The 143,492-nt window shown below is 44.0% G+C and overlaps 2 protein-coding genes and 1 long non-coding RNA gene across 3 annotated transcripts; all 3 read left to right on the top strand.

The window, feature by feature from the left end:
- Positions 1-5,573: 5,573 nt before the first annotated feature.
- LOC138421709 (uncharacterized) lies at positions 5,574-6,284 on the top strand. Its single transcript, XR_011249601.1, has 2 exons — positions 5,574-5,782; positions 5,985-6,284. It is a non-coding gene; the product is annotated as an uncharacterized lncRNA (long non-coding RNA).
- A 25,909-nt stretch (positions 6,285-32,193) lies between these two features.
- MARCHF6 (membrane associated ring-CH-type finger 6) lies at positions 32,194-107,097 on the top strand. The gene is made up of 26 exons (XM_069556098.1): positions 32,194-32,548; positions 54,175-54,271; positions 55,045-55,118; positions 56,903-57,046; positions 61,300-61,372; positions 65,279-65,447; positions 66,931-67,120; positions 68,595-68,656; positions 69,292-69,324; positions 73,335-73,386; positions 75,112-75,170; positions 76,406-76,486; positions 76,936-77,004; positions 77,089-77,163; positions 78,104-78,238; positions 80,048-80,167; positions 81,131-81,231; positions 83,755-83,892; positions 85,409-85,613; positions 87,484-87,553; positions 90,630-90,811; positions 92,538-92,672; positions 97,803-97,892; positions 99,728-99,860; positions 100,803-100,938; positions 103,572-107,097. Exons 1-26 carry the CDS (start codon positions 32,530-32,532, stop codon positions 103,660-103,662), a joined length of 2,733 nt encoding a protein of 910 aa, XP_069412199.1. The 5' UTR covers positions 32,194-32,529; the 3' UTR covers positions 103,663-107,097.
- A 4,663-nt stretch (positions 107,098-111,760) lies between these two features.
- ROPN1L (rhophilin associated tail protein 1 like) lies at positions 111,761-130,449 on the top strand. Its single transcript, XM_069556096.1, has 6 exons — positions 111,761-112,079; positions 112,385-112,539; positions 118,615-118,738; positions 119,879-120,040; positions 128,064-128,239; positions 130,269-130,449. Exons 2-6 carry the CDS (start codon positions 112,409-112,411, stop codon positions 130,330-130,332), a joined length of 657 nt encoding a protein of 218 aa, XP_069412197.1. The 5' UTR covers positions 111,761-112,079; positions 112,385-112,408; the 3' UTR covers positions 130,333-130,449.
- The last annotated feature ends 13,043 nt before the right edge of the window (positions 130,450-143,492 follow it).

Genomic DNA, 143,492 nt, shown 5'->3' with positions numbered 1-143,492 from the left:
GGAATCTTAGTTCTCTGATCAGGGGTTGAAGCCACGTCCCCTGCCTTGAAGTGTGGAATCTTAACCACAGAACTACCAGGGAAATCCCTGTTTATTGTTGTTTAAGTAGTTCAGGTGGGCTAATTAGTTACTCAGCAATAGTTAACCAAGCCAGTGTACATTTAACTACCCTCCCCTCTATTTCCTGTAAACTGTAGGGTAAGTTTAGAGGGTTGATGAGGTTCAGGTTGAACATTTTTGGCAAGAGTCTTCACAGGTTGTTTGAAGAATTTCATGTTTTAGGATAGCAGGGGGAACATAATGGTAGATGCCCCGCGGTGAGTAATTTTAAGTTTAATCACTTGTTTCCTTTACTAAATATCTTGTACCATGTGGTACAACTAAGAGTAAACCGGGTGGGCTATGGTCCATAGTGTCGCAAAGAGTTGGGCATGACTGAAGCAACTTAGCAGCAGCAGCATTATATAGACTTGGTCTTTACCTTGAGTTGTCATAATCTGTGGGGACATAGTAAGTCATAAAGATGTCGCTCAGTTCAATTCAGTTCAGTCGCTCAGTCGTCCGACTCTTTGCGACCCCATGAATTGCAGCACGCCAGGCCTCCCTGTCCATCACCAGCTCCCAGAGTTCACTCAGATTCACGTCCTTCGAGTCAGTGATTCCATCTAGCCATCTCGTCCTCTGTCATCCCCTTCTCCTCCTGCCCCCAATCCCTCCCAGCATCAAAGTCTATTCCAATGAGTCAACTCTTCGCTTGAGGTGGCCAAAGTACTGGAGCTTCAGCTTCAGCATCATTCCTTCTAAAGAAATCCCAGGGCTGATTTCCTTCAGAACGGACTGGTTGGATCTCCTTGCAGTCCAAGTGACCCTCAAGAGTCTTCTCCAACACCACAGTTCAAAAGCATCAATTCTTCGGCACTCAGCCTTCTTCACAGTCCAACTCCCACATCCATACATGACTACTGGAAAAACCATAGCCTTGACTAGACGGACCTTAGTCAGCAAAGTAATGTCTCTGCTTTTGAATATGTTATCTAGGTTGGTCATAACTTTTCTTCCAAGTAGTAAACGTCTTTTAATTTCATGGCTGCAGTCACCATCTGCAGTGATTTTGGAGCCCCCCAAAATAAAATCTGACACTGTTTCCACTGTTTCCCCATCTATTTCCCATGAAGTGATGGGAATGGGACCGGATGCCATGATCTTTGTTTTCTGAATGTTGAGCTTTAAGCCAACTTTTTCACTCTCCTCTTTCACTTTCATCAAGAGGCTTTTTAGTTCCTCTTCCCTTTCTGCCATAAGGGTGGTGTCATCTGCATATCTGAGGTTATTAATATTTCTCCCGGCAATCTTGATTCCACCTTGTATTTCTTCCAGTCCAGCATTTCTCGTGATGTACTCTACATATAAGTTAAATAAGCAGGGTGACAATATACAGCCTTGACATACTCCTTTTCCTATTTGGAACCAGTCTGTTGTTCCATGTCCAGTTCTAACTGTTGCTTCCTGACCTGCATACAGGTTTCTCAAAAGGCAGGTCAGGTGGTCTGGTATTCCCATCTATTTCAGAATTTTCCACAGTTTATTGTGATCCACATAGTCAAAGGCTTTGGCATAGTGAATAAAGCAGAAATAGATATTTTTCCGGAACTCTCTTGCTTTTTCCATGATCCAGCGGATGTTGGCAATTTGATCTCTGGTTCCTCTGCCTTTTCTAAAACCAGCTTGAACATCTGGAAGTTCATGGTTCATGTATTGCTGAAGCCTGGCTTGGAGAATTTTGAACATTACTTTACTAGCGAGTGAGAAGAGTGCAGTTGTGCGGTAGTTTGAGCATTCTTTGGCATTGGCTTTCTTTGGGATTGGAATGAAAACTGAGCTTTTCCAGTCCTGTGGCCACTGCTGAGTTTTCCAAACTTGCTGGCATATTGAGTGCAGCACTTTCACAGCATCATCTTTCAGGATTTGAAACAGCTCAACTGGAATTCCATCACCTCCACTAGCTTTGTTTGTAGTGATGCTTTCTAAGGCCCACTTGACTTCACATTCCAGGATGTCTGGCTCTAGGTGAATGATCACACCATCATGATTATCTGGGTCATGAAGATCTTTTTTGTACAGTTCTTCTGTGTATTCTTGCCACTTCTTAATATCTTCTGCTTCTGTTAGGTCCATACCATTTCTGTGCTTTATTGAGCCCATCTTTGCATGAAATGTTCCCTTGGTATCTCTAATTTTCTTGAAGAGATCTCTAGTCTTTCCCATTCTGTTGTTTTCCTCTATTTCTTTGCACTGATCGCTTGGGAAGGCTTTCTTGTCTCTCCTTGCTATTCTTTGGAACTCTGCATTCAGATGCTTATATCTTTTCTTTTCTCCTTTGTTTTTCCCTTCTCTTCTTTTCATAGCTATTTGTAAGGCCTCCTCAGATAGCCATTTTGCTTTTTTGCATTTCTTTTTCTTGGGGATGGTCTTGATCCCTGTCTCCTGTACAATGTCACGTACCTCCATCCATAGTTCATCAGGCACTCTGTCTATCAGATTTAGTCCCTTAAATCTATTTCTCACTTCCACTGTATAATCATAAGGGATTTGATTTAGGTCATACCTGAATGGTCTAGTGGTTTTCCCTACTTTCTTTAATTTAAGTCTAAATTTGGCAATAAGGAGTTCATGATCTGAGCCACAGTCGCTAATGGGTGCTTGAGTTCTTTTTCAGAAATTGGACAGCTTTCCAAACTTGAATCAGTTAAGACTGGTTGGGACCACTAACCCTCCAGTTGAGCCTTTGAGTCAAAAGCATGAATGTTTAAGGTCAGAGAGCCAAGAATTCCACCCTTTGATCAGGCTAACACTGACGTTTCCTGAACATGCATCCCATAAAGAAGTACGTAGTAACTCACACGTACATGTACAGTTACGCCTGCGTAGAAAGAACACCAATCACATCACCTTTTTCTTGCCTCCCATCATCACTCCCCACACCTCACGTCAGCCTCCTTCTTTTTCCCATAAAATCTCCAGCCCCGTGCCTTTGTGGGGAGCAGAGTCAAGACTTGTTTTCCCCTCTCCTCGCTTGACTGCCTCTTGAACAAACCCTGTCTCCGCTGCAAACCCCTGCATCTCAGCATTTGGCATGTTATGCATCCATCTGGCCAGTGAACCAGGTATTGGGAGATGCATTTTAATTTAAATTCCTGCAAGTGAGAAAAGTCAGTGTCAGGGTGAAGGTGCAGTATCTACCGCACGGTGTCAGTGTGCAAAGAGGGCAGAAAGGGACAGCCCAGTTCTGCTCATTCAAAGTCAGGTGCCAGGAGGGCAGGTTCCAGATCCTTCGAATTGGAAGCCAGCAAAGCACTGACCAGGCCATCATGGAACCCATTTACCAATTTCCTTTTCTTTCTCCCTGACTATTCCCTGGTGGCTCAGATGGTAAGAGACTTTATCTACAATGCAGAAGACCCAGATTTGATCCCTGGGTTGGGAAGAAACCCTGAAGAAGGAAACGGCAAACTACTCCAATAGTCTTGCCTGGGGAATCCCATGGACGGAGGGGCCTGGCTGGCTACAGCCTGTGGGATCTCAAAGAGTCGGACATGACTGAGCCACTAACACTTTCACTACAACCATAATAGCTCTTGGTCTGAATAATAAATCTTAATTTTTAAAAGTGGATAAATATTATATTTTGGCATTCAAACTGGAAGGCACAGACCTTCTTGAATAACTCTGCTTGCTAGCTTGCTTTCTTTCTTTCAAAGGTGAAAACACTACTTTACCTTACAGGAAAGCAGGGAAATGTTTTTAGGATTGAGATCTAGTTTTCTAGAAAAGGACTGCATTCTGACACCATTTAGGGACCTAGTTGTATTTGCTGTCTCTTGTGTGCAACAAACATCCCTAAAATTTAATGGCTTAAAGCAACAAGGTATTGTTTGTCAAGTTCCTGCCGGCCTCCCTGGGGTTAGACTGCTGGTGGAGATGCTGAGGCTGGAGTCAAAGGTGGCCTCAGATCCCAGGACCTTGTTTGGGCTGCGGGATGGGCTTCTCCCTCCTCATGGTCTCTGGCTGTACCACGGCATTGAACACGAAATTTACAATACCTCTGAGGGCCTAGCTCCGACATTGCACAAAGTCACTTCTGCTGTATTCTATCGGCCAGAGTAAACCAGGAGATCCGTCCAGAGTCAAAGGGGCGGAGAAAGAGGTCTCCTCTCTTGATGTAGGGAAGAGCAGCAACATCATACTGCAAAGGAGGGAGGCCTCAGGACCCCGTTTTTGGGCCCATGAGCATCACAGTGCACCACGCTGTTGGAAGTAACGTTTAAAGCTCATGTAAACATGAATTAAATTAGCTCTCAGCTCTGAAACTGTAACCTGGATGAAATCAGACTAAAGGTCTATTTTGGATCAGAAGCTTGCATTCAGTCCAGCTTTGATGCAGTTAATCCTTATTTAAAACTATCAGAAACCACTCATAGAAGAGCCAGAGAAATCTGACCCTGCAATTTTTATGGAGCGTTTAACCATCAACTGAGAGAAAAGTAATGCGAATCCATCAGCTATTTTTAAATGTACTATTATTATCTAATTGTATGTCAACTCCCTTAGGTTTCCTGATGTCTAAACATTTCACAATGTTGTAGAATAATGATGAGATCCCATTCCCAAGAGGATGTGAGCAAAGCTGAACATAAAAGTGAACTGGGACTGTGATGCTGGAAGGTCCCTGGAGCTGCAGGTACAGAGAAGTCTGGGATAATCTTTGTGCCCACTGCTCAGACTTGGCACTTCATCACTGGGGGCTGCCAAATCTTGTCACACGCTGGCACTAAGGAGGAACCCTTGGGTAAGGATCAGGGCCTTACCGACATCTGACCACCTCTACAGTCTGGGCTTCCCAGGTGGCGCTAGTGGTAAAGAATCTGCCGGCCAATGCAGGAGATGTAAGAAATGCAGGTTCGATCCCTGAGTCAGGAAGATCCCCAGGAGAAGGGAATGCCAACCCACTCCAGTATTCTTGCCTGGAGAATCCCATGGATAGAGGAGCCTGGCAGGCTACAGTCCATGGGGTTGCAAAGAATCGGACACGGCTGAAGCAATCTAGCACAAATTAGTCCTTTGGAATTGCTGCTGCCGCTGCTGCTAAGTCACTTCAGTCGTGTCCGACTCTGTGCGATCCCAGAGACGGCAGCCCACCAGGCTCCCCAGTCCCTAGGCTTTGGAATTAGTTTGGGCTAATTCCAAAAATTCCCTGGGAAGAAAGCACCATGCAAAAACATCGAAGTTGGGAACTGTCCCCACACCTGCCCCATTACTCACCCTCACCAAGTTCATCATGCTCCCCTCCTCCACTGCAAAGCCTTTGCACTAGCAGTCCTTTCTGACCTCAAAGTTGACCCGCAAGCATAGGTAATGAAGCATACCTCGAAACTTAGCAAGAGCTTCGGCATCCTGGGAAGTGCTTTGCTTTGCTCTTCTGTTGCCTCCAGCCCAGATTTTCTGCCTTCATCCATCCTTAGGAAATTTTTTTTTCTCTGTTCCCTCGAGTCAGGGGTCCTTTCTGCAGCCCCCAACCTGTGCCTGAACCTTAGTGCTGGAGAAGAAATGGCAACGCTCTGGGAACAGCTGCTGCAGAGATACTGGGCAGCTGGACTTCTGAGTGCTTGCAGACGAACAGGTGAGCAGAGAGGAGAGGCGCAGAAACAGATGAACGCGGAAAGAAGGAAGAAAAAGCAGCTTCTGGAGACACGCATTTTCTTTTCACATTTCTGCTGATCCAAAGGTGACCCTTAAATAGTTGTCCAGTAGGAGCCTGGAGGGGTTTTGCAAATGTGGGGCCAGGCGTGGGTTCGGGGTGTTTGTGCCACAGAAGGGGGTGCCCCATGTAATGGGCACTCCCACTCCCTTGACTCAGATGGATAGTGAAGACTTTGTCCCAAACCAGAAGAATCTGAGTTTCATCCGAAGCTATTTTCTTATTGTAGCTAAGTTGGAAGACACAAACATGTGCGCGTGCGCTCAGTCGTGTCTGACTCCATGCACCCCAAGGACTGTAGCCCACCAGGCTCCTTTGAAGTGGAATTTTCCAGGCAAGAATACTGGAGTGGGTTGCCATCTCCTCCTCCAGGGATCCTCCCAAACCAGGGATTGAACCCGCCTCTCTTGTGTCTCCTGCACCGGCAGGCAGGTTCTTTGCCACTAGCACCACCTGGCCTGTATGTGCCCTGGGCACTGCCAATGTTCAGCCGTTCTCTCTCCCTAGGAAATAAACGACTAACCCTTTATGGCTTCAGGTGTCTCTCAGCTGTGTTGGTCCCCATCTGCCTCCTCGTCCCTTTCCCCACCCTCCTTCTCAGGTCTTTGCCCCCGTGTTTTCCTGTCCTATCTCCTGATGGCAACCCCCCCCTGCTCTCTTCTCCTCCCAAGGCTGGGGTCCAGGTCATGTGCTGACCACCCTGTCCAGCTCCAAGTCCTGGGGTGGTTCCCAGGATTCAAGTTCAAACTCCCTAGTGTGGCATCCGAGTCAGGTCTCAGTTTGCCCTGCGGGACTGTCTCCCTGTCCCCACCCCCTGACCCATCTCCCCTACTCCGGTCCTCCTTTTCTCACAGCCAAGTGCATCAAGCACTCTCCCACGGCTGGGCTTTCACCCATGCTGAGCCCCGTCCTGCAGCAAAGTCTCCTGGAGGTGGAGGCAAATATTATTTCAGCTTTCAGCTTGCTTTCCCCATGCCCTCACCAGAACCCCCCTCTCCAACCAGCCACTGCTGAGCATTCCTGTGGATTTCTGCCCTCTGTGTGCAAAAGGGTGACAGCTGAAAGTTGGAGTGTCTGCCTCCCTCCCCAACACCAGGAGGAGGATGCCCACACTGGACAGGGTCATCCCTGACCTCGGTCTTATTCCTCTCAGTATAGTGAGCTATTCCTCTTGTAGGTCCCTGTAGAGTACGCTTTTTGTATAGGAGGCTCTCTGTCAACACCTGGGAGGTCATTTATTCTGTGCTGTTGCAGGTCTATCCATCCGCTTTTTGACCTTGCTCCACCTCCTTCTTCCCCAGATATCTAGAACTAGGTCTTTGTTGGTTACTTGAAATGTCAGAGTTACCATAGAGCCCAGCAGTTCCACTCCCGGGAATATAGCCAAGAGAACGGAAAACACATGTCCACACAAAAATGTATACATAAGTGTTTATAACAGCATCATTCACAATATCTGAAAAGTAGAAATTATCCAAATGTGTATCAACTAATGAATGGAGAAAAATTAAGGTTCTGTATCCATACAGTGGAATATTCTGTGTGTATTAGTCGTTCAGTCGTGTCTGACTCTTTGCAGCCCCATGGACTGTAGCTCACCAGGCTCCTCTGTCCATGGGATTCTCCAGGCAAGAAGACTGGAGTGGGTTGCCATTCCCTTCTCCAGGGGATCTTCCTGACCCAGGATCAAACGCTGATCTCCTGCATTGTAGGCACATTCTTTACCTTCTGAGTCACCAGGGAAGATTGCTGGGGTCCAGCCCCGGTGGATCCAGGGAATTCAAAGGGAGGATGGAGTCGGTATCTGAGGAATTATTTGCTTAATTAAAGATATGGAGGGAGATTAGAAAGAAATAGTGTAGTAGGAAAATTAGTGGAGGAAAGAGGCTGATATTCCTTGGTTTACACGGAAAGCTAATAAAGTCTCAAGACAAGAAATCTGCACCGTCTACGTTAGGTCACAGGCACCTGCTTGAATAGTGGAAGGTGCCCCGCCTTGGGCTCCCTCTCGCGTGGGTCTTAGAAGCCCAGGCAAATAAGTAGACATGGAGAGCCTCCACATTCCAAGGGATCAGCCTGAAAAGGAGAGGGAGAAAGAGAGAGAGAGACGACATGGGGGAGGCCAAGCTTGTACAAAAACCCAAATAACTTTATTTTTAAAAGGTGTTTATATACCCTAAGTTTTACATAATGGAAGATACAGAGTCCTGCAGGGGCAGCAGTCCTGACCCTTTCTGTATATCTTTTTGTATACAAAAGGTCTCAGGTGATTTACATTATCTTCTGGCCAAGACGCCTGTTAGCACTTTATGGCTCTCTTCCTTAATGAATGTTAATCTCATTTCCCCTGAAATGAGTGTTTTTAATCTGTATCACCCTCAAAGCACTAAAGTTACATCCCTATAGAACAAAGGTGCAGTGGGTTATAACAAAGAAGGTACTTAAAGATCTATGTTGCTACTTCTTTTTTTTTTCTATATACCAACTATATCAACAGATAAAAGATATGAAAATTTGACAGCAAGTGTTGGTTCAACAAATGAAACCCTTAATCAGTCCTATTCTGATGATTTTGACTCCTCGGAAGCCCCTACATTCCTAGGATGTTTTGAGCTTCCTGTGCCGCAAACAATCACATGCGCAGCTGTTAAGAGTCTTGTAGGCAGGCTAGAAAGCCATCAGAGGGGTTTTTGGATTGAAACACTCTTATTATGCCCAGGAGACTTATTATCTAAAAGCTCTAAATTAACTTTTTCCAGAAAAAGGCGGTGGGGGGACAGTTAATGTCAGAAAAGTAGGCGAAAAGCACAATGCAGTAAGGCAGGCAGACTCTAGTTTTGGGGCAGATGCACGAGCAGATTCAGTGAGGCTCCCTTAAGGCAGGACTCGCCTTTGTCTGTTGGACCCCTTAACCTCCTGACCTTTGCCACGGGCGGGACTCCTCGTACTGGCTCCCAGCAAAAGATTATTTGCTGATAGGAAGGAAGTGCTGTTCCACGCTACAGCCTCAGTGGACCTTGATAACATTGTGCTCAGGGACAGAAGGCAGCCACGAAATATCACGTGTTATATGATCTCCTTTAAGTAAAAGATCAGGAGGAGAAGAGGGCAACGGAGGGTGAGATAGTTGGATGGCATCACCGACTCAATGGACATGAGTTCAAGCAAACTCCGGGAGATGGTGAAGGACAGGGAAGCCTGGCGTGCAGCAGTCCATGGGGTTGCAGAGAGTCGGACACGACTGAGAGACTGAACAAGTCAAATCTGTAGACATAGAAAGTAGACTAGAGGTTGCCAGGGGCTAGGGGGGATGGAGGAATGGGAAGCCACTGCTAATGGGTATAGATTTCTTTTCATGGGAAGGAAAATCCTATAAAATTGATGGTGATGGTGAGGGCACAACTCTGTGAAGGTATAAACTACTGAAGCAGACACTTGGGTGGATGAATGGCATGGTTATGTGAGTTGTCTCAGGAAAGGGATTAAACATAATTGTCCTCTGAGCACTGAAGATGGGTATTCTGGTCCTTGGAGGGATGTGCATGGTCTAACAGTTCTAAGTGCAAGAAAATCCTCTTAGAAACAGCCTCCTGCTGTTGGTCACCTTTGCTGCAAGGCTCCCTTTTCCCTTTTCTCTCTTCCCCTACATGGGCTGGGGTAGGGTGGGGTTCGGGGCGGCAGAGGGTGGTTGAGGAGCTTCTAGCCCCGTTCCCTGGGGGGCAGGATGCCCGGTACAGGGGGGCCCTCCCCTCTGCCAAGCCCCAAGGGCTGCGGTCGGTGGCCAAGGGGGACAGAGACGCTAACGAAGGCGTTTGACCCCAGGCGCAATCCCAGCTGTCCCTGGAGACCCCTGGAACCAGCGGTAACCGGACGCCCATTCCAGAAAGGGCTTCTCGAGGGCGCAGGTGGCGGCGGCAACCCCTGGATCGGGTCCTTGCGGGGTGGGTGGCTGCCGATCTCCGGCTGCGGGAGGAGAAAGGAGACCCGCGGGCGCCTTGGGGCCGAGAGTGGTGGTGTCCTCGGGTGGGTGCGATGCCCCCAGGAAGGGGGAGGGCCGCAGGGAAAGGGTCGCAGAGTCAGCTGAACCCTCCCGACTCTCCCAGCCCGGCCGGCTCAAATCAAAGGGGCGGCCAAGGGGCGGGAGGTTCACCGAAAGACAATGTTTGTTTGAGGGAGAAAAGCAAACAGCAGCGTCCGGAGCACTACGGATTGGGGGTCGCGGAGAAAGAAAAAGCGAGGCTGACAGGAGCTAGAATTGAGGGGTTGCTGTGGGGGCCCCAGGATCACGTGGAACCCCAGCCGGGCTGGTGGGCCCAGGAGGGCCAATGGAGGGGTTGCATAGGGAGACAGCAGTGTGGACGACTGTAGACGCAGCGCACAGGCGCAGGTTAAACTCCACCACAGTGCGCCGGCAACCCCGCCACTCAGGTAGAACCCAGCCCCAGGCGCCCCACCGGGTCCTGAGTTTGCCTCTGAAATGCTGGCCAGCCATGAATCTGAGACAGGAGAAGAGGGAGCCACTGGTGGGCGGGAGGTTGAAAGGAGAGCCTCTCCAGGTCTGGGGTCATTCAGCCGGGCGATGACCCTGGGGCTTTGCCTCTGAGGCCAGCTTGGGCCCCCTTGTCACAAGTTGTCACAAGCTGCCATCTCTGCTGTCCTCCAAGTGGCTGGATGCTTCAGGAGCTGGTGGCAGATTCATCAAGACCTGAGGGAGGAGCAGGTGGGCGGCTGTCTCTTTGGTCTTTCTTTCTTATAACCTTTTTATCACCACAATAATTTGTGTTCATTATTTATTAATAACAATACATAAACTATACAGAATAGAACAATGAGCCTCCAAAGATACCCACCAACAACCTGTACATTTGCTAAAGGTCCTGCCAACCCTACCCCACCCCCAACCCCTCCGGCAAACCAAAAAACGAAGAGACTGCAGATGTGATTGAGTTAAGGATCTTGAGATGGGTGATTACCCTGGACTATCCAGGGGCAGACAGAGCAGCCGGTGTGGTGCTGAGCAGGGGGAGGCAGGAGAGTCAGAGTCAGAGGAAACAAGAGGACAGAGCAGAGGCCGGAGTGACGGAGTGATGCAGTTGCCAGCTCGGAGGACAGCGGACAGAGATGGCAGACGGAGCCTTTTGCAAATGGTTTCTGCTGCTGCTGCTGCTGCTAAGACGCTTCAATCATGTCTGACTGTGCGACCCCATAGATGGCAGCCCACCAGGCTCCTCTGTCCACAGGATTCTCTAGGCAAGAATACTGGAGTGGGTTGCCATTTCCTTCTCCAGCAAATGGCTTCTAGAAGGTGGAAAAGGCAAGGAAAGATTCTCCCCTAGAGCTTACAAAGAAAACCTAGGCCTGTAGAAATCCTTGACTGCAGGCCAGGAAACCCATTCATACTTCCGATCTCCATGACTGGAAGATCACAAATGTGTGTCATTTTAAGCCACTGAGTTTGTGGCAATTTGTTACAGCAGCAACGGGACATAAATACAGGAATGTTTTGTTTTGTTTCATCACTCACTAAGTTGTGTCTGACTCTTTGTGACTCCATGGACAGTTGGCTGACAGACTCCTCTGTCCATGGGATTTTCCAAGCAAGAGTACTGGAGTGGGTTGCCATGTCCTTCTCCAGGGGATCTTCCCAGCCCAGGAGTGGAACCCACATCTCCTGCATTGGCAAGTGGATTCTTTTCCACTGAGCCACCTGGGAGGCCTGAAAACACGAATACATATACCTTGAAAATGAAGAAAATCAGTGATCTCCCTGGCAGTCCAGTGGTTAAGACCTCACAAGTCCTGTGCAGGGGGCATGGGTTCAATCCAGGGAAATGAGATCCCACATGCCCTGTGGCCAAAGAAAAAAAGAAAATCAGTCACCGATAGTCCGCCTCCTAGAGCGAGTCATGATTTATAATATCTGCAGCTCAGCAGTCAACTGAGGACCAGAACTGTGAGAAGTCATCTGTAAAAGCTAAGTGTCATAGAGCTAATGCTGGTATCTCGCATTCTACCCACTAAGAGGGACTTGATGCTTACCTAGTGCCCAAATCTGGTGGTTCCGAATACTGTGCTCCATTAAAAAGAATCAGAACTCCATAGCAAAATGGCTGGTTTCAAGGTTCAGGCAGAAAAGATAGAAGACGTGCCCCCCAAGTATTGTTCCTCCAGACAGTGAGGAAGTACCAAAGAATCTGAGGAACATATTAGAAGGACAAAAGCTTGGACAGCTCCCATTGGAAAATCTGAGATAATGATATTATTAAATTATAACTATTCTTCCTTGATTCTATTATAAGCATAACCCAAAGTAAGAATCCATATGTCCATATGGATATAATTATGTAAATTAAAAAAATAAATACATAGGGAGAAGGGAAAGTGCTTCCTTATGGTAGAATGTTGACTAATGAAGGGATAATCGGATTAGACAATACTATTTGGAGCTACCATAGTAACAATCCTGTCAGGAAGAATCATTTAGGTATGTTACAGCGGGAGGTGAAAATTTAATGAGAAACAGGATTTGTAGATGGTCTCAAGTTCTTTCCCCAAAAGATACTACAAAAGGGAAAACTATAACTTCATGGTGGAGAAACCTGGCCACCATCTTAACCGAATGATCAAAGTTAATGTGACCAGTGATGAGACAGACTGACAACAGGCGGCTCTGATACGATTGCAACACAACGACGCAGCACGCCTGAAACACATAACCTGAGTTTCATTGTGAGGAAACACCAAACAACTCAAAGTGAGAGATGCTTTACAAAGCAACTGGCCTGTACCCTCCAAAAGTATCTAAAAGTATGGCAATTGTTCCTTATTCAAGGGGACTAAAGAGGCATGACAGCTGAATGCAAGATGAATTCTGGATTGAATCCTGGACCAAGAAAAAACATTTTTTCCTCCTTTCTTTATAAAGGACATTAGTCATGCCACAGCCTGGATGAACCTGGAGGACATTATGCTTAATGAAATAATCCAGCCAAAAAACGACAAATATTGTGCAATTCCACTTTTATGAAGTATTTGCTTAGAAGAGTCAGATTCATAGAGGCGGCATAGACAGTGGTTACCAGGGGTGGCGGGAGGGTGTGTGTGGCGGGGGGCAGGGATGGGGAGTCATGGTTCAGTCAGTACAGAGTTTCAGTTTAGGACGACGAGCAAGTACTAGAAATGGATTGGTGGTGTTCTTTCATGTCTGATTCTTTGCAACCCCATGGGCTGCAGCACGCCAGACCTCCCTGTCCATCACCGACTCCCAAAGTTTGCTCAGATTCACATCCATTGAGTCGGTGATGCCATCCAACCATCTCATCCTCTGTCATCCCCTTCTCCTCCTGCCTTCAATCTTTCCCAACATCAGAGTCTTTTCCAATGAGTCAGCTCTTCAGATCAGGTGGTCAAAGTATTGGACACCTGAAAAGTATCTAATATTACAGTGTCTCACTGTCGGGCACAGTGAGAAGATGGCAGTCTGTGAAACAGAGAGTAGGTTCACCAGCTCCTTGGTTAGCGACTTGCAGCTTCTAGATCTGTGAGAAGTAGATTTCTGTTTCTAGCCACCCAGCCGGCCTGTGGTATTTTTATTTTCATTGTAGCATTCCACATGGACTAAGACAGTGGTGATGGTTGCATAACATAAGAAATGTACTTAATGCCACAAATTGTACACTTAAAAATGGCTAAAATGGTAAAATGTAATGTATTTTACCATAATAAAAATAATTTTTTTAAATGGCAACTTAGTAAAAGGATATTCTGAATGGCAAAATGTGTATAAGGTCTGTAGGTTTTACAACAATGGTGTACCAATGTTAATTTTTTCTTTTTGATAAGTGTTCTACGGTTATATAGAAAGTGTCCTTTAAAAAAAAAAGGGAAACATATAGTGAAGTATTTAGGGGTAAAGAGGCAACATGTCTACAATCTACTTTCAAATGGTTTATATTATACATATTTAAAAAGTATACATTTAATACATACACTTATATACAAATTATCCATGTCTGGATAGAGAGACTGGCAAAGCCAGCATTAACATTTGGGGAACGTGGGTGTAATGTATATGAGAATTTGTACAATTACCCAGACTTTTCCGTAATGTCTAAAATTATTTCAAAATTAGCTGTTTTTTAAATTAGAAGAGGGACATAATCGGAAAGAAATGAAACACCGTCTGGGGGAAACACTTCTAATGTCTGTAGTCAAGATGCAGTGAGCTGTCTGGGCCCCCCTGGCCCTGAGATGCCCTAACTCTCAGGCTCAGAAGTGACTGGTGGGGAAAAAACAAGGCAGATGGAGAAAGACAAATACTCATATGTGGAATCTTAAAAACAAACAAACAAGCAAAATAAAAACCAGTTCACAGATTACAGAAATCAGATTAGCAGTAACCAGAGGGGAAGTGGGCTGGGAGTGAGCGAAACGGGTAAAATGGGGTCAACTGTACAGTGACTGATGGTAACTAGTATAATGGTGATCACCTTGTAGTGTATGGGGCTTCCCTTGCGGCTCAGCTGGTAAAGAATCTACCTGCAGTGCAGACCTGGGTTCCATCCCTGGGTTGGAAAGATCCCCTGGAGAAGGGAAAGGCAATCCACTCCAGCGTTCTGACCTGGAGAATTCCATGGACTGTATAGGGCATGGGGACGCAAAGAGTTGGAATCGACTGAGCGATTTTTACTTCACTGTAGAGTATAAAAATTATAGAACGTCGAATTGCAATGCTGTACACCTGAAATATATAGCAATAATAATAGGCAGAACAAATGGATGGTGATGGAAATCCCACCCATGTGGGGGGCAGTGGGCATTGACTGGGAAGGCAGGAGTGAATTCTGAGCGGTCCTGGAAATGTTCCGTGCCTTGATCTGGGTGCCCAAGTTACAAGTTTCCAAGACGCTGCACTTAAGCTCTGCTTACTTTTTACCCTGCTGCGTGTATGCTCCATTTGAATAGGTTTAGACCGCCCCCATCCCCACCTCGACCATGCGCGCTGAGATTGAGTCCACGTAAACAAGACTTTCGCTCAGACTCGATAGAGATTCGATTTACGTTGTTTGTTGTTTCGTTGCTAAGCAACACAGTCTAAACGGCCCAACCAAGCGACGCCTACCTTTGATAGCCAACCTAGGGGATGTTGCTAAGCCAAGGATCCTAGAGTGCTCCGCACGAACAATCCCCACCCCTAGCCCCTTTGTGCTCTGTGGTAGGGGGCGGGGAGGAGGTGAGGACCGGGTGGACCAGCTCGGTCGCCCCGGCGGAAGTGGGCTGGTTGGAGCTAGCCGCCATCCCGCCTGCCTGCTTCATCTATCGCTATGGCAACTGTTCGCTGGGTTCTGGGGCTAAAATGAGGCTCCGTGGGTGTCAGTCCGTGATTGGTGGTCTCACCTGCCTGCGGAATCGTGGGGCCTGAGGAGGGAATTGATGAGTCACTGCAGGAAAATTGATGAGACGCTTCTTAGACTGGGTCACTCGTGCAGAAACGGGACAGATTTGAGACTGGGGGGACCCAGGCCTCAGAGTGGAGAAGGTTATCTGAAGGGCAGGGGCAGTCAGGGCATCAACAGGAGGTGAGGGCCAGCTAAAATCAAAAAGAGGTGGACATAAGCAAAGATCACCCAAAGGAGAAAAACAAAGGCTGCTTATTCAGAGCTTGCTGATGGAGCAGTCAGCCACCCTCTAGTGTTTGGCAGAGGCTCAAAGACACGGGGAGGAGTGGCCAAGCGCTAAAAAAGAAAATGGGAAGCCTGCAGGTGCGCCCTGATCCGAGGCTGTTGTCATGGGGAAACTGGAGGCTGCCTAAGGGGGTGGGGGTGGGGGGTGTCATCCTGTATGATTGGCTAGGATTGCTTATTTGGCGTTCTCTGATTGGTCCTGCACTGGAAACAGGGCCAAAAATTAGGGATGCTGACCGTCTGGGTTGCTTGCTGCAGTGGTTGTGGTTTGGCTTCCCCCGGTTGTTTGCAGCAGGTTGTGGTCAGAGTTCTATTGTCATATACTGCCTGGCTTTTGTCAGTTTGTATATTCAGGGTCTCAATGAATACCTAGACGGGAGATAGTCAGGAGAGGAGTACTTGCGGTCCTGTTAAGGAGGGAGTGAGGTACTGTGCAGTGTAGGGGGGCACCTCTGAGGACCACCCCAGGAGAAGTGAGTCTGAAGCATCACAGGTTAAACACCCATCTGAACTCAGAGATGCAGGGTGTAGGGCACCTCTGATGGGGACTCACAGAGTCTCTTGTGAGTCGGGAAATCACAGCTTGTTACTGACACAGGTTCTAAACGCCGTGTGAGGCCACTTCACTGAGTAACTCATTGGACCTGAGTGTTCCCTTCAGACTGTGGAGAATTGAATGAGTTAATGTGGGTCAAGTTCACTGGACTGTGCCTGGCACTCGGCAAGTGATTGGTCAATGTTAAATTTTTTTAAATATTATTTTAGAGTTTCTGAATAATTGGTGAAAAAATGAAATTAAGTGTACCATTAAGATCCATGTCAGTAGAAGTGTCTGACATCTAGCCTCAGACTAGGGTGAAGAAGGGTGGTGATGAGTGGATTGAAGGGGTCAGCAATGGAAATACGTCATTCGTGGGCACGAGGAGGGTATATGTTTGGTTCAGCCTAGACTGCATGCCTTCCCCAGGGGCAGAGGAGAAAATGGGGCATAGGCCAGTGGGGAGCCTGGCAGGTCCCCTAAAACTCTGAGTTTAGAGTGAAGAAGGAGCCATTCTCTGAAAGAGAGGCAGATCTTGTTGCTAGGAGAAGGGGGGATGAAGAGCTTTACACACACAGATAACATGTCTGTGTGATCATATGCTTAAAGTCTGTGCAAAAAGAAGACTTCAACCTAAGAAATCCAGAAATTTAGAACCTAAGAAGTCTAGAAATTCTAGTTAGACCCCAGAGTTACATCTAAGCAGTCAGAATGTTAATCATGGCATGGGTTTCCAGAGTGAGGCTGTGAAAAGTTTTTTTCCTAGTAATGTGTGAGTGTGTTTGTGCACGCATGCTAAGTTGCTCAGTTGTGTCCTACTGTTTGCAGTCCCACAGACTGTAGCCCACCAGGCTTCTCTGTCCACGGAATTTTCCAGGCAAGAGTCCTGGAGTGGGTTGCCATTCCCTTCTCCAGGGCATCTTCCCGATTAAGGGATTGAACACTCCTCACCTGCTTTGTAGGCGGATTCTTTACTGTCTGAGCCACCAGGGATGCCCTTAAAACTAGATAGTCGTCCTGCTGCTGCTGCTAAGTCGCTTCAGTCGTGTCTGACTCTATGCGACCCCATAGATGGCAGCCCACCAGGCTCCCCCGTCCCTGAGATTCTCTAGGCAAGAATACTGGAGTGGGTTGCCATTTCCTTCTCCAATGCATGAAAGTGAAAAGTCAAAGTGAAGTCGCTCAGTTATGTCCGACTCTTAGCGACCCCATGGACTGCAGCCTACCAGGCTCCTCAGTCCATGGGATTTTCCAGGCAAGGGTACCGGACTGGGGTGCCATAGATAGTTGTCCTAATTCAGTGATAACCCTTGAGCACAGGAATCCGGTCTTAGACATACCAGACGGGCTTATCTTCTGGGTTTAAAAACATATTTCCCAAAATAAATGCTCAGTAAATGTTTAATGATAATGAAGGCATACAAGAAGACAACATAAGAAACTCAGCTTAAGAGCATAATGGTGTCCATAAATACAGGAGTGAGGGGTGCCAGGTAACCCCTGAAGTTTCCTTTGGGCTCCACACTACCTAAGATAAAAATTTCTGGGAAGAACTTCACTTTAGGGCAACTACACAATTTCAGATTAGAATCCAAAGTATCAGAGGAAAACGCATATTTCAGCAGACTCATCGGTTAAAGAGACCACCATCCCTTGGGGCCCCGGGAGCTGCCTCTGGAGGCTGCGCGTAACCACATGTGGCAGAGGGGTTGACCCTGGAGATTTGGTTGTAGCCCCTGGAGCCAGTAAGTCAACACTGAGGTTCAGATGGGTGGTGAGGCATGCATATTAGTTTCCTGTGGCCGCTGTAGCAAATTGCTGCAAACTGGGTGTCTTAAAACAATGAAAATTCATCTCTCACAGGTCTGGGGTTGAGAAGTCTGAGATTAAGGGCAACGTTTCTTACAGAGGCCCTGAGAAGCATTCATTCCCTGTTTCCTTCAACTTCTAGTGGTTGCTGGTGTTCCTCCACCTGTGGCCGCACCATGCCAATCTCTGCTTTCATCTTCACGTGGCTTTCTTCTTTGTGTGTCTCAGATCTCCCTCTGCCTCATTCTAATAAGGACACCTACCAGTGGATTCATGGTCCACCCGGATAATCTAGCTCAGATGGCAAAGAGTCTGCCTGTGTTATGCCCAAGTTGCGAAATCTCCCAATGACCACCAGGGAGCTGGTATCCGATGCAAAAGCAAGAGAGTTTTTACTACCAAGCTTGAGCTGGGGCTCCCACCGGCACCGACACAGCGGCTATAGGGAGGGAGCCCCGAGTTTTGGGCTACACTGCTTATATAGGGAATATCCAGGTAAAAGGGTAAAAAAAGGGGGTGTTCAGGCTGAAGGACAACTGATTGATTACCTTCTTCTATAGGGTTGTGTGTGGATTCCTGATTGGTTTTTACTTCCAAGGTAAATCACAAGTTCCTGAATGTAAAGTCAGGAGGTTTAACCTAAGGGCCCATTGGCTCCTGAGCAGTGGGGCAAGGTTAGGTAATATCCAAAGTCTAAGTCTGTTTGCCCAGAACCTTTACAAAATGGAGTTCTTTTACAAGATGGAGTAGCTTAGGCTCTTCACCTACAGTGCAGAGTTCAATCCCTGGGTTCAATCCCTGGGTTTGGAAGATCCTCTGGAGAAAGTAGTGGCTACCCACTCCAGTTTTCCCATGGACAGAAGAGCCTGGTGGTCTGTAGTCCATGAGGTTGCAAAGAGTTGGACATGACTGAGTGACTAACACTTTCACTAACACTTGGATAATCCAAGATGATCTCATCCCCAAATCCTTAATTACATCTGCAAAGACTTTTTCTAAATAAGGTGACACTTACAGGTTCCAAGGATGTGTTTTGGAGGGCCACCCTTTAGCCCATGACACTCATCTTCCCAAGGCGAGAACATTAAGACATTCAGAGTTCACCCCTGAAAATGCTTGTTGCGTGCTGTGGAGCTCCTGGAATGTTCTAGGGCTGAACCAATGAGCTCAAATGGAACAGCCCATCATCCATTCACCCTTGGAGATAGCATTCGTTGCCAGCCTGTGGTAATCTGACATAGCTGGAATATCCAACAGGGTTTCATGAAATTCCTGAGCTAAAGGATCCTCTGGATGTGGAAGTTTTCATGGCCAACATAGATGCTTTTCTACTATCAAAGATGGACTTCTTGGTCCATTTATCCTTGGGGTCTTTGGGACTTGTATGGTTCAGCATTTTGCAGAGTGCGTGCCAAGGCACTCCAGCTGTGTGAGATGGCCTCTGAGAAAAGAGTTCAGTGATCGAGGATGTGTGAACAACACTGGTGACCATATCCTCTCTCTGTGGATCCTCAACACATTTAAATAGATTAAAGGCACTCAGAAATCCTATGGTGGAGAAGCCCAGTATTTACCCCTCAGAAATCATACTTGGCTTTGGAAGGGAGACCTATTGAAGAGGAAATGTACCGGCAGGTGTTTGCACTGTATCTTCTGTGTTGGCAGAATGAGGGAATGTCAGATTCCATCTCCTTCCTGGCTTTATTTGCAATCTCAGAACTTGTGCCAACTGCTGACTGTAATGGACTCTGGTCTCTGTTAGCCACCAGCTCGCCTGCTGACACTTTGCTTTATCCCAGGGTTCAGCCGTGTTTGCCCAGGACTTACTGACTTGTTTGAAGTTACAGCAGAGAGTACAGAATCCTTTGTTGTGCGTGTCCTCTGTGGTCCTCCTCACATTCTGCTCTTTTACAATCATTGAGGGGCATGTGGGTGAGCTTTTGTGGCCAGGGTACCAAATAGAGCATCTCCTTTAGCTGCTTCATTGAGTAATAAGGTCAGATGTGGCAACTCAGTTTAAATTTGTGGGACTTACACTCAACTTCTCTTTTTCTACCATTGGTCTCTTCAGAAGGAACTTTCAAGGCCCAGTTACATCACATGGACAGTCAGAATGCTGTCCCTTGGGAAGACCTGTAGGAGTCAACAGTGATTATCCTTTCTTTTCTCTCTCTCCTGCCTTCCTTCCCCTTTCTTTCTTTCTCTCTCTTTTCCTTTCTTCATTCTTTCTTTGCAGGGATTAAGAGATTGACACAAACAGAACAAGATTGTCTTTCACTGGGAAAATTACAGGAGAAGTTTTTAATAAAGAGCTTAGGAGATTTTGTAAAAATACACTTGTCATTGTGAATATCAATAAGAATGTTTTCAATGATAGCATGCACTTTCAAATTAAAGAATAATTTAAAAATTTGATTGTCCTACTCGTGAAAAAGATATAAGTGAAGGACTACAGCTTTTGTGTTTTACTCCACAGATTTTGTTTTTACTTAAAAAATATGTTTTGGGGGCTTCCCTGGTGGATAAGTGGTAAAGAATTTGCCTGCAAAAATGCAGGAGACACAGGTTTGATCCCTGGTCCAGTAAGATCCCGCATGCTGCAGAGCAACTAAGCCCGTGTGCCCCAACTCTCGAGCCTGTGGTCTAGAGCCTCTGCTCTGCAGCAAAAGAAGCCACTGCAAAGAGAAACCCGTACATCAAGCTAAAGAGTATCCCTCAATAGCCGTAAGGAGAGACAAGCCTGCACAGCAAGGAAGACCCAGCACAGCCTAAATAATAATAATAAAAATAGGTTTTTGATTGTGCCACAGGCATGTGGGATCTTAGTTCCATGACTGGTGATCGAACCCAAGCCCCCTGAATTGGAAGCACAGAGTCCTAACCACTGGACCAGCAGGGAAGTCCCTACTCCACTGATTATTAATGAGTGGTGAGACTCAGTAACCATTACTTCAACCAACTGATCGACTCAGTAACAGTAATCATGGTCCAATCTGACATTCTGAATTCCTGATGTGCTACCATATGAAAAACACATCATCTTTGAAATATTCTTCTTGACAGTGAAAGTCGCTCAGTCGTGTCTGACTCTTTGCGACCCCATGGACAATACAGTCCCTGGAATTCTCCAGACCAGAATACTGGGGTGGGTAGCCTTTCCCTTCTCCAGGGGATCTTCCCAACCCAGGGATCGAACCCAAGTCTCCCACATTGCAAGCAGATTCTTTACGAGCTGAGCCATAAGGGAAACCCAAGAATACTGGAGTGGGTAGCCTATCCCTTCTCCAGCAGATCTTCCTGACCTAGGAATTGAACCAGGGTCTTGAGTTGCATCAAGCCTCTAGGCTAACTTCCAGTTTATAGGAAATACAGAGGCTAAAGGAACAGTTAAATGAAACCAGGACAAATCAATCAGACAAATCTAGAATGAAGAATATTGTATAAAACAACTGTCCTGCGATTTTCCAACAGGCATTGTCATCGGAAAACGAAAAGTACAAGGACCATTTTAGATTAAGGGAGACTATATAGGCTTAAACCAGCAGCAATGTATGAAGGTCAGTTGGATACTTGTTCGAAAAAATCATAACAAAACTATAAAAGACATTCTTGGGACAATTATAGAGACTTTAGTTTCTAGATATGATGGCTTTAAAGGACATTAACTGTAGGAGATACATGCTAAAGTGCTTAGGGAGAAAGTTGTTCACACACATTTTTTCAAATGACACAGAAAAACGCTATGATTAAAATACATGGCTTCAACTTCCCTGGTGGTCCAGGGGTTAAGAATCCACCTGCCAATGCAGGGGACATGGGTTCAACCCCTGGTCTGGGATGATTCCACGTGCTGTGGGGCGACTAAGCCCGTTAGCCACAAGCACTGAGCCTGTGTAACCTAGAGCCTGTGCTCTGCAAAAAGAGAAACCACCGCATAAGAAGCCCCGTGCTGCAACTAGAGAGCAGGCCTGGCTCTCCGTAGCGAGGGAAAGCCCACAGGCAGCCACGAAGGCCCAGTGCGGCAAAAACAGACAAGCAAACAAACAAGAAACTATTTTAAAAATCCTTATGACTAAATGTTAAAAATTGTTGAGTTTAGGCTGAGAGCATATAGGTGTTCATTGCACTATTCCTTCACGTTTTCTGTACGTTTGGTTGGTGGTTTAGTCACTAAGTCGTGTCTGACTCTTGCGACCCCATGGTCTGTAAGTGTAGCCTGCCAGGCTCCTCTGACCATGGGATTCCCCCAACAAGAATACTGGAGTGGGTTGCCATTTCCTTCTCCAAGGTCTGTACGTTTGAAATGTTCATAATAAAATGTGCAGGAAAAAAACTGGTCTTGAGGGCCTTCATCTCAGTAACACTTTGGCTTAAATTGCAAGTAATTTTTATGTGAATGTTGTATCTGAATGTGTTAGGAATAAGAAACACTTGGTACTTTGTTTTGATGATTTGATTTGATTCAGTGTACCTCCTTATTGAGACTGTCTGAAGCACTGAAATTGAATTCATTATTACTGAGAACAGATATGAAAGTACAGACACACGAATCTAATACATCATTGTTGCTCAGCTGATATTTCAGCTGCCATATAATTGAATCTCTTGCTAAGAAAGGCATTCATACACATGTTGCTATTTCAGCAACAAAAAGTACCTCCTGGAATATTATGCTTTGTTTATTCAACCAATATTTATTGAGTTACTGCTACATGTCCACACCTGTGTTGGCCTAAGGGAAACATCAATAAATGAAAGGTGAGTGGTTGAGGGTGGGGGTGGGTGGGTGAAGGCACTGCTGTTGAAGATCCAAGGCCACAGACTTCCAAATGCACAAGGGCAGATGTAGCCTCATTTATGCTAAGTTCAGAATTCTCTAAAGATTTTGCTTGTGCATACCTTAAAAAATTGTTAACTTCATTGCTTGATAAATAAACTTTCTCATTGTATGTTTAAATGGTAGCAACGATATAATTCTGGAGTAAAATTGCTATTTTTAAGTTGTTTCATCACTTTAAGAAAAGATCCAAGTAAGTATGATTTCTTTGTAATCTTTTAAAAATTATTAATTGGAAGATACTTACTTTACAGTATTGTACTGGTTTCTGCCACATATCAAGATGAACCAGCCATAGCTATACTTATGTCCCCTCCCACTTGAACCTCCCCCCACCCCCCAGGTTCTTTATAATATTTGTCTGGTAATCCCCATATCTGAAGTCCTTGTTGGATGGGTTCTGTTATCTGTTGTCAGTTCTTCTTCACACATATATTTGGTCATGTTTAATGTGCAGCTCAACTTCTTTGTGAGTCCATTTGTGAAAGTTCTTTGAAGGCTAGTCTTACGGACTGAGCTGGCTCCCTCAAATTAATTTGTTGAAGCCCTAGCCCTCAGTGTGATTGTCTTTGGAGATGGAGACTTTAAGGAGGTAATTCAGGTTAAAGGAGGTCGTAAGAGGAGGGCCCTCATCCAATAGAACTGGTGTCCTTACAGGAAGAGAGACACCAGACACGCGTGAGCACAGAGAAAAGGTCATGTGAAGACACACAGAGAAGGTCTCCATCTGCAAGTCCAGGAGCGAGGCCTCAGGAGAAGCTGACCTTTATGGCACCTTGGTCTTGGACTTCTAGCCTCCATAACTGTGGGAAATACATTTCTGTTGTTGAATCCCCCAGCGTGTAGTATTCTTTTAGGGCAGCCCTAGCAGACTAACGCAGTGAGAAATCAAGTGCTTTCCTCTGGAGAGAATTTGTGTTTGCTTCTGCCAGATCCTTAGGGGTCCCAGCAGTACAAGATCATTTTCAATGACGTTTACTGCTTGAGATTATTTGGTCACTGGGGTGTTATGAGTTTGAGATGCAGTCCATGCCAGGGCTGGTTCATGGGTACAATTTTCATAAGGCTCAGCAAAACCAACTTTTCCTAGAACTTTCAGAGAGGGGCTTGCCTTTTGGTTCACTAATACTCTTGAGATAGCAGCTCTGTGGGCCTTGGGGGAGGATCCCGGTAGAAGGCCTTTTAATAGTTGTTTCCCCTTGGGCAGGCTCTGGGCTTTGATGTTATTCTTGCTCCTGGAATCTGTCAATACACAAGTTCAAAGTTTGCCTGTATCAGCAGAGCAAAAGTCACGGCTGTGTTGCATTTACATCAGGTCCTTAGATTCTGGCCTGTTAGTTGTTTTACTATTTTTTGTCAATGCGTCAGTGGCTTTACAAATATATTTTTAATATTTTATCAAGTATTTTCAACTATTGGTCTAAATAAATATTCTTAGGAAGGGGAAATGAACATCATCATTTTTCTCAATACTTTAAATGAGAAGTGGTGTGTTTTTTTCCCCCTCCAAACATATTTATTTTTAATGGAAGGAAAATTGCTTCACAATACTGTGTGGTCCTCTGCCATACATCCACATGGGTCAGCCACAGGTATAGGTGTCTCCCCTCCCTCTTTAAAATCCCTCTCAGCTCCCACCCCTTCCCATCCCTCTAGGTTGTTACAGAGCCCCGATTTGAGTTCCGAATCACAGGGCTAATTTCTGTTGATTGTCTGTTTTACATATGGTGTATACGCTTCCATGTTACTCTCTCCATTTATCCCATCCTCTTCTTCCCTCCCCCGCGCATGCTCACAAGTCTGTTCTCTGTCTGAGTCTCCATTTTGCTTTGCAAATAGGTTTATCAGTACCATCTGTCTAGATTCCATATATATGCGTTAATACACATTGTTTTTCTCTTTGACTCACTTGACTCTGTGTAATAGGCTCTAGGCTCATCCACCTCATTAGAACTGACTCAAATGCATTCCTTTTACAGCTGAGTAATATTCCATTGTATATATGTACCGGTTTCTTTATCCATTCGTCTGATGACGGACGTCTAGGTTGCTTCCATGTCCCAGCTATTGTAAACAGTGCTGCTATGAACACTGGGGTACATGGGCCTTTTTCAATTTTGATTTCCTCAGGGTATATGCCAAGAAGTAGGACTGCTGGGTCATATGGTAGTTCTACTCCCAGTTTTTTGAGCAGTCTTCATACTGTCTTCCAGAGTGGCTGTATCAAATTATATTCCCACCAATAGTGCAAAAGTTTCCCCTTTTCTCCACAGCCTGTCTAGCGTTTATTGTCTATGAATTTTTTGATTAAGGCCATTCTGACCGGTGTAAGGTGGTATCTCGCTGTAGTTTTGATTTGCATTCCTCTCATAATGAGCGATGTTGAGCATCGTTGTGTTTATTAGCCATTTGTATGTCTTCTTTGGAGAATTGTCTCTTTAGGTCTTTTGCCCACTTTTGGATTGGGTTGTTTGCTTTTGTGATATTCAGTTCTAAGAGCTGCTTGTATAGTTCAGAAATTAATTCCTTTGTTAGTTGCTTCATTTGCTATTATTTTCTTCCATTCTGAAGATTGTCTTTTCACCTTGTTTATAGTTTCCTTTGCTATGTAGAAGTTTATAAGTTTAATTAGGCCCCCCTTGTTTATTTTTATTTCTGTTACTCTGACTGCTGGGTCATAGAAGATCTTTCTGTAATTTATGTCATAGTGTTCTGTCTATGTTTTCCTCTAAGAGTTTTGTAATTTCTGGCCTTATATTTAGGTCTTTAATTCATTTTGAGTTTATCTTTGTGTTTGGCATTAGGAAGTGTTTTAATTTCATTCTTTTGCATGTAATTGTCCAGTTTTCCCAGCACCACTTATTGAAGAAACTATCTTTGCCCCACTGTATATTCTTGCCTCCCTTGTCAAAGATAAGGTGCCCATAGGTGTGTGCGTTTACGAGAAACTCTTTTAACCTGAGGTTTTCGCATAGACTTGAAGGCATCCATGAACTCTCAGAAAACTTTATGCAACATTTTGAGTTTATGCAATTTTTCTGGGAAAAAAGCCTGCAGATTTTGTCAGATTGTCAGAGGTGCTTATGACTGAGATTCCCCAAATTTGAGAACCACTGCTTTACAGTTCTGTCAGAACTTGGCAACTTTCATTTAAAACATGATATCAGAATAATTTCAGACTCACAGAAGAGTTGCAAGTACAGTCCAAAAAAGCTCCCATATTCCTTCACCCAGATTCACCAGGTTTTAACATTTCTCTCTCTCTCTCACACTTGCACACACAAACACACATTTAGTCTTTTTCTGAACCATGTGACTACAAGCTTCAGACCTGATTCTACATCACCCCTAAATATCTTCATGTGTATTTCTCTAAACGAGGACCCCTCAAGAGGTCAAGAAATCAACACTGATATAACGCTATCATTCAAAGAACCTATTCAAATTTCAGTTTTGCTACTTGTCTTGAAAATGTCTTTTCCAGTCTTCAGGCCCAGGATTTTCACACATTGTGATTGGTTGCCATGTTTCTTCTGCCTCCTCCAGTCTGGAACTGCTCCTCAGTCATTCTGTCTACCATGTCCTTGAGAGTTTAAGAGAATACAGGCCTGCAGACTGGCACTCAACCCAATCCCACTGGATGTGTCTTTATTCCCAGACTCAGGCATGCATTGCTGATAAACTTTGGTTTTCTCAGCCTTTCCCATAGCTGATGACGGTAACCTTGATCATCTAGTTATGTCGGTATAGTCACTGTAAAGCTATTATTTTTCTTTTCAATGATGATTGGGAAACGTTGCAGTAATATGCTAAAATGCTCTTCCTCATTGAAACTTTACCTGTTCTTCACCTTTATCGACAACTCCAGTCTGAACCGCCGTCAGGTTGGTAAGTGGTTTTTCCGTTTGTATCATTCCTTTTTACACTTATTGGATGGCATTGTACTGCAGAGGAAGAAGTTTCTTCTCTCCCTGCTGGTTTATATCACAATGAGCTCATGGATTCTTGTTTTATTCGATAGGCTATAATCTGTTACTGTAGTATGTATTTTCATGTTCAAATTGTCCCCAGCATGGCAAGTGGGAGCCTCTTTGGGCCAGTTTCTATATCCTTTTAGCATAACCCTGTCAATTTTTGAGCATTTCCTTAGTTTCTTCACAATGTTCTAGGCTTATCTTTAGTTTTCCTGCTCTAGCCCTAAAATTTGACATTTCTTCAGCGTCTTGGTTCCTCTTTTTTCCCCATATAAATCTTTTTTTGGAAAATTTTGAACTTTATTTTTTTTAGAGCAGTTTAAGGACCCAGGATGCTCACGATGGTACCGACGGCTGAAACCTGCCTCTTTGTCTCTTTCAGGAAAGCGCGCAAGCATCTAAGAGTGACTTGTGTGGCTGACTTTGTCTACAGCAATTTATTCTCTGAGTAAAGCATTTCCAGTGGAGAAGGAAATGGCAACCCACTCCAGTCCTCTTGCCTGGAGGAATCCTGTGGACGGAGGAGCCTGGTGGGCTGCTGTCCATGGGGTCGCACAGAGTTGGACATGACTGAAGCAGCAGCAAGGTTCACAGAGAAAGTGAGAGGAAGGTACAAAGATTTCCACGTACCCATGCTTCTTGTTGTCATTCTGTCACTAAGTTATGTTAGACTCTTTGTGACCCCCTGAACTTTAGCACACCACGATTCCCTGTATAGTGCCCCCCGCCATCAACATTCTCCCATGGTATATTTGCTACATTTGCTAGAACTGACACATCATAATCACCTCAAGTCCATGACTTGCATTACACTTCACTCTATGGGTTTGAGCAAATGTATAATGACATACGTCTATCATTATGGTATTGTACAGTCTTGGTTCCTTTTAGTGGAGCATGGTATTAGAGACCAAAGTCTGTATTTTCAGTGTGCTCATAGCTACTGGGACATCACTGCATGGAAATCCTCTTGGGGACAGAACTAAGAAATATATATAACATATACATAACATTACATAATATATATTTACCAGTATATGTATTTAATATCTGATATGTATTACATGTGATGTTTGTAGACATACATATGCATTTGAGCTTTGAACAACATGGCTTTGAACTGCATGGGTTTACTTAGACTTTTTCAATAAATATGTACTATAGTATTATACGATCTGAGGTTGGTTGACTCCAAGGATGTGGGACCACAGATATGCGGGCTGACTATAAAGTTATAGTTAGCTTTTGGACTGAGTGGAGGGGGTGTGTCAGTGCCTCTAACCCCGTACATTGTTCAGAGGTCAACTGTATATATTTTTATATCTGTTTATATGTTTAAAAATGAGTTCCTAAGGAAATGGCAATCCACTCCAGCACTCCTGCCTGGAAAATCCCATGGACGGAGAAGCCTGATAGGCTACAGTCCATGGGGTCCCAAAGAGTCGGACGCAACTGAGTGACTTCACTTTCACTTTCACTGATATCTATAGTTCCAATCCAAGACTCAGGGTTCTTCCTAGCCTTCCCCTTTTCCACATTAGTATTTTCTCCAACAATGGAAAATCTGATCATCATCATTATTCAGTGTAATAAATTTCCAACCCCACCAGTCTTCCCCTCTGCCAGCTGCATGCCGCTCCCTTCAGCACCCATGATCTTGCCCACATTACTGTTGCGTCTCATCACAGGAAAGGAAGAGAAATGGAATAGAAAAATGGAAGGGAAGATGAAATAAGAGGAAAAAGAGAACAGGAAGGGAAGAAAGTTTAATGTTAAGATAATGCCTTCAATAATTTGTAGATGTTCATAATGTTAAGCTTATAGCAAGGCATTTTGCTTAATTACTGTATCAGCAGCAATTCTGTGCAACTGTTGCAAAGTCTTGGGTTCTCTATAAATACAGGCTCACAGTAAAAAGTTGAAGGTGTAATGGTAGTGTTAAGAGTATAGCTGTTAATGGGAAACAGGTGAGGTTTAAAAATCAGAGGTTTGGAGTCAGAGAGACCTGTGCTTTAATTTTGGTTCCTCTTCTGCTGCTGCTGCTAAGTCACTTCAGTTGTGTCCAACTCTGTGTCACCCCATAGACGGCAGCCCACCAGGCTCCTCTGTCCCTGGGATTCTCCAGGCAAGAACACTGGAGTGGGTTGCCATTTCCTTCTCCAAAGCATGAAAGTGAAAAGTGAAAGTGAAGTCGCTCAGTTGTGTCTGACTCCTAGCGACCCCATGGACTGCAGCCTACAAGGTTCCTCTGTCCATGGGATTTGCCAGGCAAGAGTACTGGAGTGGGTTGCCATTACCTTCTCCTGGTTCCTCTTCTACATATGGCCAAAAGCAAGTTACTTACCAACTGTGAGTCTCAGTTTACTCATCTATAAAATAGGTATATTTTCTTCACAAATTGCTACTAATGTTCATTCATAAGAGGGGTTAGGGTTAATTATTGTCATTGTTAGTGTGTTATAGTGCTCAAAAATTTTTAGTTGTCTTCCCATACAAGCTCTGTTGCTCATTTTATTGCTATATGAAAACCCAGAATTACTACAGTTTTCTCATGGCAGAGTAACACACACATACACACACACATTCAGGCTAGAACCACATATATGCTATACCTTTAAGTGTCTCTTTTGACTAAAATAACTCTTCTCAGGGTGAAATTCTATATGAATTCTAATTGGTTTCCTTGGATAAAAGTGTGGCAAATGAAAATATTTCTTTACAATCTTGGTGTACTTGTTTGAAAACAATGAGAATTCTAACGATAACGCCTATCTATAGTTTTGGGCTCCCTTTTCTCCTGGGAAATGCTTTTTCTGCACTTCAGTAACGGAGTTCAATGGCAGCGTACACATTCCTACAGACCCTTAACATTGGGTTCAGGGATGTGCACCTCGCTGGACCAATTAACTGTCCTTCCCTGAGAATTACTGGCTTGGGGCTAGAGAGCGTCACCCTCAGCCTGTCTGATGGAGAAGCTGAAGATATGACCTTGAGAGCTATCAGTCCCCAGCCATGTGGAGGAAGCTGACAGCAAGAAGCTGATGTACAGAACGAAGCAGAGCTGAGGGGTGCGGGCAGAGAGAGGACTCTAGTTCCAGCAGTTCCGGAGGCCCACTGGACCACTTCACTTGTCACAGTTTGTTCATGTCAACAGTACACTCCTCCCTTTTGTCTACAGGCTTAGTTGGGTTCCTGTCAACAGTTAACTGCATCTGATGTCTGAATGACTTTATTTCCAAGGCCCTGTTTTAAGGACTACTGCCTGACACATAGTAAGGACTCAGCAGATGTTGGTTGATTACTCTTATCTTTAAACTCCAAAGACTGAATGAAAAAACACTGGGGCACTGCTTGATTCTTGAAGTAACTTTCCTTAGAGCACCACAGAAAGACATAAAGACAAAGGCGAGGAGCCCTCCACGCACACCACATACATTCCAATTCTAACCCTGTTCTACTGCCTGGAGGTTCACATACCTGCTCTGACAGACCGCTAGCACGTCCCTCAGTAAATCTTTAAGTCTACCTATCAGAATCATCCCCTCTTTTGCTTTATGACCCCTGAGACTTGGTCTGAACTGGTGGCGGTGAGCTGCGCCCCTGGTCCGAGCTGAGTGAGACGTGCCCTGCCACAGGCCACAGAGGAGATGTGTCTGCTCCACATGTTGGGTGGGAGGGGTGGGGACTGAGGTATGAGCCTCCTTCAGATACAATTTCTTGGGAGACAATACAGTCCAAATAAATTTAAGGAAAAGTTTAAATACGTTCAACTCTCAAGGTCAGCCCTTGAAATTAGTGGGCCTCCATTATTGCATCAAGAATTTGAATTCTTTCCCACCTTGGGCAACAGGAGTGACTGGAAAAATCAATGGCATTGGTCTTCAAAGGCTTCTGTTTTTCTGGAAGGTCTCCATTATCTTTAATCTAAGTCTCCTGATTGATGAGGCTTGCAGGAAGCAGGGATCTTCCCAATTCCGTCTCTCTCACAGACAGAAAAAGTCTTGCTAGCATTCTTAATTTATCTTTGCAATTCATTTACATAGTCTTTAAAATATATTTTCTTGGGATTACCAATATCTCTAGTTCTACTCAGGCAATTCAAAGATGGTGACATAACTTGTATTTTCTAAATAGATTTTTTTTTCTTTTAAATTGGAGTATGGTTTATTTACAATGTTGTGTGACAGTTCTTCCTTTAGAGTAAAAAGCAGGAATTACAGTGAGGAAAGCTGTGTGCTGATCCAGGCAGGGCTGTATTTCATCAGGCAGAAGCAATTCACCTCTGGCCAGGTAAACATCCACAGCTCAATATATCAAGCCCTGTGCACAACTTGTCGACTAAAACGATGTAATCACAACCTTAAAATAGTTAGCTGGTGGGAATGCTTAGGACTCGGAGCCAGGGAGAAGGCATCTCAGTAGCTCTGAGAAAACTGCTCCAAGGAGGCAGGTGGGAAAGTCAGGCTATATACAAGTTTGCAACCAAGGGAGCAGCTGTCTGATCAAAGATTAGGTTATCAGGTTAAGGAATTTAGCATTCCAGGTATGGGAAGATGCAACCCTCTGGTCGCACTGAATTCATTCCTTTCACATGCACCTCAGCTATGGGGGGCGGGGTGTCAACTCTGTTTCCTTGTTCACCTTGCATTTCCCCCAGCTCCTGAGCAATCAAGGGCGGGGTTGGGGTAGCAACATCCAGTGGATTGCAGTTTGGGATTCATATTTAGAGGCCATAAATCGCTGACGGCTGTGACACTTAATAACAAAGTGAGTGAAGTCGCTCAGTCGTGTCCGACTCTTTGAGACCCCATAGACTGTAGCCCACCAGACTCCTCTGTCCATGTAATTTTCCAGGCAAGAGTATTGGAGTGGGTTGCCATTTCCTTCTGCTGGGGATATTCCCGACTCAGGGATCAAACCCATGTCTCCCGAATTGCAGGCAGACGCTTTACCATCTGACCCACCATGGAAGCCCCCTTAATAACAAATTCTCACTTCACAGTTTGAACCAATTTCCCTTAGAGGCGGATGTTACAGCCTCCAGCCTAAGTAGTTTATTGAAGCGGTCCTTTCAGTCAAATGAAGAAGTCTCCTGGGGGAGGGATCTCGCTAAAGTTAGGACTTGCCTTTCTCATACTAATGATTTTAGCACTTCTTCAAAACGTGCATCAGAACTGCCCACAGGTGCGGAACAAAAGTGCCTATTCCTGGACCGACTCCAGACACGCGACACCGGAGTCTCGGGCAGGAAGAGGGGAGTGGAGCCGGGCGCAGGACTAGTCTTTTCACAGGCGCCCAGGTAGCTCTTCAGCCCCGGGGCCCGCCTGTGTGGTGCACCGCGGTGCTGCGGCGGGTGCAGGGCTCGCTCCCGCTGCCCTCGTTCCTTGGCTCCGTGCTTTCTCTGTCGCCGCCCCCCCGTCCCCACCTCGGTGTCATTAGAGTTCAGCTCCTTCTAAGGTTTCAGCCTCTCCGACCGCGCAGCCGTCTGGACAAAGCCCAGGTGGCCCGCGGCCCACGACAGTGGCCACCCGGCGGCCTGTGGAGGGAGTTGGGGGCTGGGAAAGGAACGTCCCGCAACGCCCCCGCGGCAGCCGCCCACTGAGCATGCGCACAGCGGCGCTGCCGGAAGTGACAACACACGTCGCGGAGGCGCCCCGCCCCTTCCGCCCGCACGCCCCGCCCAGGCCTCGCCCCTCCGCTCTCCCCGCCCCTCCCCCTCCCCTCTCTCGCCCGCTTTCTGTCAGCCTCTCTCCCTCTCCCTCTCCCCCCTCTCTCTCTTCCTCTCTCGCACCTGAGCACACGCACCTGCCCGGGCCCGGCTCCGCTCCCTCCTCCTTCCTCCCCTTCCCTCCCCCTTCCCCGCCCCGGCCGGAAGGCTCCGGTCGCGGCCGCTGAAGCCTAGAGGCTGCGTCACCGCCGCCCCCCCAGACAAGATGGACACCGCGGAGGAAGGTAAGTCGGCGGCGCCCGCGCCCTGTGCTTGCGGCGCCCGCGTTCCGGTCGGGCCCGTGCCGGTTCCGTGCGGCGCTCGAGGAGGGCGGCGGGGCCCGGGCGGCGCGTGAGGTGGCGGAGTGGGCGGCGGGCGCCTCCGCTCGGGTCAGGGGCTCGCGGTGACAGCGTCGCGAGCGGGCGGGACCGTGGCGGGGCCGGCACCCGGGCCGTTTGCCCCGCGGAGCAGCGGGGCGCGAGGGGCGGCGGGGAGCCTGCGGGGGACCCGTCGCCGCCTCCAGCCGTTCCCCGCGCGCCCGCGCCGGTCGTGGGCCGGGGGCGTCGGGCTGCGGTGGCCGGCGTGGCTGCCCGACCGCCCCCACTCCGTCCCGCCAGCCCCGGGGGGCGACGGCGCCGTCGTCGCGGCTGGAAGTCTGAGGGGGCGTTTTCTACGTCCTTCTTCCCCCCACCCTGCCACACTCGGTTTTGTCTGTCTTTTAACGTTGCTTCGCCCGGCCGTTCCAGCGGCCCGACCCCTTCGCCATGAAACTTCTTTGTTGACTCTGAAACTTCGCGAAAAACACCTCGCCAGGTGACGGCCAAATGACCCCTATTTGAAGCCCTCGCCCTCTTGCTCCCGTGCCCCCCACCGGTAATTTGTTTACAGACGAGGAAGGAGCAGGCCTAGCGAGGTTATTCGAAGCAGGAAGGCTCTGAAGAGACTCCTTTTGTTTGGGTGCAGTTTATTTTGTGCTCAGCCCCTGACACCGATAAGCAGAGTTTGTGTGTGTGTGTGTGCGTGTGTGTGTGTGCGCGTGCCTGGTGGGTGCGTGTGCTTTGACACCAGCTGACTCGTAAGCAGAATACAGAGGTGAAGACACAACTGAACATCTGTGGCTATTGACATGCGTTTGCTTTATTCAGTGGAGGTAGTTAGGTTGTTTCTAAGCAATTTTATCTTCCTAGAGTCTATCGAATATTGAGTAAGTGTATAGATGAATTTACTAATTTGTTTCTTGTTTCGATTATCAGTGGAGATACGTTTATGCTTGAGGTCTTATGTGGGGATGTGATAAGCGTCTTTCAGCCTTTCAAATTGTGACTCTTGGTGATTTTAGATGAAGATCGTTGAGGACTGTTCTGGTATGCAATAATTAGTGGTAGAAAATATGATATTGTCCATATATTTAATGAGTGGAGGGGATCAGTGTATCATTTTTTTAAAGAAGTCTTTCCTTGGATAATAAAAGAACCTCAGCCGTAATGATATTTGCATGTTATACTTGACAGTTTACAAAGCATAGTTACATGCCTTCACATTTGATCTTACTAAGAGCCCTGTGGAGTAGGTAGGTATTATTATCTTTTATAGATGTGGAAGTTATTGGTAGTTATTTTAGTTAAAGTTTGTCCAGGTTTCACACCCGATTAAGAAAAATTTGGTATTCTAATTACAAATAATTTTCCTTTCATTGTGTTTTGGATGTTTCTATTATGTACTGTGACTGAAAGGTCATTGCCACAGGAGACTCCTTTGGAAACAGTCAAGTGAAACTGCTGAAATTAAGAATGACTTTTTTTGGACAGGTGGTCCTAGTGTGTAAATTTCGGTCTACATCCATACATCCTTTTGGGTTCAAATTTTAATGACTGAACCTAGTAATACATGTGTTTATTGATTTATCACTTGATATATACCGGCGTGTTTTATTAAGTTCTCATTCTTTGGGCTTATGCACTTAGTACCTGCATACACTTACCATATGATAGTGGTGATTCAGGAATTGCAGAATCTCAGTCTGTGTGGAATTGTGGAAGACATATTTTCAGTGTGCTTCTTAGTGCACTGTGTTTTTTTTTTTCTTTGTAAAATTATAATCAGGATGAGGTATAAATGATGTTTATGTACTAACTCGAACACTATTCTCTATTGAAATAACTAACATTTACTGAAGGGTTGATGTATGGCATGTCCTTCACTAAACATTTTACACACAACTCACATTTTACACACAAACACTTACCGGTAGGTAGCACTCTTTTCATAGATGAGGAGACTGAGGGTTAGTATGATTAAGTAACTTCGCCAGCGTCATAACAGGTGACCGATGTCAGAGGCAAGATTCAAACTCAGTCCTGTTGGACTTCGTGATTACGTTAGATATTTCAGACTTCATGTTTAAATTAGATATTTATAAGTGGCTACGCTGTGTCTTCCTGGTGGCTCAGGTGGTAAAAAATCTGCCTGCAGTGCAGGAGACCTGGGTGTGATCCCTGAGTGGGCAAGATCCCCTGGAGAAGGAAATTGCTAACCACTCCAGTATTCTTGCCTGGAGAATTCCATGGACAGAGGAGCCTGGCGGACTGTAGTCCATGGAGTCACAAAGAGTTGGACACAACTGAGCAACTTTCACTTCACCTTGTATCCAGTGTTGAGAAAACTGAATTTTTGTCACTCCGTTTATAAGATGAATTATTTACATGATTGGCAAAGTGTCACTTTGCATTTGTTTTATGACACTGTTAGTTATGAAAGTGACTTTTAATACTTCTCATGCCTAATTTTGCAAAATTCCAAATTAGAAGTCTTCTGAAATTTTCAAATTAATGTAAACTTAACTTGAAAAAAGGCTGGAAAGAGTGGGAGGATTACAGATTTCATGAAAAAATGATACAGTGATGATACCAAAAAGCTTGGAAGCAACTTCTGTTTGCTAAATGAGTTACTACAGGTTATTTCTTAAATTAAAAAAATGCAGTTGGATTTTTATCTGATTATAAAAGAAACTTTCTTTTTGTAGGAGACTTGGAAAATATGGCTAAACATAAAGAACATAAAAATTTTTTAAAATCTTTAAATTTTATCACTCATTGTTAATAACACCAAAGACATTGTTTATTCACCTGTTTTTTTTTATTATGTTAATATGAATAGATTGTTACTGAAATACCAACCAGCAAATAGTGTTAACTCTTCCATCTCTTTTAAAAATGCTTGTTGCTTTCCCCTAATGGTACCATATATGATGGTATATTCTCAGAGTGTTTCATATTTGTAGTAAAAACCTTGAATCATTACAAAATTGATTATTTGCCAGATTTTGACACTTCATATTTTTGTTTGTTCTGTATTAAAGTGTTCAGTATATTAAATCTTATTTTTGCAAAACCAACAGGTTTATCATCATTCTCATAATACAGGCATGCCTTGATTCTATTGTGTTTCACTTTATTGAGCTCTGTAGATAATGAATTTTTTTTTTAATTGAGGGTTTGTGGCAACCCTGCACCAAGTCTGTAGGTGCTGTTTTTCTAAAAACATTTGCTCACATGTATGTCTCTGTGTCACATCTTAGTAATTCTTTCCGTATTTCCTTTTTTTTTTCTTTCCATATTTCAAACTTTCTCATTATTACTGTATTTGTTACAGTGATATGTGATTTACTACTATTACAGTTGTTTTGGGACACCATGAACTGTGCCCACAAAGAGAGCAAACTTAACTGATCAATGTGTGTTTTCTGACTGCCCCACTCAACTGCTGTTGCCATTTCTTTTTTTTCTCCTCAGGGCCTCGCTATTCCCTAAGACACTTGAAATTAGGCCGTTTAATAACCCTGTAATGATCTCTTTTAAGTGTTCAAGTGAAAGAATAGTTGCCTGTCTCTCACTTTAAATCACAAGTTAGAAATGATTAAGCTCAGTGAGGAGAGTACGTTGAAATCCAGGATAGGCCGAAAACTAGGCCTCTTGCTCCAGCTAGCCAAGGTGTGAGGGCAAAGATAAAGTTGTTGAAGAAAAGAGTGCTGCTGCAGTGAACATACAGATGATAAGAAAGGGAAGCAGCTGTATTGCTAATAGAGTCTTAGTGGTCTGGAGAGATCAGACCAGGCCCACACTCCCTGAAGCCAAAGCCGACCCAGAGCAAGGCTCTCACTCTTCAGTTCTCTGAAGGCTGAGAGAATGGAGGAAGCTGCAGAGGAAATGTTTAAAGCTAGCAGAGCTTGGTTCATGAGTTTTAAGGAAAGCAGTTCTCTCTTTAACGGCAAAGTGCAAAGTGAAATAGCCAGATATCTAGAAGATCTAGCTGAGATAATTCTTAAAGGTAGGTCACACTGAAAAGCAGATTTTCAATATCCAGGAAACAGCCTTATATTGGCAGAAAATGCCAACTAGGATTTTAATAGCTGGAGAAGGGAAGTCAGTGCTTGACTTCAAAGCTTCTAAGGACAGGCTGACTTGTGTTAGGGGCTAATGTAGCTGGTCATTTTAAGTTGAAGCTGTTGCTCATTTACCATTCTGAAAATCCTAGGGCTCTTAAGAATCATGCTTGGGGCTGGTGCATGGGGATGACCCAGAGAGATGTTATGGGGAGGGAGGTGGGAGGGGGGTTCATGTTTGGGAACGCATGTAAGAATTAAAGATTTTAAAATAAAATAAAAAAAAAGAATTATGCTAATTCTACTCTGCCTGTGCTCTGTAAATGGAACAACAAGGCCTAGATGACAGCACAAATGGTTTACTGAATGTTTCAAACCCGCTGCTGAGACCTACTGCTCAGAAAAAAAAAAGATTCCTTTCAAAATATTACTGCTCATTGACGATGTACCTGATCACCGAAGAGTTCTGATGGAGATGTGCAGTGAGGTGAATGTTGTTTTCATACCTGCTGACAAACAAAATCCATTCTGTAGCCAGTGGATCAAAAAGTTCTAATAATTTTGACTTGGAAAGTCAAAGTCCTATTATTTAAGAAGAAATTTCTTAAGCCTATAGCTGCCATCTGTTGTTGTTGTTCAGTCGTAAAGGCATGTCTTACTCTTTGCAACTCCATGGACTGCAGCGTGCCAGACTCCCATGTCTTTCAGTGTCTCCTGGAGTTTGCCCTCATTCATGTCCATTGAGTTGGTGATGTTATCGAATCATCTCATCCTCTGTCGATTCAGCAAGCTGACGTGGAGATGATGATTCCTTTGATGGATCTGGACAAAGTAAATGGAAGACGTTATGGAAAGGGTTCACCATTGTAGATGCCATTAAGAACCTTTGTGATACTAGAACAACATTGTAAATCAACCATCATTCAATTAAAAAAATAAATAAAAATTTTAAAAGAGAACATTTATGATTCGCAGGAAGAGGTAAAAACATCAACGTCAACAGGAATTTAGAAGAGTTTGGTTCCAACCCATGTTGATTTTGAGGGGTTCAAGACATGTGGTGTAAATAGCAAAAAACCTAGATTTAGAAGTGGAGCCTGAAGATGAGACTGAATTTTGTAATTTCATGGTAAAATATTAACAAATGAGTTGCAAAGGGGTGAGCAAAGAAAGTAGTTTCTTGAGACAAAATATACTCGTAGTGAAGATGTTATGAAAGTTGTTGAAATGACAACATACATTTAGAATACTATGTAAACCTAGTTGGTAAAGCAGGGGCAGGGTTTAAGAGAATTGATTCCACTTTTGAAAGACGTTCTGTTAGGTAAATTGCTCTCTCATTAAATCTTTAAATGTCAGAGCTTGAGAAGACCTTGTATCTTTCTCATTTTGTCAGTCAGGAGTCTGATTCTGCAACGCACTGATGTTTTTCAGTTTCAAAGAAAAAATGCTGTCCTTTGCCAAAGGGTATGCACTTTTAAAAAGTAAAAGGACTGCAATATTGGAATTGATGTTGCAAGCAAGTATTGATGTATGAAACTCTCATTAAGATATTAAACATTTTGCTATAGAAGAGTGCTCTTATTTCAGCCCAGTGATACATAGAGGTGACGTTTTTCTTTTTCATTTTTCTAAATTACTGCTCAAACTAGCAAAACATAATATAAAATCTTAGCAGTTTTTTATGGGCTGCCAAAGCAATTCTTCTTAATGCTTTGTGAATTGCATTCATTGGGAAGGGATGAAGCTCAAGTGTATCATATTGATCATGTTATGTAGTATGGCAAAACCTTGAGATGACTTAGATTTGGAAGCAGTGAGTTCAAAGGATAGGAAGTTGTCAGAAGCAGACAGCTAGTTATTGTCTTTCTAGAACCACATGGTCTTTTATCTGCTTCCAGTAATGTCTACATTGTTTTTGCCACAAATCAGCTGTCACTGCTTTGGCATGCCTATGGCCAGGCATACATGCAGTTATTTGACGAGTGCTTACTGATCAGCTGTTATGAGCCAGGCACTATTTTATGCACCTGGGGTAGGCGGGTAGCAAAATAGACAAAATCCCTTTTTTCATAGAGCCTGCAATCTTGTCTTTGGCTTCGTAAAGGAGGAAGGGAGAACAGAAAATAAACATAATAAATTATATGGCAAGACAAGACAGTTATACGTGCTGTGGAGAACAGTCAGTTCAGAGGGAATGAGATGGGTGAGAGAAGGATAAGAGATGAAGGAGGATTACAAAGGGGCCTGAGTTAATTCTGGTAGTGATGGATCTGTCATTATCTCGAATGTGGTGACAGCTTTACCAGTGTCAAGCATGTCAAGTGGTATCCTCTTAAGTGCATCTGATTGTATGTCAGTTATCCCTCAGTAAAGCTGTCTTAAAAAATCCGTTGTCTTTTACTTACACATGGCTTTGTATCATCATGTAGTGGTCATTTGGTAGCTATTGGATCAAGTTATGCAAATCTTCCAAATGTTGACATGTTTTCCTGTATAATATAAAAGTCATGTTGATTAAGGACACCACTTATCTCAGAAGGGCTTTAGATATTTGGGAAACTGTATGCTTATTGTGGTGGAAACAGGTTTGCTAAAATCCTAATTTTTGCTTGAAAGTTGTGTCATTGGCAACAAATATTGTTAGTTGGTTTCTCTGGTTCTTAGACTCACTTCATTCTTTTGTGACAGTGCCTGCCACATACCTGCCTGAGTAACTGTTGTCTGTCAGGCATTTTTTTTCCTTCCATAGTAAAAATGGTGTTTCAGTGGGGTAAACGCAGTTCCAACTTGTCACACTAAAGAATAATCCAAGTGCTTTTTCTTGAGACAATCATTGCTGTTGAGCCTGAGCCCAAGAATGAGCCTAGACTCCCTGTATTTTTCAGTTCTTAAAATTTTCACTTGGTTCTTTAAATCCTCTTTTTTCTTTGTACTTTGGATCCAGTGAGGAGACTGAAAACACAGTAACTTAATTAGAGGAAGTTGAAAGAATTATTAAGCTGTGGTAAGAGAATAATTATAAAGATGCCAGGACTGCTGTAAAGGGTACGCTGGGCCTGAGGGAAAGTGCAGGTAGGAAGACTTGGGAGGGGTGGAACTCTTCCTCACAGCTGTGGTTCGGATTGCATTGGAGAAGGATGGAGTCCAGGCCAAAGCCAGCCCACAGGTTCTGGGTGAGCAGGAAACACCCCCTCTCCCTCCCCCTGCCCCAGGGCGCATGCAGGAAACCCAAGGTTGGTAGGTGGGTAGACATGCATGGAGAGTTAGGGTACCGCTGTGAATGCAGGGCCTGGAGTGTGTTGAGGTCTTATCAGTGGGGCTGTGAGAAGCTGGCAAACCCACTGAGAGTGCAGCAGGAACAGCTTGCTCCAGGCCTCTTGTGTTGTCCCTCCAGCACCCTCTACTGACAAATCCTTTTCTGAGAACTGTTTAAGAAAGTCAGTCTCTTATTACTGAAGGGTAAGTTTGGAGCTGAGAAGAATCAGACTGATACTCCGCACACTCCTACTGACACTTGGGAGTTACTGCCTCTGCTGCTGAACTTGAATTTGCCCACTGCTGGGCAAAGCCAGAAGTAGAAAACGACGGTGCCCCTTCCCTCCGTCTTCTGATCCCACAGAAGAGCATATCACTGACAGACGTAACTCAAGCCTAGTAATAGTTTTCAGGCTGGAAACTAGTTTTTGGGCTTCCAGGAGCAGTAGTGCAGGTGAATGTTAGTTTTGTAATGACCTGTAATCTGAAGGGATAAGAAATGACTAAGCTTTGGGATATATGGATTGGAATTTTAAATCCAATTTAAATTGGAATTTAAAATTTTCAAGGCCTAATTACCAAATCCACATTTAAAAAGTATGTGTGTGTGTGTGTGTGTATATACTTCCACAGTCAAAAAGGAAGTGTTTTCCACAAAATTTTAGTTCAATTTTTTTTTCTTATAGTTGTAAAAGTAGCAATGAATCAGTAGAAACTGGGGAAAGAGGAGAAGAAAATCACCCATATTCTCATCTAACCAATTACAGTGGCTCTCATTTTTTTTGTGTGTTCTCTTTTAGGCTGTTTTAGGTTTCTTACCTAGTTGGAAGAACAGTGTATATTCATTTTTTAAGCTTGTGCTTTGCTTATTTAACATTATACATTTTTTCTATATTGTTATATAGTTGTTAAATTTGCTGTTTTTAAGGGACTACAGACATTCCAAGTCGGACATGACTGAGTGACTGAACAGCAACAAATAGACATTCCAAGTACTGAATGTACCACAGTTTATGTAGCCACACTCTTGATCTTGGCTGTAATGTTTTGAGTATTGTGGCCCTGCCAAGAGACGTGGGATTTCCCCAACCAAGGATCGAACCCACACCCCCTGCATTGGAAGCACGGAATCTTAATCACTTGGCTTGCAGGGAAGTCTTGAGTAACACTTTTCAATAATTGTTTACTGTAATCATAGCTGCTAATTTTAAGATTTTTGTCGATAATCAGATATTGAAAATCCCTGTTACTGCAACCAAGTGAATCAGCGTCAACTTTAGCAGTCATACAAATCATGTTGATAATATGTACCCTCTGTATTATGTGATGAAATGGCACTCTGCCTGTGAGATTTTCCTTCCCAAAATACATAGCTCCACTCAAATCATGAGCAAAAACCATAAACAAATTCTGATAGAAGGGCATCTTGCAATACTCCTTGAAATGATAAAAGTTGTCAAAGACAAGCAAAGTCTGAGAAACTGCCAGAGCTAAGAGGAGCCTAAGAAGACCCGACAACTAAATGTAATGTGGATTCTGGAACAGAAAAATCCCTTTAGGTAAAGATCAAGGAAATCCGAATAGCCTGTTGACTTTAGTTGATGAGAGTGTGTCAGTATGGGTTCATTAAGTGTCATAAAAGGAACACCCTAATGTAATAGAAGTGTGACATCCTAATGTAGGATGTTAGTAATAGGGGTACTGGGTATGTGGAAACACTGCAGTGTCTTCCCACATTTTCTGTAAATGTAATCTGTTCTAAAAAATAAAGTATATTAAACCATTGTTTATTAAAATCATCACTTGTTTATCACCAGAAGGAAAGTGGAAACTTTTTGAAGTCTTAAAGAGCTGTCCGGGTAGACAGTGGTTTAAGAGTTAGGATGTACCCAAAGCTATGAGTTGGTCTGTATTTTTCCTTAGAGTAGATGCTTAGAATGTATGTGGTGAACTGGATTGTTGGCTAAAAAAACTAAAGGGATGGGCTAGCGCTAAATGGGTACTGACTTGGTAACCTCTCACACTATTGGGCTTTCCCTCTCTCTTTCCTCTCCTGGGCTGTCTCCTTGCTCAGTCACTCAGGATTTGAAGGTTTCATTCAAAGTACCTTAATTGAGCTAGGTACTGGGCTAGAAACTTTCGAAAGGTATGCTTTGTGAAGATACTTGTTGTTCAGTTGCTCAGTTGTGTCTGACCCTTTGCGACCTCATGGACTGTAGCACACCAGTCTTCCCTGTCCTTCACCGTCTCCCAGAGTTTGCTCAAACTCATGTCCATTGAGTTGATGATGCCATTCAACCATCTTGTCCTCTGTTGTCCCCTTCTCCTGCCCTCAATCTTTCCCAGCATCAGGGTCTTTTCCAATGAGTCTACTCTTTGCATCAGGTGGGCAAAGTATTGGAGCTTCAGCTTCAGCATCAGTCCTTCCAATGAGTATTCAGGGTTGATTTCCTTTTGTGAAGATACTAAGTATTCAAATAAGCAAACCAACTAAGCAACAAAAGTTGCTACAGGATTTAACAGAAGTTTGCCCTTGAAAACCACTAAGAGCTTTTTTTTTTCCCTAGGTGGGTTTGCAGAGCTTTGATTTCTAGGTAGGTATGTGTTCATAACCAGCAAAGTGCATTGATTTTACTTTGGCCTGAACAAGATGTGTAATTTGACTGCGTGTAAATTTGATGGAGCCTTACTCCACCACATTTCATTCTTAGGGAAGGGCCTCAGGCTGCCTCTTTTGTACACTTTGCTCTCCTTTTGTACCGTTGGCCTTGTTATTCTGTTGAAGTTTCAGGTGGTGGGATTGATACTACTAAACAAAATAGATTATTCTTTGACTCCCTCCCCGCCCCCCCCCCCTTTTCCCCTTTGAGGCGTTTTATTTGCATGTGTTAAACTCCTTTAGGAAAGAAATTCCAGGATTTCTCTCCTGTGTGTTTTTGTCTTGTTTCTTCATGGTCCTCATGCTACCTGAGGTGGTCAGGACAGTGAAACCAAGCTAACAGAATGGAAGTAGGTTATTTTGCCATTTTTCTAGGTTTTCAAGTTGCACTTCCAAATCTAGGGCTGGTCACTCCATGCTTGTTACCTTGCCTGTGAGATTCACTCTAGTTTTCCCAGATCATCAGTGATTGGAAATTCACCAATGTAAGCATGCTTCATCATCACAGTCAGAAACCAGATGATGACTTGGGAGCATAGCCTGATAAGGACCTAGTATTGGTCTTTCTTTTCAGCATTGTTAATACTCTTGAGAGCATGGAAAGATGGTGGAAAGAGTTTTCTTTAAATTTCTCTGTTGGTGGTAGTTATGCTTGTTTTAGTTTTGTGAATCTGCTAAGATCTTTTATAAAATAAGAAAGGTTAATTTGTGTCTTAGTCACAAACTACCCCCAAACCTTAGCAGCTTAAACCAGCAAAAGGTTGACGTTTCTCACTGACATCATATCTCGAAATAGTCCTAAGTTGGATCACTTGGAGATCTAGATGGGAGACGGTGTTTTTGATCCCACAGTCCTTGAGGCAGGAGCATGCAGTGTGATGGAGTGTGTTCATTGGTGCCCAAAGCCTTCTGTCCAGAAGTGATGCCCATCGCTAGACCTCATATTGCATTGCCCATAGCAGGTCACATGTCCACGTAGGATTTCAGAGGTGACAGGGAAGTGCAGTCACATTTGATGACCAGCACTGATGATTCCCACAGTCCCTTGCAACGTGGTTGGATGGAATAAATGTGCTCACTGCTATATGTTTCAGTCTACAACTTCATTAGACCACATTTTAGAGAGAGGACCAATTTTTTTCCATGTCATTACCTTTTCTCATTTCCTGTTTCTCGTTTCTCATTACCTGTTCTTGTCTCCTTCATCTGTTTAGTCACTACTATAGAAAATCTTTTGATCTTTTTTTCCTCCAAGTATAATTAAAGTAAAATTTACCTTATTTAATGTCTGAGTTTTTCACAAATGCATGCAGTCATGTAGTCACCACAGTCAAGAAGATATAGAATACTTCTTTCACTACTCATAATATCTCCATGCCTTTTTATGGTCAACTCTCCCTCCAGACCCTGGAACCACTCATCTGTTTCTGTCCATATATTCAGTTCAGTCGCTCAGTGGTGTCTGACTCTCTGCGACCTCATGAATCGCAGCATACCAGGCCTCCCTGTCCATCACCATCTCCCGGAGTTCACTCAAACTCACGTCCATCGGGTCGGTGATGCCATCCAGCCATCTCATCCTCTGTCGTCCCCTTCTCTTCCAGCACCCAGTCCCTCCCCGCGTCAGTCATTTCCAATGAGTCAACTCTTCACATGAGGTGGCCAGAGTACTGGAGTTTCCAGCTTTAGCATCATTCCTTCCAAAGAACACCCAGGGCTGATCTTTAGAATGGACTGGTTGGTTCTCCTTGCCTATATATTAGGTTGGTACAAATGTAATTGTGGTTTCAGACCTTGAATTTCAAATCATTATAATTAGGCTCAAATATATCTTTATTAATCAAAATAGGAACCATTATAATCAACATGTTTTTGGCAGTGGGAGGTGCTTGTTTATTCCTGCAGCATAAAAGTCCATGCTTCGTGATTCAACAAACTCTTGGAAAGCATTGTCTTTCTCCTGCTGGTTGTGGAAGCATTTTTCCTATGGAAAGTTGTTGAGGTGCTTGAAGAAGTGGTAGTCGGTTGGCCAGAGGTCAGGTAAACATGGTGGATGAGGCAAATTTTTACAGCTCAATTCCTTCAACTTTTGAAGCGTTGGTTGTGCAACATGCGGATGGGCGTTGCGTGGAAAATAATTGGGCCCTTTCTGTTGACTAATACTGGTTTCAGGCCTTGCAGTTTTTGGTGCTTCTCATTGCTTGGCTGAGCATATGTCTCAGATGTAAGGGTTATACTGAGATTCAGAAAGCTGTAGGGTATCATATGGGCAGCAGACCACCAAACAGTGACTATGACTCTTTTTTGGTGCAAGTTTGGCTTTGGGAAGTGCTTTGGAGCTTCTTGGACCAGCTGCTGAGCTGGTCATCGACAGTTGTCATATAAAATCCAGCTTGCGTCACACATCACAATCTGATCAAGAAATGATTCCTTGTTGTTGTGTAGGATAAGAGAAGATGCCTCTTCAAAATGATAATTATTTTTTGATTTTCGGTCAGCTCATGAGGCAGCCACGTTTTTCACCTTTCTAGTTTGCTTCAAACACCAAATGAATGTAGAATGTTGACGTTGAGTTCTTGGGCAACTTGTGTAGTTGTAAGAGGATCATAGTCAATGATGACTCTCGGTTGTTGTCACCCTCCGATGGCTGGCCGCTACACTCATCTTTAAGGCTCTCATCTCTTTTGCAAAACTTCTTGAACCACCACTGCACTTTACATTCGTTAGCAGTTCCTGAGCCAAACGCGTTGTTGATGTTGTGAGTTCTCTTGTCTGCCTTATAACCCATTTTGTACTCAAATAAGATAGCCCGAATTTGCTTTTTGTTTAATATCATCTCCGTAGTCTAAATATAAAATAAACAGCAAGTAATGTCATTAGCAGAAAAAACCCAAAAACCAAGAAATGTGCATTAAAATGATATATAATGTAACCACATTTAAGAATGTATTCCAGCATCAAACAGCAAATTTCAACAATGCAAAAACCGCAATTACTTGTGCACCACCCCAATAGTTTTGCCTTTTCCAGAATGTTATAAATGGAATTAAACGGTGTGTAGCTGTTTGAGTCTGATTTCTTTCAACTTAACATAATGCATTTGAGGTTTATTCACATTGTTGCATATATCAGTAGTCTTATCTTTTTTTGAAATTGCTGAGTGTTATTCTATTGTAAGAATGTGCCACAGTTTATCCATTCCCCAGTTGTGGAATTTTGGGGTTGCTTGTTTCAAGTTTGGCAGAATTACACATGAAATTTACATAGATTTCTGTGTGAAAGTAAGTTCTCACTTTACTAGGTCAAATACCTAGGAGTAGGATTCCTGAGTGTATGATAAGAGTATATATGTTTTTGTTTTTGTCATTTTAACAGGTATGTAGTGGTATCTTGTTGTTTAGTCACTTAGTCATGTCTGACTCTTTTGCAGTCCTATGGGCTATAGCCCCCGCCAGGCTTCTCTGTCCATGGGATTTCCTAAGCAAGAATACTGGAGTCGGTTGCCATTTCTTTCTCCAGGGGATCTTCCAGACAGGGATCAAACCTGTGTCTCCTGCATTGGCAGACAGGTTGTTTACTGCTGAACCACCAGGGAAGTCTGGTGGTACTTTACTGTGGTTTAAACATTTTTTAAATGTGGAAAAACATACATAACAAGAGTTACCATCCTAACCATTTTTAAGTGTGTAATTCAGTGGCATTAAATACAGGCACATTGTTGTGCAGTTACCAACAACTTACTGTGATTTTAATTTGCATTTCCTTAGTGATGTTTGCATTGCTTTCTTGATGCTAACTTCTCTAGGTTAGCATCAGGAAGCTTCTTTGGTGAAGTATCTGTTCAAATCTTTTGCTGAAACTTTTTGGATTATTTTCTATTGTTAAGACAGCAGTTAGTAAGCTGGACGAAGGACTTGAATAGTTCACAGAGAAAAAGAACATGGCAGAATGTGGAAATAATCTAGCTTCACTAGTAATAAAAGTACTTAATTTGCTATTATACAAGTTATTTTTGTCCTTCTATTCAGTAATGCAGTGTGTTTTTATTAGACGGAGCAAGCTACCATTCAAATGCAAGAAAATAATGTTGGAGGGGTAGATAGAGATATATAGGAATTGACATTAAATTATGAAAAAATAAAACATTCTGGAAAACTTGATCATATAACCAAGGTATGCATGATAAAGTTGAAAAGTTCTTTTTTGGAATTTGGGGCTCTGTTTTAATCCTCATTTCTTCATAAACTTGGTTGATAACATCGTTGGGTTAGTTTAGAACTGGAGTTAGCTGATCTCTGTCTGCTCCCCACTTGTCCTTGGTGTCAGAGGTAGTGGTAGGGTTGAAGTTTTTCTTGTACCGTTTGGCTGGATTACAGCAGCAGTTATTGTCTATAAAGTTTTCTGGCTTACTGAGTTGCCCCTTTTCTGGTCCTTTGGCTAGAGGGAGCAGGTTTTCGTGGGGACTTTTTTTGGTTTGCTCTCATTATTGTTTCTAGGTTGCCAGCTTCTCCCCATTAGTCTCTAGTTCAGGCTCAGTTCAGTTCAGTCACTCAGTCGTGTCTGACTCTTTGCGACCCCATGGACTGCAGGATGCCAGGCCTCCCTGTCCATCACCAACTCCCAGAACTTATTCAAGCTCATGTCCATCAAGTCGGTGATGCCATTCACCCATCTCATCCTCGGTGGTCCCCTTCTCTTCCCGCCCTCAATCTTTCTCAGCATCAGGGTCTTTTCTAATGAGATCCAACCAGTCCATCCTAAAGGAAATCAGTCCTGAATATTCATTGGAAGGACTGATGCTGAAGCTGAAACTCCAATACTTTGGCCACTTGATGTGAAAACTGACTAGTCCAGGCTACTTAAGGCAAAACGCAGAGAACTCACTACTCACTGCTGTGTGTGTAGTTCTTTGTGGCCCCAGCTCCTTTTGCTGGTCTGCCTTTCCTTCACTCTTTAGTCTTCTTATGTGTGTTTCGTGTATAATATCCTGTGTTTTTAGCTGTCCTTGGCAGGAGGAGTAGAGAGAATATTTTATCTTGATCTAGAACTTTTCATTCTTTTCTAGTCTTTACTGCTGTCTTTCTCCAGGAGGAAACTTTATCCTGATTTTCTAGTGATACGTGTTTTTCACATTTTTGTATTTTTTTACATTTGGAATTACAAAGAGTAAGTAACTTTTTGTGTCTGGGGTTCTTTATCACTCAACATCATTTTGTGTTGTTGCTGTTCATTTGCCAAGTTATGTCCAACTCTTTGCGACCCTATGGACTCCAGCACGCCAGGCTTCCCTGTCTTTCCGTGTCTTCTGGAGTTTGCCCGAATTCATGTCCATTATATATGGACACATACACAAATATATGCAGTTGATCCTGGAACAACACTGGTTTGAACTACTTGGGTCCACTTTTATGCAGATTTCTTCCAGTAATTATATGGTGTTGCCCGTCATCCCCATTCATGGGTTTCATGTCTGTAAGCTCAACCAACTGCAGATCAAAATTTTCACGTGCCTTTGCTTCAATCTGTGGATGCAGACAGAACCTGCAGATGTCAAGGGCAGACTTTGGGACTTGAGTGCCCTGGAGTTGTGTTGTACTTGGGGCCTCCTGGAAGCAATCTATCCAGGGATACTGAGGTACAGCTGTACTATAGGCAGCATACCCATGTAAATTAAGGAAAGAACTTTCCCCAGCTGTGATCCCTGCAAAGTAGCAACTGTTAATAGCTCTTACCCTACTCTTGCCTGGAAAATCCCGTGGACGGAGGAGCCTGGTGGGCTGAGGTCCATGGGTCGATGAGGGTCGGACACAACTGAGCAACTTCACTTTCACTTTTCACTTCCATGCATTGGGGAGGGCAATGGCAACCCACTCTAGTGTTTTTGCCTGGAGAATCCCAGGGACGAGGGAGCCTGGTGGGCTGCCGTCTGTGGGGTCGCACAGAGTTGGACACGACTGAAGTGACTTAGCTTATTCTTCCAGAATAAATGTTCAGCCATGACCTATGTTTTGTTTCAGGTTTTTCTGCTGAAATGTGGATTGGCAGGGAAGAAGCTTCCATGCCTTCTATTCCATGCGCACAGACTAGCGAAGGAAACTTAGTTGAGGATATAGACCAGGCGCAGCCTAGCTCTTACGCAGCTTTTCTTGGCCTCCAGTTCCTTGATAAAGGTGATGAGCCACACCTAATCAGGTGTGTGGCTCGGGGCCTACTAAACGGTCAGTGTTTGCCTTAAAGTGTTGTATAGCTGAGGCTTATCACCATTCTGGTTGATTTAGAGAAACAATCTTTGCCTTTCCATTTAGGGAAATATTCATACAGAAAGTACACTTGAACAAAACTCATGTAGTCACAACTTTATCATGTGGGAAAAGACAAAGAGTGAGTACTACAGAAGAGATGTGTGATATTGTTTCTTGGATCAAATTGTTTTTAGAGTCATTTAGATTAAATGGTTTTAAATTAGAATTGGATTGTTGGTTTCATAGAAATAGACCTTTAGAAATGTTGAGACAGATTACTTAGATCTTACTCTGCTTTCTTTCCCTGATGAGGATATAGACAGTGAAGTTTGAACACATTTGTTTTTTGGCCTTGATGTGTGGCATGTGAAATTCTAGTTTCCTGACCAGGGATTGAATCCATGTCTCATGTATTAGGAGCTCCAAATCATAACCACTGGACTACCAGGGAAATCCCTTAACACATTTTTTAAAACATGATCACTAAAATAGGAAAATTGCTAACAAAAGTTTTCACGTTTGTGTGTGTATTAAATAAACCACATGCTAAGTCCCCCTACTAAAGAACTTCGTGATAAAATTGGACTTGGTAGTGTTTAGTAAAATAAAAGTTAAGCTATGATATTTCCAAATTGCATGTTTAATCTTTGATTTATATAGTTTAAAGGTTTAATTATATAAATTTCAAACTGTCACAAGTAATCAATGTAGTAAGCCATCATATTGCCAGCATCTAGATTCAACAGATACAAGCAGGGCTGACAGTTCTTTTATCTCAACTCTTTCCCTCTTGCTTCCCCACACTCTACTGGATTGTTTTAAAGGAAATGCCAAATATGGTATCTTTTCATCAATAAATGCTTATGTATTCTTTTTTTTTTTAATGCTTATGTATTCTAAGAGATAATAACTTATTAAAAAAACTAACCATAATACCACTATCATACTGCTTACTGTCTTTATCCTCTCAAGTTTTAAAAGGCCTGTCAAGGGGCTTCCCTGGCAGCCCAGTGGTTAAGACTCCACACTTCCTCTGCAGGGGACACAGGTTCTATGCCTGGTTGGGGGAATAAGACCCCACATGCTGTTTGGTGCAGCCAAAAGAGTAAATAATTAAAAAAATAAAAATGCCTGTCAGTATTATTGCTATTAACATGATGATTACTGAATTCTCTTTAGGTTATCTCTATAGTCCCTTTTGTCTTTGGATATAGCCTACTAGGGATGTATGATCATGTTATGAAGTCTCTAAAATAATTATTTTCTGTGATTAAGCTTGGTATACACAGGTTCATTTGTTTTTGGCTTATTTTCTACTTTGACTGTTTGGTTCCCACTTTTATTATGTAAAAGAGTTCCATGATTCTAAAGATGATTTAGAAGCCTAAATGTTCCCTTCTCTTTCCTTTTATAAAATCAGTGGAGCTTGTGAAGTCCCTGATAAAATAATAATATTGTATATGTGTGTATTTTGAGAGAGTCATAGTTACTGTCAATTCTACTGTGGGGAAAAAAATTATATAGGGCAGTGGTACTCAAACTTTTTTGGTCTCAGGATCCCTGTAAACTCTTCTAAAAGACTCAGAAGAACTTTTTATTTACCGTATAAGAGAATAAAAACATTTAGAAATTTTTATTCACTTAACACACTTATTATGTGTTAATATACATTTTTCTTCATGAAAATACCCATATATTCTAAAGCCAGAACATTGGTGAGAAGAGTAGATTTGTTTTATATTTGCATGTCTTTTAAATGTTTGGTTTAGTGGGAAGCAGCTACATTCAAACAGTTGTGTTCTGTAGCCTCTGGAAACCGCCGTTGTACACTGGCAAGACAGTGAGAGGAGACTCCTAGTGTTAGAGTGGAGAGAGTTTGACCTTGCAGGGCCCCGGTGAGTCCCAGTTCTGTACTGTAGACTCTGTTGAGCAGAGCTCTGGGGCTTGATTTAGATTTGTTGTGTTTGCTTAGTTTTGTGTTCCTTGGTTTGTCCTTTAGAAGGATGGAATCTTCTGAAAATCTGTCTGGATCTAATGGAGATCTGGTCTTCGCAGTCACGCTCAACTCCAGCCCAGCCTGCCCCTTGAGGCTGTCCTGTGGAGTGTGGGGAACTGTGGTGCCCGGGTGGATGGGCGCACCCCGCAGTCACCGTGGTATTCCCGCCCGCAGCGCCCGCGAGCCCTAGGGGCCTCGGCGGCATGGGTATCTAGGAGGAGTCAGGCTGACTGTCAGCCATTTGCCCACTCCTTGGTGGTGTTCCGTGCATTACCTCCCTGTGTTCCGCTGGCCGAGTGTGCCAACAAAGGCTCTTCCTGGCCCAACCCCGGTCCCTCGCCGCACAACTGCTGGCTGCCAGTCACCATGTTTCTGCAGGGTGATGGGAGGCCAGCGGTGTTGCCACCGCTTCCCTCTGTCCTGTGTCCTGCCTGCCACGCTGTCTCTGCTGCCCCCTACTTCAGCCCCTGTGGCTGCTTGAGAGCTGGTGGAGGAGACAGGAAGAGGTGGAACCACTTGCACTGTGACTGCACCTGCCCGCCCACACTTAGACTCAAACTCCCCGTAAGTGGGGCATCTTGCATATGCCTGTCTCTAAAGTTAATCCACAGAGGTCTAGGCATTTCCGCTGGTACCCTGACATAGCGAATGACTTTGAGTGCAGGTTTGGGTGCTACCTGCAGAACCATGGTCATTCTAGAACTCATCCATGCCCCTGGGCATCTGCAGCTCAGCTCTGATGATTCTAGGTCACCAGGAGTGCATGTCCTGTGGCCCCGTTAAGTTGTTGTGCCGACCAGGGCAACTGGGAATTGGGTGATGGGGAACCCAGATTTGGTTCCGTAGAGGAAGCCTGGTAATGGACTACCCCAACCAAGGGGTAGCGGACTTGTTACTCTCAACCCAAGGGTGGGGAGGCAGTGATGAAAAACAGAACTGGTCTCTGGAGGTCTGGTGATTGGAATGAGTCCACTTAAAATTCTTTAAGGTGGATCCACTGCATGGCATATCTAGTACCTGCAGCTGAGGTGGTGGTGGTGTAGTTGCTAAGTTGTGTCCAACTCTTGTGACCCCATGGACTGTACCAGCCTCCTCTGTCTCTGGAATTCTCCAGGCAAGAATACTGGAGTGGATTGCCATTTCCTTCCCCTAGGGCATCTTCCTGACCCAGGGATTGACCCTGGGTCTTTTCCATTGCAGGCAGATTGTTTGCTGACTGAGCTATGAGGGACGCAGCGGAGGTAGTCTCCAGCTTCAATGGCAGGGTGTTGAGTTCGGTGCAGTTAAAATACCACGTGATCTGCTGCGCAGGTTTATGGATGGGGATCCTCCGCCCCTATCCCCACACCCTGCTTCTCCTCGTCCTCCTGGCTCCTAGCCTGGTTTCCCTGGGCTGAAGTGCGGGAGCTGCCTGCACACTGCCGCTGGAAATCATGGCATGGGACCGTGATTCTGTTTCGTGTTGGAACTTTGCGGAGGCCAATTACATGCGATGGCTGGGAAGTTCCCACTGCACCGCTAGAGCTCAAAGTCTTAGATTGATGCAAAACGGACCAGAGTGAAAGCTGTTGCCATGGATTTTTTTTATTAATTAAGGATGAAGGTGTAAAAGGGAAGTTCAAAGAGATTCTGATCCCATATTGTCTCTCCATAAACGATGTCGACTGCCAGCGTTATTTCCGGTAATGTGCGGGTAGCTTACCGGAAAGCAAAGTCCTTCCGATGATGGTAGCGGCAGTGTCTGGTTCTAGAACTGAAATTTAAAGGCACAGTGGTGCAATCTGTGCTTTATTTGATACAATTCAGATAATTCGACTCCATGGAAACCAGGATTGACACTTTTGATAGCTTTTTCCTGGGTGGTGGTGAGTTGCTTTTCTGTCTTGCTGGAGAGATTTGTCTGGTTTATAGATAACAGGGAGACTAGTGTGCTAACCATAGGTTACCCTGAGGGCTTGTTAGCCTTAACTTCGACAAATATTGTTTAGCCGCCCAAGATTGAGCAGTCACAAGTCTGTGATGCTCTCAAGTGGCCAGAACCGCACCACACTGCTCAGCATGTGTGCTTCCAGTCAGACGGGTGCTGGAGATTTCATTATTAAATCCGTTAGAGATAGGCTCTGGGTTGCAGTTGTTACTCATTAATGAGGAATTCCCTGTAAGAGAGTAGATCAGAAGTTTGCATCAAGTCCCTGCCCCTTGTTCACACTGCCCATTGCCCCTCAACATTCCCTCCTTGGGGTTGGTATTTGGCCTTGGTGGTTCGCTGAGAAGCCGTTCTAAATGAAAGTCACTACCAGGTTTTTGTAGGTGGCCCTGCGGAAGGACCACATTGGTGAACGAGAGCTTGATGGCACTCTTTCCGTCCTCTGCATGTCACCCACCACCCCAGGCCGACTGATGGCGGTGCAATCAGAACCACTTGGGGCAGGAGCATGAGGAGGAGCTGCTGCCCTCTGGCGGCAGACCCGTATCCCTGTGCTCCCGTAGTTTGTGCTTAAGGCGGCCTCTGGCTGTTCTCTCTGGCCTTCGTGGTCTTGGGATGCCCCCTCCACACCCTGATTGTGTGTGTGTCTGTTAAAGTGTCTCCCTCTAGTGGAAGGTTGTCCCCAGAGCCGCTCACTGCTGTTTCTATAAGTCCTGAGATAACGTTTTTGTGAAGTTTAAAGTTAGGACTGGACTTAGGACTTTAGAGATGTTATGGGGAGGGAGGTGGGAGGGAGGTTCATGTTTGGGAATGCATGTAAGAATTAAAGATTTTAAAATTTAAAAAAAAAAAAAAAAATGTTAGGAGAAGAATGGTGATTGATTTTTGCAGTTTCCCTGGTGGCTCAGACGGTAAAGTATTCGCCTGCAATGCAGGAGACCTGGGTTAGATCCTGGAGTCGGTAAGATCCCCTGGAGTCAGTAAGATCCCCTGGAGATGGGTGTGGCAACACACTCCAGTATTCTTGCTTGGAGAATTCCTTGGACAGAGGAGCCTGGATAGTTATAGTCTGTTGGGTCACAAAGAGGTGTCACGACTGAACGACTAAGCACCATGCAGTTTTAAAGAAAACCACTGTTTCTGTCATTTTCAATTTTTATTTATTTACAGAACTCTAATACAAAGAACAATTGACCTTTTTATATAATAGGGATTTTAAGTTTCAGGTGTATTTGATTATCATCTTGATCACCCTTTTCAGTTCTCCATAATGTTGATGATGTTTTATGTAGTGACAGAGTCTTACTTTGACAAATAAAAACTTTTTCAATATTTTAGTTTTTGGTGGTCTATTAATTTTTTATAAGTTACAACCAAAATAATTCAATTTTTCTTTTTTCATTAATAGACATATGTAGAGTGTGTCGGTCAGAAGGAACACCTGAGAAACCTCTTTATCATCCTTGTGTGTGTACTGGCAGTATTAAGTTTATCCATCAAGAATGGTGAGTCATCCTTTTGGAAAATTTTTGCCTGAGCTTCACTGTATAATAAAGGGAATTGTTTCGATGACTTTTTCTATAACTAGATATTTAAAAAAATTTTTTTACTGTGTTTGGAGATTATCCCTATTCCTTATTACCAAGCCATGTCATTTTGGTATATTGTCTTTTGCCCATTTGTTTGTTTTTACTGTGGGGAGCTTATATGTTCATGGGGAGTATTACGGTTTTCTGGTTTTGCTTAGGATGGTTATAGCTTACATTGAGGAAATGCTTTGTGTCAGGGAATACTCAGTACTTCTGTACATTTTAGCTCATTTAATCCTTACAGCAGAACTGTGAGGTGGCGTATTACTGTCATTCACATGAGGAAACTGAAGCATAGAAAGGTTAACTTCTCGGTGGCACAGCTAGCCAATTAGTGATAGGCCTGGCCACCAGGCAGCAGTGTGATTAAACCAGCGTTAGAACTGATGCTGATGCTTGGAGATTCTTTTTATATTCAGTTATCTTTGAGGAGATTACAGTTTCCAGTAATTAATAGTTCAGTGTAATCTCAATTGCTTTTTAGTAGTAGAAACGTGTTTTTTTATCTTTATTTGTTATAATTCTGTACTCATCTAGGGCATCAGTGATAAAGTTAAAGATACTCTGAATTCAAAATTGTAAAAGTTCTGTGATATGTAAAACTTTAGTACAGCAATATTAGTTTTCAGTAAAACCTCAAAATTTCCTTGTCATAAATACTATACTTATGAATATGTTTGCAATTTCAGCTTAGTTCAATGGCTGAAACACAGTCGAAAAGAATACTGTGAATTATGCAAGCACAGATTCGCTTTCACACCAAGTAAGTTCTTCAGAAGTTTACACTGCATTTCTAGATTATAACTGGCTACCTAAAGGTGTTTAAAGAGTTTTAAAGCAACTATTTTTGATTTAATTTGTTTTTGATAGTAATAGAAGGTATTGCTATAGCATTTTGGAAAGCATTTTTTAAAACTACATGTTAGCTTTTAACACACGCATGTGTGATTTAATTTGCAAGATATTTTTTTTCTTTCTTTTTTATATTTTAGATGAGTTCAAACATATACAAAGGTATAATGAACCTATGTGTATCCATCACTCAGTTGCATCCATTTTCAACCCATAGCCCTTACATGTAGTCCCCTGTGCTCTTTAACAGCAAGCATTTATTATCTCATAGATTCTGTGGGTCCAGAATCTGGATCGACCTTTGTTGGATGTCTCTGGCTCAGCATCTCTCATACGCTTGTAGTCAGTGTTGTCAGGTAGAGCCCCAGTGTCATTCGAAGGCTTGGCTGGGAAGCTGTGGGGTGAGGTCTTTCTCTGAGCTCGCTCAGGTGTGTGTGAGGGGTCAGGCCCCCGCAGGCCGTTGACTGGGGGCCTCTCTCAACTGCATGTGGGCTTCTCTGGTGGTTCTCTGTGCTCTTGTTCCCACATCTCCATCCTTATTACAGAAAATCCCATTTATGATTTCATCTGTACATATTTTAGCATGTACCTCCAAGACAAGGGTTCTTAAAAAAAAAAAAAAACAGCTCTAATACCATTATTTACGCAGAAAAGTGAGTAACTAATGATGCCTTAAATTTGTGAAATATCTCATCCCTATTAAAATTTGGGATAGCTTTTGAGTTAAAATTGTGTTGGTGGTAATAATAACACTAACAATGACAAATATTTAATTCACTTTTTAAAAACAAGACTTTTTAAGCTCAGTATTTTGTAAACCTATGGTAAATATTTTGCAGATCTTTAGAATTCCGATTATATTTTATAAGTCTTTTGCCTATTGATTTATATTAATATTATGCACCTTATAAATAAGTAGATGTTCATACTGGCAAGGTATCAAGAATTTGAAGCATATTTTCATTCTGGGATCCTAGTACATTGCTCTTCTTCCTCTTCTGCCCCCTCCCCCAAAGCTTTTTCTGCTTTGGTGTTTGTTTGTTTTAAGCATCTTGAAGTGCTGAGTATAAATTCTGTGAACTAGTGTTAATTTTACTTTGTTTTTATGCAATGAGTATATATGATTAAAATCGTAACAGTTTACTATTTGAATGTTGGCTGTGCTAGAATGGGAGCGGGGAGTGGCTAAGGACCCCAGTGGGCTGCTGCTCCTGTAGGAAGTGGCTCTGCTGCAGATTCTGCGCACTGTGAGCGCTGCTGCTGAGGCTAGTACTGGGGGAGGGTTCTTTCTTGAGGACCTCTGTCAGCTCCATCATTTGCACCTGTACGCTTTATGTGGTCTATGATAACTCTGGAAACTAGTTGGTTATATTGTTTGAATGCTGAAATGTGTGTGAGTTAGCCTTACATAAAGTTCCTGGCTCTTGAGTGAGGGGGTGTGTACATCTCTTGAATCTTTTTTCCTGCTCAGAGGCCTATTTTATTGGCTTTTATATTTATGTAATCTGCTCTCATAAATGACTTCTGGGTAAATGTGGTATTATGTTGTAACTATTTGAATTATTTTTCATATGGGACAAAATACTTAAGTGCAATGCAAAGGTCAAAAGTTAGGTAGTTCTGTATACCTACAAGTAACCTATTTTTGAATCTTCATGAAGTTGTGTGAACTTTTTCCTTTCCCCCCCCTTACAGTTTATTCCCCAGATATGCCTTCACGGCTTCCAATCCAGGACATATTTGCTGGACTGGTTACAAGTATTGGCACTGCAATACGATATTGGTTTCATTATACACTTGTGGCCTTTGCATGGTTGGGAGTTGTTCCTCTTACAGCATGTGAGTATTCATTTCCCTGTTGCTGGAGTTGTTTAAGTATTACACAACTGTTTAATATTATAAAGTATTTTTGTTCAGTGATGTTTATTAGATATTATAATGTTGTATATTAGGAAAGCCTCATTTAGAACATGTTATTTACCTGAATGAAAAACCATTTTTTAACAGGTGAGCTTCTTAAATGAATGTGGGAAAGAAACACAGCATATAGAGGCTAATAATGAAAGTTCATGAGAGAATTGAAAAATGAAAATCAAAGCATAATTGAAAGGAAATTGACTTTTACTCTTTGAAGTTTATTAGAGCTTTCAAAAATGGCAAAAGATGTATTTTTTTGTAATCCCTTTTAAAAAACACATCCTCAATGGTCCTGAAGAGTTGGGAAGTGTATTTTTCGAATATAGGAGTACTTCTGGGAAATTGGTATACTAACTCTTAGTTGATTCTCTCTAGGTTCTTTGTGTTCTTAAAGACATGGAGAGGAGTCAGTAGTATATGTGCCAGAGTATGTAGATAGCATTCTTTAGAGTTAAATGCAAACAAGATTTTTACATAAGTGTGATTAATATCCTCATGTCTTCTTAAAATAAATAAGCTTGATGAATTATGAAAATCTTATGAGAATAGCAGAATCGGTACTATTCACTTGAAGAATGAATTAGTGAGCTAGAAGATTGAGCAAAGAGTTCTCTAGGATATGACTCAGAGACAAGAAGTTGTAAGTATGAGGGAAAAAATTGAGAGATAGAGGCCACATCCTGTTGTTTCAGTATCTGACTAGTAACTAGTTCCAGAAGGTGAAAGAGAGAGAGCTGACTCTGATAAAGGAAAAAGACAAAGCTAGGCCCATTCTAAAGTTTTCCCGTGCTGAATAGGGTAGTGTATAGATACTATGCTTTCAGATTATCCTGCAAAGTAATGACAGTCAGGCTGGCTGAATGTTGGAAGACAGCTGAGGCTTCAAAATTTGACAAAACTTTTGAGCCTAGAATCTTCGAAAATTATTGTCAGATAGAAGGACAAATACAGATATTTCAATAGAGGCAAGGAGTTGGAAAGTTTACTACTTCAAATTATTTATGAAGTAGTGTTTGAAGACATATTTTACTAAGGAGAGCAAGGAATCAAAGAGAAAGGTATGATTTACAAAGAAAAGTACTTCTTATAGCTAAATTATAATTGTTATTAATCTACAATAATTGGAGTAGGAAATGGCTGCCCATTCCAGTATTCCTGCCTAGAAAATTCCATGGACAGAGGAGCCTGGTGGCTACAGTCCATGGGGTTGCCAAGAGTTGGAGATGACTGAGCATGCATGCGCTACAGTTTTTTCGGTGTCAGTCTGAAACTGAAATTCTAGGCGATCTTCACATGAAAGAATCTTGTGAGGGGAGGATAGAAACGAGAGCCTTTTAGATTGTATGTCTTACTTGCGGGGAAATTATAGATGCTTTAGACAAAACAAGAAAATATAGGCCTAGCCAAGTAAGAGTCCTGAACTAGCGAAAGTGATTAAGAGCAGAGGTACCACCACTGTTCAGGGGAGGAAAGATGGTCATTTCAATAAACGGTATAGCATCAACTAGTTGGGCATATGGAGAAAAACGAACCATACCATCATCTCCCACCTGACCCAGGTTAATTTTACATAGATCATAAGTCTGATTGTGAACATTAAAATTTTAAAAGTTTCTGAAAGATAATATACTAGAATAACCATAGAAGAAAACATTGAGAAATTTGACTTAATTAAAGTTAAGGTTTTTAATTCATGCTTAGACACCCTTAAGAGAGAAAGGCAAGCTACAGAGTGAGAGAAGGTATCTGCAGTTCACATATCTAACAAAGGACTTGTATTCAGGATATACACAAGGAGTATGTAATAAAATAACTATTAAATCTGAGAGAAAGGCAGACAAGCCAATTAAAACGTGGACAGCAGATGTGAACAGGTGTTTCTGGAAAGAAGATTAAATAGCCAGTAACCACAGGACAAGATGCTTAGTATCATTAGTCATCAGGAGAAGGTACAAGAAAGGTACTCTACCGAATCAGCAGAACGGCTGAAGTTAAGGAAAAAAAACAGTGCCAAATGCTTTTTATTAGGATGTGGATCATCTGAAACATGTATTCATCAGTAGTAATGAATATAAATATGGTATAACCACCTTGGAAAGCTGTTTGGCATTATCTGTCAGTGGTTAATATTTTAAATACATTATGACCCAGCAGTTCTATTTCTGGGAATATTGATTGCAGAAATATTCACAGGACACAACCTTGTGTCCACTGAAAGACTTGTATATAATAGTGTGATCACTGCAGCTCTGCAGATAGTAGTTTAAAACTGGAACCACACGAGTAACAGTAGAATGGATACTGTGCACTTATCCCTATAATGGAATTCTACATAGTGATGACAAAAGAGCTGGCTGTGGTGACATAGGATAACATGGATGAACTTCACTTCTTTGAGAAAAAGAAGCCAGGCACAAAGAGTATGAATTGTATGATGGCATTTATGTGACTTTTTAAAATAGGCCAAACTGATCTGCAGTGATAGAGATCAGAATAGTGGTTACCTTGTGCTGGAGATATTGACTGGGAAGTGGCTTGAAGGAGCCTTCTGGAGAGCTAGAAATGTGGAGAATCTTATCTGTGTGGCAGTTACTTGGATATATAGTGATGTAAAAATTCACGCAGATACACTTAAGATTTATGTGAATTTTACCTTTATAAAAAAGTAACAAAACTTAGAGGTAACTACTTGGAGAGTAGAAGTAAGATGGTGAGTTTTTATCCTATGGAGTAGGACTAGGAGACAGTGAATAAAATTTGAAGTCCACCAAAGGACAGGAAAGACAAGAAGAGAGGACAGAGAAAGGGGAGTAAAAGTGATCACAGTAGCTCTGATCACTGTGTACATGTGAAAGTGTTCCACTATGAGAAACAAGTACAAAACAGCCGGGGCTGATGTTAGAGAGATTTGTTAGCTAACAAAACACAGGAACAGTATTCACCAGCCAGGTCTTCTTCAAGATGAAACACTCTAAATGAGGAAAAGCATTTTATTTTATATTAATAAAAGAAAACGTAAGAATTTTTATGCATCAGCAAACAGGACTTAGAACGTAAAACATTCACAGCCATGGTGGAAAACTAACACACTTCTCTGAAATCAGCAGATCAAATAATAAAAAATTAAGTAAGGACTTTGAGGATTTAAGTAAGAGGTAACAAGCTTGATTTCTGTTCTGACTTGTTTGCACATACACTCATACACAATTAAAATCTGTCATACTTCTTTCTTTAAGTCAGCAGTGTGCCTGTGACTGTCTTCATGTAGGAAGGTGTTGAACTACCCTGTTTTTAAGCACACTAGTAAGGAAGCCTTTAATTTATGAATCTATTTTCTTATCTACAGACAATTGGCCTTCTGTCAGTTTTACTTTGCTATAAACATACTTGCTTTGAATATTTTATACACAGATATGAGCAATTTGCATTACAGAAAATCTGTTCCTATCTTTCTGTTTTGACTTGACATTTGAAAACAGCCATTGAAGTTACTGTAAATTTTTGGTACAAGGCTATAGAGGATACTTAAACTAACACACAAGTACTGGTTTGAAAGAAAACCTCAACTTTTGGGCCCCATTTCCAAATCTATTCCTGCCTGTTCTGGTAAGAGGATAGGGAATGGCTATATATTGACCCTTACTTCATATTTTCCCTTCATGGCCAGATTGAAGATTTTGTCCTTTTGAAGACTCTTGAATTTGTGTTTTTAAAAAATTGGTTGTTAGTTTGCTATTCATAGCATTGAAGCATGTACTCCACTGAAAAGTCCTTTTAATTTCAAAAAGCATGTACCCCCAAAACTTCATTTTCATGAACAGATTCAATGAATTTTGAAATTCTAGGTTAAAAAAAAATTCTCTGTATTATAATTTTGGAGATCTTTTCTGGATTCCTCCCCCCCTTTTTTTTCAAACATCTAAGCTCATTCAGTAAACACAAGTAAGTAAATCTAGAGAGAATCTAAACTTTAAACATTATTGTGTAACACTGACTCTTTACTGTCACTAGCTTTAATGCTTGATCTTTTTTTTTTAGTTTAGTATTTTGTGATTCAAACTTGCAAAGACCAAGTGTTTATTTCAGTGGCATTCACACTTTACCTCTGTTCAGCTGAATGGCTGTGTGAGTTGTGATGAGAGCTGTGACTGTGCTGTTGCGCCCTCCCTTGGCAGGCCGCATCTACAAGTGCTTGTTTACTGGCTCTGTGAGCTCCCTCCTGACGCTGCCGCTGGACATGCTGTCCACGTGAGTATTGACCCTCATAGCTGTGGAAGGCCGTGCGGTGGGAACGGTGCTCATCTGTTCTTCCACATGCTTGGATTTGTTGTGATTGGAAAAGTCCTTCTATTCCTCTTACCTATTCTAACAGCTTCAGGGAAAGCAACTGATGCATGTAAATGATGTTTTAAAACATACCATCTTAAAGGAGTGTTTGGTAATGGTCGGAAAGCTAGTTAAATAAGCTGTCACATAGTGCGAGAAAATGTGTTGTTCCACGTAGCTGCTGAGAGTTCCTTTAAACATGTTTTTAACAACACAGATGTTTGAAGCCAGATACCTTTTTAAATTTTTTTTTTTTTGATTGTTAGGTTATGGACTCTAAAAACTTGTTGACTGTAGCTTTATTCTATTTTAATTTGACATGAAGCATTATAATTGCGGTTTCTTGGGAAAGACATGTGACTTATATTTTTATTATTGATGTTAGAAATACTGTAAATGATTAACTGTATCAAGATCATTAGAATATTAAGCTTGCAAAAGATTGGACCTCTGTTTGCTAAATCTTCTTTTGTACCCAACTGACCTTAGGTTTCTGATCCCTATTCAGTAAAGGCAAAGGATAATATAGGACTGTTTTTTAGAATAGAGGCATTCAGCTTATATTATGAAAACAAGCCAAATGACAATAGAAGAGTGCAGGAGAGCATGTTTCATTTCTGATAAACAAGAAATCAAGTCTCTGCATCGTTATTTTGAATTATGGTTGAAAACATGTGGAAACATGAGATGTGTAAGCAACTTGGTTTTCCTACTGGTGGTTTTACCTGCTGGTTTTACCCTTTTGGATAAAATAGGCAAGCTATTTATTTCTGTGTCTTTGGCAGTATAGGAAGCAGAAAAAAGGTTTTGAATTTCATTCACATTAGAACAGCTTCTGAAGTAATGTTCATAAGTAGATAGGAATCTTGGAAATAGGGCACTAATGGCTGTGGTCATGATAACAAGGAGAAGCAATGATTTGACACACTTGACAATTTAGAAATAGTGTAATAATATTACCCTTTGTATGAAAATGCTAACCTGTGAAGTGATCCACTGGAAATAAATACGACAGCATTCCTATATCTGGACATCGGATTTTTATCTCAGCCATCCAGAACACAATTTTAGTATGGAGGCAAGGAAAATCAGTCTTAAATGGCTGAAGTGTCATTCATTATGTCTCTGTGTTTATGACATAACTCACCTCTGGCTTTCCTTTAGAAATTGTATACTAGAGAAAAGCTCATGTTAGAAGTATCAAGGGAGGTCAGAAACAAGTTAAAAGTGATGGAAGTTGCATTTTAACACTATGAAGTAATAAAATAACTGTTTCAAACAGGTTGGTCGTGTTCCATTTAGTTTGAGGCTGAGTTGTATTTATCATTGTAACTTTTGAGAGAACAGTGTAGCAGCCAGTCAGTATCCCAGTTGTTTAGAAAAGATGACTTGAGGTCCCATGTGTGCTGTTCAGTAAAGTGGGGTGTATTCCTTCTTTTATGGTTTCTGTTTTGAGTGGCAAAATATGTTAGTATTTGCCAAAGCTTAAATTGGGAGGCTTTGACTTTGTGAAAGCCAGGTGCTTATGGAAACCACCGTGCCAGAGAAGTTTCCGTGTTTTGGTCTCAGGGCAGTGTTCTACTTGCCTACCGCCTTTACTGCTTGTTGGTGGGACCGCTAAACATCTGATTGTTTGGCTGGTGTGATCATTTAGGTAGTGCATTGAGATGGTAACAGAAGGAACCCTGGCACTGGAATAAAGTTGCAACTTTTTGGTGACCTTGGGCAAATCATTGGACAGTTCGAAACCCTTGTCTACTCATCAGACAAAATTCACATTCAGTTTTTACGTGTATTGGTGAATTTAACCTTTGAACAGCCCACTCTTCAAAGTGGGCTGAACCCCCTCCCTGAGGCACATTCAGAGATTAAATTCACAAATATATGTGAAAACCATGTGTGAATTTTGAGCACTGTGTTACTTAGTAGCACAGTTACCACCAAAACACAGAGCTGCTGCTTGCCTTATGTTGGCAGGCTCCCCCTTTCACGCCAGCCTGATGGGTTAGGGCCACGCCTGAATTGCCTTCATGAGCTTCCTCAACTGATACTGGAAGAATGCTGGAGGCTCGGTGGGGATCGTCGAAAGAAATTGTAAGCATGGGTAGATTTTATAATCTCATGCTGCCTTTTAGAATGTGAAGAATTGAACCAGTTTTTCTGAAAGCACTTATAGTTAAATGACTTATTTTTTCTGAGTAATGTTTCATTGTCTCTATAGAATATATTTTTTGAAAGTTTGCTTAAAATTTCTTAGTACCTTAGCAGATGCTACGTATTCCATAGCCCAGGTCTTCAACATCTCAAGGCACAGTCTGTCAGTTAACTATTACTACAAAACATGCTGTCTCCAAAACTTAGTAACTTAATGAGCGTTTTAATTCACTCGTAATTCCAGGGGTTAACAGTTTGGATTGGGCTCAGCGGGTAGGTTTACCTGTTGGACTTGCCTCAGTTATGCCTGCGTGTCATTGGGGTGGGATGGTCTAAGATGAGGTACTTTGGTTCTTCCATACGACCTCTCTTCCAGAAGGCTAGTGGGGCTTCTTTACATGATGGTCTCAGGGCAGCCTTCTAAAAGGGTGAGGATGGAAGCTTGAAAGCTCTCTTCTAGGCTTTGAAACTCAGGAATTCTCACTTATGGTGCAGATGGTTCCCAAACCAGCCCAGAGTTAAGGTGTGAGGGGAAAGCAGAGGATTCTACCAGGAGTCTGTCACTGTTTAAAGTCTGCGGTGACTGGTTGCTGTTCTTACTAGTGGTGACAAGGCAGGAGGCAAGAGGGGTTCCCACCTATCAAAATTTTAATGTTCTGGAGGGTTCCTTAGCAAGGGGTTGATTATCATTCCTCTTTCTACTAAGATATATTCCAGATAGTATCTGAGGACCACATTATTTCAGTTTGGAGCTTAAAGGCTGAGGTCTCCCAAATTGACCCTTCCTTAAGTCTCCATGAAGGGAAAAATGTCATTTTATTATGATAGTGAATTTTCCAAAGGCTCCACAAATTCTTGAGTTAGCTTTGAATTATTTTAAAATCAGACATAGACCAGGGAAGGATATGCTCCTTCAGAGAGGAAAAGAACAAAGAAGTGTTCAGTAGAGTAATACTCTGTGTATTGACATGTGGATTGTACATGATCTGTTAGAATTTGTTGAGGAGCTAATATACTTTTAGTGTATTTGCTGTTAGCATTGAAATTCAGTCTGCCTTCTGAATGAGGCCTTGGTAGCGCTTCCCACAGGCGTCTTGCCTTGCACGTTGTGAGCTGTGTGTCTGTCAGCCTTCCTGTAGTGTCTTTGGACCTTACTAGAGGCTCTTCTTTTCGATTTGCTGATTCTGTTCATTTTCATAGGTTTAAGTATGAGCCAACCAAGTTGGTTAAACTTGTGTGTAAAATAAGGATAAGGAAATTCTTAGTAAGTGTTGGGCAGAGGATTTATCTTTAGTAAATTCATGCATTTAATACCTGACCTTTGTCAAGTATTTTGGCTACTCTTATTTTTTGCTTGCTGCCTTCCTTTTTCTCAGTCATCCTCAAAGAGAGGCTGGATAGCTGGTTTATGTAGTTCTGATGTTATTCCTTACCTTCTATAATATAAACACATACAATACAAATACATAAATACATACATTTGACCCTCTTACAGGTAAAGTGCCACCATCCTCAAATAACTTTTTGAGAGACTGACTTTTACCAAGAAGTTACCACTTTTCTGGCTGTTCTTTCTAGATTTTTGTATAAATGTTTTTGAATGTTACCTTTGGTTTCTTAACTTGAAGTGTTCTTTGGAGTAGTTCTGTATACCTCTTTCTATTTTTTAAACAGGGACAACTTGTTGGCGGATTGTTTGCAGGGTTGTTTTGTGGTGACGTGCACACTGTGCGCGTTCATCAGCCTGGTGTGGCTACGAGAGCAGATTGTCCACGGGGGAGCCCCGATATGGCTGGAGCACGCCGCTCCGCCCTTCAATGCTGCTGGGCATCACCAAAATGAGGTAAACCCCTCTGTCCCCAAATTCATTTGATCTGGGTGGGACATGAGAATTATTGTCCCCCTCCAGGATCTAAACCCTTGACTCCTGTGTCCCTCATTGCGAAGCAGGACAATGACAAGGTTTGGGAGAAGTTTAAGGGAGAGGTGAAAAATCAGAACCACGTGGCTGTAACTTTGCCTGTTAGTTTCCTAGTGAGACTGGGGGCAGTATTAGGTTGTGTACTGAGTGCGCCTTCATTCCCTTCGCCTGGGCTAACAGCTGCCTGGAACTTAATATCCAAATCTCCTTCATGTCCTTTTGATGTGTTCCTTAACATTAAGGAGGCCCCTTGCCCTCTTTGTTCATTAGTTTCTTCATGTGTAGAACAACTCACCTTTGTCTTAAACATTACCAAAAGTAGAAAAAAAGGAATATTGTTGATAACAGCCTTGTACAGTTTTACTTTCTCTTAATGAGAGATGGCATGCAAGATGAAGAGCGTTTGCTTGAGGCATTAAGAAGAGGACGGTATGATAAATGATTTTTAGTATCTTGTTTACTGAGAAACTACAGGGCTAAAGATGTCAAAGAAAAAAAACTGACAAAAACAGTTGACACCTTGTAAAATTTTTATTATGAAAAAATTGACTATAAAATTAACTCTGTAAATAGTTAACAACAGTTTTTCATTTAAGTACCTTCGCTTTTTCTAGTGTTAGGATTGATTTCATCAAATTCCTCCATACCCTTTTCTCTACAGATTTAAGGGTACAGCTTCTTTGAAAACTACGCATATGAGAAAATGGGACTATAAAGCAAGCATGCTTTTCTTAACCTAGTGTTAATACTTCATCATTGTATCTCATATTTGAAGCATGTGACCACAGTTCTCTTAAGAGTCTTTGTTACCTTTAGAGGAGTTCAGTGTTTTAATTAACTGCAACTGGGTCTTTGCATTTGGTGGGTTGCAGAATTCAGGAAGAGGTGGAGAAATGAGTGTGTGGGAACTGATGACGTTCCTGTGGACAGGCTTAACCTGCAGTGCAGACTTCTGAGAAATCTTTCCTCAGGTGCTAAACTGATGACTGAGAATAAAGTTATATATCAGTATGTGTGTAAACAAGCAAGTAGAGAGCATAAATACATTTTCATCCCTGAAGTGATCAGTAAAAACAAGAGATTGCCTTATAAAGAAGGATTCTGAAATGATGTATTCAAAATAGCCAGATTTGTTCATGTATTTTCTGTAATGCTTCGTGAAATGTTAATCTCTAAATTACACTGAATGAACGTGTATACTGTTAAGTGAGTTTGTGTTCTATTACCAAGTTGGTCCAAATTCAGGTACATTTAGAAGAGATGCCTTTGAGAGCTGATTTTTTGGGATTTTAGTAGAGTGTTTGTCTGTTTGCTAGTTTTGTTTTTTAGAAAGGAAGGTACAATTTGGAAATACTGCAAAACGGAAACAAGTTAGCCAAGTTTCTGGTCTCTTCTGTCACTTTAGGCTCCAGCTGGAGGAAATGGTGCTGAAAATGTTGCCCCCGAGCAGCCTGCTAACCCCCCAGCGGAGAATGCGGTGGTGGGGGAAAACCCTGATGCCCAGGACGAGCAGGCGGAGGAGGAGGAGGAGGAGAACGAGGAGGAAGACGATGCAGGAGGGGAGGATGCAGCCGACGCCAACAACGGGGCGCAGGGTAATGGCTGCGGCCTGTCCCCACCCTTTCTCCGTTCCCAGCTCCCCGGGGGAGGGCCGCAGTCTTCAAAACTTCATGGGTTTGAAGTTCTGTTTGTAACCTGATTTTACTTTATTTTAGCAGACTTGAATTTATGGGCGCTCATAAGCATGACATTCTTTTTAGCTATGAAGCAGGGCATGTTTTGTGTTTTAAAATTCTTCACACAGGACTTTTTAAAGGATGGATAGGAAGAAGTTATTTGTAAGTTGGAGTAGATACTGTATTTTTTAAAAAGGGATTTACTACAATTTTATCTGATCGCTTTGCCATCTTTACTGAGTCAGTGCAACTTCTCTTGTTAAAGAAGAATTTTGAAGTGTTTTCTGCAGACCAGACATCACCCAGAGAAACTCATTTCTCATTTTCTGGCAGTATGTAAAAACTCTAGAATGTAAAAGAATGTCTGAGACCAGCCCACCAGTCAGCTGCCAGCAGTTCACCGTGTTCTTTTCTCTCTCCGGCCCCAGAGGTTTCCTGTCAAGTGCTGCACTGTCTCTGGGTCCACTTATCACTGCTGAGTGTTCCCTCTGCCCCAGGCATGCAGACACCAGGTCCTGGCCTTCCTGGAATTTCTGGTCTAGTGATGAAGTAGAAATATCCAAGTGAGCGAGTCTGTTATTACTATCCAAGTGAGCGAGTCTGTTATTACACAGTGTGATAAGATTGCAGCTTGCTCTGAGGGTGCTCCTGAGAAGAGACCTGTTTGAAATAATTCGCTGGGTAGCTAAGAGTAAGTGATCCCTGAGCTGTGGCTTGAAGGATGAGAGGAAGCCAGTTGTATAGAGGGAGCAGGGGCCTTTGAAGGGAGAGGGGGGTGTGTGTTCCGAGGCTCTGAGAGTGCAGCCGCAGTGCCCCAGTGACACCTGGTTTCCGTCTGTTGTCTCATGCAGTGGGTCCTGCCTGGACCCTCCTCCCTTCCTGTTCCACACAGTGTTTATACTGATCTCTTGCCCTTAAAATCTGTCAGTGATTTCCCCATTACACTAAAGAACAAAATAAAATCCAGGCTTCACTTTCCTTTTGTATCAGTATGATCCGATCCCCGTCTGTCTTTTGTAAACATCCTCTACCACCCTCTTCCTCACCCAGAGAGTTCCAGTTGCCTGGGTTCTTCACTTTTCTCAAATCCACCAGGTTCATTCTTGATTCAGAGCTGTTGAGTTCCTCTATTTCACATAATCTTATTTATGTCCTTTCTAGCACTTATGTCACAGTCTGGAATCATCTAATTTATTTTGTATGTTGTGTTTGTTTGTTTTTTAAAAATTGCCTAACTAGCAAATATTCAGTGTGGAAAAATTTTAATTTTAGTTTAGCCTATTTTAACTGTTGTGTTTAACAACAGTTATAAAACACTGTTAAACACAACTTAAAATGTCTTATTATTTATTAAACTCACATTCCAGAAGTAATGTTTAAATTATATTTCCAGATGACATGAACTGGAATGCTTTAGAATGGGACCGAGCTGCAGAAGAGCTTACGTGGGAACGAGTAAGACTTCTATCTATTAAGTGTCCTGGTGTTTTAATTCTAATGTATGTCTTAAAGTTGGCCGTATTTAGATGGGTCACTGATTTTGCAGTTATATTTGATGAAAATAATTACCAGAACTTCAGTTTCTAGAGGAAATTAAGTGATACATTGTTTGTGTTGAAAATATTACAAATACTATGATAAAGATCCATTAATTCCTTTTCTATCTTTTGATACAAACCTTGTTTCACTTATGAAATTTGTAACTTGAAATTGTGCACTTTTGAAACTGAAGTAACAATTTAAATATAAGTATTAACTCTGATATATCAGTTAACAAAACAGTACAGTGTATCATGAAATCTTGACTGGCACCATATCTAATGTAAGAATAAAAATCCAAGATGGAGTTTTTTTAACTTTATATAATTTGGATTAAAAGGATATCCAAAATATAAAACTCCTACGATAAGTTTTTCAGTCTCTGAGAATGATAGGCTGTTTTGGAAAGTAGTGGGTAAATATTATGTTTAAAGATATTGAAAGGATAATAAGCTTTTTTCATAAATAAAATTTATTTTTAATAAAATTTATTTTCATAAATAGATAAAAATCCTGTTGAATCTTGATTTAATGCTTATTATTTATTTTAGATGCTAGGACTTGATGGATCACTAGTTTTTCTAGTAAGTAAAGCTAATCTTCTTTAATAATAGAATTGTAACTTTGTCTTAGTGATTCAGTGATCTCAAATTTACAATATATGGTTGCTTTTTATGCTAAGGTCAAAATGCCCTTTGATTTTTGATTACTTGGTGTATTGAAGAAAGTCTTTTTTGTGTATTGAAAATATTGGCAAAGCATAAACATAATGCTATCTAAAAATGAAATTATTAAAAATATTTGAATTTTAGAAAAGAAAATGAAATACGAAGTTGATGGTAATTCAGAAAACTTGGTGTTCTTTTAAAGTCCCAGCTTGCTGTGTTTTAATGCCTGAACTGGTGAAAACAGCAGCTTTGAGATGTTCACAGAGAGAGCCCTGTTTGCTGAGCCTAACCTATGTTTACCGTAACAATAAAGAGTACCACTGTAATGTAAAGAGCAGTTCTTCGAAGAACTTGTTCTTTAAGGTGAAATGATGCTTTTTCCAGGTTCTGTGATATAAAGTCACAGAACTTGCCCTTTGGGATTTTTAAATAGCTTTGGTCATCAAGATGATTTTGGCTGCAGGTAGCCAAACTCCAGCTGACTAAAACTGCTAACATAAGAGGAAGTCTAGAGGAAGGATGGGCTTCAGGTGTGCTTGATCCAGGGGCCCAGCGATGTCACGGACCCACATAATTTCCCTCTGCTGTTCACAGAGGCCCTCCTAAAACGGCCTCTGGATGGAGCTAGAATAGGAATTGAGGCTCATAGCTTGAGGATTTGAGGAATATATCTGATGATAATTCTCAGATTAGTAAAAAGTGATATTAGTGAGCTCCTATTCAGGGTTAGATCTGGAGAAGGCAATGGCACCCCACTCCAGTACTCTCGCCTGGAAAATCCCATGGACGGAGGAGCCTGGTAGGCTGCAGTCCATGGGGTCTCGAAATGACTGAGCGAATTCACTTTCACTTTTCACTTTCGTGCATTGGAGAAGGAAATGGCAGCCCACTCCAGTGTTCTTGCCTGGAGAATCCCAGGGACGGCGGAGCCTGGTGGGTTGCTGTCTGCGGGGTTGCACAGAGTAGGACATGACTGAAGTGACTTAGCAGCTTAGATTCAAGGTTAGATCACAGTCGGGTTCAGTTCAGTTCAGTTGCTCAGTCGTGTCAGACTCTTTGCGACCCTATGAACTGCAGCACACCAGGACTCCCTGTCCATCACCAACTCCCGGAGCCTACCCAAACTAATGTCCATTGAGTCGGTGGTGCCATCCAACCATCTCATCCTCTGTCATCCCCTTCTCCTCCTGCCCTCAATCTTTCCCAGCATCAGAGTCTTTTCAAATGAGTCAGCTCTTTGCATCAGGTGGCCAAAGTATTGGAGTTTCAGCTTCCACATCAGTCCTTCCAATGAACACCCAGGACTGATCTCCTTTAGGATGGACTAGTTGGATCTCCTTGCAGTCCAGGGGACTCTCAAGAGTCTTCTCCAACACCGCAATTCAAAAGCATCAATTCTTCGCCGTTCAGCTTTCTTTATAGTCCAACTCTCACGTCCATACGTGACTACTGGAAAAACCATAGCCTTGACTAGACAGGCCTTTGTTGGCAAAGTAATGTCTCTGCTTTTGAGTATGCTGTCTAGGTTGATCATAACTTTCCTTCCAAGGAGTAAGCGTCCTTTAGTTTCATGGCTGCAATCACCATCTGTAGTGATTTTGGAGCCCCCCCAAAATAAAGTCAGCCACTTTCCACTGTTTCCCCATCTATTTGCCATGAAGTGATGGGACTGGATGCCATGATCTTAGTTTTCTGAATGTTGAGTTTTAAACCAACTTTTTCACTCTCCTCCTTTACTTTCATCAAGAGGCTCTTCACTTTCTTCCATAAGGTTGGTGTCATCTGCATATATGAAGTTATTGATATTTCTCGCAGCAATCTTGATTCCAGCTTACGCTTCATCCATCCCAGCGTTTCTCATGACATATTCTGCATATAAGTTAAATAAGTAGGGTGACAATACACAGCCTTGACATACTCCTTTTCCTTTTTGGAACCAGTCTGTTCCATGTCCAGTTCTAACTGTTGCTTCCTGACCTGTATATAGGTTTCTCAAGAGGTAGGTCAGGTGGTCTGGTATTCCCATCACTTTCAGAGTTTTCCACAGTTTATTGTGATCCACACAATCAAAGGCTTTGGCATAGTCAATATTGCAGAAATAGATGTTTTTTCTGGAACTCTCTTGCTTTTTCGATGATCCAGCGGATATTGGCAATTTGATCTCTGGTTCCTCTGCCTTTTCTAAAACCAGCTTGAACATCTGGAAGTTCACGGTTCATGTATTGCTGAAGCCTGGCTTGGAGAATTTTGAGCATTTTATTAGTGTGTGAGATGAGTGCAATTGTGCAGTAGTTTGTGCATTCTTTGGCATTGCCTTTCTTTGGGATTGGAATGAAAACTGACCTTTTCCAGTCCTGTGGCCACTGCTGAGTTTTCCAAATTTGCTGGCATATTGAGTGCAACACTTCCACAGTGTCATCTTTTAGGATTTGAAATAGCTCAACTAGGATTCCATCACCTCCACTAGCTTTGTTTGTAGTGATGCTTCCTAAAGCCCACTTGACTTCACATTCCAGGATGTCTGGCTCTAGGTGAGTGATCACACCATTGTGATTATCTTGGTTGTGAAGATCTTTTTTGTACAGTTCTTCTGTGTATTCTTGCCACCTCTTCTTAATATCTTCTGCTTCTGTCAGATCTGTACCACTTGTGTCCTTTATTGAGCCCATCTTTGCATGAAATGTTCCCTTAGTATCTCTGATTTTCTTGAAGAGATCTCTAGTCTTTCCCATTCTGTTGTTTTCCTCTGTTTCTTTGCATTGATCACTGAGGAAGGCTTTCTTATCTCTCCTTGCTATTCTTTGGAAATCTGCATTCAGATGGGTATATCTTTGCTTTTCTCCTTTGCTTTTCGCTTCTCTTCTTTTCACAGCCATTTTGCTTTTTTGCATTTCTTTTCCATGGGGATGGTCTTGATCCCTGTCTCCTGTACAATGTCATGAACATCTGTCCATAGTTCACCAGGCACTCTATCAGATCTAGTTCCTTAAATCTATTTTTCACTTCCACAGTATAATCATAAGGGATTATGATTCTATACAGTCAATATAGAAGGTTGCTATTGTTTAGTCGCTCAGTCGTGTTTGACTCTTTTGTGACCCCACGTGCTGTAGCCCGCCAGGCTCCTCTGTCCGTGCGATTTTCCAGGCAAGAATACTAGAGTGGGTTGCCTTTTCCTTTTCCAGGGAATCTTCCAGACCCAGAAATCAAACCCATGTCTCCTGCATTGGCAGGTGGATTCTTTTTCACTGAGCCACCTTTTGTCCTTTTATCACTTTCAGTTTCTCACAGATGAGAGACCTTAAAGAGAGACACTGGGCACTGAAAGAAGTGCTGTGCAGTTTACATTAATATGTTGTTCAGAAATAATGTGGTTTTCAAATTTTTCTTTATTTGGATATCTTAGTGTGATACAAGTGAAATCTGGTATTTATGAGAATCTATACAGTTCATGGTATATTATTAATTTCTGAAGAGGAACTATTTTTGGATTAATTTGATTTTTTTAATATGTGACATTAAGAACTTCAAGTTCTTTAGGTTTCGTTTTAGGAGCTATCTGGGGATTTCCAGGTGGTACGGGTAAAGAACCCACCTGATAATGCATGATACGTAAGAGTTGCATGTTCGAACCCCAGGTCAGGAAGATCCCCTGGAGGAGGGCATGGCCAGCCACTCCAGTTTTCTTGCCTGGAAAATCCATGGACAGAGGAGCCTGGCAGGCTACAGTCCATAGGGTCGCAAAGAGTTGGACAGAACTGAGCAACTTAGCACACACACATGAGCTGTCTAATGAAAAGTGAAAAGTTACATATAATTTCTGAATGAAATCTCAAGATTGTAGTAAAAATATCAATCTTCCTAAGTGAATTAAATGTAAATCCAATAGGAGATTAATATGTTTTATTAATCCTTGTTTTCTTTAGGAACATGTCTTTTGGGTGGTGTCTTTAAACACACTGTTCATTCTTGTTTTTGGTAAGTGGTGTTTTGCTTTTATTTATGATATTATGATAGGAGTTTAGTTTTTTCAGACATTGCTACAGGTTTTGTTTGGTTTTAACCTGATATGAAATATAAGAATGGAATATATGAATGGAACTTATATGGAATATATGAAAGGAGTTTTAGACAGTCATCTGGCATAGGAAGGCCCTAGGTATACAGATATTTTCTTTCCTAAGCAGCACTGACTGCTGTTACTGCCAGCTCTACTGTTGGGCATTTCTGTCTCTTTTTGTAGCAGCTGGTTTTAGACTGACTTGAGAATATACAGTGTCCCACTTTTGAAATTAATTTTGTGCTGATTATTTCTGTGTTCTTTCCTGTGGCAGAAGGTCTTGTTTTTAATCTGTTAAAGTCCTGACCAAGACCTTTCCAGAGACCTTGGCTTGGAAGCTGTCGGAGAGAGAGATACGGGTTTGAGGAAAGACAGTGAACTTAGCCCGAGTGTCACTCCCCTCAGAACCAGATTCCAGTAATGCCGTGACTTCCAAACACTTCACAGCTGTACCTGTGAGGTTTCTGTGACAGCACTGAGAGTCCCTCCAGTTGGGGGTCATGAGAGAAAGGAAGGCAGAATTGAGATGCAGCTCACAAGTTTTTCTGCTTTGGGGGAAGATAGGGAAACTGAGTCAAGTAACTAAGGTTCCTCCAGCAGTTCTTCAAGGTGGAGTCTGATAGACTTGGGTCATTGGTTAGACCATGTTTCGGGTGTCCTGGAGAGACTGCAGGTTGCAGACTGACCTTAGAGTCCTCTTAGTGCCTCACTGTCTGCCCCTTTCTAATTACTTCTTGATGCCATCTTCTACCTTGCTCCTTTGACTCTGTATTTCCTCTAAACTGAAAGTTAGATCTAAGACCTGATTTGATTCAGGGTCAATACTTGCAGGACAAAACCTTCACTGGTCATGCATTGCCCGATAATACGACATATCAGGAGGTACCCGATGTCCGGTTCTCCACCTTTGTCTTTGGTTCAGGTCATGGTATCTTGAAGCCATTATCGTTAGGTTTCATGTTTCCCTTTAACCACCAGAAAGTAATCTGTGGGAGGTGGTATTTTATTATCATGCAAATATCTAGTGTTCCATCAACTTTTTACCTAATAATTTTGTTAGCCATTGATATTTGCCTGGATTAATTTATGTTTATTAGGCATTGCAAAATGGTAATTTTCAAATTCCGTCATTTTAAAACATTCATTGGCTGGTTTTCCTATAAAGAAAAGCTCGTTCTTATCAGTTGGAACCGTTTCGTTAATCTGAAGCAGCAGGTCAGATGTGCAGTTCTTTTCCTTTAATTATTGGCACAGACTGCTTTCCTTGCTGATAAAAGTGTTTTGTGTTATGTTGCTTTTTTTCCTCTTGTGGTTTTTGGCATTCCCTTTTTTGAAGATTATGAACTCATGGGTTTGTATATATTCAGTGTTTTCTTTAGTTTTGGGGTTCTTTTTGACACAGCTTCTTCTCTTTGGCCTGTGAGACCCTTTTCACAATGGTTCTTGTGTCCTTTCATTGTGAGCTTATTAGAGCTTGATAACTTTTTTGTTTTCTGGTTCTAGAGAATACCACAGGCAATACATTTTTGGTTCTGGGGTCTTTCATTTCTCTAAGAAGCCTTTGTTCCTTTTAGTGGGGTTGGTACTAGGAGTGTTCATTCTTTTGATTTTGAAGTTTTCATTGAGTTTTTCCCCCCTTTTAGCATTTTGCCCTTACCACATCGGTCACTTTTCTCTTGTTGGTTTGGGATTTGAAGAACACGTGAGTATGATACTTTCACAAACTTAATTTCAGTAATTAAACCCTAAATTTGATGTATGTTGAGTAAGTAATAATATTGTAAAGAGTTATTTCATTTCTCTGTCTGCCTTACATGAAGGAGTAGTTTATCTGACACCACCTTGTTCATGTCTTAAGCGAAAAGCGGCTCAAGACATAGAAATGTTGGGAGGTGTGGAAGGTGTTCTCTGAACCTCGTGAGGCACAGTCTTCCTCCCTATGGGGCAGGCGGGAGACATGCTGTGGGGAAGCTTTCTTACAGACTGACCTTTTCACCTGACCACTGGCTTGCGAGCTCCATTCTCTCCCTTTTCCCTAGTTGCCCCATAGTGAATTTAGAAAGGTAACGAGATGTTAATCAGTTTTTTTAAATGTTGATCTGTGTCAGAATGATGAGCTGTGGTATCTTCTAAATAGTTTGCTCTAATTTTGACATTTATGGTTATTTTCCAGAGATAGATAAATATTGGGATGGACAACTACTATTTTCAGCGGGGGCGGGGGTGGGGCAGAGTTAGTCCTTTGAGGACAGCTAGCATAGTTGGAACATTCTGGTCCATTTGTGTGTGTGAATCCTGAGAAATCACATTCTGAAGTTTCCGAAATGGCAAAGAGACATGTTCTGGTATTTAATGCACCTCTCCAGATTCTCACTCGATGAATGTGAGAACTTGAAAAGTCAGATAAATGCTTTGATACATTTTAATAGCACTTGCTGTGTGATATTCAGGAACCAAAAGGTGAGCAGTGTTTGTCACAATCCAAGCTCTTGCTCTTTGTAAGTTGAGAATGAAACAGATTTACAGAGCAAAGAAAACTGGAACCGTGGCGGTAGGAGAGAAGGTGGCTTGGTTGCACGTGGCCGGTGAATAGCCCAGGCCGTGTGCTGCTCCTTTAGCACTCAGCCTTTAGCGGGTCCACTTCAGCGTGGACTAGAGTGCAGACTGTTACAGCTTCTTTCTTATTTTTGTAAAATTTAATTCACTGTACTCTGATTTTGTCTGCTTGAGCAAAGTGTTAGTCTTTAATTTTTCCTCATCTTTTTGTAGTAAATTTCAGTCATTGGGAGAATCCGGTTTGCAGAATTGTCATCCAGAGGGGATTTTATGGACGGTTATAGAGAGTTATATAGTCAACTTGGATTGTTTAATAAACATTGTTTAATGGGTATAGGCCATGTAGTAAAATTAATATTTAATTTATTTTCTTTTGTCTAGGTCCAAGCATCTCATTTTGAAGGCCTAATCACAACCATAGTTGGGTACATACTTTTAGCAATAACATTGATAATTTGTCATGTATCCTTTAATGAACCAGGTTGGGGTTCAGTAATGTTACTATTATTAACCCAAGAGTTATTCTTATTGATGAAAACTATTTTTCTCCACTAGTCCTTCTTAGTTGAAGTTGTGGGTATTTGTAGTGAGGATGAGAGCAGAAAAAATTGAGATAAATTAATTCTGTCTGTCAGATAGTACTGAGTGTTGCCTAGTTACCTGTTTCATTGTATCTGTACTATTTTGAAATAAACAAGTTTTTTGTTGTTGTTGGAGTATAGTTGATTTACATGTGTTATACAGCAAAGTGATTCAGTTATACATATATATGCATTATTTTTAAAAATAATTCTTTTCCATTATGGTTTGTCATAGGATATTAAATGTTTCTCTGTGCTATACAGTAGGACCTTGCTGTTTATCTGTATCTTTTCTTAAATGTTCAGTTTTTCCTTGACGACACACTGTAGGGATTGGCAACCCTTGTTAAATTTCATAGGTCTCGTCGCTTGCTAGGAGTCTGCTATATTGTTGTTAAGGTAATTAATTCCTTTTAATAAATTAAGACTGGAAATACTTTCTCCCCATTTAGGTGATATTGATGACCTTTATTTTTACTTAAGGTCTCTTTGTTAGTGGTGGTAGAAATTGGAGTTTTCCCTCTCATTTGTGGCTGGTGGCTGGATATCTGTTCCTTGGTGAGTTTATTTTTCATTATCTAATACAATCTAATAATTTAAAAGCTTTTTAAAAAGTCTTTAGAATGGGTTCCTTTTACTGGAAAGCCAATATTTGATGATAATTTATTTTTTTTTGAGAATGTATCATCATAGATTCTCAATGTCGTTAATTTTTCCTGAGTACCTGATTTTTGTGAGGTTTGTACACATATTTGATGTTAGACTGTTTTGACTGGAACCTTTCTACTAATTAGTGAAGAACTTTCTTACTTAACTCTTCTCACTTTCATAAAGATGCCAAGATGTTATAAACGTAAAAAGAGTAAATCAAAGGAGTTCCCTGGTGGTCTGCTGGTTAGGACTCAGCACTTTTACTGCTGTGGCCCAGGTTCAGTCCCTGGTTGGGAAACTCCTCAAAGAAAGAAAAAAGGAAAAAAAAAAAAGAAAGAAATCTTATAAGAAGACTACCTTTATGGTAATAAATTCAACCCTAACCATTTGTTTTAACTAAGATGCTCAGTCTTCATTAAAATCTTTAATGGCTGTCAGTGATAATCAGTTTCTTCTCAAAAAATAATTAAATATAGAAAAGCTGCCTTTTCTGAGGTAACATTTTCTCTCATAGTATTAAAACCCACCATTAATTTAGATCTGTAACCAAGAGAAGAAGGTATTATGGTAACATAAATGTTTCTTTCACAATAGCAACATTGGTAAAGTTCTTATTCACAAATAGATCCATCAATATTGCCTCTTTTAAATTTTTCAAAATGTCATGTATGTCTTTGAAATAGCATTCAACCTTATTTCTACTATGAAATGCCTTTAAGGGAACTGTAATCCTAGAAACATCAGAACTTTCATGTATGGTGATTGATTCCCTTCCTAGAATGTGAAGATGTTAATTCAGCAGAGGTGAGTGGTACAGATCTCTCTCACCTATTCTGTCTTGATTTAGGAAATGTTTGATGCTACTCTGAAAGATCGGGAGCTGAGCTTTCAGTCGGCCCCAGGCACTACCATGTTTCTGCACTGGCTGGTGGGAATGGTGTATGTGTTCTACTTTGCCTCCTTCATTCTGTTACTGAGAGAGGTAAGCTCCACGGGAAGTGCCAACATTGCGCCTTCATGGAAAGGACTTCTGCTTTAACGACGTGGCATGCCTTAAAGGCTATGATGATTTCCTAGCTCAGTCTTTTTCTCTTTATTGTAAGAGGGAATAGCTGTAGACTAGTTTGGCTCAATTGCTTTAAATCATGTTTAAGTTATTGGTCTCAAAAACTGGCAGGTTTTATTATTTCTGTCAGTTTGAAATATGAGTAGAGTGAGGGGAAAATTTAAATAAAAGCACTTGTTTTACTTGGTATGTATTTTAACCATCCTCAAATACGTGTTCTTGGACTTCTTTATGTGATGTGAGCCTATTTTGGACTTCATTCAAGGACATGCTAGAAATTCCCAAAGGGTATGGTTTCACAGGATCAGATGTGTAAAATGGTCTTGAAGCCGTTTATACTCCTTAAGTATAGTATGATAGTGGGGCTTCTTTATGATTCTGGTTCAGTTGCCAGGTGGGAGCTTTTACCAATCCTGGTTTCAGAATACGGTCCTTACTGATATGAAGACAGTAAAACAGTGTGAGTGTTTGACTAGGATGCATCTCATGCTTAGTCACCTGGTGCAAAAGGAAGTGTGAGACTTGAGTAATTGTAATAAATGTACTTTCTGCTCTGAATTCTTTCCCCAAACAGTACTGTACACTGACTCTGTGCCAGCCTCTGTGCTGTATGCTGGGGTAATCGGGAGAAACAAGGACAGAGTGCCTACTCAGTGTTACATTCTGGAAAGGAATACAGCCAGGGAGCAAGTCCACTTACTCCACGAGAGCAGTGCTGGAGAAGCAGGGCTGAAGGAGCAGGCTGGCAACTAGTACAGTGTGAATGGAACACTGACGCACAAAGGCATAAAGCTATTCATGGTTACTCCGCTCTTTTGAGAGATTTGAGGAGCTAGGGATGAGGTGGGGTCCAAAATATTCTCCTGAAACATAAGAGTATAAGTTCAGTAATTCTGTTTGCAAATAAAGCCTTTATTCTTGTTTTGAAACTAGTGATTAAAACTAAGTATATTTTTCAAATTGTAATTTTATGTGACCTCTAAATTACATTCTTCATTGATAAAATATTTTATACTGAATTTTTTCATTTTATCAATGTGGTAGTTTTTTGTTGATACAGAATCATAGTATTTTGGAGTTAGATGGAAACTTAAAGGTTTCCATCTAACTGTAATAATTGCTTTGTTTGAAAAATGGAAAAACAGAATTTGGGCAGATGAGAGACTTTACACAGGGTAGCTCAATGAGTTTGGGCCACCCAAAACTAACCCTCAGGCTCATCCATTGTCCCATCACCCACAACCTCTAGAGTTGATGCTTTCTCCTGAGCCAGGGAAAATGATGTAATAGGTAGTCACTTGAAGATACTGAGAAGCTGAAGGGTTTCTTAATTAAGGTAAGTCGTCTTGAAAAGTGTAAGACTGAAATCACATCTTTTGTTAAGGATAATTATAAATTATAACCCAATTCTTCCCAGATTATACAATATAGTTATAATTTTTATAAAAATACTTACTGTTCATCTTGGAAGTCTAGATTTCTTGACAGATTGTACTTAGTAAAATTTTTCCATTGAATGATTAAAAGCATCAGAGAACATCAGGCACAGGATAGTTTTAATTCTGATATAGGAACTTCTTTTCCAAGTAGAGTTACATGAATTTTCTAGGGCCAATTTCTTAAGATGCCAAAATAATTTAAAAAGCTTCTCTGTTAATGTTTTAGCTCATATACAGAGACAGAAGACATTGATGGATATTTATAGCATTTGAAATAAATTTTCAGGTACTTCGGCCTGGTGTTTTATGGTTTCTAAGGAATTTGAATGATCCAGATTTTAATCCAGTACAAGAAATGATTCATTTGCCTATTTATAGGCATCTTCGAAGATTTATTTTGTCAGTGGTAAGTGTAATTTTTTTTAATGATTTTGAAGTAAAATGGGTTACCCTTGAGTTTTTTTGTTTTTTTGGTCAGAAGGACTGGTAGAGTGGATTGAATAATTTAGGTTTATCTACACCTGTGGAAGTTGGTTATCAAATAGTTATTTTGTTGGTTTCTTTGATAAAATGTTAATAAACGAAAATGCCTTTTGGTTCTTTAGAAGTATAATTAATTGCCTAATTATGGGTTTCAGAATTATGTTTAATTTGCATTTAAGCAGTAGAGACTTGTTAATAGCTTCTAAATTAAACTCTTGGGATTTCCCAAGTGGGGCTGTGGCAAAGTATCCACCTGCCGATGCAGGAGATGCAAGAAATGTGGGTTCAATCCCTGGGTCAGGAAGATCCCCTGGAGGAGGGCATGACAATTCACTCCAGTATTCTTGACTGGAAAATTCCATAGGCAGAGGAGCCTGGCTGGCTGTGTAGTCCATGGGGTTGCAGGGAGTCGGACACAGCTAAGTGACTGAGCACAGCACATTAAACTCTTAATAGAACCATCTCAAAATTTCTTCCCTGGGTGGAAAAAGAAATTGCCCAGTTAAATCTTAAGTTTTTCCAAGATAAAATTCTAAAAGCAATATTGTGAGCCCTTTGGAAACTTTTGTGTCATTAGTATGGGTTCTCTCCTACTGTCACCGGTGGTTTATTATGCGGCAGACAGTTCTGATCCTTCATTGCGAGCTTCTAGCTCTCTTTTCGTATACCGTGCCGTGGTTATCCTTTGTGGCTCCTGTCTGAGCCCTTGTGTCCTAGAGAGAGAGGAGCAGCTGTCCTAGGAACTCGTCTTCACACAGAGTGACCCAGGTGTAGTGTGTTGAGTGAGAACACTCAGTGCCCTGGGCATACGTCGACCTGAACTGGACTCTGCCGTCTCTCACGAATGGTGACAGTGGTGCCCGGCCTGCCCTTTCTCTTGCTGCAGATTGTCTTCGGCTCCATCGTCCTCCTGATGCTGTGGCTGCCTATACGGATAATCAAGAGTCTGCTGCCTCATTTTCTCCCATACAATGTCATGCTCTATAGGTAAGTTTTTGATATTTGGAAGCTTTACAATTAAAAGTCTGTTAGAGACTTGATACTCAGAGTACATACATTTAATAAAACATTTCATTTCTCACAGATATTAGCAGTCATCTGATAACTAAAATTTTCCATATGAACATTAGCAGTTATATTTTCCAAAGAAAGACTTTCGTTTTTCTGCATATGCAGTGTTCCTTTGTTTAGCATTGAAATGTTAGCATTCCTAATGAGAGGTACCTAGTAGTGTCATCTTTATATGAAAAGCATTACATCGTAGGTAAGGTAGCCATAGTTAAACATGTAATTACAGATGAAGATAGGCTTATAAATGGAAAAATATTATTTTGATTTAAAGACTAAAGTAACCTGGAAACCTAGTCTCCTACATTCCCTTCTTCAGTGATTTGTATCTTCTCTTCAGTCATCTAAATATGCCAGGCAAATTGAATTTCTTCCTCAGATTTACTTGTAATTGTCTCTCAATCTTGTCAGTTCTAATTCTTTATGATCTCTTATAAAAATCAATGATATACCACTTAATATTTTAGGCCTTTTTCTTTTTCTCCGTTTATAATCCATCTGTAACAAATCTCCCTCTTCCTCTATGATATGCATAGTAATATATGGGTAGTGTAGAATGACATACAAGGCTTGGCATAATCTCACACTGCCCTTTTTTTTTTTTTTTTCCCTCACACTGCCTTTTGAGCCTCTTGTCCAGCATCGTCTGACTGGAATTCTACTCCACAGCCCCACGCAGCCTCCATTGAGTCTCCCCATAAAGGCCTAGCTGTTCCTGGTCTTTCCCTCTCTGTTTGTAGTGACCTTCTGCAAGCTTTTGCTGTCTCTCCTCAGAATCCAAACTGAGGTTTTATTCTCTTGAGTTTTTTGCTATCTAGAGTAAGTCACCTCCCCGTCCTTGTGTGTTCAGTTGTAGCGAGGACCAGAAAGCATAGTTGGTCCTATGCATTGTTGGAATAGTCCCATCTTGGCAGTCGGTTACACCTAGAAGTTCAGTGGAGCTGTTGTAACAGTGTGTAGTGCATTCTTCCATTCAGCAAGATTGAGGGCCCATCATATACTAGGTGCTTCTCTGTGTGCAAGGGATGGAACAGTGAACAAATCAGAATCAGGAACAATTTGTGTCCTTCTGGACTTGTCTTTCAGTGGGGGAGATAGCCAATAAAATAGGTAAAATATGTAATATGCCAGAGAGTCATAAGTGCTGTGGGAAAAAATGAACAAAGAAGTGACTAGTGAGGCCCTGAAGTGACAGTTGAGGAGGCCCTGAGGAGGTGATGAGGGAGTGAGCCGCGTGCATCTCTGAAGGCGAAGGGCCCTTTGCAGCTGGGCAGGCATGTGCAGCGGCATTGAGTTTGGGTTGAGGAGCAGCTGGAGGCCAGTTTGGCGGCACTGAAAGAAGGAGAAAAGTAGTTGGCTGGGAGTCGGAGAGGTCGTGGGAAGCTGGGTCTTCCAGAGCCTTGTAAGCCATGGTAAGCACTTTGGCTTTGAGTGGTTTGAGGGGTGGGGGTTTTGGGGAGGTTGAGCAGAGAGAGCAGTGATCTGACGTAGGTTTCCCAGGGTTCAGTCTGGGTACTGTGACTAGACGAGCCAGGTTTGGGATGGCCAGGGCAGAAGCAGGAAGCCAGCCAGGAGGGTAGTGCCACATCCTGGTGAGAGGCGAGGGTAGCTGAGATGGAGGAAGTGGCCGTGGCGTCAGGAGAGGTGGTTTGATTTAGGGTGCGATTAGGGTACAGTCCATAGGATTCTCTGTATGTTTGAATGAAGGGTGAAGAAAGGCAGCGAAGGATCTAAGTTTCTGTCCTGAGCACCTGAAGGATGGAGTTGGCATTTACTAAGAAGAGGGAGATTGTGGAAGAGCAGGGTTTAAGGAGGAGTGGGAATTTGATACTGAGCACGATCAATTTAAGATGTCTTGGGTGTTCTGTGAAACGTTGGGTTGGCTCTTTGGGTATGTAAATTAAGGATTAGGGCAGATGTCTGATAGTACATAGAAGTTTACAGAAGGTTGCTGTCTTAAGCCACAGGAGGTTGCGTGCATCCAGAGAGCACATGCAGATGAGAATAGAGAGAGCAAGGGCCTTTCATTGTGTCCAAGTCAGGGAGATGAGGAGGAACCAAAACGCCTTGGCGAGGTGTCCATGGAGAAAACGTTCTGAGGAGCGCAGAGTGGCTGGTGGTGTACTACACTACTAATATAGCCAGTGAGTTGCAGACCAGGACCTGCCCGTCACTCTAACAACACGACAGTCATGTTAGATGACTAACCCTAACCCTAACCCTAACCCTGACAGTCATCAGGAACGGTTTTGGTGATGTTTGAGGGAGATGCCTTGTTGTCTTCAACTGAGAGTGGATGTGAGGTGATAAAGGCAGTAAGTTCATGCGACTCTTCAAGGAGTTTTACCATCATTCCATTAAATGTTTAATATGGTACAGGGTGGGGGTGACAATGGAAATTGAATCTACATTGTGAGTTTTGGCTTTTTGTAATTATCTTAGTGATGCTCCAGTGAGTGAACTGTCCCTTGAGCTGCTTCTGCTTCAGGTTGTCTTACCAGCGTTACTCGAACAGGGACACACGCGGCAGTGGCTGAAGGGACTGGTGCGAGCCTGGACTGTCACTGCTGGATACTTGCTGTAAGTACGGCAGGTGCCACATAGGCGTGTCATTTGTGATCGTTTAGTAACCTTTCTGAAAAAGCATGCCCCACTCAGGAAGAGTTAGTTTTAATAAGAGACATTTTGATGATATCTGCAAGTGTATATAATACTTATGAAAGCTTTTCTAATTATTGCTATACTTTTATGGAGAATGTATACATGTGTTGGGAGGCTTCCCAGGTGGGTCAGTGTTAAAAATCACATGCCAGTGCCAGAGACACGGGTTCGATCCCTGGATCAGGAAGATCCTTTGGAGAAGGAGATGGCAACCTACTGCTATATTCCTACCTGGAGAATCCCAGGGACAGAGGAGCCTGGCGGGCTACAGTCCATGGGGTCGCAAAGAATCTGACAGGACTTAGCACGCATACATGCATGTTTTTACCCTCTTATAGAGGGGTTGCGGCCCAAGTTCTTTCATTAAACTGGGTAAAAGTAAAATGCTTTATAGTGCATTAAAAACAAACCAAGTTACCATTTTTTAGGAAGTCCTAACCTGATAAATTAGGATTGGAAAGGGTCAGTTTTTATTCCAATCCCAAAGAAAGGCAGTGCCAAAGAATGTTCAAACTACTGCACAATTGCACTCATCTCACACGCTAGCAAAGTAATGTTAAAAATTCTCCAAGCGAGGCTTCAACAGTATATGAACTGAGATACCTTAATGTGAAATATGGGCATAATTTGTTTTTTTGTGCTTCACACTTACAGTATTTTTTTTTATAAATTGAAGGTTTGTCAGATGATGGTTAACATTCTTTAGCAGTAAAGTATTTTTAAATTAAGGCAGGTACCTTGTTTTTTAAAGACAGTGCTACTGCACCCTTACTGGATTATAGTCAAGAGTAAGCATAGGTTTTATATACACTCAGAAACCACAAGTCTTGACCCCTTTACTGCAATGTTGGCTTTCTTGTGGTGTCCGGGCTAGACCCACAGTGCCTCCAGGGGATGCCCGTGTGCACTGGGTTCTGCTTGAACATGTATCCTCCTCTAACGGCTCAGTGGCTTGCCATGCCTCCTCCCTCCCCGTCTCATTTGTGCTGTAACTCATTTGTGGCTTGGAGGTTTTAGTTGAGCTGCATATCATAGCAGACACGGTAGTCATCTGTAGTGAAAGGAGAAATTGATACTTTTTTCCCTAAAATTCTTCACATAGAGTATCTTGTATGTTGTACACTTTTTTTTCCCCCAGTTACTGATTTTTCTCAGATGTTGGCTGAAGAAAACATAAAATAGATCAAATTTATGGGGTATTCTGTATGTTAATTAACTTTACATTTGGAAGGGTTTCATTTAAAGCAGGCAGCAACATTTAGAGCAGATTAAGGTAATGGTAGTGCTCTGCATAGGTTCTACTTATACCTTTTCTTCCCTAAGTAATAATTATTAAGGATCACCAGTAATTATAATCATAGTTGTTATTACAGACAGTGTCATGTCTGCTGTTTTATTCTGAGTGAGAATTTTTACTGATGCAATTTTTACACAGGGATCTTCATTCCTACTTGTTGGGAGACCAGGAAGAAAATGAGAACAGTGCAAACCAACAGGTTAACAATAACCAGCATGCCCGAAATAACAACGCTATTCCCGTGGTGGGGGAAGGCCTGCACGCAGCCCACCAAGCCATACTCCAGCAGGGCGGGCCTGTCGGCTTTCAGCCTTACCGCCGGCCTTTAAATTTTCCACTCAGGGTAGGTACTGTACAGACTTAACAGAAGATTTTTCAGGTTTCTGTTGAGAACTTTTGCTGCTGTTATTGGTACTGTTAGTATAGAGTCCTTGGTATAAACACATCTTACAGTCATCTGAGGAGAACCTATCTTTCACTCCTCTCATTCTACAATACGTTATGTATGTAAATGTCAGGTAAGTTTATCAAATTTTAGACATGAGCCATGGAGTTGGGCGTCCATGTGCCATTGGCCCCTGCCATTTGTAAGGAACAAGAAGACTCTAGATCAAATAAGAAATCAACATTCTTGATTCATTTCCTGTGTCAGGAACTGGAATCCGCATTTTAGAGTTTTTCTCTCTTTAATCCTTGAAGTATTAATCCCAGTGCTCCAAGGAATGAGTAGTAATCTTTTGTTTATATCTGATAAAACTGAAGACCAGATTGGTTAAGGAAGTGCCTGCCAAGGTCACCAAGACCTTCCTCCAGATGCTACCGAAACTGATCCTTCAGGGGTCTCCAGGGACCTTCAGGGTGTTAGATTCCATGGTCCGGTCTTGGTCCTCACCTCACTTGCTGTATTAGTAGCACGTTACATGATTGCCCACTTCTTGTTCCACAAAACACTTTTTTGGAAGTTGTTCAAGAAGCTTCATGGAGGAGTTGATACTTTTAAATCTTTAAAATTAGATCAAGCAGATTAAAAAAAGCAGGTGTGAAAAGGCATTCCAGGCCTATTGTCAGGACAAGAGGCACATTGAGATGTATGGACCTGCAGGGAAGCGAATGGATGGAGTTGAGGCAGGAGGTGTAGGTGAACTGCCAGAGATGGAGGAACTGTGAGAGACGAGGCTCTTCAGTTGACAAAAGATCCTTTCCTAACCAGAAGGTACTGTGTGGTCCAGATTAGAGAGAGGACCACCACAGGGTCTGTCAGGCAGGCAGTGGAAGCTGACCGAGTCTCCATGCCCGGTCGTGCGGTGTTCCCGCTGGTGCTTGCCGTCTCCCTGCCGGAGCCCTGCCCTCAGGGCCTGGTTGGGTCCAGGTAGGCAGCACTCTTTATATCTCTCTGTCCAGGATGGCCACTTCCTTCTTGTCTCAGGGTGTTTCCTTTCTATCTACACTTTTCCATATAGGAGCCATCAGCTATAGCTATGATGATTGTTTACTTTTAAACTTAATTAAAAATAAATACTACTTGTAGACATGTGGTAAATTATCTTGAATGGTGGATATTCCTTCGCAGCATATATGTATATCAGACCACACTGAACACTTTATTATTAATATAGTTTAATTTGTCATTTATATCAATTAAGCTAAAAAAAATAACAATTCTTGTAGACATACTTTAAGTACCTAGAATTTTAAATTCCAGCATTCATTCACACTGACCCCCTGTAAAGTGTTTGGTGGCCTCATGTACCCATAGCTCCCGTGTTCAGCAGTGCAGGTGTAGACATCTCCATCATCAGAGTGTTCTGATTGGATGGCACTGTTATAGAGTAAGCTTTCTTTTCATGAAAAGTTGTTTTTGAGAATTTGATAAAAATAAGTGGCTATTTTTAGTTTTAATGAACAGTGAGTGAGGGAAAATGTAAGTTGATCGTGTTTTATCTTTGTGCTCTCTGATTTAAAATATATTTGCTTGTTATTTGCTGATGTATCTGATTATATTAAAGTGGAAGCAGTTTCCTTTTAGCCAGAGTTATAGTTAATATTATCTAAAATGAAAGTTTCCTTTTTATGTAAAATGGAACGAGTCTTGGAAATGCCAGTATAGACAGTTTGTTTTTTACTGAGAGAATTGTGTTGATTCTTTGAGTGGTGTCCTAAAATACATTGAGCACGTGACTACTGTTTATGCACTGCTGTGTTTTGCCTTGCAGATATTTTTGTTGATTGTCTTCATGTGTATAACCTTACTGATTGCCAGCCTCATCTGCCTTACTCTACCAGGTATGAGCTTGTCCTAGCTCTCTGCTAATGACATCATGAAAAGATGCTACATTTTAACAGGGTATATTTTGCTGAGATGTGATCTTTTCATCAAAGATAAACTTGAAGCAGTTTTCCCTTCATTTTTATTGAATGTAGGGTACATGGGAACAGAGTTCAAAGCCAGTCACAAAGTATCAAAAGCAGCTCACTTCCCCCCAGCCTCCTTGTTAGTGCTTCATAGCAGCAAGAAAACCGGAATCATACTGATGTGTTAGCCACTTAAATCATAACCAAGTGGAAGATACTTTCCAGGTTTTATCAAGCATACAAATGTATAGTGAGCTAGTGTCTTGATTATAGCACTCAATATAACTTTATAAATCAGATTTACCTTAAATACTTGAATTTTCTCCCATGTGGGCTAAGGCTGAGAAGGAGCAACTAATTAATTTCAAGTGAAGTTTCTTAAAAAAATTATTTTCTGATTTGTGTAAGAGTTGTGATTTAACTTAAACTGGTAAAAATAAAGTTTTTTTTTAAATTTTGTTTTAACTGTTTCTTCACTGATTTTTGACTGCTCCTGAGTTCACTACTCAGATCTCAACTGTTAAAATGACAAAGCCTGGTTAACCATTGCTAAGTCACTTGAGTTGTGCCTGATTCTTTGCAACCCTATGAACTGTAGCCTGCCAGGCTCCCCTGTCCATGGGAATTTTCCAGGCAAGAATACTGGAGTGGGTTGCCATGCCCTCCTCCAGGGGGATCTTCCTGACCCAGGGATCAAACCCACGTCTGTTATGTCTTCTAGGTTTGCAGGTGGGTTCTTTACCACTAGTGCCACCTGGGGAGGTGCAGTGAAATAAACATATTTTTGAGAAAACTTAAATTTTTGAACTTTGGACAGCTTTGTGGTTTTTAAGTTCCGTTTTCATTTTTATCAGAAATATTAAAAAGTTAACAGAGGAAAGAAATCCAGTTTTATTACTTGAATTTGGCAATACAAGTACTTTAATCTCATTAAAGATTGTTAAGTAAATACTTCCCTGTTAATCCACTCCCAGCATCTGGGGAAAGGAATGCAGCTATGTTTAATTACAGAAATACTTGTCATAGTACACATTTAAGGTGGTGAGGATGCTGTTTTCCCACAGGTTACTTTCCTATAGCTACATTTTAACTAACGTTAAGTTACTACAAACTAGAAACGAATCTAACCTCTCAAAAACACTTTAGAAGTATGTGAAGTACAGAATTAAAAGAAAGCTTTAAATTTTTTAAAACCAGCCAACCAAAACAACAAAAACTTTGGAATAAAAATCAGTTCAGTTCAGTCAGTCAGTCATGTCCAACTCTTTGCAACCCCATCAACTGCAGCACACCAGGCTTCTCGTCCATCACCAACTCCCAGAACTTGCTCAAACTCATGTCCACTGAGTCGGTGATGCCATCCAACCATCTTATCCTCTGTCTTCCCCTGCTCCTGCCTTCAATCTTTCCCAGCATCAGTGTCTTTTCCAGTGAGTCAGTTTTTCACAAGTGAAAGTGAAAGTGAAGTCGCTCAGTCGTGTCCGACTCTTTGCGACTCGTGGACTGTAGCCCACCAAGCTCCTTCTCCGTCCATGGGATTCTCCAGGCGAGAATACTGGAGTGGGTTGCCATTTCCTTCTCCAGGGGATCTTCCCGACCCAGGGATCGAACCCAGGTCTCTCACATTGCAGGCAGACGCTTTAACCTCTGTACCACCAGGGAAGCCCCAGGTAGTCAAAGTATTGGCGCTTCAGCATCAGTCCTTCCAGTGAATATTCAGGACTGATTTCCTATAGGATTGGCTGGTTTAATCTCCTTGCTGGAGTAGAAATACATATATACATAGAATGCTTGACATTTTTACAGAATTATCAGTGATACTTTTAAATCTTTAACAAGCATATGTGTTTATTTCATGTGACATTTGCATGTGTTTGTCTTTAAAAATTACTTATCTTTATACCCAAGCTGTTTTGTGATACTGCAAAGAAGTCTGTAATATTATTAGCATTATGGCCTATAAACTTGACTGTTGAGGTGGTTTGATTGGGATTGGAGACAGTGTGGGTCAGTGATCCAGAGCATGATCTTGGTCATGTAAACGTGAGTTCCCCTTCAGCCGCCACCCTCGTGTGCCCTCGGTAGGGGCCTTGGTTTCTCAGTCTTCAGAATGGAGGGTCGTTACTGCTTGCAGAGTTGTTGGCAAGATTAATGAGAAAATGTACGGAAAATGTTTAACCCAGCCACTTGTTCCTTTTAGACATTCAAAAATAACAGATAAGTTTAAAACAAAATAAAACGGATAACTACTGTGTCAAGGAGAAAGAGACACTGGAAAGGGGGTCTTGATCTTCTTTCCAGCTTTATTAGGGAGTAACCATGTGAAGAAATTATATAAATGATCTTGCCTGATAGATTTTTGTGGGTACATTGTGGAATTTATTTGTAATAACTCTTTGAGGCCATCCCTTAGACAACTTTCACATATTTCCTAAGTTTCATTTTATTTTTTTCCTGAGAAAATTAGTGTGAGATTCTTTTTTTGTTGTGCCCACTTATTAAAATAAGCTTAGTTTTCTATCTTAATGAATGAGCTAAATGAAAGAAAGTTACTCTAAATTCCTTATAATGTTGCTAAATATTAAAAATATTGACAACACAAATAATAGAAAGTATATTCTCCATTTGTGTCCTGTTACATGCACAATCATTTCATTTGATGATCCAGACAGCAAGAACACCCCGCTCCTCAAGTCATTTCGGTCCCCAGAGAATAAGCAGTTGGCCTCGCAGGTGGCCATCCAGGTCACAGGGGAGCTTGTACCCAGTGACTTGCTGTGGTTTGGTTGTATCTTAAGTTATGACTTTATCTTTAGAGTTTGGGGGGTTTTGTTTTTATTTTGTTTGCTCTTAATGAAGACACTGATACATCAAAACGTGCTGTCTTTTTAATAATCACTTACAATGATTGAAAGAATTGAAAATACTGGTAGTACAACATTGACATCAAGATTAGAGTTGTTTTTGCACGATCGCATGTCTCATTGATCAGCCTTTGTATTTTCAGTATTTGCTGGCCGTTGGTTAATGTCATTTTGGACCGGGACTGCCAAAATCCATGAGCTCTACACAGCTGCCTGTGGTCTCTATGTTTGCTGGCTCACTATCCGGGCAGTGACGGTACTCGTGGCGTGGATGCCACAGGGACGCAGAGTGATCTTCCAGAAGGTCAAGGAGTGGTCCCTCATGGTAGGCCTTTCTAGTCAAGACTGGTCCTGTCTGACAGCAGTGGTGAATGTTTTTCCAGTGGTTTCTTTAAATCTTTTCACTTTGTTTCTTCACTGTGTTGATTGTGTCAAGAAAGTTGATTTTTTGAATTAAAAGGAGTATTCCTTTAAGGCAGTAGTTTTCTGGTTTTACTTTGAAAAATACAGTCCAGATATATCTGAGGGTTAAAAGAAAGTCATGCTATTAAATGATCCAGTAATGCCCTTGAGACATAAGATAGTCTGTAGAATTTAAAATCAGTTTGTTTAAGTAGAAATTTCCTTGAAAGTCATTTTTTCTAAAATTTGATTAAGTTCTTTTAATATATAAAAACTTGACTTCAGGTTTCAGTCAGTGTTATCTATATAAATGAGATTCTTTTAATTATAGTCTGTTGTTATTCAAGACTGTCCTGGCTAGTGTGAAAGTATAGTAGGTAATGGGAATTATTACTCTCAGTAAAGAACTTAGTTGTCACAGGAGTGGGGGAAAATGTCATTATAAGATGATTGTCTAAGGGTGGCAACTTATTGATTGATCATAATGTTGATTATGACTGATAAATATGTTTAGGTCACTGCTTTATGCTTTTTCATTTGTATAATCAACTCTACTTTTGTATCTGAATTTTTATTTTGATTTTACTAGGAGTTTAATAGCTATTTAATATTCATGTTTAAAGAAAACCACAAGAGATTCATTGTATATTAAGAATAGAGGGATTTGATTGCTGTGTCATCTGTAGATAATGAGATACTTAACTATATTTAAATAGAGAAACTAGCCAGTACCAGTTTTCATTTGATATTCCTCCACACCATATTGCTATGTAAAGAAATGACTACTGTGTCTTAATGCACACCGTCTTAGTCTCTTGATGTTGAAACAACTGTCCTTACTGAGACTCCCTTAAGAAAAAGGGACATCAAGGCCACTTTAAAACTAATTTCTTTGTCAGGATTTCATACGGGCTCTTACATGTTACCTCTTCCTTCTTTTTGTGCCAATTTCTATTTTGCCACTTTGTCCAAATTCTATAGCTGTGCTAATAGAATAACCATGTGGCTGGTGGCTACCATCTTGCACAACACAGATACAGGTCGTTTCTGTCATCTCAGTAAGTTCTGTGGGAACTGAACTTCCCACAGAAGTAAGGACTTCCCACAGTCCTCAGTTCCCTAAGAACGTACTGTTCTAATTTGATCAGCTTGGTTAATTACCTTAACAAGGGTTATGCAGAATGCGTCAACTATATCAGTCCATCTCAGAGGTCACAGGTCAGCCTGTGAGTGGGCCACCATTGGCTCAGGGGCGTGGAACAACCAGGGAGATGATAAACACTGGCAGTAACTCTCTAAGACGGAGGGTTGGAGACTTGGTCAGCTTCTTGGACAAACAGAAGCCTATTCCTGAGACTTAGATTGAGAAAAGTAGCACAGCCACTTGGTTAATATATGTAATAAGATAACTTTGTAGCAACATAGTAATATGTTTAGTAGTAATTTCATGCTTTTGTTAAGTAGCTTGAGTTTTTGTAGTTATACATTCAGATCTCATTTAAACATGTAACATAAAAAGTGAGTTGTTTAAGGTATGTATTTGTTCTATTAGGTGTCAGGTCAAAGAAGAATAAACTTCACGTGAGATAAAGTGTTTGGCTAGAAGTCAGGGAGACTGTCTAACTCAGTGGCCTTTCGCCTCCCACTAGATAATGAAGACTGCGGCTGTGGCAGTGCTGCTGGCTGGGGCGGTCCCACTTCTTCTGGGGCTTCTGTTTGAGCTGGTTGTTGTTGCTCCCCTGAGGGTTCCTTTGGATCAGACTCCTCTTTTTTACCCGTGGCAGGTAAGTGCATGTCTTTTGCTCATATTTCCTTTTGTATTTGGAATCAGAAAAATTCTCAGGTGTTTAAAGTGATTTTAAGCAGCTTGTTTAGAAAGACTCCTTAATTTTTTCTATTGTAGGAGCTCTTGTAAAATTGATCAGATAATGCATTTTACCTTTTGAAATATGCAGGTCATGTATAAAGTAAGTAAGTAAAGTAAGTAATACCTTACTTTATCAGTTAAAATGTTAAAATAGTTAAATCAGTTAAAATAGTTAAATAGTTAAAATCAGTTAAAATAGGCTTCACTAATGTTTAAAAATGCAAGCTAATGTGTTGGTCTTTTCACTTTTAGTTAGGTTGATGCCTTGCTCCATTTAGTTTTGAGCCTTGAAGCTATAACCTACATTTTTGAATAATTACACATTTTCCCCCACAAGAGTCACAGGCTTATTAAAAACAACATTCTGAGGTTAACTGCAGGTCATAGCAAAGGCCTTAAAATACACGTGGAAAAAGAGATTTAATTTTTCTGTCATACTTAGAGCCTGAAGTTAACATCACAGACCTCAAATTTTTGAGAGATTAGGGAAAGAGTGGATATTGACTTCAGTCATTCAAAGCCTTTTCAGCTTTGTTTTAAAAATAAACTTTTCAGAGATGAAAATTTTGTCTGCTTTCCTGATGAAGAACTTCTGTAAACTTCATTTAGCAGCAGATACATTCGAGTGCTTTAATGTGTGCCCAGCCCCTGTGCAGTGTAACTCAGATGGGAGCGAGGCTAATGCAAGGACTTGCAGGGACCTTGTAGGCTGGTGGGAAAGACCGGTAGACAGTGCTGTGGTGGGGCATGCGTGAGGAGCACAGCATTAGGGGGCGAGGTACTCACCCATCTGGGGGGGCGGTTCACGTACGGTTTTCTGTAGAGACGATGTCCAGGACAACATAGTAGAGTGCAGAGGAGTGGGCGAGAAAAGAAGTGTATTCCAGAAAGGAACGAGTGGGCAGGCCCTGAAGTGAGACAGCACACACAGGGGACACTGCTCATAGGTTAGAACCTGAGTGAAAGTGAGCAAAAAAGGGAAATTGTTAGGTGTATGTGATGCCTTCCTGTAGGAGCTGAATTGCAGTGTAGTGTAATAGCATCAGGGACTGAAGGAAAGCTGTTTTTTCACAGAATAATAGCATCTATGAAAAATAGAGGAATTAAGGGAATTAATTAGGAAAATCATTATTTTGCAATAATTAAAATAATTGATTCCTGGGATTGTCAGTGAATACTGAACCCATCAGGTGAAAGTTGATGGGTTGCTCTTTGGTTACTGTGCTGCAGTAACAAGTTACCTGACAGCCCTGGCTTACTGGCTCAAAACAATCATTTATTCTGTCCATAGAGTCTGTGGGTCAGAAGTTAAGCCAGGGCGTAATCTGTTCATATCTGATTCATGTTCTCTGGGGTCTCATGTAGGAGACTCAGTGGCTGAGTGTGATTTGACAGCTTTAGCTGACATCATTTGGAGATGTCATCACTCATGAGAGGGCTGGCACTGGTCATTGCCCCTCATTTGGGCTCTTGGCTGAAGCCCCTGGACCTATTTGAGCTTTTTTATAGCTTGGAGGCTCAAGATACTTGGGCTTCTTCCAGTGCACTTCAGGGAAATGAGTGTCCCAACCAACAAGGCAGAGGTTACATCAGCTTTCATGGCCTCCTCTCACAAGTCCTGCACATTGCTTTTCACTGCCTCCTACTGGGTACGAGCAGGTCGCAAGTTGGCTCAGATCTATGGGAAGTGGCCATAGCCCCCTACCACTCCATGGGAGAAGAATTTGTGGTCATGTTTTAAGGCCACTACAGTGCAGAAGTGTTGGTTTGCATGGTGACAAAGTGTCACTTTTCAGATTACTTGATACCCGAAAGGGAAACAGCTTCATAGAGGAGGGGTCAGCAGACACTGCCTTGACCCGCGTGATCATTGCAGATGTGGCCAGCAGATGCTCTGTGCCTCCTGAGGTCGTGTGGCACGTTGCAGTAAGAACATCAGAACAGCCCGAGTCCAGGAGCTGTGCCTCCTGTTGGATATGAACATTTGGCGGAACATCAGCATTATATTGCCACTCTGACCGTGAGGGATCACAACAAAATTAAGGCCCCCCATAATCATGTCTGAATGCAGGCAAAGCATGAGCGTTGTCCAGACCACACAAATGACTAAACGTGCCCATGCCTGGCTGCTCCTTCGTTTCCAGCTGCAGTTTTATTAGCCTCAGTCTGTCCTGTCTTCTGGATAAGATTGATTAAAATATCAAATTATGGATTACCAGGACTTTTCTAATGGGCTTCCCTGGTGGCTCAGACAGTAAATCATCTGTCTGCAATGCAGGAGATCTGGGGTTGATCCCTGGGTTGGGAAGATCCTCTGGAGGAGGGCACAGCAACCCACTCCAGTATTCTCGCTTGTAGAACCCCATGGACAGAGGAGCCTGGCGGGCTACTTTTCTAAATAGCATCTGGAATAGAGCAAAGCCCTGCTCCCTTAAATTCTCCTCAGAGCACTTCACACAGGCCAGAGAACTAGAATTAAGCCTTTGCTAACACTCGTACTCAGGGCTCTGAGTCCTCCCCACTGTCTGTTCTGCCTCACCGCGTTGAGTAGTGATGCAGCTTGTTCACCTGTATATGTGTTCTTGGTGGTCTTGACGGTGTCTGACATCCTGACTTTGGCGGAGTAGTTGAAATTACTGTTTCAACAATGCTTATATGTTGTGACCCATCAGTTTCACTTTTCAGAAACCCTGCAAAGAAATATTTACACGTGTGCAGGAGACATGAACAAGGTTGTTCTTCTATCCTGTGGTTTTATGATGTCAGAAAACTTAGAAGCAAGCCAGATGTCCATCAGTAGAAAATGACTAAATAAAATCTGATATATATTTCCTTTTGAATTCAGTGCAGCAGTTAAAAAGAAGTCAAGCTGTGTGTTTCATTTTTTGCTTTTGTTTTGCTGTATGTTTTAATACAGCTTGCTCTCAGATACATTTTTGAGTCTAGGATAGATGAAAGTTGCCAACAGCATGATATCCTTAATATGCTGGATAAAATCCAAAGTTTGAAGGAACAACTTGGTTTTGTTCATCCTTGACTCTAAGCTGTTCTGTGGGAGGTTGGGCTCTTCTGGAATTCTAGCAGAGGAGCTAGTGTGGTGTGCTTTGTTTTGTGGGAAAGAACTGCAAAGCAGAGGATTTGAAAGAGCTAGAACCTCAGTGTTCTGTGTTCCTGCCCAGGTGAACATTAACTTCACTTGGGTGCCTTCTAGACTCCCGAAGGCCACAAGAGAGCTGAGCTGGTGGGTTGAAGCTTCTCTGCCTGGAGCCTGGAAGGATAGAGAAAAAGCAGAGAGGCTTTCTCCATGTTCTCATTGGCAGGCTGTTGGCTTGCTACCCTAGAGCTCTAATGAGCTAAAAGATCCTTTTGCAGCCCTGTAGGCTATTCTCAGTCTGAGCCTCTGAGCCTGCAGAGAAAAGTAACAACTGTTGTATGTAAGGAGGGGCCCAGCAGCCACAGAAAGAAAAGGCCCCGTGTCGGGGAACTGCTTGCAGAGCTGTGAGCATCCAAATAGAAGATAAAAACAGGCTATTAGGATATGTGTGAATGCACACACAGCAGCACCCATAAAACACAGAGAAATTGTCGTGGTGTTTTATAGCGTGGATTTCAAACAAATTCAGTAAATGAATTAAAAATGTGACCAGTCACCATTAAGGCTCAGGCTGGAGATCTGGAAGACCAATGCCTAGTGCACAACTGAAGAGCAGGCGATTGAGGGGAGAAGAGGTGGAGGATACAGCCAGGAGACTTAATAACACTCAGAAAACAGGTTCTACAGTGCGAAAATACGAGGCCACATTGACACAGAAATAGACATTCTTAAATGAATTGAGGAAAAGAACTACTCTGTAGGTTGAAGGAGCTTATCAGGTTTGGTGAAATGGAAATTGATGAGGAAAACACATATTTGGGTACATCTTGGTAAAATTTCTAAATTAAATCACAAGCTCCAAAAAGAACCGTACTGGCAATGCACTTTGTAGCACTGAAACCGTAGAAGGTAGAAAGGTGTTTAGAGACCACTAAGATCAAAGGGACAAAAACCACTTCCATACCCAGACAAAATGTCATTCAGTCATTCATCTGTCAGGATAGAGTGGTGTTCAGTGCATGCCTCAGCCTCCCACCCCATTTTGAAGATGTTTTGGAAAACCAGCCAACCAAACTGGAAAATCAGAACAGAACAGTATGAGCAAAATCCATGTAAAACAGGTACTGCGTATTTCCTGTGGGACATAACATGTATAGAAATTGGTTGGTGCCTAGGGAAACCAATGTAGAAGATACTTAGCAGATGTTAGCTGTGGTTACTGCTGCCGGGTGGTCACAGAGGACTCCAGCCATCCCTGGAAAGGTTTCAGTTTTATGTAAGAATAGATTTAAATGTTATGTGATACTGAAATACACAGATATTTTAAGATAAACAGAGAACAGATTATGAAGGGACTGTGTGTGCTATGTTTAGGGTTGTAAGCAGGGAAGGCTCTTCAGATGATCTGATTTGCACTTTTAAGAGATTCCTTGGGTGGTGGGAGTGGCAGTCGCTTTGGCTGCCTGGTGAGTGGGGGTGGGCAGGAGGCCCCCCGTGAGGAGCTCCGTGTGGCAGTGAGGGTCCTAGTAACAGTTCAGCAGAAGTGCCAGTGCACCAGCTCAAAATGCTCTGAGCCCTCGGGATGGCTTCTTTAGGTCAGACAGGGCTTCCCTGTCCAAACCAATAGAATAGCCTAAGAATGGTGTGATGAAATAAAAGCAGGGCACTGGTTTATTTATTTGCTTATTGAGATCTCCACTAAAGTAAAGACTTTTCTTAGTTCTCTTGGGAAAATAATGCAGATTTTTTTGTTGTTGTTGGCTGGGGGAGATAATAAGAATGAGTTTTGGTAGAAGCACTGAACTTTACTGAATTTTCTTCCAGTGTACTTATTACTCTTATATAAAATTGTTACTGATCCAACAGAACTTGTGTTTTGTAAGAAAATTGTATAGCCTCTGTGTTGGGTTTACTGCTAAAAACAAAACCTGTTAACTGATTTTTATTCCCTAGGACTGGGCACTTGGAGTCCTGCATGCCAAAATCATTGCAGCTATAACACTGATGGGTCCTCAGTGGTGGCTGAAAACTGTAATTGAGCAGGTAAGCAAGTTTGACTCATGGGCCCTTTATTTTCCATGTTCCCACTTCTCTTCAGGTTTTCTACGTTTCCCTTAATGAGAATATTAATTTTTTTTTTTTTTTTTAGGAGAAAGGCACTTTTTACTCTTATCATCAACTACTCTTAAAACTTCCCTTTCCTGAAGTTAACTGGTAGCTTAAAGTACCTAGATGCCTGAGCAAAAGTAAAGGCAGAATTTAGCACGTGTGCTTTTCTTTGTTTTTTAGAGCAGGGATTCAGGTTTGTAAACCTGTAGTAGAGAAAAGAGGTCATTGTGTAAGGCAATAAAGAAAAAGGCAGGAAAAGAATAGATTTAAAAAATAGAGCTATTCTAGCTATGTAGCACCTATGATAGTTTTGTATTATGGAACTGTCAGATAATTTGGTCATTGTGGTGATAACCTTGAAAGAGATAGGTTGTGCTTCTGTACTTTGATAATAAGGCTGGGAGGTAGGATAATTCATTTTAGGAAGATTTCTTCCAAAATAACCAATGTAGTAAATTCTGGTACTTATTTAAGTTTGGTTTCCTAGAGGATGGACTTAGAAACAACCTACTTGTCCTTAGGGCAGCACCAAATTAAGAAGGTGTTACAGTTTCGTAGCCCTAAAGGTACACCTCCTTTTGATGTATAGGAAATAGTTCTCAGTCCAGTATGCACAAAAAAATAGTCCAAAAATCCCTGTACCTGGAGATTTGTGGGACCAGGAAGAGCCATTGTATGTGTTTGCATATCTCTCTCAAGAGAGGGCTGATTCTGAAGTGAGATGGATTGTGGGGTACATGGCAGCATATCCATTCACTGTAGGGGTACAGACCAGTTCACTTTCAGAGGTTCTAGGTGAGGACCTGACCCTCTTGGAGAATAAACATTGTTGATCTTTATGACATTTTTCTCTCTGATGCATTCTTTCTCATACATGTGTCTAATGGTTGAGAAACAGTGAGCTGCTTTGCTGCATTAATTTAAATGCATTTGGGTTAAAAGGACTTTGAAGGGGTCAGAGGAGCCTGTGTGTCATTCACATTCTGATGCTCTGGCCCGTGTCTGAGGGACCCAGGGCCTGGAGTGAGCCGCATCACACTGTGTGGTCGAGGGCCAGGAGAGGCTGGAGCGTTGGGGAAACAGTGCTCTTCAGTTTTGATCCCTTCTGCACACCATGTTTATGTTCCATTATTCCCAGGATCTCCCCACTGCCATCCATTCTTTCCTCTGCAGTACTATTCAGTAGAACTTTCTAGATAAAATGATGGAAATAGTTTAGAAATTCTTGAATTAAAAAAAAACTTCACTGTAGCATTCTTTCATACTGAATTGTTACATAAAATAGCTTTTGATTTGTTCAAATTTGATTTATAACTAGATCTTTAGAAACATGCTTCCTACTTGTAATGTTTTCTTGTATTCAGATAACATGAATGTAATTTTGAGTAATAACACAGCTTACTCTCACACAATTTATATATAAAGTTATTTCAAGTTATGTGGTCTTCAGCTAATGTTACGGATGCCACCTGGTGTTGTATAGCACAGAGCTAGTATAGCTGTTATTCTTGATTAGATCTTACTACTGCATCTCTTAGCAGAGTTAACTGCAAAGTGTTAGGAAGTAAATGCATGTCTTTTAAAAATTTTTGGACACCACACCTATGTTGTGTTCCAGAATTTGCCTTGACTTCTGAAAAAAAACAGCCACCTTGAATCCGTTTGGGCTGGTAGGTCCTGCCCCGTGGCTTGGCTGCAGTAGAGATCGCCCTTTAGCCTGGAGGAATTTTGTCTCCTGTAGTGGCTCTCACCCATCCCCTGTGTTTCAGGTTTACGCAAATGGCATCCGGAACATTGACCTTCAGTACATCGTTCGGAAACTCGCAGCGCCAGTGATCTCTGTGCTCTTGCTTTCCCTGTGTGTACCTTACGTCATCGCGTCCGGCATCGTTCCTTTACTCGGTGGGTTTATCCACATCAGTACATTCTTGTCCCTTCCAATATGAGGTTACCTGGCTCCAAACGCTTTATTGTAAATATAAATCCAGCTAAAACAATGATTCTCACAGACTATTTTTTTTAGATTTCACCAGTCAGGGCAAGATAAGGATAATAAAACTCTGTCACAGTTTTTTTCTCTAGGCAGGTAAGAAAGTATTGAAACGTAAAAAAATCTTTAGCATAAAAGAAAAACCAAAGAGGAGATGCTCATTTGTGACACTTTAACATGTAGATAGCACCTTAGTAGTTACATGCTGAACAAGCCTCACACGACCTTACAGCACATGTTCAATAATATAGACAGTTTTCCCCTCCAGGTATTTTTCTTCTATTGAGTTCCCTCTCTCAGTTACCCCCGTTATCATTCCAACAAGTAGCATGAATCAGAGACCTTGAAGGTCTTACATGTCACCTGAGGGTCTCTGCTCTTCTGACTCAGCTGGCTTCTGAGTGCTGCTGATCTGACCCCGGGAACCCGTTCTCTCATCTGTGCCCTTTCCTGCCTCCTGTTGAGACAGAGATCAGCTCTCACTGCAACCTCAGCCATCTCCTTTTTGGGTTTCCCTGCTCAGAACCCTCTACCACTAACTCATTCTCCACACTGCAGCCACGATGACTTTTCAGAAGACCAAGTCTTACTGTTCAAGACTTTTCTGGTGAACGTGCTTTCTTTGGTTGCTCTGTGGCATTCAGAGCACAGTCTAGCTCCGGGGGTAGTTCACAGGGCTCCTTCTCTGGCTAGGACTGGCCCCAGGCACTCCTGGCCTCACTCTGGGTCGTACAGGATGAGTTTCAGTTAAGCTCCCCTTGCCTCTTCTTAGGGAAAGGATGTATTTTCATTTCACTGTCTTTCTGTATACACTGTATATATACTTAAGAGTTCTCCTTTGTTTGGTTTTACAGGTGTTACTGCGGAAATGCAAAATTTGGTCCATCGGCGGATTTATCCATTTTTGCTGATGGTTGTGGTGTTGATGGGAATTTTGTCCTTCCAGGTCCGCCAGTTTAAGCGCCTTTATGAACATATTAAAAATGACAAGTAAGTCCAGACTATTGGTTTATCTGCCCTTGTTAAAATGTCACGTATCTTAACTATTGTGTCTGATGTGATAAATCACAGGAGGGAAAAGTGCTCAGATTCTGGATGTATTTTGAGGTAGAATGAATAGGATTTGCTAACAGGTTGGGTGTAGAAAGGAAAAAAGAGATTTATTAAGTACTTGGCTTGGATCAAGTGACTAAAAATACGGAACTATTGCCGGAGATGAAAAAGACTGAAACTCGTTTTGGGGGGTAGATTTTTTTAATGTCCATTTGAAATACTTTTCAGTCTGTTTTCTGATGTCTTGGTCTGGCAGTATATTAAGTAGTTTCAGATAAAAAATAAGAAACCTAAAGGGAGAAAAAAAGAAACCTACTCTAGGAGCTCACAGTTGCGCCCAAGCCCCTCCTGTAGCCACGGGCCGGTGGGTTTCTCTGCCTGTGGCTGAGAGAAGAGGTCAAGGTTGCTTTAAAGTGTGCTGCACTCTGTTTTGAGGAGACGCTGCCACCTGCCCTCCGTGAAACTGAGGACAGTTGATGAAAACCCCTTCTGGGGTAACAGCCCTTTGACCCTCCGTGTCCTGCTGGAAGGCGGAATCCTCTTCTGCTTTAACGGCGTCTCACAGGAAGTGCGTCTGTCATTCTCCGTCCTCCCAGTTTGCACGTGCGCCTTCAAGTCTTTGTTAGCAGCCGCCGCCTCCCCCCCCCCAACCGGCCCCTGTTTAGTCGTGAGAGCCAGCTTTGGACAACAGATTATTTGGTCACCTTGCTACTCTGAGGACTCTTACTTAAGAGTAACTTTTTAAAGAGTGAAATCTAGAGTGTTCAGGGCTTCTCCAAATCATTTACTGGTGATGATAAACACTAGACCTCTTAGGGAGTCAGAGTCTAAGTTCTGAGAATGGGGAGGGCGATTTCAGTGCTGAAAGTTTTTCTCACCTCCCCTGTCTTGGCAGTGCAGTAACACTGCAGTAACACACAGGAGACACACTCTCAGGAGCTGCCCGCAGCCCAGCGCCCTCTGTTGTCTTTCCCCTCTATCTCTCCATGCAGGAAACCATTGAACTGCAGGCTCCACGGAGCCCACGTTCTGTTCACAGTGTACATTCACAGTGAATGTGTCAGGGCTTGGTCCCTGGGAGGCGCTGAGTGTGCCTGTGGGGAGGGCAGTACCAAGACTGCCTGTGGGCTTAGAGTCGTCTTTTTCTGCCCCTACTTTTTGGGTCCTGGGCAAGTTTACTTTGCTTTTCTCTCTGTGCTTGATATCTTGATATGGTTTGAACTTCAGGTGTGTGTCCGGTAGTGCCCTGTGGATTATGTCAGATATTACTAGGTTGGCATTGTCTAAAACATTTACAAAATCCTCACAGTTTGAAAAAACACTGTTTGGTTGGGGGACAGTGGGATAAGGAATGGTTACCTTCAGAAAGAATATCAGGAGGACAAAAAGAAAAGGGATTAAACAGTGAGCTCGTGACAAAGAAGCTGTAGGATTAGTGGAATGTTTTTAATAAGCTCCTTGGCATAAACTGCCAGAGTACCTTGTGCAGCATATGTGTTGGCAGAAGAGTGATAGATGGAAGTCAGGGTAGAGAAGATCATGGTGAAAAAGAAAAGCTGCTGAGTCCTGAGTCCTCAGCACGTGCCAGGCCTCCGTTCCCTGGGCTTTTGCGTGCTTGCTGTTGGCTGCAGCAGTGCCCAGCGCCCTGTCATGGGCTGGCTTCCCTCTCCCACATTCACACACCGTTGTGTCAAGTCCTGCTGGGCACTTCTGGATCTCTGTTGCTGACTCCAAGCGGGTGCACTTGTTCTCGACCCCTGGCCCAGCTTGTTACCATCAGCTTTGCACCCACTCGTCTCCTGGGGTCAGCCTCCAGGAGAGGCATGTTCCTGCCCCTCCTCCCCAGCCCCTGCGATTGTTACGGGGACGCCATCCTGATGGGGACTCCAGCCTCATCACTCCAGCCGCAGGAACTTCCGCCTCCGTCTCTGCAGCCCTGCTTCATCTGTTGTCACCTCCCTGCCGCCACATCGCACAGGTTACGGACAGTTAGTCTTCTTTCTTGAACCATAAGCTCCTACCTTCTGTCAGTCCCCTGCACACACACTTCTCCGTTGGACCTCCTTGAAAACTTTGCCTTTTGATTTCTCCTTTTCTTTAGAGCTGGAGCTTTTCAGAGTTTGACTCTCCTCCCTACCCAGCTTCCTGGTGATATTTGCAGTCCATTTCTTCAGATCTATCCACTTACCTGTTATGTAAAATATGATCTGTAAGACATAAATCCCCTGAGAAAGTTTACTTGACCTTACCTACCTCTGGCCTCCAGGGCTCAGTTTCTGAGGGCCCCTGGTCTGTGGACCAGAGTGTATTCTCCATCGCACAGCATCCGAGGCCACTGACCTGTGCGTCTCTGTCTCCTGTAAGCCCCATGGCTTGCTATGAAATGCCTGCTTTTGTGCTTGTGGTCATTCTAGACCTCCCATTCTACCTCCCTAAGTGTTGAAGGGTTCTAAGAGGGAGTGAAGTAATCTGATTTACATTTTTTAAAATGTATCACTGGCTACCCCGAGGAAGGATGTTTAGTAAGGAAGATGACAGAAGAGAGTAACCACCCTGTTTTTACAACTCAGGTACCTTGTGGGCCAGCGCCTCGTGAACTATGAACGGAAATCCGGCAAACAAGGCACGTCACCACCACCTCCACAGTCGTCCCAGGAATAAAGTGGTTTTCTCCACTACCTTGGCCTTCCCCTTGCCTTCACGTGTCCTTTTTTGTGGACTTCTTTCTCTGGAGATTTCCCCAGTGATCTCTCAGCATTGTTTTTAAGTTAGGAGTCTTTGACTTGTGTGCTCAGCACTCAGCGAGCAGCAGCGAGACCCTGCCGCCCTTGCATCTTCTGACATCACTGCTGTCCGAGGTCTGTACATGTGTAAATAGAAGTTCCTGGATACCCTAGAGTCCTGGATTAAACAGAATGTGCATTGTACATCTTTAAACAAAATGTATATTAATTTATTAAATCTAGTTGTCACTTTATTTTGGACCTGCTGTGATCTTGACAGGAAATGTGCCACAGAGCTGTAGTGCAGAGGCAGACTTTTTAATGACGTCGTTTGGAGCACGATGTCCTGGTGTTCCTAGCAGTTCTTTTTAAGTGAACTGTGCGTTCTGTGTGTCTTGGCTGTTCAGACCTTACCAAGAACATAAAAGGAAACAAGTAGAAATCAACAGTGGAGTGTCTGTGCTAAGAAAACATGAACTTGTGCTTCACTGTCAATCGTTTTTGGAAGTTATTTTGTATAACACCAAAGCTGTTGTACATTTTCTACTGCCTGATTTTTTTTTTCATATGTCTGTGTTTGTAATATTGTATAGTATCTTGTGCTAGGTGAGGAAATTATTTTTAATTTTGATAATTTAATATTCCTAGTGATCAGCATCGGGAGTAGGGGTTTTGTGCTTGTTAGGGGCATGTCTATACTTAAGAGGAAAAATAAAAGTCCAAAAGTTTTTTCCTTGGGTCCCCCAATTCCCCTTTCCCACACACAGCTGTCCTTTTGGCAGCAGTGGCCAGGAGTCACTCAAGATCATAAATCTTAAAGAAAATAACATCACCAGTGACCCTACATCTTCCTGGAATAAGGACATACTGAATGTCTGTCCAGTGTAACTGGGTTTTGTGGTCTTAGGTTGACAGCATTAGATTGTGGGCTTAGATTAGAGGAGACTGGCTGGAGCCCCAGGTCCCACTGGCGAGCACGTCCCTGGGTGAGGATTAGGGCCAGTGCTTTTCTCCAAAGTTTCTGAAGCTTTTTGTTTACAGAATAAAACTTATCAGTGAAATCAGCTTGGTTTTATTTGACCAGGAGGAAGCTGGCCACGCTGGCCTTTTAACATAGGAGTGCAGAGTATTTCATTGGAAGCATGCTGTAAAATCTCAGAAGGCAGAGCACTTAGAGACTTGGTTTTCCTGTATAACCAAAGCTTCAAGTGAGAGATGGAGAGAGAGAATGGTCGGGCCTGTGATCCCAGTGTTTGACGGTGATGGTATATTGTAAGGGGAGTGTTTGTTTTATGAATGATAACTTAGAAGTTCTCAGAGAAAATGGTCAGCAAAGGTCTTAAAAAACCATAAAAGAGTTTCCATATAGTATTAAAACCCATAGGCTTAAATCCAAGGATTTTTAAAGTATGAGAGTCAGCCAAACATAAGCTACCAAAATCAAAAGCACCAGGTTCTGATTGTTTCATATTTCAGCAATTTTTCCTGAAGTGGTAAGTGAGAACTTTAAAACATCAGTATCAAAAAAGAAAAAGCTTGACACAGGACTCAGTGTTACAGTTTCCACACCTGGTGGTGACCCTTTCTCATGTTTGAAATAAGGTCTTTGCTAGCCCTACCTTCACTTCGAAATCTAGTCCTACTGTAAAAATTAGCATTTTTAAAACATAATGCTACTTGTTATGGTGTATGTCTATATAAATTGTTCTCTTTGGGGGAAAAATATGATCAAATTGGGCATATAACTTTAATTATGTTAATTTTGTTTCTTTTTAAATTTTTCAGAGAATTTGTAGATCTTGATACAAAGTTATTGGAACACGTTTATCTGTCTTGCCAGAAAGAAATCTAGACAGATACCGCAATAGATAAAAATTGTTACTCTACAAAATTTTAAATGAATCTTATCAGATATTTTGTTAAAAAAAAAAAAAAGAAAAAAAGAATGGCCAAAAAGTTGCCCTCCATCTCACTGGCAGATCCCTTTGTCTTCTCTTACTTAAGGGTCTCCCCTGGGTTTCATCTGTGCTTTGTCCTTTTGTTTTCAGTGAGGTGAATACTTTCATGAGGAAAGCATTTGCTGGCATACTATTTACTTGGGTAGCATCAAGATTTTATTATTAACTAATAGTATTATAAATGTTTAAACTTCTAGTTCAGAAAGTGCTAGTATTGCTACCCTTCTTCATGTAGAATGTAAAAAAAAATAGTCTAGTTCTGCATCATCTTACATTGGGCTAAAACTGTCTTCAAGGAAGTTCATTAGGAAAGATCTTTTTGCTTTACTTTCCCTGTTTATAAATTAAAGACAAATCAACATTTTGGGGTTAGTTTTACATGACCAGTTATCAAATGGTCACAGTATGAAGTATGCAGTTGTTCATTATTAGCAAATTATGTTTGATTTTTAAACTACTATTAAGTACTAATAGTTGAGATGAAAGCTGAAGAAAAAAATGCCAATGTGAAGTTTGTGTATACCTAGCCTTAAAAAAGCTCCATGTTTTTAGGTAATTTTTTTTTTCCTGTTAGTTCTCTGGAAAAACAATGGAGATTGGACATCTCAATTCCAGATGTAAATGAAAAGTAATTTTTATTTCAACATTTAATATAACTGTTATTACTGTGGATTCTTGTCTTGTGTTTTTTCTTTCCTTTATTCAAGCAATAGAGAATAACTTTTTCTCAGATGATTTGATCCTAGATGGTATGTCCTTTCTGTATTGGCAAAATGCTACTATTAAAGTGTAATTCTTGAATTTAGGTTGAATTAATGACTTTTTAAAACACACACACCCTTACTCACTCATTTACTTACTTTGAAGAATGTTGCACCAGCGTAAGAACATTGGCATTTTTAAAATGTTCATGTAAGCTACTTATTCTCGTTTTCAGGACTGAACATTTTAAGCTCTCTTACTGTGATAAATTTTTTATATTGTAAAATTAAATGATTATGTTTAAAATACTCCTTAAGAATGTTACCTGTTCAGTCGCCTTCAAGAAGAAAACAAATGTCTTAGCACAGAGGTACTAGGAGAAGTCTGACCTGTGAAGATTCTCTAACTTCCTTGTGTCTTCTTCATTAACGTGCCCTGCAGTCAGGTGTTTTTCCTTTCAGTCCGTTACCGCCCTCTGTCATTTTTAAAAAACAGCCATCATGAGTAAATAAGGGCTTCTTTCAGATGATCCCCAACAATATCTTGGGCATTTAATGCAACATGGAGATAGGATACATCTGTTTTCATTCCCATCTGTTTTGTATGAGTGCCTCATTTTGTAGTCATGAAATTAGTACCTTAGATGAAAATGTAATGACCATAGGGCCTAGAAATGACTGTTGTAGAAGCTCAATAAATAGAACATTTACGTAGTTGGGGTGTCAGTTTTCTACTAAACACAGATACACAGACCAACTTTATGTGTACATAAAGTGCTCCCTTTTTTATGTGGTCCTTTGTTGCCTTCTGAGTTGAGAGAACAAAATTGAATAAAACTGTTAGTTGTAGCCTAGCTTTTTGGTTCGTTTATTTTTGCTTTGTGGCATGGTTGCTTCAGAATTACAGAAATGTGCACTATTAGTTGGCAGAGGCAGATAGTCCAGACCGTTAAAAATATAATAATTATGGAAGACAAAACTCAAATTACATATGATTAGAGCCCCTCCATTCTGTTCTAAGGGTGAATTTAAAAGTGTAGTTGCAGAAGGTACATCCTCCCTCCCTCCTTGCCTCTCCCTCCACTGTGATTACAGACCATCCTCACCAGGAATAGTGAGGCCCAGCTCCGCGCCTTCATTGCAGGGTCCCAGCATGAAGCTTCCCCAGGTGGGCTCTTAGTGGAGATCTGGATGGAATGAAGCCAGTCAAGTCTACCTCACATATTGATCATGTGTATCGGAGAAAAAGGACTGCAGTGAGGGTTACTAAAGTGCCCTTTGTGACAAGATTCCTTTTTTCCTAGGTTCAGTTTTGTTTTGTTTTGTTTTTTATGATTTTTTTAAAAAAATCAAGTGTATCTGTATTTTATATGCAGTAGTGGTAGGTGAAATGCTATTTGACCCACAGGGTATGTATAAGCTGTGAAGTTGAGATTTCACAGCAGAGGATATTGTGCGCTGAGTCTCAGTAAGCGGTCATCAGTGCCCTCCCCCGACTGTGCAACTTGCAGCCACTCTTGTTGAAACGGAACCCACATCACAAGTGCCATAAGGGTCTGAGGAGGTAACACTCACCCCACCCGACCCTCCTTTACTGTGGTGTATGTTTTGTTTCCAGCACTGTACTTAGTACCATAGCGGAATGAAGTATGGGATCTACCTTCAAGGAGCCCAGTTAGAATGGAAAAGAACAGGAAAAAATGAGCAAAAGTTTCTGTTACAGGTATGAGTGAAACGCCGGGAGGAACACAGAGCAAGGATGCACCTGGGGAAGTCTGTGACGAGTTGATTGCATCCTTCATTACTGTCGCGGGTACATAGCACCCCTGCTCCCACACACCCACAGCTCCTCCACACCCTCGTGCAGTCAACTTCCGCTCAGACCCATGTGACACCACAACTGTCCGTATGTCAACACCTAGTAACCCACTGTACATTAAGCATCATCTTTTTGAAATTTCTTCCTTTACATACATATGTAACAGTGCCCCAGCCTTTCTGCTCCTCCATGTTTGTTCTGTAACTTTGGGACAAGATACTTCATACCTGGGAGCCCCATTCATTCACTCATTAGTTCTTTGCTTAAACTGATCAGTCCCTTCTGCTAGCTGCACAAATCCAATGTGTGATGGAACATAACAGAGTCCAGAAATAGACCTACACACATGGTCTGCTAGTTTTTGACAAAGGTGCAAAAGTGAGCAGATGGTGCTAGAGTAATTGGACATCCAGATGCAAGATTAAAAATTGATCCATGTCCTAACATTTGAAAAAAGTAACTTAGAGTGATTACAGTCCTAAATGTAAAACCCTAAACTGTGTAACTTCTAGAAGACAAAGGGGAAACTTCGTCCTTGGGTTACAACCTCAAAAGCACAATCCCTGGAAGAAAAGTTTGATGAATTGGCCTTTATCAAAGTTGAAGACGTCTGCTCCTTGAAATACACTGTTTAGAGGACAAGAAGACAAGTCATGGAGTGGCAGAAGATATTTGCAAACATTTCTGATGAAGTGCATTTGGAGTAAAGTATCAACCCAGCGGTAAAATCTATTTGCCTATTTTAAAAATGGGCAAAATTAATACTTAACTAGAGAGGCTATATAGGTGACAAGTCAGCACATGAGATGTTCAACAGAATTAGCCATAAGTAAAATGCATGGTTAGACAGTATCACAGACTCAGTGGACATGAGCAAACTCTGGGAGAGAGTGGAGGACAGGGAAGCCCGGCATGCTGCAGTCCGTGGGGTCTGCAAAGAGTCAAGAGGCAACTGAGCGACTGAACGGCAACAAAATGCAAGTTAAAGCCACAGCGAGACACCGCTCCATACCTAGCCTATTACTAAAATTAAAAACACCATCCCACATCCTGATGAGGTTGTGGCGGAACTGGAACTCATACTCTGCTGGAGGGAGTGTAAACTGGTACAACCACGTTGGAAAAGAGCTGCACAGTTCTTAAAAGGTTAAAACATGTACTTAACACTTCTATTTATTTGCCAAAATATAAAGTCCATATGAAGAGTTGTACGTGAATGTTCATAGTAGCTTTATTTGTAATAACCCAAAGCTGGCAACAACCCACATGCCCATCAGTAGGTGAGTGGATAAATGATTACTCATATAATGAAACATTGCTCAGCAACAAAAAGCGATTCACTATCCATGTATACAACACTGATACACCTCAAAATGCTTATGTTGAGTGAAAGACAAAACCTGTATGCTTTCCTTTATATAGAATTCTAGAAAATGTACAGAAACCTGGAAGCAGCAGATCAGTGGGAGTGGGGTTTGGCGAGGAGGGATTTGAGGGGCTTCAAAGGTGCATGAAGAAATGGGGCGGGGAGGGTGCGTGTGTGTGATGGATGTGTTTGCCCTATTGATGGAGTTCTGGTTTGACATGTCAGAATTTACCGAATTGTGCAGTTTGCTGCATGTTAGTTACAGTTCTACTTTAAAAAGTAGTATGTTCATACATTCTCTCCAGTGGACCATTTCATTCATTCTCTTTAAAGCACTTCCTCCTCCTCCTTCCAGACTTTTGGCTGATGTTTATTCTTATTTCTGCTAGAAGATAGACGCAATCAGAAGAGAACTTTTCACAGGTTCACACCCTTGGCAGTTCTCACCATCCTCCCCACCCATTGGGTTTACCATACCCCAGGCACCCTCCCCTTTTCCAGAACAGGTCAGACCTCAGGACCTTTGCACTTGCTGTTTGCCATACGTTAATATCCAACCTTTCCCCAACCTTATTTCTATACTAAAATGTCTGTTTTAGGGAGTCTCAACCAAAATTGTAGCTACCGGAGCACTCCTGTCTCCTGTTTTTTTCTCTTTCATACTTAGTAATATTGTACAGTTTACTTATCTCATTTGTATTTGCATGTTTTTCCTCACTTGAATATAAGCTCCAATGATCAAAACAAAACAAAACAAAAATCTATTTGGGGATTACTACATGGCTTCCCTGGTGGCTCAGATGGTAGAGAATCTGCCTATAATGCAGGAGACTCAGGTTCCATCCCTGGGTCCCGAAGATTCCCTGGGTCCGGGAGATCCCCTGGAGAAGGGAATGGCTACCCACTCCAGTATTCTTGCCTGAAGAATCCCGTGAACAGAGGAGCCTGGTGGGGTACAGTCCATGGGGACACGACTGAGCGACTTTCATTTTACTTTCTTTTTTTTACTCTATTTCAGGACTGGGACATATTGGGCATTGAGTAAATATTGTTGAGTAAGTGATGAATCAGAATGAAAATAATGTATATATGGTTAAAACCTGAAAACCATCCTCCAGAGGCAAGCGCTTGTCAGTAGTTTGGTGTTTGCTTCCAGACTCTGTGTAAGCATGTGTCCACAGGTACTCATCAACACCTGTGTCAGGTGGCATGAGCCCTGGGCAGCTCTGTGGGGTGCTTCTTTCACTTCATATTTCTGAACATCTTTTTATCTCAGTATATAAGTAGCTGTCCCATTGAAAAATTTATAGCTGTATTGTATTCCATTGTGTGAATAAGATTATGATTTAAGTTTTCTGACAGTTAACTCATTTTATTACATGCTACAGTAAACATTTTTGCCCATATTACTTTATTAGTATTTCTGTAGGATAAATTTCTGGAAGACTGCTAAATCACTTTGCCCCATTAACACTTCTCTCTCTTGGTGTATGAAATTCCTTGTTTTCCCATAACGTTAAACAGTACCTATTTTCAGTTTAGCAAGTGCTCTGAATTTGTAATCGTGTGTCTTCACTTAATAGGTAGGCTTCATTTGCTAAGTTGCCCAGTTGAGGTGTTGTGTTTGGGGCCTGATGCCTCTAGGGAAGGAAGGAGGGCTTGTCGGTGGCCCCTTCTGGAGATAGCTCTGTCTATCGACTTAGCAGGGTCTTCATCTTCGTGCCTGGAGGCGGGAAAGGAGAGGTCGGTCTCAGGCCTGTTTCTTCCAGTGTGGGTGTTAAGGGCACCTTGCAGCAGCCAGCCAGGAGACCCGGAAACTAGGCTTCACACTTTGCACGCTACTCTAGTCATCATCCACCAGAATGGAACAGTTTCTCCTACCCTCGGACCCCAAAGCTATCGTATCGGGGGAAAAAAGTAACTTATTTACTCCCAGACCCAATCAGATCGGCTCAACCCCACCATCTTATTTAGGAAAACAAGTTAAAATCTTTCGGCTGGAAACTGCTACTCTATAAAGTGGCAGGGGCCAGGCTTCCGCAGAGAGGCTCGGGCCGCGGGCACATGTCAGCTCCCAGGACCTCAAAGGCTTCCTTCCACGGAGGCCACGAGGCATCTCGTTCCAAAGCTTCACCGAACCAGTGCAAAAGAAGAGAGGGCCTTTTGCGAATTCGCTTCTCACAGTTGGTAGTGGGAAATCGATCCAAACGTCCTTTTTTAACTGAAATGTTCGGCTCGTGCATCCGTAAACTACCCGTTTATGCAAAGCGGACGCCGAAGCTAGACTGCGCAAGCGCATCGCTCCCCCGACTCCCCCAAGCCCCGACCAGCACATGCTGCCAATCCCGGCTCTAGGCGTGTGCGCCTGCGCGACGCCAGAGGGGCGGAGACCGCGCGCGCGTCTCGGTTGCCTGGTTACTGCTGCGCGACAATAACGCTGGGTTGCAGCTTCTGGTCTGTTGCTAGGAAGGGCGGTTGGCTCTCATTTTCAGAGGAGCCTGCGGCGGAGCGGTAAGAGCCTGTCTCCGCCGCCCGCGCCTTGGGAAGCCGGCCCCTTGGCCCGCCTCCAAACCCGAGACCCCCCGCCGCCGTCCCCGCCCCACTCCAAACCCAGGGAGACACGGACGGCCTGGCCTGGCCCAATTTAACCCTGGGACCCCGCCCCCAGCCCCTCGCGTCCCACAGACCGCCGGCCCCGGCCAGGCTCTAAACTCGGGACCTGGGACCCCGGCCCCCGGAACCCCTTGGCAGGCGCGTCTCCCGCGCGCCCCAGGCTGACCGATTCGTCCTTCCTCTTCCCCCTTGCCCCCTTCCAGCTTGGTTCTGGTCTGCGGAGAGCGATGCCGCTTCCCGACACCATGTTCTGCGCGCAGCAGATCCACATCCCCCCCGAACTGCCGGACATCCTGAAGCAGTTCACCAAGGCTGCGATCCGCACCCAGCCTGCCGACGTTCTCCAGTGGTCCGCGGGGTAAGCCCCTCTTGGGCCAGCACCTGCAAGAGCCGGCCCGTCGGCATGTCCAGTCGTGCCTAGTGAACCCTTCTACCTGGACCAGTGGTCCAACCCTCAGGACACAGACCAAGTACCGACGGAACTTAGCATTGGTAGCATCTACACCTAAGTATCTGTCTAGGAAACATCATGCATTATTGACTGTGAGACCAGAAATGACTGCACAATGCCCATTTATCTACGAAGTAGTGACACCATTCTTGGAGAATGGTATTTATGCAGGTAGACTGAAGTTTATAAAGCAGTAACATGGGATAAAAAGTTTTTGCATTGTGTTATAAAAGTCAAACTATCACAGTCCCTTTATCTTACTTGTGAAATGATTTTACAAAGAGAAATCTTAGGCTTATGTTCCTTGTCATCAGAGAATCCTCCAGGATTAGGTACTTGTTGAGTTTTTTGGAACCAGAGGGACTGGCTTCAGTTAGAGTAAACATCCCAAGAATGCAATAAGGTTAAACTCTGTCCATCGTAGTTCACAGCACAAGAGACTTGACAGTGTCTTGCAGCAAACATTCTAACCATTTCCAAGAACAGATTATCAATACTTTTAAAGTCACAAGTCAACAGACCTTGAGTGTGTGTGTGTGTGTGTGTATGTGCGCGCGTGCGCGCGTGCACTCAGCCCTGCTCAGTTATGTCCGACTCTTTGCGACTCTGTGGACTGTAGCCCACCAGGTTCCTCTGTCCGCGGAATTTTCCAGGAAGAATACTGGGGTGGGTTGCCGTTTCTTCTCCAGGCAGAGATCTCTACCCAGAGATCTAACCCAAGTCTCTTGCGTCCCCTGCATTGGAGGGGGATTCTTTGCCCCAGCAGACTTTAGAATCATTAAAATAAATCCTGATGCTTTTACAGGAAAGCTCTTTGTCCTTTTGTAGTAAACAGACTCAGAAACTCAAATCTGTGGTCACAGAATCAGTAGAAATTTAACTTAGGGGTTTGTTTTTTTTTTTTTTAGTAATGAGTGTCAAATTTTGCTGAACTTCTCTATAAATTGTATGACCAAAGTGAATTATTACTAGGACGGCTGTAACAGATAACCACCAAATGTGATGGCTTAAAACAACAAACATCTCTGTTCTCACAGTTCTGGAAGCCTAAAGTCCAAAATCAGTTTCACCAGGCTACACTCAAGATATTGCCAGGGCTTTGCTCTCAGCTGGTAAAGAATCCGCCTGCACTGTGGGAGACCTGGGTTCGATCCCTGGGTTGTTGGAAAGATCTCCTGGAGAAGGGAAAGGTTACCTACTCCAGTATTCTGGCCTGGAGAATTCCAGGGACTGTATAGTACATGGGGTCGCAAAGAGTCGGATAGGACTGAGCGACTTTCACTTTTACTTGCTCTCTCGAGACTCCAGGGAGAATCCGACCCCTCACCTTGCCTTTTCCAGCTTCTGGACCTGCATTCCTTGTGTTGTTGGGCTCCTGGGCCCTTCCTCCATTGCCAGCACTGTGGTGTTCTCACATGTACCTCTTCCCCCCTCCTCTAGGAACACTTGTAATTGCATTTAGGAACCATCCAGATAGTCCTGGATGGTGTTCCCAGCTCAAAATCCTCTCTCAAACACGTGAGAAAATTTGAGCATGTATTTGCTCAAAATACATGCAAACTCCCTGTTGCCATGTAAAATAAGATCCACAGCTTCCGGGATCAGGGCCAGGGTATCTTTGGGGCCCTCACTGCACCTACCAGACGAGGCTGCTGGTTAACGAGCACTTTACCTCTGACAAATGCTTCTGAAGGACTCTCTCAAGGTTCTTGCCCAAAATTGCGGTCTCTGAGTTGTTTTTTTTTTTAATTCATTTTATTTATCTTTTTTTCCCTTTCTAGTTATGCTGAGTCTTTGCTGCTGTGCACTGGCTTTCCCTGGTTGTGGAGAGTGGAGGTTATTCTCTCACTGCTGTGCTCAGGCTTCTCACGGGGTGGCTTCTCTCGTTGCAGAGCACAGCCTCCAGGGCGCACAGCCTTCAGCAGCCGCAGCATTGGGCTCAGTAGTTGTGGCTCCTGGGCTGTAGAGTCTGGGCTCAGTGGTGTGGTGCACGGGCTTAGTTGCTCTGTGGCATGTGGGATCCTCCGGGACCCGGGACTGAACCCATGTCTCCTGCATCAGCAGGCAGATTCCCATCCGTTGGGCCACCAGGGAAGTCTGTGGCCTCTGGTTTTAACCATTACTCAAGCCTAAATAAAAGATCACAGCTCTTTCAAAAGAGTTTATTCATACTTAACCAAACCTTCCAAAATTTAATCTTTTTTTTTTCTTCTTCTTGGAACGTTATATTTGGTAACACTTTAGAGGCAGCTCTTTTAAGCTTCACTTTAATTGAAAAGGCTTAGTCAAGAACCTTCTGAATGTTCCATGCCGCTAATTTCATTTTTAAGAACAATTTTGGAGTTGAGGAGAAAAAGCAGGCATTGTTCATGTGTCTCTGCTCACTCAGAACAGAATCTGTTAGGCAGAGATGTTGTTCAGGAGAACATAAAGTGGTCTTTGAAAGATTTTGTAGCGATTGGGGTTAAGACAAGGCAGGAGAGGACATAGCCTGTGACACAAGGACCACGATAGGAAGGAAACGCAACGAGAAACCAAGCAGGGAGCCAGGATGCGCTAGCTAGCTAGCAGGCACTCACGGGAGGGTTCTTGTCAGACGAGGTTGTCAGGAGGCAAAGGTGGTCCAGCCTGGCTGGACCTTATTATGTCATTGAGCCCTAAAAGCTTTTGCTCACATGCGCCTTCTGTGCATGTGACATAAATTGGCCTGGCCACTCAAGCAGGCCTCCTCCACCCTGGCTCTGATGATGCTTTGACTAGACAGACCTTTGTCAGCAAAATGATGCTTTTTAATACACTGTCTAGGTTGGTCATAGCTTTTCTTCCAAGGAGCAAGCGTCTTTTAATTTCTTGGCTGCAGTCACCAAAAGCTCTTTGGGGGCGTGTGAGGCTGTCCTGTGCATTGTAGGGTCCTTAGCAGCCTGTTGACCTGCACCCACCAGGTGCCAGTAATACCAGTCAGCCCTGGTTGTGAAAACCAACGGTGCCTCCAGGCACTGCCTGTGCCTTCTTGGGGAGGGGGCACTGCTCTAGAGGCTGCCCTGAGCCTGGGGCCTGCTCTGATGCTGATGAGGAATAGTCTGGGTTGTTGTTGTTCAGTCGCTCAGTCGTGTCCAACTCTGCAACCCCACGGTCTACAGCACGCTAGGCCTCCCTATCCATCACCAACTCCCAGAGCTTGCTCAAACTCATGTCCATCAAGTCAGTGATCTTGTCCATCCAACCATCTCATCCTCTGTTGTCCCCTTCTCCTGCCCTCAATCTTTCCCAGCATCAGGGTATTTTCCAATGAGTCAGCTCCTCGCATCAGGTGGCCAAAGTATTGGCATTTCAGCTTAAGCATCAGTCCTTCCAATGAATATTCAGGACTGATTTCCTTTAGGACGGACTGGTTGGATCTCCTTGCAGTCCAAGGGACTCTCAAGAGTCTTCTCCAGAACCACAATTCAAAAGCATCAGTTCTTTGGTGCTCAGCCTTCTTTATGGTCCAACTCTCTCATCCATACATGACCATTGGAAAACCCATAGTTTTAAAAGCATCTTTTAATTTCTTGGTTGTAGTCACTATCCAAGTGATTTTGGAGCCCCTCAAAATGAAGTCTGTCATTGTTTCCATTGTTCCCCCATCTATTTGCCATGAAGTGACGGGACCAGATGCCATGATCTTAGTTTTTTGAATGTTGAGTTTTAAGACAACTTTTTCACTCTCTTTTTTCGCTTTCATCAGGAGGCTCTTTAGTTCTTCTTCACTTTCTGCCATAAGGGTGGTGTCATCTGCATATCTGAGGCTACTGATATTTCTCCCTACAGTCTTGATTCCAGCTTGTGCTTCATCCAGCCCAGCATTTTTCATGATGTGCTCTGCATATAAGTTAAATAAGCAGGGTGACAATAGATGAAAACCACAGTTAGGATTAACATGGTCACATGAAGCCCCCTTCCCCCAGCCTGGCCCTTTAGGGCTTCGGATCTACATTTGTCTAACTCATGCTACCTGCCTTTTAACTTTCTCTCAAACCATCAAGTTAACGAAATATGACTGTATTTGTCCTAAAAGCATGAAAACAAAATTGAATTTGAGGGGTGGAGAGAGAAAAAGGGTGTGAGATATAAAATTCCTTTTAGTCTGGTGAATGTCTTGTTACCTACACTTTGTTACATGTTCTGAGATGTTTCTAATTATTCATATATCTAAAAATTTTTATTGGAGTAGGGTTTATTTACAGTGCTTTTCTAGTTTTGAGTGTATAGAAAAGTGATTCAGTTACATATATATCCATTTTTTTAAAGATCCTTCACCCGTATGTATGTACGTGTATGTATCAGTCGCTCTGCTGCTGCTAAGTCACTTCAGTCGTGTCCGACTCTGTGTGACCCCATAGACGGCAGCCCACCAGGCTCCCCCGTCCCCGGGATTCTCCAGGCAAGAACACTGGAGTGGGTTGCCATTTCCTTCTCCAATGCATGAAAGTGAAAAGTGAAAGTGAAGTCATTCGGTTGCTACCCCTTGGACTGCAGCCCACCAGGCTCCTCCGTCCATGGGATTTTCCAGGCAAGAGTACTGGAGTGGGGTGCCATTGCCTTCTCCGATTAGTCGCTCAGTTGTGTCCAATTCTTTGCAACTCATGGACTATATAGCCTGCCAGCTTGCTCTGTCCATGGAATTTTCCAGGCAAGAATGCTGTTGTAGGTAGCCATTCCCTTCTCCACAGGATCTTCCCAACCCAGGGATCGAATCCAGGTCTTCTGCATTGCAGGCAGATTCTTTATCATCTGAGCTACCTGGGAAGCACCCTTTACCCCTATAGGTTATTAGAGAATACTGAGTAGAGTTCCCTGCGCTGTACAGTAGCTCTTTGTTATATATATTTTTATATAGTAGTGGGTGTATGTCAGTCTCCCAGTTTATCCCTTCTCTCCACATTTCCCCTTGGGTAACCATAGTTTTTCATATCTTTTATATTATTTCCTGTGACCCTGGATGGTTTCGTGTTTTGTTTTCCTGGATATGTCATTTCTTTGATGGTGGGAGAGTGATGTGGGCAGCAAATGTCATTATTTCAGGAGCTGGTCTCCACTGACATGCGTTTTGCAGAGACCCCACGTGGTACCCTTCTCCCTCCCGCAAGAAACCCGATGTACACCCCCTCCTGAGTTGTTGCCCCAAACTATCCCCATGCCTGCTTGTTCCCAGAATTAGCAGCCATGTCCATGTCCCAGAAAGGAACAATTAAGGGGAAAAAAAGTACCAAGCAGGAAAAGTGAAGGGTAGGGAATGTCGGCACCTGACTCAGCCAATCAGGTGACTTCCCTGCTCCAGGGGGTTTCCCAGACCTGCATAGGCAGAGATGCTTGAAATCCTGCCTCTCAAAATGTGGCAGGGCCAAGTCTGCAACTCTCCAAGTGGCATGACCTTGCATGCGACATTGCACTCGGGTTCATGTGGGGCCCTGACCTCCACCTCCTCTGGCAGCGTCTCTGGACCTGGATGGATGTTTGCTTGATAAAAGTAGCACGTGTTACTGGAGACCCCCAGGCGTGCCAGATGAGGGGTCCCAGAATCTGGAGCTGCCATTGTCCCCATTGTGCAGACAGGGAAACTGAGGCACAGGAGAAGGTGAAGTCCAAGAGCTGAGTGGAGGAGCCAGGAGGGGAGCCCGGGCCAGGGGCCCCAGCCCGGTCCTCCCTCGTCACGGCCTCCCTCTGGGGTCGGTGATGAAAGTGTCTGAATTTGAGGGCTGCTTGTGTGTCAATGAATCCGCCTGCCAACGCAGGAGACGTGGGTTCAATCCCTGGGTTGGGAAGATCCACTGGAGAAGGAAGTGGCAATCCACCCCAGTATTTCTTGCCTGGAGAATCCCACAGACAGAGGAGCCTGGAGGGCTACAGTTCGTGGGGTTGCAAAGAGTCGGACACGACTGAGCGATTGAACAACAACAGCATGTGTCGATGAAGCTTCAGAGATGTCTATTGTTGTTTCAGGTATTTTTCGGCTTTGTCAAGAGGAGATCCACTGCCCGTGAAGGACAGAATCGAAATGCCCATGGCCACTCAGAAAACAGACACAGGCCTGACTCAAGGACTCCTTAAAGTTTTGCACAAGCAGGTATCAGAGTCTGTGATCAGTCAGCTGAGCTTGAGATAAAGCTGCAGGACCTCCACAGTCATCCATCCACAGCCCTGTGCCCCCTTCAGGGAACCTTTGAGATTTAATCAAGGAGGGAATCTTGAATTCAGTGACCTTCCTCTGGTTTAAAGAACCCAAGATCACTGTTCACAATTATATAGACATACACTTTCTTTTTTTAAGTACTTGCATTAAGATGCAAGAGGCTATTGGACTGTAATGAAAGGTTTGAAAATATGGAATTTCAGACTTGGGGGTTGCAAGATCCTTTTTGAAATATGAGTTTATAAAAACTATGCTAAACATGATAAGCTGCCACCTTCTTCATCTGAAGGGGTATCTGGTTTCCAGCCCTCCTGAAAGCCCTTGAGACCTACTGGCTCACTTAGAGAGTTCATAGAAAGTGTGTTTTATCGGAATGATTGGGCTGTATTGCCAAAACAGATCAGTGGTAGAGCCCTGAGTTTTAAAGTGGCTTGTCCCCATTATGTGTTCCTGACCAGGGTGCTGACTTCTATACACGGGATTCGCCCATGGCTTTCTCGCTTAAGGGAAAACAAATAACCACTGAAAGAGAGAGGTAGTCTGGGGGAAGACACGCGAAAATTGCTCAAAGCTCTTCCACGCAGAATACTGCTAGCAGATCACAGAAGTCACCCATTTTCATCAAGTTGTCTTAAAATAGTAGAAGGAATACATGTATTTTCTGGGTTAAAATTTCTCCCATTTAACTGTCAGCATGTTGCGGAGTTGGATTTCATTTGGTCTATGGAAGTTTATTTGTGTTGTGAAGTGTTGCTCATCATGTCCGTGTGCTCATTTCATTAAGTCATAACATTATGCCATGTTCGCTTCACAGTCCTTTTTTCTCTCAAGAAGTAACTTGTTGCCAGTCTAGTTCCCAGTACCACCCACCCCCCACTTCCCTGCTCGTGTAGCCCAGCTCCCACGACACACACACATACACCCCCACCCCGCTCCCCTCCCCTAGTGGTGGGCTAATGGTGAAGTTCATCTTTGAATGGGGATGGGTACTCTATTTAAGTCTTTGCAAGCATTATGTGATTTCTTAGGTCCTCATCTTAACATCGATTATGTCATGCTGTGCTTTCCAAATAGTGTAGCCACAAGGAGTATGTGGACTTAGCAGATCTTGAGCAGAAATGGAAAAATCTGTGCCTGCCTATAGAAAAATTCAAAGCTCTCCTGCAGCTGGATCCTTGCGAAGACAAAATTGAGTGGATAAAATTTTTAGCACTTGGATGCAGCATGCTTGGTGGGGTACGTACCTACAAATAGCCTGTTAATAATTCTGACTGATCATAGGCCTGCTGTCCAAATAACTTAGCTGTTTCAGTAACTGTAAGGACACTCTCATCACTTTAGTAACGCTCATGATTTTAGTCATTTTGTCTTAGGCAGTTTTTTTCAGATGCTTATTGTATTTTAGGCTTGTAGTTATTTAACTTACAGAAGTTAAATACTTATGAGTGCCTCAGTGTAAAAGATGTTAACAGTAGATAAAACATGTAGATACCATGAAAATGTGTTCAGTGTTTAGAAGAGAATGCATCAATGACTTTTATTAAACTATACATCATTTGACAAATTGATAGGTTTCCCTCTTGTGCAAAAAGAAATAAAATTATCTTCTATTTTAGTTAAAATCAATTATTAGTCACCTACAGCAGTTAAAATCGATTATTAGTAACTTAAAGCAGATACCTTGCTGATGTTAAGAAGTATAACCCATACAGGTTTAGGACTGAAGACACAGACATCCCTGCAGTCTGTGAACTGAGAAGGGCAGTGGGTGTGGTGGGGAGGGGCTGGAAGTCAAGAGCCTGTCTTCAGCTCTAGAATTTGAGTCGCCGCGTGAGACCCAGGGGTCAAGTCCACTTTCAGTGTGTGAACAAAAGGACTGAGAAAAGAGCCAGCTCCTTTCTGCCGAGACCAGGTGTGCAACCCCCTCCCTTCAGTCTTTGGACCCCAGAGCACATACTTGGCTAATCCTTAGTCCTTGCTTCATGGGGCACCCTCATCTTGGGTCCCTGTGCAAGCCTCCTTGATTCCGTTTTAACTCTCTAGCAGTACTTTGTCTGACACTACCTCACAGGGCCACTGACAGCTAACTGCCTGCAGCTAACCTTCCATCCTATCCCCGCACTGCCGTCCACGTCAAGCATCGGCTGCCCTGAGCTCCTGCTTCCTGTTGAGCGCCTATGGACCCCCAAGAAATACTTGATTTAATTTTAGCTGGTTTCAGCTTTATGTTGTTACTAATCTTCTGGAACTTTTCTTTGATTCCAAATTAGATTTCTCTTTGTTCATCTGCCTGGCTACAGACGCTATGGTTCATTCACCTCCCTCTGCTGTGCCGTGCCCGCTCTGCGAGTATCGCGCACTTTACCACCTCTGTTCATGGCCCCAGTGAGAAACTCAGAAACCCCAAAAAAGCCGGGAGTCAGGCTGGCTGCTCCCTTTCGTGGTGTCCCTGCCCACAGGTGGCGTTTCCTGCCAGCCTTGGGCTGGACAACCCAGACCCTGTTGCCACCTGTCTCTGGGCTCCGAGGCCACTGAGGAGAATCGCAGTGGGGTGTCACTGAGAAGGACAAAGATGCATTTAGTTACTGGAAGAAATTTTATATGGCTTTGTTCATCTGGAGCTCCAGGAAAGGGAGATTTTAATAACACAAAATGAATAACTAATATTTGATTTGATGGTTTATTCCTCTAAACTTGGTTTATGAGGCTTAGATTTTTATAAAGATGGGAAAGCAGAATATTTCATCTTTGGGGGATCCATCTTTGTAAGTGCGCCCTCCCAAATCAGGAGAATCGGGCGCTAGATTTCAAACCAGACCAGCCTGTGTTCTGCAAGAGGAGGCCTCATAGCTGTATGTGGGGCGTGACGCTAGATGGAGACATTTGTTAAGGATGGAGCTTCCCTTCCAGACTGAAGCCTGGGCAGGTGACAGGGAAAGAGCACACTCACTTCTCTTTCCTTCCCGGAACGTGTCGCTCAGCCCATCAGCCCATGGGGATCCAGCACTGGCCCCTGACTAAGCCACCTGGGCCCGGACTGGGCCGTTGACTCTCTCTTATTTCTCTGCGGGGAGCTGACCCTGGGGAGGGGGTTCAGGTGTGACAGTCCCCTGCTCCTCTGCCAGGCAGAGTTCAGAGCCTGGGATGCCTGCTCCATCCTGGCCTGCCTACCCCCTCAAAAACACCCCAGGGCAGGGCTAGCTGTGGTCCACGGGGGCTGTGATGGGCCAGGCCCAAGGGGACATGTGCTCTGTTGACCCACCGGTGCCCATGTTGGCAGGACAGCTTGGAGACATCCCAGAAGCCCAGAGATGTGACTTCCGGGAGACGGCTCTTCAGGCAGATTGGCACCTTAGCACTTGTCTTTATGCTTAGAAGAAGGAAACGTTCAGAAAGGAGCCAGTGAGGAACTGAAGCGGGATGAGAAGGAGGAATTTCTCATGGATGACTGCGGTCCACTTCTCCGCACACTGGACTGCCGTGAAGCTGGAATCTGGTCACTGTGCCTCGCTGAGATGCACCGCTCCGGCTGCCCCACCCGCGGTGTCTCGTGGCTTGTGGCTTTTCAGGATCTCTGTGGAGTCTCTCTAGTTGGATGGGTTGAGTCCTCTGCAAAGACTGGAACCTTCTCTGAGATTTCCGAGCCATATGTCTCATTCCTTCCATGGATGTCTGTCGATTGCAGCTCGGTGTGGGCTTTGCTCTGAGTGCCAGGGGATCTCGACACCCCATGGGCGACATCTGGTATATCCTCTGAGCCCCAAGTGCTGCTCTGGTTCTTGAGTGGAAGCTTCAGATGCGACTGGGGGCAGGGCACGGGAGCAAGAGCATCAGGGGGCTCTGCCTCAGGAACCTTGGCCGTGGGCAGAAGGCCTGTCTCCCAAGGTGCATGATCGCTGGGTGAGATGACCACAAGTCTGCGTTGTGATCTTCACCTAACGTTTCTGCTGCCCCATCAATGTCCTAAGAAGTAGATCAGTGGTTTTCATCTGTTTTTTTTTTTAAGTATGGAGATGTTTTTTATAACATGAAAAAGTTGAAAGTGGACCATAAGGAAGACTGAGCACTGAAGAATCGATGCTTTCAAACTTGTGGTGCTGGAGAAGACTCTTAAGAGTCCCTTGGACAGCAAGGAGATCAGAGCAGTCCATCCTAAAGGAAATCAGTCCTGAATATTCGTTGCAAGGACTGATGCTGAAGCTGAAACTCCAGTACTTGGCCATCTGATGTGAAGAACTGACTCACTGGAAAAGACCCTGGGAAAGATTGAAGGCAGGAGGAGAAGGGGATGACAGAGAATGAGATGGTTGGATGGCATCACCGATTTGATGGGCATGAGTTTGAGTAGGCTCTGGGAGGTGATGGACAGGGAGGCCTGGCGTGCTGTAGTCCATGGGGTCGCAAAGAGTCGGACACGACTGAGCAACTGGAAAACAGCAGCAAGACAGTTGTGGACCAAGTCCACCTTCCCACCCGCCCCACAGTGACAAGCTGCTCCCCCAGCTCTGGCTCATCTTTGAAAAGCTTTTGAACTTCCTCATTCACGGGAATGTCCCTCCATGTGTACAGCTGCAAATATACGTGTGTCATCTGGACGTATTGCTTACGTATGGCCGTCGTTTCCAGTGTTCTCACCAGGTGTGGGAATGTTTGGAGCCCTTGTCTGTTTTCTCTTTAATCCTCCGAGCAGCCCTCTGAGGAAAGCCCTGATCTCAGAACCCGTGGGCTGGAGGGCTGAGCGGAGCGGAGGGCAGGGGGAGGCAGCGGGGTGGGATTTGAACTCAGACCACAGGCTCCAGAGCCGCTGCTCCTGGTGGACATGGGGGGTGGGATCCCTGTGATGACTCTGTAGCCCAGACAGTGTGCCACCCACAGGCTGGGACACGCCCCAGAGAGTGCCAACTCCTCGGCCTTGCCTTTGATACCATTTTATACCCTTAAAGCGAAAAGAAAAAAGAAAGTGAAGTCGCTCAGTCATGTCTGACTCTTTGCGACCCCATGGACTGTAGCCCACCAGGCTCCTCCATCCATGGAATTCTCCTGGTGAGAGTACTGGAGTGCATTGCCATTTCCTTCTCCAGGGATCTCCCCAACCCAGGGATTGAACCCAGGTCTCCTGCGTTGCAGGCAGATGTTTTACTGTCTGAGCCACCTGGGAAGCCCTGTCCTAAGGTGATCCGCTCCCTAAAACACTGTGTGCCAGCCTGCCGACCGCGCTCTCCCTGGAGGCCTCAGACCGCCATCCCACCCAGCTGCGGGCCGCCCGTGGGCTCTGGTGTCTCTCAGCACCGCGGGGCCCTGGGTGCTGGAGGTGGCATCCTCCAGGCTGTGCTCTCCCCTGGTTCAGGTTCCCAGCGGGGCCTCGCGAGCCTGTCCGGAGATGCTCACCTGTGAGCCTCAGGCCGCAGGCTCATGTACTAACTGCCTCCCAGCTAGGAGACAGCTGCCCCTGCCCACCACACCCCGGCTGTGCGTCCGCTCTGTGGGGCTGGGGGCAATGGGATCAGCGGATGCTGAGCATGCTGGTCCCTCCGTCCCTCCAGCCCGAGGCACTGGCTTCACTCACATCCGAGAATGTGGCACTAGCCACGAGCCCCAGGCACGCGCTGTAGATGAGGAAGCTTGTGAGGAAAGGAAGTGAAACGGGGCGAGGGGGGCGCTTCTTTAAAAATGAGACCTGGGGGTCAGTGCCGCTGCCCGACGTTGAGTTGGGTGTCCCCCCCCCCCCAGAGCTCTGGCCACAGGGCGGGAGCGAGTGCCCCGCACTGTGTCCTGTGTTCAAAGGGTCAGGCAGAGTGTGGTCCACGTTGTTCATTCCCTGCAGCTAAAAGGGACCCGCCGGGGGGGAGGGTAAGGTGGCTCGCGGTGTCGTCAGGACAGCAGCTGCAATGTGGAGACTGGAGGGGCCCACAGGACCAGCGCTGCGCGTGCTCGGGAGGCCAGGTCTCTCCTGCGTCTCCACTCGAATCTGAGATGAGGCCTCGGCATGCCTGGGCTTCCCTGGCAGCTCAGACAGTAAAGCCTCCACCTGCCAACGCAGAAGATGTTAGAGACACAGGTTTGATCCCTGGGTCAGGAAGATGCTCTGGAGGAGGGAACTGGCAGCTCACTCCAATATTCTTGCCTGGAGAATCTCATGGACAGAGGAGACTGGAGGGCTACGGTCCCCGGGATCACAAAGAGTCGGACACGACTGAGCAACTGACACTTTCAGGTGTGCATGCTGCGCCGGCGTGCACTGCAGCCGCTGCCTCCTGGACCAACCACCAGCAAGAGAATAACAAGCAGCGGGTTAGTGGGGCTGCTGCCCAGAAGATGAGTCCTTGTAGCTGGTGAGCAAGTAGCCTTAGGACCCACGACCCTTAGGGTGAGAGAGCTGTTGTAGGGAACAGAGTTCCCAAGCCAAGCAAGTTGACTAATGAGTCCTTGTGGACATAAAAACTGCTGCGAGTCTTTGCGTCGGAGATGTTAGCACCGGTAATGTCATCACATCTTTGTGGGGGGAAGTGATGCCAGCATGTTTGGATGCATTTTTTTTCCCCTAAAATATCTCTTCCTCGGAAGCGCTGGAGCAGCAGTCATGAAGAAGAGCGTCTGCTCTGGCTCCTTGCCAGCTTCCTCCACCCCTCAGCCCTGCAGTAGGCCCCCAGCCCCGCCTCGATGACTGTCATCCGGTGTGTGGGCTCAAACAGCAGGATCTAACAGAGCAACTAATCTCTGAGACATTTCAAGCAGGGAACCTGTAAAATACACAACTCTCTGTTCACCCAGTCCTCCCTGGGGATGGTCTTTCGGGGAGATGGTGCGTGCGGTGGTCCCTGCAGAAATGAATAAATGAATGCCACCATTTTTTCTAACTAGAGCATCCCCTCGTCCCCAGAGCTGGGCTAACATCAGGACTGTGGGGTTGTCCGCTCACCCTCTGCATCCCGTCTTAGCAGGGGCCGTCGGTCGGGGTGGGTGTGGACGGTGGTGGTTTGCAGACACCCCGAGTCCCAGCAGCTGGTGGGGGTGGGGGGCAGTGTGCGCCCATGGTCCAGGCTCACCCCTAGCCGGTGTGTGTCACCCTCTGCCACGTGCTCCCCGAGCCAGCCCAGAGCGGGGATGTGCTGGTCAGGGCCGGGCTTGGGATGCTGACTGCTGAATTCCCGTCCCAGCTGGCTCACCTGGTTGAGTGACCCAGCCTCTCGGCCCCCTTGACCCCATCTCGCACAGTCACCATGAGGAGTGAGTGAGATGCCCAGTCCATCTCTCGGGGTTCCTGCTGGGTGGCAATGAGGGGCCGTTAGCACTTTCTGGGCAGGAACCTCATTTTGGTGCCCCTGCCTTGCTCCTCCCACTGTGGGAAGCACCGCTGGTTTCTCTCTGATGTTCACTGTGAGAGCCTGGTCCATCCCCTGGCGGCTGACGAAGCTGGTGTGTAGAAAGAGGACCTCAGGGAGGCCTTCTATCAGGGCCTGTTTCAGCAGCCTGTCAGACCCCGGGGGCGGGGGTGGGGGGTGGGGGAGATGGGGATGGGGGGATGGGGGGATGGGGGGGTGGGGGGTGGGGGGTGGGGGGGTGGGGAGGGGGTTCCAGCTAGCAACTGGCCAGAGGCGGGCCCCCTCGCAGTCTTACAGCCTCAGGAAGTGAGTTCTGCCCACCCCCTTGGGAGGCTGGCAGTGAGTTTCCCAATAGTCGAGGCTCTGGGTGAGAACCAGACCTCTGCCGCCACCCGACTGGTGCCTCGGAGGAGCCGGCTGGCTGGGAGGCGGCCGGATAATGAGTGTGTTTAAGGCCTGGCCCCGGCCCTCTGCGTGTCCCTGAGCCGCGGGACTCGCTTCCACACGGCTGCTGCTCTGATCCATTCGGTCTACCCGTGCCCTCCCCTCCACCTGCTGCCCCGCCCCGACCTTGGGGAACTGTCCTCTGCAGCCAGCGCCCCCCCACCCCGGTTTTCCTGGCTCTCTCTTCCTCGTGAGCACAGCCCACATTTCATTCCTTCAGGAGCTGCCCTGGAGGGCTCCGGTCTGTCCCAGAGGCGCGCATCTGCGCTCTGTGGGACCCACCGTCACTGTGGCAGCCCTCCATTTCAGCTCCCTGAGGGCAGGACAAGGGCCTCAAATGGCGGCGAAGACACTCCCACCGAGGCTGATTTCCTACCATCTCGCAAAACTGCTGGGGATTTAAGTCCAGTTCAGTCGCTCAGTTGTGTTCAACTCTGCGACGCCATGGACTGCAGCACGCCTCCCTGTCCATCATCAACACCTGGAGCTTACTCAAACTAATATCCATCGAATCAGTGATGCCGTCCAACCATCTCATGCTCTGTTGTCCCCTGCTTCTCCCACCTTCCATCTTTCCCAGCATCAGGGTCTTTTCCAAGGAGTCAGTTCTTAACATCAGGTGGCCAAAGTATTGAGTTTCAGCTTCAACATCAGTCCTTCCAATGAATATTCAGGACATCTCCTTTAGGATGGACTGATTGGATCTCCTGGCAGTTCAAGGGACTCTCAGGAGTCTTCTCCAGCACCACAGTTCAAAAGCATCAATTCTTTGGTGTTCAGCTTTCTTCATAGTCCAACTCTCACATCCATACATGACCACTGGAAAAACCATAGCCTTGACTAGAGGGACCTTCCTGGGGTGTTTGACTTGGGCCAGGGCTCCCCTGACCCTCCCCCTCATACCCTGGTGACTAGAAGGGGTCGGATGGAGGAGCGTCAGCATGCTCTGGAATGTTCTGGAAACTCGTGCCACGTGGGGGCGGGGAGGAGTTCTGGCTGAAAGTCAAGGATGCTGCGGAAAATGGGGTTGAGGGGGTGTCTGATCCAGGTTCGCCACTGCCCCCAGCCTGCTCAGGGCCCTGCCAGCCCCACCCCACCCCCCCCCCCCACGGGTGGCCCAGTTGGGGACAGTTTGCTCTGTCCCGAGGTATGTTGTGGGGCCAGAGGGATTTGGTGTGCAAGTTGCCTTGTCCCTCGTCAATAAGATCCAGGCTTCCTCTTGTCCCTCTAAGAGTCATTCCCTGTTTAACATGAGAGAGAATCTGGAAATCAAACTCTTTTTTCAGGCCAAGTACATCCTGATCGACCCTTTTCTTTTTCTTCCTTGTGGCGATTGTAAATTCCCGGTAGTTCTTAATTTAGACCGCCGAGAACATACTTGGGGGAGAACTTCTGTAGGCTGTACGCAGGTGTCTGTCTGCAGCTGTCTTTGCTGTCCGTCTTAGCACATCGCAGCGTTAACCGTTTCCCCGCCTGCCCTCTGCCGTCTCCAGTCACTGAACACTGCGATGAAGCACCTCTGCGAGATCCTGACCACGGATCCCGAGGGCGGGCCCGCGCGCATCCCTTTCGGGACCTTCTCCTACGTATACCGCTACCTGTCGGAGCTCGACTCGGACATCTCTGCGTCGGACACCGAGGCCTACCTCTCCTCGCTGAAGGAGAGCGCGTAAGTGCAAGCGCCGGGCTCTCGGCTCTCAGACGATCGATCGGGCCTTTGACGGGAGGGAAGGAGCCCCCCAGCCCCGAGGTGTCAGGTGTGGCTCGGTGGTGTGAGGAGGCCGGGCGGGGGCGCCGCTCAGCGCGCAGACTTCACATCCCGCCGGGCCTTCTTAAGCACGGGATGTGCGATGGTTTAACACCATGGTTCAAAAGGAAGAGTTCGTTTCTCGACAATGCAACCCAAAAATGGGTCCCCGCAGGTGGAGGGAGTCCAGACTCCCCGCGTGAGTGAGGAGCAGTGGGAAGTGACCCCGTGCACCTCGCCCCCCACCTGCCCCCGGTGCTGCCTGCAGGGGCTGTGCCCCACGAGGGAGGAGCCGCCCCCCAGGTGTCGGCTCCGCGCCTCTGCGGGTCTGAAAGGTGATGCTCGCCGGCCTCCGGACAGCGGGGCCGCTCCCCAGGCCCCCAGGCGCCCCTGCCCACAGTCCCCCGAGCCCCCACACCCGCCACCTGGAGCCACAGGACAGGTTTGCGGAGAGCCACGCGTGCCGTGCCGGGACGTAGTGGTGGTGCGCGCACGCGTGTGTGTTTGTGATGGTGATAGATCCCAAGACGGCAAGGCGACGGAGCCGCTGATGGCGACACTGACCGTGTCAGTCCCGCTGCCCGGCCCGGGAGCCCGCACCCGGCAGGCCCATCCCCACCTCCCAGGCTTTCGTCCCCTGCCCCCGCCCCCCCCCCCAAACCCATCTGGGGTGCTCCGGAGCTGGCCCCTCCCCTCCGCCCCTAAGGGGAGCCTGGCGCCCCCACAGCCCTCACCTGGAGCCCTCGAAACCCCTTCCTCTCCTCCATCCTTCAGAATCGCATTCCCTACCCCCCCCCCCCCTCCCCTCCCCCACGCCATCCCCTCCCCGACCCCCGCCACGGGAAGGGGCGAATGGAGTCGCTCCTCACTCAAGCGGGGAGTCAGGACTCCCCCCACCTGCAGGGACCCATTTCTGTGTTTCATTGTTGAGAAACGAGCTCTTCCTTTTGAACGCGCCCTCATTTTTAAACCATTTGACACCCTACGCTTAAGAAGGCCGGTGGCGGGATAACTCGCCTCCCTCTGAGTTGCCCGTGGGTTGTGGGTTCTGTCTGGCGTTGGCCCCCAGCTCCAAACTCCGATGTCAAGTGCCTACTGGACCTCCCTTCGGGGATGTCTGGTGCACCCCTCAGGCTTAAAGCCATCCCAACAGAAATGTACGTTTGCCCAGCCTGAAAGTATAGGTAAAGGGCATTTAACTGCAGGCTGTGAGGTGGGAGTTTATAACCCTGTGTTTACAATTACAAAGACAGTAACCGGATTCTGCCTAAGCAGAGGTTGGGCTCCTGAGCTGGGAGGTCCCTGCACCCAGGAGGGACGTCCACTCTCTATTCCCAGGTGGCTCCAATGGGAGGCTCTTCCTAAGGGGTCATTCCCCTGGGCCCATAAGAGGTGGTTCCTTTTTATGGTAAAGTGTGTTTCAGAACCACTAACTTGTGTTCCTATTACTTTTAAATATGAGCCCTCAAGGCAGTTCTTATGTTCCCACTGACATGGAAAATGGACGTTGTTCCAGTTCAGTATTTTTACATCTAAGATGCTAGTAGAAGTTTACTAACGTTCACATCTTTTAAGAAATAAAACTATCTGTAGATAAGGAGAAAAGTCAAAAGACGTTGTCAGTGCCAAAGTTTGATAGACTTAAGACACTCCTTTGAGCTCTATTCAATCAACTTTTAAAATACTAGAAAGAGCCTCCTTATACTAGTGACTTAATTTGAGTTGTCAATAAAAAAAATTTCTTAATCTAGTACTAATTTTTTTCACCTAGAAATATATATGCATTTTTCAGTGTAAGAAAATAGAGTGCTTTATTTTTAGAGGTAATAATTACTGATTTGAGACCACAGTCAATTTTTAAGGTAAAGCTAAATTATGCTATATTGCATAGAAACAGTATGATGTGCAGTAAGAGATTACTAATGAGTGTCTTTGTCTGTTTCCCATTTAGAGCTGCTAGAAAGAATGGTATGATAGGTCTTTCAGATTTCTTCGTTCTAAAGAGGAGAATTTAGAAAGCCTTGAAAAGAAAACTCAGAAGACAGGCCATTAATACAGAGAAGAACACATTTTAATGTCAAAATAGTGCCTTTCAAAACCTTGACATCAAATACAACATGTCATTAACCACATACATATGTAGTGTGAGTTTTTCTTGTAATGGAACATGACCAATGCATCATGGGGTCCTATTTAGTGATTAAAAGATGCTTGCTCCTTAGAATGAAAGCTATGACTGACCTACACAGCATATTCAAAAGTAGAAACATCACTTTGCTGACAAAGGTCCGTATAGTTAAAGCTATGGTTTTTCTAGCAGTCACGTACAGATGTGAGAGTCGGACCACGAAGAAGACTGAGGACCAAAGAATTGATGCTTTTGCACTGTGGTGTTGGAGAAGACTCTTGAGAGTCCCTTGGACTGCAAGGAGATCCAACCGGTCAATCCTAAACGAAACTGACTCTGAATATTCACTGGAAGGACTGATGTGAAGCTGAAGCTCTAATACTTTGGCCACCTGATATGAAGAGACAACTCACTGGAGAAGACCCTGATGCTGAGAAGGGCTTCCCTAATAGCTCAGTTGGTAAAGAATCTGCCTGAAATGTGGGAGACCTGGTTCAATCCCTGGGTTTGGAAGATCCTCTGGAGAAGGGAAAGGCTACCCATTCCAGTATTCTGGCCTGGAGAATTCCATGGACTGTAAAGTCCATGAGGTCGCAAAGAGTCAGACAGGACTGAATGACTTTCACTTCACTGATGCTGGGAAAGATTGACAGCAAGGGAAGAGGAGGGTGACAGAGGCCGAGAGGGTGAGATGGCATCACTGACTCAGTGGACAAGCTTGCTCAATGAGCAAGCTCCAGGAGACAGTGAAGGACAGGGAAGCCTGGAGTGCTGCAGTCCATGGGGTGGCAAAGAGTCGGATGTGACTTAGCAGCTGAACAACAACAACATTTAGTGATTGTTGTGCTCTGCATTCTCCTAAGAGCCTCAATTGCAACACATTCATAGCAGAGAAATGACCCGGGGAAAGCAATCTGTTTGGAGGCTGCAGAGTAGGCAGGGGGAGGGGCAGGGTAAGATCAGCTGTACCTCTTCTTTCAGAACTCCTGAGCACAGGAAGGCAGAGGCCCTCTGCTCGCTGGCCGTCACACCTAGGCTGCCTGGAAGGAGCGTCTTGTGCTGAAGCTGGATCTTCTCTGTGACAGGATGGCCCAGGAGACTCGCTGGCTGGGAGAGCATCCACCGATGGGAGGCTAACGGGGCAGCGCCTGGTCCACTGCACAGAGACGAGCAGCTGACAGAGTCTCTTTGCTTTCTTCATATAAAATCTTCAAAATGACAGAGCCAACGAATACATCTCAGATTATTCTTCTGAGAACTGGGGAATGGTTTGGCTTGTTGCTTCTCTGAAAATGTGTTAACCGTGCTAGTAGTCAGTTTCACCAGTGTTCAAAGATTCGTGAAAACCCAGTTTTAGGGAGACCCATTTGTTAGCTCAAAAAGTGTGTCATTTTTTGCAAAGGGATAAAGTATGTTTTTCATCTGGACACGAAACTACTCTATTTGAGATGATCTTTTGCCTAGATTTCCACTCACCCTCCCAGTGAACAATATAGAGAGTTTGTTCATAAAATTACAAGAAACTTAGCAAAGTTGGAGTTTTAAAAGGTTTCACATTTTTTGGAGCTGCTTTACATCTTCTTAAAGTTTGCTCCAAAGAATTCAAGTATTTTTTCCCTTCTAATTGTAAACCCTCCATGCGTGGGGATAAGCAGAAGGATGCCTGAGGTTGCAGGTCAGAGCAGTGGCAAATCACGTGGAGCGATCAGATGTGTGCAGGGGACGCACTGCAGTGGGAAGGGACGTGTGGCCCCATGGACTGTAGCCCGCCAGGCTCTTCTGCCCATGGAATTTTCCAGGCGAGAATTGAGTACTGGAGTGGGTTGCCATTTCCTCCTCCAGGGGATCTAAGATACGCTCTGTCCCCTGGGTGACGGTGATGTGTCAGTGTAGGTGGCTGGGCTGTAACAAATGAACCTTCTAGTGGGAATTTTGATGGTGGGGGAGGCTGTCCGTACATGTGTGCAGGGAGGGGGGCATGGAGTGAAGTGTTAATTCCTGTGGCAATATGGGTTCCTGTAGACCATCCCACTGGCGAACAGGCTCTGGGGTTTGTCCCTGGTCTGAAAGAACAGCTCTTCTTTAAGAATAACTTTGCCATGGAATTGGAAATGGCTTTCCCTCAAACACGTTCAGTCCCCAGAATTGTTTTGGTCTGATTTAGGGCTCTGTCAGGGCCCTAAAATTCAAACAGAAAGAACTTGACCCAGAAACATTAACTTGCCTTTGTCTAAGTGAAACGGCAACCCGCTCCAGTATTATCGCCTGGAGAATCCCTTGGACAGAAAAGCCTGGTGGGTTATAGTCCGTATTGTCGGAAAGAGTCAGACACGACTGAGTGACTTTGCACGCACAAAGGGAGGGCACTTTTCTGTCCCACTTTTGCCGGAGCGCCTCAGTGTCGTGCCGCTGTGTGTCCACCAGGCACACAGTGCCAGTCCAGGCACGTGCTACTGTGTGTCCACCCTGGATCATCCGCTCCTCAGCGGCCAGCTCCCAAGCCTCCAGACAGTGGCCTTAGCTCACCCCTGTCCTCGTGGGGACATGGGCCCTTCCTACGACACAGCTGAGTCACCCTTGTTCTCCTGCATGCCCTGCATTTTTTTTTTTCTTTTCTGTTTTAAAACTTGTGTAGGAGGCTTAGCTTCCAGTCAGATTGTTCACGGTCTTCGGAGGGTTCACTCAGATGGTTTAATTAATAACTACAAGCTTTGTTGCAAGTACCATTAACTAATCAACGTGCTGGATAAAATAAACCATTCAAGCAACTGAAATTTTTGAACAGAGGAGCTCTAGACAGAGACCAGTTCCTCTTTTCTGCAGGAGCCTGGGGTGGGTTCCAGTAGAGCTTGGTTGTGAGAGGCTGAGGGTGAGGGCACAGGTAATGCCATCTGGGTTTACCTTGAGAGAGAGATGTTTCTGAGTAAAGTCACTTAGAGAAGAGACTTTGACAATCAGAGAGACTCAGCATTCAAAGGGCTCCCCAGGTAGGTTAAGAGCGCCTGCCAGTGCATGAGGCATAGGAGACCCGGGTTCGGTCCCTGTGTGGGGAAGATCTCCTGGAGGAGGGCATGGCAACCCACTCCAGTGTTCTTGCCTGGAGAGTCCATGGACAGAGGAGCCTGGCACACTACAGTCCATGAGGTCACAGAGAGCCAGACACAGCTGAGCACACACGCACAGCGTTAAAAACAACAATCCCTGGCATTTGTGAACTGTGGGTTTGGAAAGTACCTGCTCTCCCTTGATGGCACAGGGGTGGGTTGGGGGAAAACAGGATTGGAAAAGCCACAAATGCAAATTAGCCAAAGGTGACTTTGGCATTAGGAACTGGCTGTCTCATCGAAAACACCACGTCCCTGCAATGCAGCCGGCAGATGAATGGATTTTCAATCTATTGTCAGCTTCTGTTTTTTTCCGCTTTAAAGAAACTGAGGGTTTTTTTGTTTTTGTTTTTTTTTTTAGGTTGGTATTCATGATGTATAAGAAAGACAAAAAAGGCATAAGTAGCAATGATTCTGGAAATAGACCATCCCCTGGCAGGATGAAGTTCACTGGGGAAAACCAGTGATTTTGTTCTTAAAATGATTGAGTTTCAGGAGTTCCCTGGTAGCCTAGTGGTTGGGATTCTGGGGTTTCACTGCTGTGGCCCGGGTCCAGTCCCATCCCTGGTCTCAGAACTGAGATTCTACAAGCTATGTGGCCACACACGCACACAAAAGATTTCGTTACAAGTCGCTCATTTAACTTGCGATTAGCCATTATTCCTGGCAGGCACTGGCATACTTGTGAATTCTTGTGACATGAGAAAAATCTATCTTTACAAACAGTTTTCAAATGCAGTGAAATTTTGATGTCTACTCGATTTAACAATTAATGACGAGTGAATATATAAATTAATCATTTGTAGAATTTGATTTTGCTATTACTATTTCCATAATCTGCAGCCTATCATTTTTTTTTTTCAAGACTTAAACATTTTCAAAGATCCTTGAAGCTCTCGTTAGGCCCGAGGCTCTGTGCCTTAGTGTCTGGAATGAAAGCGGTGCAGACGCTCGCTCCCTAAGGAATACCCCAGCTCCATTATGTCCCACTATGGAGTTCATCCTCCTTGGTTATTAACATGGATTCTCTCCGGAAGCCCATGAGTTGGGCTGCAAAAATATAATTAACCCCCTTTCTGGGGCCTGAGCCCTAGAACTAAGAGGGCAGGGGCATCTCAGCTGGTCTTCCTGCCCCAGGCTCAGGCCCACCCTCCTGGCCTCACACTTCTGTCCCTCTTGACTTTTCCCACATCAACCAGCATTTCTATTCTTTCTTAAAGTATTTATGTATATATTTGGCTGCCCTGGGTCTTAGTTGCAGCCTGTGGGATCTAGCTCCCTGACCAGGGATGGAACCCGGGCCGCCCTGCATTGGGAGTGCAGAGTCTTAGCCAGTGGACCACAGGGGAAGTCCTTCAACCAGCGTTTCTAATATCCACCCCTCCATTTCCTTGGTGCTGGCTTTCCATGAGGTCGGAAGACCCAAAGGTAAAGTAAACTGAAAGGGTGTTGCCATGTTCACCTGCAGCTTTCCCCAGAACGGCTGCATCCTTCCAGACGTCTCGTGGACAGCTGGTACGTGATCCACTAAGGTGAGGCAGGAGTCCGGTACTTTTTGAGGCTGAGATGGAGCCGCTGACGCGGGATGGAGATTGGCTCCCTTCTGGACACACATTCCATCAGTCACCACCCCAAACCCAACCCGTGTTCAAATCTGCCTTGACCAGGATGGCCAGACAGGATGTGAAGATCCCTGGCAGAGGCTGCCCAGTGGGGCCTCAGGGACATTGGGGTTCGGATAACATCTGGCTTAGATGAGAAAGCATTTAACCAGCACCCACTAAGGGCTGAGCCCTCTACTAAGGGGCATGTTCAGAGCACAGTGAATTTTCACACCAACTGCAGGGGGTGGTTACTACTACTGCCTTCACAGGTCAGAACAGTATCTTTGCCCAGGTGACTCATGTAAAAAGTGGCAGGGCTGTGACTAAACCCTAGCAGTCTGACTTCAGAGTCTGGGGAGCCCCGACTCTAAAGAAGGGAAATGGGGAGGGGACAGTAATCGGGGCAGAATCCATTTCTTGATTTTCTATTGAAAAAGTGTGTACAGTGGGCCCTCTAATAGGGATAGGCTCACCTTGTTGGAGAGGAGGTGTCACAGAAGACTTTATCAAATTGTGGGGAGGGTTAAGGGGAACCCACGGGGGAGGGTGCAGGGCCCTGGGCCAGCCAATGTGGAGGCTTTATGTAGTAGAGGGGCGGCTGCTTCTGGGGTTTGGAGAGATGGCAGGAGCTATGGATTTAGTAGAGGGGTAGCCATGCCTTGGGTCTTCCCAGGTGGTAAAGAACCCATCTCCATCAATACAGGAGATGTAGGAAACTCGAGTTTGATCCCTGGGTTGGGAAGATCCCCTGGAGGAGGAAATGGCAACTCACTCCAGTATTCTTGCCTGGAGAATCCCATGGACAGAGGAGCCTGGCAGGTTATAGTTCATGGGGTCACAAAGAGTGGGCCATGACTGAAGTGACTTAGTATGCACGCATGCACACTATGCCTTGGGACCCACAAGGCGGCAGCTGGGGGAATAAATACTCCCCTCCCATTTGCCTCCGGCCTTCTAATCTGCCAGGGCCTTAAGTTGGTCAATCACAACTAGAAGTCCTAGGCCACAGAGATCAGTGCATCTGGCTTTGGAAAAGGGCAGAGCGAGGAGAGGAACACTTAAAGAAGTGGGAAATATCCAGCATACAATCATTCATGTGGGAAAAAGGTGCAGGAAATTTGTATCTATATCTCTATGCATTGATGTGCATGCTTACAGATGCACAAATTATTTCTGGAATGTTAACACACTCAAAAGGCACTGGTAGAAACTTCTGAGAAGCAGTGGCCTACTTGCCATGGCGTAACTTTACCTATTGTTTGATTTTTATCATGTACGTGTATTATAGATTCAATCCATCCATCCACCAATCATTAACAAGAATTGATGTTCTGGGTTCTCTTTGGGCTTGGGATGCAGCCAATAGGGGCATACCTGCGATCTATGCTAGACCAATCACAACACTCCCCTCCCCTCCTGGCCACAGTGCTTTGTCAGCAGGTTGGCACGTGACCCACACTCAGCCAATCAGAGCCTCCCTTGGGCTTTTCATCCTGGAGCTGGGAGGGAGAAGTCCTTTTGCTTTCCTGTGGTTGAGGCATCATCAGGAGGTGGGCCTAGAGCTGTAGGTAGTAACCTTAGCTAACAATTATATGATACTTATGGGGGCTTCCCTGGTGGCTCAGACAGGTAAGAATCTGACTGCCATGGTGGAGATGTGGGCTCGATCCCTAGGGTTTGGCAGATCCCCTGGAGAAGGGAATGGCAATTCCACTTCAGTATATTCTTGCCTGGAGAATCCCACGGACAAGAGAGCCCAGTGGGCTTGAGTTCATAGGGTCGCAAAGAGTCGGATATACCTGCAAGACTAAGACTTTTGAGTGTGTTCTGCTGAAACATGTAAGTTACAGATCGACTCCGTTTTTCATCCCTAAATGTCAGTTTCATCTCATTTAATCTAATACATGCCAGGCCATCAAGGAGAGGGGACTGTGAAGGGCAGGTTCACCAGCATGGTGGGAATTTCAGAGCCAATTAGAATTCTGCCTACTTTACATACATGGACTTATTTAACCTTCATAATGACACCCCATAAAGAAAGTGTCACGGTGACTAACTTCATACTATAGGTGTGACAACTGAGGAAGAGAGGTTGAGCGTCGTGTGAAGGGTTGCAGAGGTCTCTGTGCTCCCCTGCCTCCCCATCTGTGGGGCCCCCCTGGGGCCCTGGTCTGGAGGAGTCTCTCCAGGGCAGAGCAGCAGTGTCCTGGTGGTTAGGATCCTGGCCCTGTGCCTCTCTAGGGGCACACCACCTTGGCCAGGCTCTCAATTTCATTACACTTACCAACTAAGGCCTCCCCACCATGCTCCCGCAAGATCGAGGAGGATCACTGGTCTTTGCAACTGATATAAGTGGACTTCTAAATAAATAGGTTCCAATGCAATCAGTTGAATAATGACCCTCTGAAAAGATAGTCCATGTTTTACTTATTTTTATTTTGGCTATGCAAAGTAAAAAATAAATAAATCCTGGACTGTTATATGTGGGCTCTTCGTTGCAGCACGTGAGTTTCTCTTGTTGCGAAGCACAGGTTCTAGAGGATGTGGGCTTAGTTGCCCCATGGCATGCGGGATCTTAGTTCCCTGACCAGGGATGGAACCTGCATCTTTCCACTGAAAGGTGAATTCTTAACCACTGGACCACCAAGGAAGTCCTTAGACCATGTTTTAACCCTGGAAGCTGTGAATGTGGCCATATTTGGAAAAGGCCTTTGCACATGTAGTTAAGAATCTTGAGATGAGATCATCCCTGGCTTAGGGTGGGCCTCCAATGACTGGCGTTTTTATAAGAGAAAGTCAGAGAGAGACTTGATACACTGGAATAAGGCCAGTGAAGATGGAGACAGGGCCTGGAGTGAGGCAGCCAAAAGCCAGGCGCACCTGAGGCCACCAAGGGCCCGGGAGAGGTGAGGAAGGACCCTCCCCTAAGACTCAGGAGGGAGCACCGTTCTGCCCACACCTTGGTTTTGGACCTCCAGCCTCTAGAACTGTGAGAGAATAGATTGTTGTTCTGTGCCCTGCAGGTTGTGCTCATTCGATACAGCAGCCTTGGGAGGCTAGTATACCTGCCGACCTCTTTTCTTGCCAACTGTCCAGAGGGGGCATCAGAAACAGAATAGAACTCTGCTCTTTATGTCTGCATCTCCATTTTTGCTCTGCAAATAGGCTCATCAGTACCATCTTTCTAGATTCCAGATATATGCGTCAATATACGTTGTTTGTTTTTCTCTTTCTGACTCACTTCACTCTACAGATAGGCGCTAGCTTCATCCGCCTCATTAGAATGGACTCAGATGTATTCCTTTTTATAGCCGAGCAATATTTCCTTGTGTAAATGTACTACAGCTTCCTTATCCATTCATCTGCTGATGGTCATCTAGAAAATAAATAAATTAAAAAACAGAAACAAACAAAAAAACAACAACAAAAAAGAAAAGCTGCTAAAAAACAAACCAAAAAAAGAAACAGACTAACCTCTGGCATGGCCAGATCTGGATATGTTTTTCTATTGATCCCTAAGAAGAAAGCCCTTTAAATTTCAGATTTGGGGAATGGGGGTTGGTTTGAGGATAGAGGAAGTTGAAGTGTGATGAGGGAATCTTGGCTCATTTAGAAGATCAGAGAGAGTTCTAGAATGGGGAGAAGCTAGACTTGCTCTTGATAATTTTCAAATTGTCCCAGACTTTCTATGAGTCTCCGCGGCAGGCAGAATTCCGAGATGGCCTCCAAGATCCCGGCCCTGGTGTGCAGTCGCTCTGTGATCTCACGTCCTTCAGTGAGGGTAGACCCGTGAATACAGTGGGGTAGGTACTCCCTTGGTTATGTTACCTTATGTAAGACTCAGAGGTGGCTGACTAGAGAGATGCTCCGGCTAGCTTTGAGATCTTAGCTGTCATTATGAGAGGCCTAGGTGCTGAGGACCTGAGGGTGCTCTCTGGGAGTTGAGAGCAACTTCCAGCTGACAGCAGGCAAAGAGCTGTGGAGCTCAGCCCGACGAGGGGCTTCCCAGGTGGCGCAAGTGGTAGAGACCCCGCCTGCCGATTCAGGAGACCTAAGAGGTGGGGGTTCGATCCCTGAGTCGGGAAGATCCCCTGCAGGAGGGCATGGCAACCCACTCCAGTATTCTTGCCTGGAGAATCCCTTGGACAGAGGAGCCTAGCGGGTCACAGTCCATGGGGTTGTACAGAGTCTGACACTGAGCCTGCATGCATGTGGCCCTATGACCACAAGGAACTGAATTCTGCCAGCAGTCCTGAGGGCTTGCGTGTGAGTCCTGCACATCAGGTGAGAGAGCAGCCTCAGCCCGCACCTTGACGAGGTGTCTGCCAAGTGAGCAGAGACTCGGTCAGCCCATGCGTCGCCTCCCGATCCACAGAAACAACAAATTAATGAACGTGGACTGTTGGAAGCCGCTATCTTTGTGACCATGGGTGACGCACGATAGAAAACGAACGCAGTTTCTGACCAAAGTCCCTCCCAAATGGTAAAGAAAGAACACTGCTGAGCCTTGATGTTGTGAGTTTTAAAAGTGATCTCATATTAAATGTGGATGTATATTTTCAAGTTGTGTTTTAAGATGAATCACACATTAGTTTAAAAAAAAATTGGAAGTTTCTAAGGATAATAGAGACCTTTCTGGGTAGCACTAGTGTTAAAGAACTGACCTGCCAAGACAGGGGCCTTAAGAGATGTGGATTTGAACCCTGGATTGGGAAGATCCTCTGGAGGAAGGCATGGCAACCCACTCCAGTATTCTTGCCTGGAGAATCTCACAGAGGAGCCTGGTGGGCTACAGTTCATGGGGTTGCAAAGAGTCGGACACGACTGAAGTGACTTAGAACTCACATTCACGCATGCAAAGATAAGAGAAAAAGATGAGCAAAAGATGATTGTTGCTGGTTCACAAACGTACTCTAAACAACTGGTAGTTGTCTGCTCATTATCTTTTGTGGCCAGCAGCTTCCCTAGAGCCCCCGTGGTTTCAGAGCAGTGAGGTGTCTCCTGCGACTCTTTCACTGAGTCCCCGGAGGGCTAGTTTCTGGCAAGTTCTCCAGCACAGAACCATAGCCGCAGCCGACAGATCTGGAGCTCAGCCCCAGGGCGGCGGTGGGAGATGGGCACGCTTTTCCCCGAGTGCCCTGGTCCCACACCTGGGGCTCACGGCTGCTCCCTACATCTGCTGGTCAGAGAGCCTTTAGAGTTCTCTTGACTTCTTTCCATGCGGTTCCTTGTATCCCACTCCTGTTACGACTGATTCTTCTATTGCACGTTACCTGTTTGTCTGAGTCTGTGGTTTCTCTCTCCTGATTGGACCCAGGCTGACACACTGTCCTCAGCAGCATATTGGCATGCGTGCATGCAAAGTCACTTCCGTCGTGTCCAACTCTGCGACCCCATGGACTGTAGCCCACCAGGCTCCTCTGTCCATGGGATTCTCCAGGAAGAATACCGGAGTGGGGGTTGCCAGGCCCTCCTCCAGGGGATCTTCCTGACCCAGGGATCCAACCTACGTCTCCTACATTGGCAGGTGGGTTCTTTACCACTAGTGCCATCTGGGCAGCCCATGGGCACCATGTGCTAAGCACTGGGTGGATTAATTCAGAGGCTGAGGGGACACGGGCTTGTCTCCAAGAGCAAATATAATGCCTGTGTTAAGTGGACAGAGCACAAGGCTCCGAGTTCAGAGGTTGGTTCAGATCGGGTTCTGCAGCTAAGTGTGGGGTTGGCATCAAGGGGTGGTTGGCAGATCAGCCAATCACTCAGTTTCCACCTCCGCTTCTGTGGGCCGAGGATAGTGGGCTGCCCGGCTGTGGGTTAGTTAAGATGAAGGCTAAGCCGCTGTGACAAAGTGTACCCTGCATCACAAGGCAGATACCCAACCACTGGGCCACCAGCGAAATGCCCCCTCTGTGTTGCTTTTGACGTCAGGATTTGTAGAGTTTGCAAGAATGTCCTTTAATGCCGAAGAGTAAGGAGGTGGCAGGTGTGCTTAACAAAGCACTCCTGCGCATCTGCTGAGGAATACGGATTTTTTTTATCCTCCATGTAACAAATTAAAACCCAGCTGGGATTTGAGAAATCTGAGTTAAGGTCTCCTGGATCTGTTTGCCTATGGACCAATAATGAAAAGTGAAGGAAATGCAGAAGAAAGGAGAAAATGATAAGTTTGTGTTAAGTAAAATGAAGACTTGGAAGTTTTTATTCATCTTACTCTGGTGTAGAACTATGTAGGATTTAGGGAGGCAGGATTAACATAAAGACCTGAAGATAACTTAAGCCATCTATAGTATTGTTCTCTGCCAGGCACTGTTTTGAGACCTTAGAATGATAAGTCATCTAGTTGTCACAATAATTAGAAATAAGAACTTGCGTGTCCATTTTTATAGACGTGGAAATGAGAGAAGAGAGAGGAAAATAACTTGTCCCAAATCACAGAGCTAGTAAGTGGTGGAGCTAGGATTTAAAGTTAGGTCATCCGACTCCAGAGTCTATGCCAGGGGCCAGCAAACTTCTGTAAAGCATCAGCTAGTAAATATGTTAAGCCTTCGGGTCACGCGGTCTCCGTCACAGCTACTCAGGTCTACTGCTGACCAGTGAAGATAGCCACGGTCTCACGGAGGCTGAGCAGGGTAGTTGTGCTCCAATAAGACTTCGCCTATGATAATACTGTATTTCATGGAATTTGGACAAGTCACAAAATCTTCTTCAATTTGCTTTCCTTGTGCTTGCATGCGCAGTCATGTCCAACTCTTTGTGCCCCTATACACTGTAGTCTGCCAAGCTCCTCTGTCCATGGGATTTTCCAGGCAAGAATACTGGAATGGGTTGCCATTTCACTCCAAGGAATGTTCCCAACCCAGGGATCAAACCCATGTGTCTTGTGCCTCCTGCATTGGCAGGCACATTCTTGATGCCACTTGAGAATCCCCAACAAGGATTCTGAGGTCAAGGGCTCTTTCACCCTCCCCTGGTCTTGCAATTGACCTTGACTGTCAAGGTCAAACTCTTGAAGACGCAAAGCGTTCCAGCGCACTGGCAGAACCAGGCACCCTGTGAAGGCCTTTCTGGGCCCCATTCCCCATTTACGGAGTCGCTGCCTTCATCTGGGAGAAAGGACCCATTACCGTCATTCACACTCCGCAGACGAAAAGAGTGGAGAGTCCCCAGGAGAAGGCGGAGGAGGATGGACAGCGGCTGAGGCCGGGTGTGGAGACCTGACGATGCAGCGGCAGGAAGGACCTGGACTGGCACCAGGGCACTCCTGCAGGATCTGGGGGAAAACGGTGAGAAGGTCTCCTGATCAGTCTTGTTGGAATGAGAGGGAAGGGAGGAAGTAGGTGCGAAAGAATGGGAGGATATAGGACTCAGCGCCTACTTGTCTGACCACTTCCTGCGGGAAGAAGGCGCCGCTGAAGGGGTCCCTGGACCAAGTGAGCGCGGGAGAACCCACGGGCCTTTCACTGATTGGTCAGATGAAGCTCCTCCTCCCACAAGTACAAGCAGAGATGGGGGAAGGGGTGATGGGGGCTGGGCGGATGGGGGATGGGGGGACAGACATCACGCTGGCTCCTTCCTGACCCTGTTCTTGGTTCCCCAGAGCGTTTGCTCCCTGGAATGGATCAGAAGGGACCAGAAGGGTCCTGAGCCTTCTCTGAATTCCCGAGTGGCAGCCCTGGAGCGTTCTCGAAGCCTCTGCAAGTTTCCCTCCTGGGTCTCCTGGCTCCCAGGCCCTGGTTGTCCTTCCTTATTCGTTTCCTCCGGCTGACATAACGCAGTGCCATAGAGTCTGGAGGGCTTGAGACAATAGAGCTGTGTCCTCTCATGGGTCTGGAGGCAGGTAGTCCTAACCAAGGCGCCAGCAGGGTCGTGCTCCCAGGACTCGAGGGAAGAATCTTCTCTTGGTCCTTTCCAGGGTCTGGTAGGATTTCCTGGTGGCTCAGACAGTAAAGCGTCTACCTGCAATGCGGGAGACCTGGGTCAGGAAGATTCCCCTGGAGAAGGAAATGGCGACCCACTCCAGTACCCTTGCCTAGAAAATTCCACGGATGGAGGAGCCTGGTGGGCTGCAGTCCATGGGGTCGTGAAGAGTCAGACCCGACTGAGCGGCTTCACTTTCATTTTTCCAGGGTCTGGTGGCTGCAGCGATTCTTAGGGTTCCCTGACCTGTGTCTGCATCGCTCTAGCCTCTGCCTTCCTTTGCTCAGGGCCTTCTCCTCTGCGTGTATTAGTGTGTTTTCTCTTCTCACAAGGACAGCAGTCAGTGGTGACTCTGCTCGAGGATGACTTCATCATAACTAATCATCTCTGCAGAGACCCTATTTTTCCAAATAAGGTCACAT

Source organism: Ovis canadensis, chromosome 16 (assembly GCF_042477335.2).
Source record: "Ovis canadensis isolate MfBH-ARS-UI-01 breed Bighorn chromosome 16, ARS-UI_OviCan_v2, whole genome shotgun sequence".
NCBI lineage: Eukaryota > Metazoa > Chordata > Mammalia > Artiodactyla > Bovidae > Ovis > Ovis canadensis.
The sequence above is the reverse complement of the archived record's forward strand: the minus strand, read 5'-3'. Positions and strand labels throughout refer to the sequence as shown.

Excerpts from the sequence above, each read along its gene's own strand:
- ROPN1L (XM_069556096.1), top strand. The coding sequence starts at position 112,409 with ATGCCGCTTCCCGACACCATGTTCTGCGCGCAGCAGATCCACATCCCC. Across the intron at positions 120,041-128,063 it reads GATGCAGCATGCTTGGTGGG|TCACTGAACACTGCGATGAA; the intron begins GTACGTACCTAC and ends TGCCGTCTCCAG. Across the intron at positions 128,240-130,268 it reads TCCTCGCTGAAGGAGAGCGC|AGCTGCTAGAAAGAATGGTA; the intron begins GTAAGTGCAAGC and ends TTTCCCATTTAG.
- MARCHF6 (XM_069556098.1), top strand. Across the intron at positions 78,239-80,047 it reads TCATTCTGTTACTGAGAGAG|GTACTTCGGCCTGGTGTTTT; the intron begins GTAAGCTCCACG and ends ATAAATTTTCAG. Across the intron at positions 87,554-90,629 it reads CATCTGCCTTACTCTACCAG|TATTTGCTGGCCGTTGGTTA; the intron begins GTATGAGCTTGT and ends TTGTATTTTCAG.